The sequence below is a fragment of the Gymnodraco acuticeps genome, unplaced genomic scaffold (assembly GCF_902827175.1).
Source record: "Gymnodraco acuticeps unplaced genomic scaffold, fGymAcu1.1, whole genome shotgun sequence".
Lineage (NCBI taxonomy): Eukaryota > Metazoa > Chordata > Actinopteri > Perciformes > Bathydraconidae > Gymnodraco > Gymnodraco acuticeps.
In genome coordinates, this window is record NW_022989996.1 from 602,406 (window position 1) to 746,584 (window position 144,179).

General features: G+C 39.6%; 6 protein-coding genes and 1 pseudogene across 10 annotated transcripts; 2 read left to right on the plus strand and 5 right to left on the minus strand.

The window, feature by feature from the left end:
* Nucleotides 1-15,765: 15,765 nt before the first annotated feature.
* Nucleotides 15,766-24,024, minus strand: gtf2e1 (general transcription factor IIE, polypeptide 1, alpha). 2 transcript variants are annotated; one of them, XM_034212886.1, is made up of 6 exons: nt 23,832-24,024; nt 22,930-23,222; nt 22,421-22,578; nt 19,282-19,477; nt 18,733-18,965; nt 15,766-17,138 (listed from the first exon to the last, which is right to left on the minus strand). In XM_034212886.1, the coding sequence occupies exons 2-6, from the start codon at nt 23,217-23,219 to the stop codon at nt 16,681-16,683; spliced, it is 1,335 nt and encodes a 444-aa protein (XP_034068777.1). In that variant the 5' UTR covers nt 23,220-23,222; nt 23,832-24,024; the 3' UTR covers nt 15,766-16,680. The 2 variants fall into 2 exon arrangements, with proteins under 2 accessions (XP_034068777.1, XP_034068776.1); XM_034212885.1 differs by having other exon boundaries at nt 22,930-23,225; nt 23,832-24,023.
* Nucleotides 24,025-24,163: 139 nt separating this feature from the next.
* On the plus strand, nt 24,164-27,293 carry rabl3 (RAB, member of RAS oncogene family-like 3). Of its 2 annotated transcripts, none has more exons than XM_034212889.1 (8): nt 24,164-24,259; nt 24,751-24,842; nt 25,337-25,466; nt 25,550-25,664; nt 25,756-25,906; nt 26,128-26,199; nt 26,798-26,836; nt 26,957-27,293. In XM_034212889.1, the coding sequence occupies exons 1-8, from the start codon at nt 24,214-24,216 to the stop codon at nt 27,011-27,013; spliced, it is 702 nt and encodes a 233-aa protein (XP_034068780.1). In that variant the 5' UTR covers nt 24,164-24,213; the 3' UTR covers nt 27,014-27,293. The 2 variants fall into 2 exon arrangements, with proteins under 2 accessions (XP_034068780.1, XP_034068779.1); XM_034212888.1 differs by having other exon boundaries at nt 24,165-24,259; nt 25,753-25,906.
* On the minus strand, nt 27,284-29,261 carry LOC117544088 (granzyme B-like). Its single transcript, XM_034212887.1, has 5 exons — nt 29,178-29,261; nt 28,866-29,013; nt 28,383-28,524; nt 27,941-28,201; nt 27,284-27,812 (listed from the first exon to the last, which is right to left on the minus strand). Exons 1-5 carry the CDS (start codon nt 29,227-29,229, stop codon nt 27,660-27,662), a joined length of 756 nt encoding a protein of 251 aa, XP_034068778.1. The 5' UTR covers nt 29,230-29,261; the 3' UTR covers nt 27,284-27,659.
* Nucleotides 29,262-36,223: 6,962 nt separating this feature from the next.
* On the minus strand, nt 36,224-39,524 carry LOC117544091 (annotated as a pseudogene).
* A 17,671-nt stretch (nt 39,525-57,195) lies between these two features.
* Nucleotides 57,196-61,253, minus strand: LOC117544090 (UDP-glucuronosyltransferase-like). The gene is made up of 5 exons (XM_034212890.1): nt 60,309-61,253; nt 58,872-59,003; nt 58,504-58,591; nt 58,201-58,420; nt 57,196-57,752 (listed from the first exon to the last, which is right to left on the minus strand). The coding sequence occupies exons 1-5, from the start codon at nt 61,167-61,169 to the stop codon at nt 57,470-57,472; spliced, it is 1,584 nt and encodes a 527-aa protein (XP_034068781.1). The 5' UTR covers nt 61,170-61,253; the 3' UTR covers nt 57,196-57,469.
* A 5,676-nt stretch (nt 61,254-66,929) lies between these two features.
* Nucleotides 66,930-85,062, plus strand: nxph2a (neurexophilin 2a). Its single transcript, XM_034212881.1, has 3 exons — nt 66,930-67,388; nt 67,507-67,656; nt 82,269-85,062. The coding sequence occupies exons 2-3, from the start codon at nt 67,612-67,614 to the stop codon at nt 83,013-83,015; spliced, it is 792 nt and encodes a 263-aa protein (XP_034068772.1). The 5' UTR covers nt 66,930-67,388; nt 67,507-67,611; the 3' UTR covers nt 83,016-85,062.
* A 1,585-nt stretch (nt 85,063-86,647) lies between these two features.
* spopla (speckle type BTB/POZ protein like a) lies at nt 86,648-98,072 on the minus strand. 3 transcript variants are annotated; one of them, XM_034212894.1, is made up of 12 exons: nt 97,897-98,072; nt 96,582-96,664; nt 94,613-94,730; nt 94,140-94,261; nt 93,646-93,797; nt 93,421-93,548; nt 91,753-91,930; nt 90,511-90,566; nt 90,168-90,290; nt 88,820-88,962; nt 88,658-88,711; nt 86,648-88,157 (listed from the first exon to the last, which is right to left on the minus strand). In XM_034212894.1, the coding sequence occupies exons 3-12, from the start codon at nt 94,688-94,690 to the stop codon at nt 88,013-88,015; spliced, it is 1,179 nt and encodes a 392-aa protein (XP_034068785.1). In that variant the 5' UTR covers nt 94,691-94,730; nt 96,582-96,664; nt 97,897-98,072; the 3' UTR covers nt 86,648-88,012. The 3 variants fall into 3 exon arrangements, with proteins under 3 accessions (XP_034068785.1, XP_034068786.1, XP_034068787.1); XM_034212895.1 differs by lacking the exon at nt 97,897-98,072 and adding an exon at nt 97,621-97,888 and having other exon boundaries at nt 88,013-88,157; XM_034212896.1 differs by lacking the exon at nt 96,582-96,664 and having other exon boundaries at nt 88,013-88,157; nt 97,897-98,065.
* Nucleotides 98,073-144,179: the final 46,107 nt, after the last annotated feature.

Genomic DNA, 144,179 nt, shown 5'->3' on the forward strand with positions numbered 1-144,179 from the left:
TTTTGGAAGCTTATTGTACTTATCTAATAATATTTCACTTTTATTTGGTTTTTCTTTTGAGATATACGTCAATCAATATAATGGTTTGGTGATTACTTGCAGGTATGATGCAATGATGGTTCAAATCCCACAAAATGTCGTCTTACCCCAACACAAACATTACATTTTGGCATTAGGCAACAAAAGCCAGACAGCATGAGAGCGAGGACAAAAACAGGGACAAGATCCATCGATCCATCCCTCTTCTGTCTTGGTCTGCTGAGGAACATCCCCGCTGAGTTCATCTAATCCTGCAGCGTGGCACTGTCTGAAGAACACTGTGTGACAAACGATCACATTAACACTATTTTGGTGGTATTCTCTTTTTTACGTTGCTTTTCATGACAGTGGAAAATGTAAAATACATCAACAGATGGCAAATCATTATAAGCATAGAAAACAGGATGTCGTCCAAAAAATGCTTTGTCCAATATATTATTATGAAATAATAAGTAATTGATCAGATAAGTAGAAAACAACCATGATATGGTCCATATCATGGATGTTTGAGTGGTCCATTAAATTTAAGAGGCTTTTATCCTTTTATTATATATCAGTGGCATCCACTCAACTTTGTATTAGACATTGGATTTATAAATGATCAAATTCCATACATCTTGTTCCTTATCCTTTTCTGTCTTCAATTATATAACTTGTCATGACTGGTTTACTTTTAAAAGATACCTGAACAGTGCGTCTGCTGTAACAAATGTTAGGCATCATCTTCTTACTTTCCTTTCCAAACTATTAATCACAACCATTGTGGCACAAAGTGGATTACAGATCAGATTTATTACATCTGTGACCTTGATACAGCACCAGAAAGTGCCTTTGACCTACAGGAGCTGGTAGGGGAACACAGTGAGGGAGCAACAGCCAGCTGTGACCTTGATCCAGTGCCACCATCACAGCATCACTCTTCACCTTTCAAACATACCTTATAAATCAGTTAAGGGAATCATACATTGAATTTGAAAAGACACAGGGTTAAGTAAATTACACTTTTTGGGGGAGATTTAGGAGCAGGCAGGAAGAGACACAGCTGAAATGTTAAACCCTGATTAATGGCATAGCTGACTTTTTCCCTCCATGGGTATGTCCTTTCAACTTTTAGTGTATTTTTTTAGATAATTAGCTTCTGGGGGGTTAATAGTGTGAGCATACTTTCTTGGTGAAACTCACCTTGGCAAGTAAACAAAAGGCAAACTTTCAGCAGCAGTCAATCATGTGAAACAGCGGATACAAAGTCTATGGAAATCATAATATTAAAAAGGTACTATTATGCTATTTGGGGTTTTCCCTTTCCTGTAGTGTGTGTTTGTGTGCATGTAAATGGCCTGCAAAGGCTAAAATCCCAAAGTTCCTTCCAGGGGGAGTTTCTCTCCCACACTCTCCCCCCCCCTGTCTGAAACGCCTCAATGAAACTCCTTTGCTTACTTTCGTAACATAGTTGTAAGGGAAACTTCTGCAGCAATGGAGAGTCAGGACTCAGAGAGACACGAGGAGAGTTGGAGCTTTGATGTCAAACACTGGTAGTTTATTACAAGTATCGGCCGGAGAATTTCACATCACAAGTCACAGCAGCCAGAGGTTCTGACTGCACGGTGGGTTGCCATCAATTCTGCCAAGCCTCTCTCTCGATAGACCTTTTAACTAGTTTACAGAGAGTTCTGGGAACACTGGAGATAGCCTCAACATCTGGAGACACTCAATCGCTTGTCTGACTCTTAAGCTCTGTGACCGAGAGTTGACCGGTCATAGACTGAGAAATATCAACATATGACTGCATTAGCACATTCCTTACGGGAGATAACAGAGTCAGGGTTGGTCGTAAACGTCAACAGGCGAAAAGGTTAAATATCTTAGGAGTAAAGACAGAATTATTCCCTAACAATAGTGAAATCACTAAGTAACAATCACGCTTCTATTGACTAGTGCTCTAACACATTGTAAGTGAAGGGGCGAGATATTTCTCACACATCTATTAGCGGTTGACCAATCACAACAGAGCTGGCTAGCTAACCAATCAGAGCAGACATGGCTGTTGTTTCAGAAAGAGGTTGAAAAGAGGTGCTGACAGTATGAAAACAATTAAAGTACTTTTTGAACATTGAAGCATGTAAACGTATACAACTAGAGGCACAAAATAAAAATATGAGCCTAAAACTTGATCAGTTATTCTTTTTTGGAACGAGGTAATTTTCTCTTTTCTGTTTTTTTAATTCCAAAGTTTCCACTCTAAAGCAGTTTATATAAGGAGAAGATTACTTTAATTAGGATAAAGTGATATGAATCAAAGTGAGAAGCAAACAGTTGGAGATAAAGACAAGATGTTTAACTTAAGAGATAAATCATCTCATTCATAATGATTCATTTGCTGAGCACAGATGAGTGACATGAGATTTTTACAAGATTTGTGATTAATTGTGCCATTACGTCAATTAAAGACAGTTTCACGTTCAGCTTTAATGGATTGAGACATAACGAATAGATCCCTTGGTTAATGGGAACACACTTTAGAGGTGAATGATTCATACACTAATGAATAGTTTCCCTCCTGAGGGGCTTAATTTTGCCAGGAGATAGAGACAAGGCTTTTGTTTGGTGGCATAGAAACAATTCCCTCTGTTGAGCAACAGTTGGCTTTATGCGGAAGATGACGTCATTCCCGCGGACTCGTGGGACTATTCCCGTAGGGCCTGACAGTGGGTGTAAGAGGAGGAGGTGTGAAACAAGAGTTCCAACAGACAATCAAAAAGAAACAAGAAAGCGAAATAAAAAATATACTTATTCCCAGTCAAATATATATTATAGCTCCTACATTTTTTAACATGTGCCAGAGAAAAAATAACAATATAAAATAAAGAATAAAGTGAGCTGTGTCACTTTTTATCCTGTATTGGTGTTCTTCTTCCTTTTATGTTGCTTGACTTTCATTCCATGATTTTAGAGATGACGCACATTGATATGTGTCAGACAAGACATTTGTTTTATTATAAATGAACTTGCTTGTTTTGATTCGACTTTTGTAACTGATCAATTCATATTATCATGTATCCTTAGAGGTGAAAAGGACAAACCCACACCCATGTGGTCCCCATAAGTAGTAATTATTTTTCTTTGAGCCATGTTTAGGCATGCTTTGAAATACATGTGAACGGTTTTTTGTGAGCCTTATTGCTCTCATCTTCATCTTGCCGTCAATCCCCCATTGGACATTGACAAATCAGCAGGCTACAGTGCACTGCCATTTGCAAATGCAGTTGCTACATTCAGTACCAATGTAACCGACACTGTCTACCACAACGTAGTGAGAATAATGATATTTAGTGTCAGAAAATCAATGTTCTCTTGGCATCTCTAGAGCTCCTATGTTGTACATGTCATGGCAATGCTCAAATACTTCTTGTAAACAAGTGAATATTTTCCCAATCAGGGGTTACCAAAAACATTTTTAAACATGCTCTAGGATTCATGTGTATCCGAAACAGATTTCAAGTAAAATGACACCAGATAACATAAGAGCCGTTAAACCAGTGTGAAGATGTCTTCATATAAATGATTTAGCTCACTAAGGGATTGGCAAAGTACAGACAAAAGCCGCAATAAGAAAGCTTTTAGGATATGGGGCAGTTTATCATACAGATCGCCTTGTGGGACAGGCAGATGGTAAATCGGGTTAGGAAGAATGGTCATAACACAGGAAACACACAGCTAACAGACACATAAATGTGCCAAAAGTCTGCCTCTATATAATTGTTACTGGAAAAGTGATAAAATAATAAAGAACCGCAGGCAAGGAATTTAACTCTTATTCTAAACATTTGAAAATAGATCATTATTTTCAATGGACAGAACAATAGCGCAAATCTCAAGATCCCCCAGATTCTTCTACGAGTTTCTGTGTGATGGTCCCAGCTCCCCTCTTAGAAAGGAATGATCAAAAGTCATGGAAGGTCACTGTTCTCTGTCAATAATCCACTCCAATCGACACTCCGGGGACACACAGAGGTTGAGGACCGGCAGCAGTGACAGATCATGACCAAAAAAAAGCTTGCAAATGAAAATAAATGCAGCTGTTTCATCACTGCTCGTTGATTATGCCTTTCCATCTCCCTTAGGCTGCAAGGACTTCTGGGATATCATCAGAGGTGTAATATTATTGCTGTTGGCATTATTAGATTAAATAGTATCCATCTTTCTGTTCACACGTGCAGTTACAAGGTGTGATTTTTGATTTTGTCCAGTATTTGATTTTCTGTATTTTAATGTGTAGTAGGAAAAATTCAAAAGGCATCCTTGAGTCTGATTCTCTGTAAGAAGTACAGCTGTGGCTATTACATAGGGTACAATGCAGCTATGAAGAAGTTGCATTAGACATACAAGATGAATGATACAACTCTGTGTAGAGAGGCCAACGAAATGCTGTGAGACTGGGTTGCAACCTACACACACACCAGCTCAGAAGCATTATTGTCCTTGGCTTAGGAGGATCAGTGCAGGGACCCTCATGAATAAATAAGGTGAATAATGGTTGTTCTTTCAAAGTGGATAGGAAATGGTGGTGCAAAAGATTAACAGCTTCTAAATAAGGATGGATGTTTGTCATGGTGAACAGCCAACCCAGTCTCACGGCATTTCGTGTTATAGTCACGACATTTAATCTATTGATTCGTGTTCACCAACACTATTTTCCCCTTTTTTTCGTGTCACACAGAACGATTTTAAAAGCAATGTATTTCTATTGGTAATGTGTTTCGTGCCTGCACCACGTTTTTTTGTCCGGTCGGGTCTTGGAAGACAGGAAGCTGTGTGGTTCATAAAAACATGTTCTTACTCAATATCAAGCCACGATTATTGTTTTTATTTGAAATCGTATAATGTCTGACTTTCTTTGCCGTCCGCGAGGAAAAGAAATGGGGCTCAGAGCCTCAGAATACTGAAATCTGTATTTATTAAAAAAAAAATGTCCTTCTAAATTGTTATTCTTTTCTAAATAACACACTGTTATTTACTCAACAATAACACACAATTATCCTTGTTTTTATTTATTTGCTTGATTCTATAATCTCTGGCTTTTTTGGCGTCCGTCAATTGCTTGTATCCATAATGGGCAGCATTAATACCCACATGACAGCTCATTGTTACTTTGTAATTCTACTCCACTACAATTCAGAGGTTAACCTGGTATTTTTACTCCACTACATTTATTTTAGTTACTTTGCAGATTCTGATTAATGATGTGAAATATAAGCAACCCTTAAATCAGACTTTAGTTACACCTGAGTAAAATTCAGGGAAGGTGATTGTCAAGTGCCAACAATCAGGAGAGATATTTGATAGTTGGTGCTTGAGAAGACTAAACATTTATCTACAAATCCCTATAAAGTATATTCATTACTCGTTATTCTCTACTAATAGTTCATTAAAGACTGTATATAATGGCTATTTTGCACATCCCTTTCAAGATTTCAAGATTTTCAAAGGTTTATTGACATATCATATACACAACTACAGTGTAGTTGTGTATATGATATGTAGTTGTGCAATGAATGAACAACTTGGGTCGCAGGTTTCTCAACAGTGCATTACAAGACATCTATCAATATGTGTGTACCTCCACCATTAAACTGTCCTATTCTGCCCATCTCTTATACTGTCTACATACACTGAACAAAAATATAAACGCAACACTTTTGTTTTTGCTCCCATTTTTCATGAGATGAACTCAAAGATCTAAAACATTTTCTATATACACAAAATAACCATTTCTCTCAAATATTGTTCACAAATCTGAAAAAATCTGTGATAGTGAGCACTTCTCCTTTGCCGAGATAATCCATTCCACCTCACAGGTGTGGCATATCAAGATGCTTAAACTGTTCTTTACTCACCATCTTCTCTTTCTACTATGAAGAACATAAACTACCTAAGATAATAAAGATGCTAGGCTACACTTTGAGGGGACACCACTAATTAAAATGTCAAAATGTTGAATTCTCTCTTTTTGTTGGTGAGTCCTTGAGCAGAAAGAGTATAGTGTTGTTGTCTTATTATGTTGAACACTTGCTACCAAATATTTATTAGATATTGTCAGTTAAGAGATGACACAAATTTAGCGTACAAAGATGTAGGGCAACAGACACATTTCTCCCCTGGTTGGACTCCTCTCTTGGCCTTGAAACTATGGCAAAAAAAACGTTTCCACTACTGCTTTCATCATTCAAAAACAGTATTCTTCCCATGAGCCTCAGCTTTACGTAATTGTAGTGCTTATTAGTCAATGTTAGCATGCTAACACGCTAAACTAACAATGTAAACATGGTGAACACTCATCACCATGTTAGCACTAACACGGTGAGCATGCTAGCTTGCTGTCATTAGCATAACTCTCATAACACAGCCTCACAGTGCTACTCACTTGGCTTTACATGTCTTGTTTTCAAGAATTGAGAGCAATGTCAGTATTGCTGAATACTCTCTCTGTTAGCATATATGGAGAGCGTAGTCATCTATGTTTCTACCAATCTACCAGGCAGTAGCCCATCAGGGGGGTGTAAAGTGCAATGCTAACTCGGTTTAAAAAGCAGTCGCTGTTGTAGGCCTAATATGTTAGCTGTTTAGCCATGTTGCATTTTGTCAGCTGTAGTGCTTTTACAGCTAAAGTGTATAACAGGGCTGTAAGTGGTATTTAGGAATGTGTTTGTCATTAATCAAATTAAAAACGTTTTACGTTTTTCAACTAGCACGTAAAAAAAAAAAACGTAACCTTTAATCTTTAATCACCTCCATATCTCATCCCTCATGAAGAAATGTTGATGGAAAAAATGTATATTCATTTCTACAGCTTCCTAAAAGTATACACAATTGTAATTGAGTGATGGAAGAGAATTGCAGGGTGAATGACAGACGGACAAACAGGGTCGATCCTTGACTCGTTAATCTTTGCACTTTAATGGATGAAGAGTGACAGACACCTCCAAGAAATCAATTTTTATGTGATCTTCTCTGGCAAAGCTCGTGAAGCAACAAGTCATTACAACTCGCCTTTGTGAGACTCCACACACACACACACACACACACACACACACACACACACACACACACACACACACACACACACACACACACACACACACACACACACACACACACACACACACACACACACACACGGAAATAAAATATAAAACAGCCACACCCTTCCAAATCCTGTCCCAGTGAAATGCCACATGCTCTATGGATGTCAACCTTAATTACCTCTCTGTTTAATTATTCTCTTTCTTTTGCAAACAAATGAGCTGACACGCATGTTTGAATATGTGTGTCCCAATCGGTAGACATTAATGCAGTGAGGAAAAACATAACAATTAAGGTATCATAGGGAAAGAGCTGACAGTAATATTAAAACTCCAGTATGCACGTTTAAATCCATTAATGCACCTGAATCAATTACCACGTCCAATAAGCCACACCTGATCTTCAAGGCTTCATGATTTTTTGCAGCTTTGTGGATTCCCTACAGCGCGCCCTCCCTGTACCCCAGCCTATTTCCCCGCACTCAGGCTTGCCATGGTAGATCAATGGCACGGCATGAGGCTAGGTTTTTAATTGAGGTGTCCTGAAGGGTGGGGGGTGATTTAATGAGGCCAGGTCCTGTTTTCATCCTGACCTTTGAGGCTCTGCCCTACAGGTGTCCATCCTCTTACTTAAAAGGAATGTATGGGCTTGTAGGGGCTACCCCAGAGGTGTCACACCTCACCAAGCTCCTCTGCAGAGCGTGACATTTTCACCTGAATCTAATATGCCCAGGAGAATTCTTTTTTGTATAGCCATTACACAGGAGCTGGTGTTCCTATTAGCAGTGCTACCCTGCTGCAAGATGAACACGATGTTCTGTGGTCACGTTTAAATGATGTATATGAAGCACGTCATCCAAGTGCATTTTTGTCTGGTGAACCAAATGTGAGCTGATATTTTTTTTTCTTTTGTTCTCCTTTAGCTAGCTGATACTTGGATCAAAATGCTATAGGAGTAGATATCTGGTGTAAACTAAACATTGCATGTACTGATTTAACTTAAAAAAGGAAACCATGACTTGGCTTACAAAAGTTTATTGCAATATTCCAAGTCACTTGTTTGTTTTTTTAAATATATAGCCTGTCTGCATCTGCGCAAGTAATATACATGCTTATCATTGCTTGTCACAGCATTTTTTTGTGAGACTAAACCGTAAATTAAAAACCAAAACTAGCTCTTTAATTAATAGTTCATTTTTAGAGCTAGTTTTTACGCTTCATTTAGAGTCTAATTGAAGCGTAAAGCCTTACTTTGAAATACAAATTGATTTATTTTGTTAGCGCTTTTACAGGTGCTCAAAGTCGCTTTCCAGAGATAGTGAAAAGAAAAGAACAACAAATACTTATAGTAAAATCAAATAAAAATCAAGCAATACAAAAACAATCACACATTAAAAGACAAATTGAAGAGACAGAGTTCCTTTGAGTGAAACAATTAACAACATTTCAGTTAAACACAGATGATTGAACAGGTGGACTGTTGCTAGTGCCAATTTGTATGATCTAAAAAAAATCTAAACAATATAAATATTTATTTTTCATTCAATAAGTGAGGCGTATATAGTGTAAAATATATAACTATAGCTGCTATGTCATTGTATTTTTGTCCTTTGCTTCTTTGACTTTTGGGCATGTCATATTTGAATGGCCCTTGTGCCGATAAATAAAGTTCCTTTGGTATCTGGAGTGCTCACCATATGTGAATGTATTAAATGTCTATATTATAATTGGGAAAGCAACGTTTTCCATTCCACTAAGACAGAAATCGGGCCAACTTTTGTGTTTTTAATATAGGTATAAAATGTCACTGAATTTTTCATTTTGCATTATAAGAATGTAAAAACGTTGTACGCTTCTTGAAGAAGTTACTAATACCTTACAGTTCAGAAGAATACTGATTGTGAGCACTGACAGGGCCAGATAGGCATTGGTCGTATCTATGGCTACGACTAAGGTCTGAAATACTATTTGACAGCGTGTTTCATCATTCAAAGCCCTGTAATGGTGCAGACTTTTAATGTTCCTCTTGGATGTTCTTCTTGACCCTCAGAGAAGGAGAACATGTTGTGTCTTTCAGGCATGTCCTTTCCTAACAAAAATGACAGGAAACATAAAACATATTATTGCAGAACAAGTGTGTTATTTATGAAAGCGGTGTGTTTGTGTGTTTAGGGGCTGTAGATATCATTATTTTGTAATTGTAATGTTTTTTTTTTATTTCAACAGTGAGCTACAAAGACAATCAGATTATGAATGAACAGTATGAAGTTCATCAACATTGAAATATATGTTATTATTAGTGGTGCACGATAATTATCGGTCCGATATTAGGAATTATGACGTCATCCCGATAAAAGTATTAATAGCCCCGATAATATACAATATATTTTTTGGGTAAAAAAAAAGAAAAAATACTGCGGTGTGGGTGGATTGGGATGAGGGGCGCTTGTTTTTCACTCGGCTCCTCCCGTTTTGCCAGTACTGTGGTATTAGTGGTTTAGGAAGAGGGGAGTTTTTCACAAATCCAGCGCTCCCTAACTCATGCCTGGCTGTGACGTAAATGGTGTGCGGCCGTGAAGCCAGGACAGTAAACAAACATGTCGTCGGTAGTATGGGACTATTTCAAAGTTTCAGAGTTAGATAGGTCGCTTGCTATTTGTATTAACAAATGCAATGCAGAAGTTCCACGAGGAGGGAAAAAGGCAACGAGCTATAATAAGTAGGGATGCTCCGATCGCCAATTTCGGGGCCGATCGCCGGAATCAGTATCGGCCGATACCGATCGCCGATCCGATCGAGTGGGCGGGGCCTAAATGGAAGATTTAAACATCACTTTAAATCTTCCATTTAAAGTGATGTTTAAACTCAGTTAATGGGGCTCATTCACTGGAGCTTCCACAAACAACAATCAACTTAATTATTACATTCAAATGATGTACATTATTCAAGTTTACATTCACTTTGGATAATAACACGGGAGAAATGAGCGGAAGCGCTCTCTTTTCCTCTCTCCCTCTCTCTCTCCCTCCTGACAGCCTGTCAGTATCTCATGCAGCTCACTGATCTAGTAATGAGTGATCCGACAGTGAAGAATAAATATATTTATAATAACTAGTTTAGCTTGTTCCAGAAGTAGATAAAATAGCTAAGTGTGTTAGGTCTAACTCTTGTGTGTTTCGTCCCGCTTACCGGTCCGGCGGGCGGAGCTGCAGGATTTCTGCTTCACACACACGTTGCATACCGCTATTTTACTGTCTTCTTCAGACACCTTAAAATAATGCCAGACCGGTGAAGCCATTTTGGCGAGCTTGTTTTGCCGCACACAGAGAAAAGTGTCATGTATATTACGTCATGCGATCGGCTCTCGCGATCGGCATGTTTAGAGAGCACCGATCGATCGGTAGAGAGTGAGTATCGGCCGATATCGATCGGTGACCGATCGATCGGAGCATCCCTAATAATACTTCCAACCTGATTAGTCACCTGAAACATCGCCATCGCTGCGATGGTGTGTTAAAAGCGTACGAAGACGCCTGCGCTGTTAAACTAGCAGCGAATCCAAAGCCAGCTGCAAAGGCACCGGGGCTTTTACCTATCGACGAGGCTTTTGAAAAAGGCAAGAACTTTATTTGGGAAAATAAATATGGTCACTTTGAAGAGTCAAAACTGTTCTTGGCTTTGTTTTGTTCATAGTAGTAATGCTCATGTCATTTTCTCACTACTAGTCTTTTTTTTACCACCAGGTGTGCAAAAACTACAGGTACATTTAATATATATATATATAAATATTATATTATTATCGGTTATCGGTATCGGTCTTGAGAAGCAGGAAGTTATCGGTATCGGTTTCAAAAACCAATATCGTGCATCCCTAGTTATTATCAAAATAATATTTAACTGTTATCAAAACGTAGTGCAACTGTCGAAGCTTGCTCTGTTGTCTCACTGAAAGAATAACTTTTACCACGTTTTTTACAGACAATATTGAGAGATAAATAGTAGCAGTTCTCACTATGTGTTAAATATCTTTGCCTTCAATACATTAAATTAGAAAGCTGACAAAGTCATATTGCTTGTTAATATCTAAATGTAACTTTTTGCATGGAAAAACCCCTCAACTTAACTGATGTGTAGGTGATCTAGTATTTAGTATTGTTTAATGGAATGTATATCAGTGTATTAAAGTCAATACTTCATTTATTTAAACCAATATATTTCTTGATTATTTGTACAGTATGAAAAAAAGAGTCTTTATACCTGTGCTGAAGTTCACTGCTGTGAGGAGTCCAGTTCTGTCTCTCACTCTCTGGTCCAGCCTGTCTGCATCACATAGACACCTTAAACCAGGGGTGCCCACACTTTTTGGGCTGGTGAGCTACTTTTGAAATGACCAGCTCACCGAGGTCTACCAACCAAAAATAAAATCTCAAATTGCAAGGGTTGCTGAATAACACGTTTTATTTATACATGGGATAATAGGGCTGCAACGACTAATTTGATAATCGATTAATCTATCGATGAATGAAACGACTAATCGACTATTCAGACTATTACTGTATGCCTTGCACAATTTCTCAAACGCTCTTGTTTAGCCATCAACTTTTAGATTTAGCTTGAGGTTGTTTTAGGCATGTGGAAACTAACAATGAAGACAATACAGATTAATACTTGATTCAAAAATACATATATTATTAAATTAACAAATTGTTTACAAAATTAACATTGCTTTTTATTTAAATAAAATAAATAATATTTCGCATCAAAAGAAACAACAATGTTTTAACAAATCGTATTAAATAATCTGATGACAGAACTGTGAACAGAATAGCTGAAACTTTAACAAAATAAAGAGTAACTCAGTTTCCTCTAATCATTAACCCATGTTTGTATCATTGAGTTAACTCCGTGTGTTGCTGCTAGCATACATAACACCTGACGTGGAAACGTTACTCGTGGATGGGGCTGCAGAGCTGCTAGAAAGACAGTCGAGCCCGGTGCATTCCTCCGTCTGAATGTGGAGCACTTTTGATAAATGTTTAGACACACTGCTCGTGTTACCGCCCTCACATGCTGAACTCTCTTGGCAAGGAGCATTGTCCTCAAGACGGGTAACATTTAACCACACCTTGGAGCGCTTCTCTCCGCCATCTCCTCCGTGTGTTGCTGCATGTAGCAGCCGCGTGTGTGTAAACTGCCCCGCCCCCCTCGCACACAGACGGGGGAGAGATCTCGTCTCGATTGGAAAGATCAAAAATACACCGACCATAGACGCATTTGTTTGTCTTTTTGCATGTTAGAAACGAGTTGGCGACACTAAGACTGCGAGATAATGTTTGTGTAGCAATAATACATGACCTTTCTCTTTCTCAACTCGCTACTCGGAGGGAAGTCGCTGTCATATGCCTTGTGAACACTCCGATAATGCCTCTCCACGTTACCTTTCTTTGGCAGAGCGACGCTTGCTTTACAAATAAGGCAAATAACCTTTGAATGTGACATCACAAACAAATATTCTTCCTCCCGTGGTTTGTCTTTAGCTTCTTGCTCGGTCCCGCACTCATTTTGTTGTTTGTCTCTTGTTTGTCTCTTTAACTTAATTTGAGTTTTCCCGGCACTTGACTGATTTTGTATCGCTTTGCATTCTGGGTTAACAGACTGGAAAGCGATAGGTCGCTTTTTCTGTCAATCAAGTAAACTCCTGAATTAAGTGGCAGGGGGGCCAAGGGAGGAGGGATCAAAACCTGTTTTGTCTATTTTAACGGAGCTGGATTTTTTTTTAATGAATGACTCGCGATCTACCAGCATTGCCCTCGCGGTCGACCGGTCGCCCGCGGTCGACGTACTGGGCACCTCTGCCTTAAACAAACAGATATATATGTAAAGTACCATGTGTACAAACAATATAACTGATTCTCTTCTGTTGAACATGTTGGATTGTGTATTGTCCGAGTCAGGGTCCTTACCAATGCTTACTGTTTATGTGATACCCATTTGGTAATGCAATTAATAAAAACAACAAGGTTTGGGTTCGTTCTTCAGATGACTGTGACGTTAACGTGTAAGCTCAATAATGAACTCCAGCTCAACCAACCATATTGTAATATCTAAGTAATCATCTTGAAATATGACATTAATAATTGTAATATACACATCTTATTGTGAGGTTGATTTCACATACACTACTTCGACGTTAACTTGTCTACATACTTGAGCATAGCCAATTTAAATTAACCTTAGCGATGCATACAGTACCTACCTACATAATAAAATATCTCTCTACGTTACAAGGATGACCTTATTTTATCAACCTCAAACAGAAGCCGTTTGTTCAACAGTATTATCCCACTTAACGCTTGTCTATTTCGTGTTAACCTTTATACAGTCTATGATTTTAACTTGGAGGCTACGATTAGCATCGTTAGCACCGATGTAGCTACCACTCGCTAAACGCTAACCCAAGCCTTAACATTCATTACGTAGCTGATTAAAATCATTAACACATAAATAAAGCACTCGAATTTCACTTACCGCAAAACCGCATTCATGCACCGTCAGTTTTAACCGCAGAGCGAGTCACAATAGTCCGATATATAAGCATGAAGAACAAACAACCACGACCGGCTTTAAGTTGTGTTTCCTGGATGAACTGACCAGGCAGAGTCCCTGTAGCTAGCTTCACGGAGCAGCTAGCAGAGAGACAAGAAGCTAGCAGCAGCAGTCACTTGACAGAGCCGTCACTCAATGTGACCACGCCCTAATTTATGCAAAAGCGTTAAGACCTAATATAAATAAAAGGGTCGTGTTAGAAAACAATTCACTCACAGATCCATAATCATGAAGGTGGAATCTAACTATATCGATAATAAAATGTATGGAGCCAGGGGTAGAAACATGTTTTTTTCTGCTGTAAAATTGGGCATTTTAACATGGGGGTCAATGGAAATTGCTCCTTTCTGCAGCCATCGCCTATCGGCCAATATATGAACTGCAATGTGTGGCACTTCCGTATTGGCGTCCCGGCTATTCCCCAGAGTTTGCCCCTTGGGTGCAGACTTGATGTGATAATCGTGACATGTTACTATCTCCTGATGTTAGCAAGTCTGAAGGGCTGTTATTGAGGTTCAGCCACAGGATTTTTCATGGACACCCAATCAGATTACCTCTGCACATTTTGGTTTCCAGATTGAACAGACTCTGATTTCTGTTTTTCTTTCATGCTCCTGAGGGGTTAAACCATTTTTTCATATTTTTCACGAGAGAACATAAATCATATTGTAGGCTATAGAGAATGGCTTCAACATTTTGCTGGCATTTTGTCGTTTAGACTTCACTATGTTGGGCGCAAGTCTGCATTTATTCTTCATTGCATCACATTATCGTTTAGGAAACAATTTGAAGAAATGGCAGCTTAGATAATACGATAAAAAAAGAGACTTAAACTAAAATTAAATAAAATCATGCTCTAGATTTGTTAAGATAAGTGTAATCAACATTCTGAAAATGCCAAAAGCTTCCATGGGAATAACAAGACTTCATTTTTTAGTTATCCTTTTTTGCTATGTCTTAAAACACTTTTTTTGTGTAATTTCCCCCCAAATACAATTATTCTTAATTATGTTATATTATAATAATAATAATAATAATGGGTTCCATTTATAAAGCACTTCATATTTGATTTCAAATCCCGAAGTGCTACAAGTAGTGAGCATATTACAAATTAAGTCAATTATTCCTGCTTTTCCAGTCCTTTGCACCCCTAGTGAAGATTGATGTGATACAGCAACAGCATGGTGACTGAAGCTAAAAAGAAACTAGAGGAGTGATTTCTCACTATTGGGAACCTTGACATGTGTAACATTTTATTTGAAATCGGCTGTTTTCTGTAAATGCTAAACCCATGTCTGTGTTCAGACTTCACCTTTCAGATGAAACTGCTGCCATTATGAGAAGGTGACCCTGTGCCTTTGGTTATTATGGTTTAATCAAAGCAGTGATTATTTGAAAAGCCACATACCAGAATACCCTATATCCTGGTGGAGTACATCGGCAGTGCTGAGAGCGTGTTTGCCCAGTAGGGACTGCCTCAATGAATAATTGTCACCTGGATGTGACCCGTTGAGATGGGGAAGGTCTCACTGGGAGGATATGACCGTGGAGAGGAATGCCACTGAATGTTCTTTTTTTCCCCCAAAGCCTATCTTTTGGTGGTGCAGGATTGTTTGCCTCCCTTTCTCTTGAAATGAAATGTTTACACTTTCAACATGTCTTGATTAAGTTATATATCTCCATAGTAAGCTGTCCCATCCTTAATTACAGTTATCTTAAGCTAGATTTGGATAGGCTTCAGTACTAATGGGTAGTAGTCAGGTTGGTCTTTCTATTGGTCATTTAAGTTCTGTTGTGGAACACATACCGTTTTATAAGAAATAGATTGTTAAACCTTAATTAAGAACACACAAATACTGCAAAAATTCCTGAGGGCGAAACAATTATTTAACAGTAATGATTTGAACATAAAGTAGTTCGGTGCCAGACTGTAATGAGAGCATCATAATAATTTGTGTATTAGTCAGAGAAATGTGGTGGGAACATAAGCCTCATGACATGTAGAGCGAGGCATTATACTGCATAGAGAACAAAAGCCAACTGAAAATAATGTATTTTAATGAGAATAATATAATTAAGAATGAAAAAAAATTGTAATTCTAAATGACTGACCCCTTACCTTATCTTTGTCAGTGACAGATATAGTTTGCTGATCATTTAGTATTCTTGTTATTCACTATCTAAGAAGACAAATGTCACACTGCCCTTTAACTGTTATATTCCAAATTGCTTGCAAGTGTATACGCTGCAGGTAGACAAAGCTTTAGTTTATGTAGAATATGTCCATACCTGGTCCTGTATCTTTTTATTAAAGATTGTTCAGAATTACATTTTTTCTTTGCTTCAAACCATAACAGTTAACCAATATTCTCTAGTTTCTCTTGAATTATACATTGAGCACTGAGATGTGCTTTTAAATCCAGTCTGACCTTGTTTCAGATAGATGGAGTATTCAGCCAGAAACACCTTGCTCCACGGGCAGAGTAGTGCGAGCGGCAGCAGCTTCAGTCTCACACTGCCTGCTTTCAACCACAGAACTGCTGTCACAAGTCAAAACAATACACTTCCAGACTTGAAGTGATAACAAAAACATCCGAGTCTGGCCGGTAAGAAGCATGAGAGATTTGTGATAGGAAAACATGACTGATATAGACGGTGTCCAACTGAAATGAAAATAAAACAGACACAAACATAAATTGGCACTTGTGTTCCCTTACTGTGACAAAAACACTTAAGACAGAATACTAAAGGTGTGAAAGGCAACACTGTCCGAGCATCTCCTTGGTTTTTATATCGTCAGAGCATCAATTTAACTGTAAATACTTTTTGAGCAGCATCTTGCATTCTTCTTAGAACTCGTGTCCACATAACACTTCCCCAGTGTTCACAAAGTGAGAGTACACTCATTTGCCCAAAATTGTTGTGTGTAAATATATGTGTTAATGTGTATATTTGTTCAGAAGTACATGTCCTGGAAGAGGCTTTGTCCCTTTTCAATGTAGGCCTCTTTCTCTTGTGCAGACATCTTCTCCACCAGCTCTGGCCTCTGGCTGACATCCCGGTAGGAGTACTGCCGACCCCCCACCATCACCATCGGCTCATCTCCCACATCCTCAAACTCATCATCGTCATCTTCCTCCTCCTCTGCGGCCCGAGACTTAGCAGCTGACGCGATTGGAGGAACTGCGGGAGAGTCGTCGTCCGATTCGCTGGTGTCGCTGTCCGAGTCGCTGGCGTTAGCCTTTCCAGAGGAACGACTCTTGGTGGCAGAGCTGGCTCCGCCTCCAGCTCCTCCCACTGCTGCTGCACCCCTCTTCTCATGGATGAGCAGGGCGCGCATCACTTCCTCATTTTCATCTGACTGATCCATTCCAGCAGGTGCTCCATCAGGGGCTACGGGTACCACGTCGTCTCCTGTTCAAACAAAACCATAGCTTATCAATATTACAAATATATTAAATACTGAGATTATTCACTTTTTCCTATATACAGTATTTCTTAAATTGTGCCAAGCCCCGAGGAAGTAGGGGGGGGCTTGGTAACACATTTTGATAGTGGGTAAACGGTGGTACTACAACTTCTGTGTCAGTTGGCCCAAAAACACTTTTCCCCCATTGACTTATATTGGGAAAGAGACATAATTCAGTAAATCAATGGATATTTAATTTGTGCTAAATAAACTAACATGTACATTCTAATAGCCCTTATTTAAATCATTCTGTCCTGAAAGTGGTGGAAAATGCGGTTGATTGTGTAGTAATTCTTCTTCTTCCTTCATTTGACTGAGCCGCGATCTGGCTTGACGCTGCTGTGACAGAGCAGATTGGAGGCGGGGCTTAGGGAAAGGGAGAGCGTTCATGCTCTATCACAGGTTGATCCATGGAAGATACAGGAAGGATTCAGGTATCTTTGTAGAGACAGGTCATTTTGGTTTCATGCACCATTGAGTAAACTTTCACCGGAATGACAGAGCCCCGCCTCTAACGCTGGGTCTAGTTATTTTTATAAATAATTGACTTCTTGCAAATAAGTATCTGAACAATATCTGTGTTTAAACCAAGTCCATTCTAAATGTGTAATGTCTATTTCCAGACTCTGAACATCTAACATCATTGCAGACGGACGCACAGAAACACACCTCAGAGACAGGACGCTGGGAAGGCATAATTCATGCCATTTCCCCAGAAATGGACTTTATTAATGAGCCATCCTTGCTCAGCCATACACTAATCAAGCCTCTGATTATTTCAATTAAGCAATTACGGTTCACTGAGAGTCTGGCCTGGCCTGACTGCTGCATGCCCTTGGGGGTGGGGAAACAATGACACAATAAGACAGCTGGGTGTAGGACCACTCTGAGAGAGGGTGATGACCTGTAATGTTGACCTGTAAGAGCCTGTTTTGACCACAAATGGAACAGGGAGTGGAATTTAAGGTCATAGGAGAGGCGTGTCTCTTGAGACGAGTAAGGTCTGTGCATTTAGCAAGCCTCATCATGGACAGGCAAGAGCATTTTTAATTAAGGAGATGAAAACAGCGTAGGAGTGGGAATTCATTGTCAAATCTAACATCTTCTGACTCATGGAGTGGAGGATAACGTGCTTCTGGAAAATAAGCTTACAATAGGGAAAACATTTCTGTACTATGTGGCAAATTGATCGTATTCCGTTTCATTTGCACTATTTTATTTTCATTTCTGTATTATTATTATTATTTTGTATATATATATATATATATATATATATATATATATATATATATATATATATATAATATGTTGCATTGTTGGAGGAGATTTTCATTGCCATAACTAAACTGTAGCTACGGTGCATATGATAATAAAACCCTTGACTCTTGAATCTCATTACTTTCGGTTCTGAATGAATTCAGCTTTTGTTTAGTTCGTTGATATGTGAAGGAAACATTGTTCACCCACTGAAACTTACCACAGTATAAAGAAAGGCTTGACAGCTACATATCTGGGAACTTGAAAGAAAAAATCACTTACGGCTCTTGATGACTTCCGGCTCGCTGTAAGCGCCCGTCACGGTGCTCTGGGTCAACCATACGGGCCTCTCCTTGGGCGCCTTGCCTTCATTGGCCAGTCTCTGCTGCTCTTCCTGCTCCTCCATGCTGATCACCACATTCTGGGTGTACAGGTCACCGTAGGACGAGCCTCTGTTGGACCAGGCTTCACGGTGCGGACCGGTCATTCCAGCGGCTAATGCAGCACGTTCCCGGCTGGAGGAGAGATTCAGTAAATATCCTTTAAACAATTATCTCCAACAGTGCTTAAAAATGTAGAATAGAGAGTGTTAAAAGGGCAAGCTAGAAATGTTTCATTACTGCAGCGTAATAGAATAGAATTCCACTGTGGCACTGTGTCAGTGGATACAGTATCACTGAGGCTATTCCTGCTGTTAACAGAGGTGAACCCCCATTTGTTTATTACATTCAGTAAATCTGCTCAAGGACGTGACTCTTGAGGATTGGCGTAATGACTTCTGAGGGGAATATGTTTTTATGAGTAAAAAGTAGAGGTTGGTTAGAAGCTCACCTCTGTCTGAGGGCGGGGATCTCAGCGGGCTCCGGCTCCAGCAGGTCCTGGGACAAGTTGACATCTTCGGTCTCGCGTAGCAATGCGTAGATGGGTTCGATCTGCTCGTTGAAGCGTGCCACCTGTGTCCTGCCGTCAGAACACACAGACGCATCCTCTTCTACCTCCGTCTGGCAGAAGGTGCAGCGAAATGTACCTGAAGGTTAGGAGAGAACCATGTTAAATAAAAGCACCATGGAACTTATCTGGCCAAAGAACGTACCCCTTTCGAAGCTATGTTGTTTGACAGAACACCTTTGTATTTCTTTGAAGACCTAACTTACATTTCTGTTGCTAACCCTAGTGAAGGCGAATCTCCTTATCCAACCTCTTTTCAAAACAACCAATCAGTTTATCTTTTCCTTCACCTCTACAAAACAGCTAAAGATGCATTCAATATTGACTGGACTGGAGTGTGGAACAGAACAGCAACATGACGTAATTTGGGTCACATTAACCATATGCAGACATATGTAAGCCGAAAGTATGAAATTGCTTTTACCAACAATCCTGGGACATGCATATAGGTCCATTTGTTTTCTTTTTACCATGGCTATAAAATAATTTCACAAAAACCATTTGCAGAAGTTAGCCTACTTGGGAATGTGAACCACCAAACACACCAATATAAACACGTGTCTTTCCTGTATAAAATATCTCACACATTGCATGAAAAGGGCTATTCAAGAGGTTAAAGGTATGCCACAATAACACGTTGCTATTTGATGGAATTCAAGAGTTTAATATATGCAACTATAAAAAAACTGCATTGTTAATGACAGTGCAGGCAGATTTCTTCAGGGGATAATCTTTGCATTGGGTGGTATTTTCTAAAGCTTGTGGACCTGCTCCCTACCAGTAAGAGAAGGGCATGATGGGCCATCTGGTTCTCTGGCCAATTTCAGTTTCAATCATTGGAACTGCTCCAGCATTATACAGAACCCATGCCTGCCATGCGTGTTGTATGTGTGTACCACAATAGAGACAGCAAGAGAGACGTCAGAGCAACTACAGGTAAAAGGAAATAAAAGAAAGCCACATTTTAGGCAACTGTTTTTCAGGAGAAACCTTTGGTGGACCTACATGTCAGTGTGAGAGTCCTACAAAGAAACCGGTACAGTCACACGACAGCAAGGTGTGAAAATGCAGAGCCAAAGGGTTTCAGCCCTCCTTTGTGGGTCAGAATGAGCTAGAAGAGCTGCCATGTCATTTCCTATTCCTTCGAGGTCAAACTGAGTGTTGCGGGCCCTGAAGAAACAGCCAGTCCATCAGACCTCCACTGTGTGAGCTCCAGTTATTCTTTCTGTCAGGGTACAGGGTTACAGCCTGCACAGCATGATTTAATACCAGTATGTTGAAACAAGAGGCAAGTGTGAGAAAAAATATGCTAGATTTTATAAAGGTGTCATCCCAAAAAAGTCAGGAACCAGGAAGCAGAGGAAGCAGACTTTTCCGTCATGTCATTTATAATATCAATTTCTAGCTTCTATATTTACATCTTGTCCCTAAAAAAAAGTTCTATATGCCTGCATGCTTACTTTATTATAAAATACCTAAGAAGACGTTGGCATGTTGTCTAAGGATCTGGGGAGTCCATTATGTTATATTATATGATTTTGGTGTATTATAACGTTTATAATAATAAGTAATCGTAGTTATTAAATCAGTTCATGTTGGCATAAATGTAAAGATGAATTTGTCAGCATCATAGTCAAATCAACTACATACTCCAATGATTTGACCATTGAAATAGGAGATTTCAATATAAAGGCCCAAACCGCCCCCTACACACTACCTCTCCGTTTGCGCGTTGAAGCTTATAAACATCAGGTTTAAAACTGAAAGAGCTTTACAAAAAAGTAACACAATTAAAGATGTTTGGAGTAATTTTTTGTCAAAGAGATGCTGATTTGAAACCGTCCAAAAGCTTGCCGCTGTATTTACTCCCTCCATCTGACAGGAGGGAGCCTCGTTGAGCTGCGAGTGTCACTCCACGGAGTTCACTCCGTCACGGAGGGGGAGTGTGTAGGGGTAGTGTGTAGGGGTAGTGTGTAGGGCGTGGTTTGGGATTGGGCCAAAGACACATTACATCCCTTAAAAATCTGGTCTCTGCTGACATCAAGTGGTTAAACCTATCACTTTGCTGCAGGCGAGTATATATGGACTCTGGACATCACTGTTGTGATCAGTGGCTCTGCGTGAGGTCAAAGGTTAAACAGGCTTTAAACATTCAACCGGAGATGGGATCATTACACTAGGCTTTAGACTGATGCCGCATTTCAAATGCTTGTGTGGCAGAAGTACTCTGTGTAGCCTAGCAACAGTGCTGGTTGACCGGTGATCAACCTTGATATTGGCAGACAATGCGAGCACAGTTGGTGCTTTATTGTGACCGACTGACAAATTAATGCAGTTTATGAATGAACACAGATTTGAGTAAGGGCTCTCTTTAAAAGACACATGCCTTATCACAAGCATTGATATCCGTATAAAAGTACATATTCATGTCAATCTGCCAAACAACCTAAAGTAAACCTGTATCATTATTATTCAGATACTAAATGAGTGTTTTTGACAGCTGGCAGCCCAAACTCAGAATCAGATTTCACTTCAATGATGTTGTTGTGATAACAAGTCATTTGAAATACGCTTAAAGACATGTGGAAGCATTGTACTTTAAGAGAATACAAACTTTAAAAAGGGCTCTTAAAACAACCCAAAAAGTATGAATTCACCTCTTTAAAATTGGACAGATTAGGCAAACTAGCAGATATATGAATTGGAAAATGTTAACTTGTTGATCAAGCATCCTAGGTATATTTGTGTCTTATCCTTTGTCCAAAAATCTATTTATTTCTCTTCTGACCGACATAATACAATACAATCTAACAAGACGGGCCTTTAGACCACATTTCAATGTTCTCCAATTAATTGTTTTCCTAGCACATTGATATTGCGATCATTTGACTACGTCACATGTGTAATAAAAGCTTTTCCAGCGTCTTTGTCAGGTTTTTTCACAAGTTAGCGAACAACCTTTTTGGTCCAAGGTCTTGTTCTACAGATATATTGGAGAATAGGTTATGAATTCAATGTTTACCTGTCATGGGGTCAAACAGCTGGTTGGCCTCTAGGTCGGTGAAGGTGGAGAAGCAGCAGGGGCAGCGGAAGGAGGCACGGTTGGTGGAGTCTCTCTCATCTGTCTCGATGCGCCGTCGAATGTGATCCAATTTATACTTGACCACGTTGACCAGTACCCTGAAAAGATCCATTAGGTGGGTGGTCAGAAAGGGGTCAACTTTGAGCGTTATTGTGGTAAATCAATCCATTTTCTCACACTCATATATGTACATTTTGTCTAAACTAAAAGGGATGAGGTCAAAATGTATTGATCTTTGAAGGAATGCACCAATGCTCTCAAAACATAAAGGGAACTTAAAGATTTGAGCCTTTGCATCCATTTACGCGCACAAAAACCTAAATAACACACTACAGGAGAGGGAAACCCCTGAAAAGCATAATAGGGCTTCTGTAATAAGAGGAAGCCATTGTGTGTTACTGTCTATTATCTGCACTGTTGCCATGCAAACCAAAAAGAAGATAACCCACCTGTAGTTGATGAAGTAGTAATTGTGCCGTGTGGTCTTGCCATCAGGGGCCGTTTCCACTCTCATGCGACACTTGACAAACTTGTCTGCCTTCAGGGTGTTGAGTACTGAGCGCAACTGTTTACGATCAAACTTGAGCAGCTCCAGCATGTCCTCCTCACGTACACAGGGGTTGCGAATGAGCACGTCCAGGGCCAAGGCATGTTCCACTCCATAGAAACCCCTCACTACCTGCTTGGCTAGCCGCTTCAGTGCTGCAGGGACCTCGGTGAGTATCTCTGGTTCTATCATCTTCTGCTGTGGATAGAGATTAGACATATTGGGTAAAGACAAGGACAACATGTAGGAACTTTGAGAGAACCGGCAAATACTTTGTTTAGCATGAAACAGTAGGTAAGTAGCCATAGCTTTGGTTACATTTAAAAAGGGAAGTGAAAGATCAATCAGGATAAATACAATGATGGACATTTAAATGGTGGGATGATCATATTTGAGGAATAATGTTCTCTCTGCTATACTTGATAATTTGCTTAAACGCACAACCTCTGTTGAAGTGGACAACCTTTAAAACATCATATGTCCTGTTGTTTTGTGCTAACATTAACAAGTGGTGATTAATAACGCCAGCCCAGTCTAAACTGGAAGCTAACCCGGTTGTTACATAGTGGCGACCTGACTTAGCTTAACGTTAGCTTAACTTGAACAAAGAAAAACAACAATTACGAATGCAGCAAACTGGCTGAAACACAAACCAATGTTATAGGTGATGATAGTATAACTTGGTAAGCTAGTAGCATTGCTGTTGCTTTATCATATAGCCATTCCCTCACGTTGTCTTGTTAACTAAACTTGCAGCCAACATAAAGTTAGTTTGCATAAAAACCTAGTTAATTCCAACCTTACCCGGTACTCGTTATGTTCCACCAATACGCCAAAGCTACCGCTTCCTTAGGTCATTTCAGAGTACGCTGCTTGTATCTCTAACCAACACAGCTAAAGCTCACACACATTTGTAATTGTGAATCTTTAAACTGCTAGGTTAGCATGCTTCACGACTCATTTGAGAACATAACCCCGGAATTGAAACCCTAAACCACAACAAAGGTTTTCAAGTTGCAATCAGTAGCCAATAGGGTAGCAGGAATGTTGATTGACATACATTTAGACGAATAGCTGTGCATCTCTATTCCTAACGTATTTTTCGGGTAACCAATCGGAATAAAGAAATTATATTTGCAGGCGGGGTTTTCACTGTTTTCTTCCGGGACGTCGCTGTCAACAAAAAATGGCTTCTCTTGACAGGGTAAAAGTATTAGTTTTAGGAGATTCGGGTAAGTAAAGTACCGTTTTTGCAATTCCGAAAAAGCGTCTGTTTATGTTAATACATTTCTTTGTTTTGGCCGAAAGTAACTCAGTTTATAAGCCTTGTGTTCTTAAATAAGGAACATCAAACTCTTGTCTTTAGTCTGTTGTTGGCACTTTAGACCTGCATATCTGACGCAACATGATTGTCGTGTTCAACGTATGTTGTGATAAAGATGGACCAGCATCTGGCTCTTAATTTTAAAGCAATAACTTCGTGTTACCTGCATGTATAGCCGATCTAAAGTGTTGTATTTGTGCTAAGCATACCCCTTATCGTCACATAAAGTTGAAATTGTATCAACATTTTTGCCGAAGTGGCACCTAACAGCTCGTTAAAGCTATTTGCTGGTGTGCTGCAAGGTTTATACCTTAATGGAATATGTTGCACTATTCGCACAAATGTGTGTCTTCCTGCCTCTGATGACATTCATCCACCCACATTTCTCATCTTTTGCAGGAGTTGGCAAGTCCTCCTTGGTCCACCTGCTATGTCAGAATCAAGTGTTAGGAAATCCATCCTGGACTGTTGGGTGCTCTGTGGATGTCCGGGTAAGCAGGTCAATGCCTAGATAACAGAATTTCATTTGGACACAGTCTTAAATTATGCGACCGGCCTTTAAATTAGCTTCAGACAAACTACATTGAAATGCATACTCCATATGACAACCTTTTAAATAACAATGTTTGTAAAAGCCAATATATTGGAAACGTACATGCTTCCTCTTCCTCCAGTCTTTTGTCTACTGACTGAAAAACACATGTTTAAAGTTAGTGTAATACACTATGATTTGGAAAATATAAGTTATCTTTATGCAGAGAACAGCCAATTTCAGAACAATTAGATTTAATTACTGAATTATAATAAATTAAACATTAATATGTACATCAGTTTATTGATACAGCTTGTACAATTGTACTTACTTCATATACTGCTGTGTTGCAGAACTTCCTTCCATTGATCATGAAATACAGTGAACACTTACATGTTACAGATGCTTAGAGGAATATAATCTATTGGTCAAACATTGTTTTGTTAACTACAGGTGCAAGACTATAAGGAGGGCACGCCGGAGGAGAAAACCTACTACATTGAACTCTGGGATGTCGGAGGATCTGTTGGCTGTGCCAGCAGTATCAAAAGCACCAGAGCTGTCTTCTACAATTCAGTCAATGGTAAAGATGATTTCATTTGAATATATAAAAATATCTAACATTTGAAGGGTTGCTATTACTTAGTTGTGTCCTCTTTCTTTCAGGAATTATGTTGGTACACGATTTAACAAATAAGAAATCCTCTCAGAATCTGTATCGCTGGTCACTGGAAGCTTTAAACAAAGATTCCTCTCCAACAGGAGTGATCGTCTCAAACGGGTAAGTACACATGTAGTTAATATTAGATAGTTAAATGTGACTACAAAAGTTGGATATTGGGGAGTTAAGTCGTGTTCTTTTCTCACAGCAGTGACTATGACAGAGAGCAGTTTGCTGAGAACCCGGTGCCTCTGCTGCTGATTGGCACCAAGTTTGACCAAATCCCAGAAAACAAACGCAACGAGGTTCTCACTCGGACGGCCTTCCTGTCTGAAGACTTCAATGCAGAGGAGATCAATCTCGTAGGCCAACCTTTCATTCCTGCAAGTTCTGACTTTAAGCCCATTTCAAGTAATCTGTAACATTGCTGGATTTATAAAAGAAGCTTATTTCAGAACAATTTGAAAAAAATCTACAATAACATACACATTTTATCAGTACAGTTTCAAGATTCAACCTGGGAAAGAACAGAGCTTTAGTTTTAGTTGAGGTTTGTGGCTGAAGTGCTATTTTGTTTTCACAGGACTGCACCAACCCAAGATACCTCGCTGCAGGCACATCAAATGCTGTGAAGCTCAGCAGGTTCTTTGACAAGGTGAGAAACACACATTTAGAGATACATACAGCATGTAAAGCAGATTATTATTCATATTTGTTCTACTTTCATCTCTTTGGTGTTGATGAGAAGCACAAGACATCATGTGTGAACCATGTAGACACATTCTATTAATACATTACTAGTAATTGCAAAATGACATTTAATATTGAATTCCCCCCAAAACGTGGTATTAATGCAGTTCACAGATCCGTAGCGCTAAGTGCTACACTTTCTTCTGTTGGCAAATTGAATGTCAATGTGAATACTACAGTATATAACATTCCAAACAAATGTGTCCTTGTGAAGCGTGCCTAGTTCTTTTTTATATTAAGGCGTAAGACTAAAGATGTTTTCTTTTTTATTACGTCAAAAATCACATCACAATATTGACTATCCTATGACTTGATATATTTTGTAATGAATGCTTGTAAGAAAAACAAAAATAATCATGTTATTTCCTGTATTATAGTGTGATCCAAATTGGGAAACATTGAACAATTATGACAGTCAAGACATCAAGTCTTTTTAGTATGAAGTTCTCTGAATCAAAGTACAAATGTTATATAAAAACTTGAGCCCCTCATTCTCCTAACAGGTAATAGAGAAGAGATATTTCACAAGAGATCCAAGTCAGGTGAGTTTCACATGTCTTTTCTTTCTCTTTTGACGTAAGGAAATCTTGACCAGGACGAGGACTTTATTTTAAGGTGAACTGCTTTTTTAAAACGGCACATTCCTTTCACTTTCTCTGCAGATGACGGGTTTCACAGACAGAAAACGGTTCAACTTCAAAAGTTTGCACTATGACTGACAAGCCGTGACAAGCAGCAGTTTTCTGTGGTTTGACTTTCACACCACAAGTAAACCATCACACTCATTGACATGCTTTCTGTATCGCCCCGCCTTCTGAACACTGTTTCAACTGCTCTTGTGTAAAGTCTTAAACATATTCTGCAACAACTACAACAATTATGATAGAACATAATAATTATTAACATAATAAAGGTAAATATGTACATAGTTGACAAAGATGTAAAAATACATAACTGTAGTGTGAGATTTTGAGTTAAATAAAAAAAAATTGAATTTCACATTTTATTTGTACAATTGTTTTCACATGCAAAACCTTTACATAAACTGGTTTCATGAATTTCAGTTCCTGTTTGTTTTGTTCAACTACACAAAAAAAGATAAACATCAAATATATTTGGACATGGTCACAGATTTTTAGCTAAGAATAAAAAACTATTTCTTCATCACTTGACGTCACACGAATATCTACAACAGGTTAAATCTATTGGACACATTATTTGCCTGTTAAGTTTGTTATTATTTTTTAAATAAGATAAGACCAGTCATTCTCAAATGTGTTGTTTTACTATGCCATTCAATTTCTTAAGTAAGTAAAAAAAGGAACATTTTCTTGGCCTCTGAATTGTGCCTCATGCTACATTCTGTTATTTCTTCATCACTTTCTTGATCCAGGGGAGAAAGGATTTCACTTTAGTGAAGACATGGGGATACTTTGGATCATTACAATTATATGCACTGGTGAAAGCCGTAAGACCCTGAAGCTCTCCTTTGCAGATAAGTGGTCCACCGGAATCCCCCTTAAAAAAGAAGGCAACACAAAGAGATGATTCAGTGGACCGGAAATAAATAGACGCTTTTGTTTTTGATTAAATCAAGTATGATTCACGTTCACAGAATTATGTTGTGGTTTATAATTGTTAATTACCTGACAAACTCCTCCCTTCTTTTTGTCAAATTTGGTGCATATCATTTGACTAGAAACAAAGTATTCTTTCCATATGTGGTCGCACTCATGGCTGAATTGTATGAACTCCGTATTCTCCCTCAGGACATCTGAGATAGGCTTTGTGTGTCCAGTTCGGCCCCAGCCAGCAACCTCACATTTAACTCTTGCGTGGAGGTTTTCATCACTCTTTGGTAGTCCGATGATGTTGACATCAGTATTCAGTGTGGCATTGTTTTTTAACTGTGAGAGAGAGAATAATTATGTTTTACTTAGTTGTATCCTCTTAAAGTCACATTGAGTTTTTATGTAAAGCATATCGCCCCTACATCCTTCTGTGCAATGTGTGAAGTGCAAACATTACAAAAAAATGAAGCTAAAATGAAAGCATTGTACAAAACCTTTAACAGGTTTTTTAGTTTACCTCGAGTAACATGATATCATATTGGTGTCCGTCCTTTTTGAATTTTGGATGTGGATGGCGCTTAGCCACTTCTATCCTTTGCTGACTTTTCTCTTTCTTTTTGATGTTGTGTGCTCCAAGGACCGCCGTCATGGTCTGCTCACTGACAAATAAGGGTACAAATATTGTAATACTATTGTTAATACTTAACAACAATTTTCACCTTGAAACAGACTGAAAACATTGATAAATATGTCACATATAACTACTACAGTATGATACAAATAACTATGTGAAAGCTGTCTTAACAAAAGTATTTCTATATTTATTTTAACTGAACTCCAGACAATGAGGAACACGCATGGAATTGGCACCAAATCTTTTGTGAATGATAGATATTGAGTCATGGGGAAAAAACTATTATAATTGAATGCATTCATTTCGGAGCCATTCAATTAATTCATCATCAAATCGTTTTGTTGCATTAATGTGTCATTAACTCACTCTTCGCAGTGTGCTGCAGTCAGAACAAAGTCCTCTCGAATAAGGACCCCGCCACATGAGTGTTTTCCCTGAAACTGGAGAGATGCCATGTAGGGTCGGGAATGAGGCTTCGTAATATTCCCCCCCACTATGCCACTCTCAGAAGCCCCTTAAGATTAAGAAGGTTAATTAATACACAGGTAAAAAAGTACAAAATGCTCAACTGCCAATTGATTTTTACTCTTATTACAGATAAAAAAACAAAAAACTGAATTACTTTTTTACCAACCCTCCAGCCATTAAAAAAGCTTATTTAATCTCATTTTATCTTACCAGTGAGGGAGAGCTGCAGGAAGAAAAATAAAATGCAGAATGCGTGGATCATGTTCACTGTGTGCAGTAAAATCTAAACACTGTGTCTGGCACTGCTCCCCCTACCACCTTTTGTAGTCAACATAACCGCCACAACGGAAACTTTGTGGTCAGGTGTTATTCTTGCAAAGAAGAGACGAGTTCACACCTTTTTCAACTGCAGTAAGAGTGACACCGTTTCATAAAACAGTCATTTGAGTTGATGCACACACTTTCCTTATTGATCAATAATCTAAAGGTGTGGCACGTCACTACATACACCACTTGTAGCATCAATATGTATTCCCCCTTGAATGAGAAAGATCCGTATTTACTGTAGATAATCCCACATTTATGAGTGCTTTTTTTCAATAGGCTACATTTGCTCTTTAACGAAAGAGAATGTGGGTAAAAGGTAAATGGTTGAGTATTAAGGCTGCAGTAACCACAATGTGCACAAAGGTCGTCACACCTCACAATGTAATACACGTACACACTATGCTATTATAATAGTGTTTTACAAATATATTATTATGATCGTTTTTCGAAAGACAGACATACATGTTAGAATTATATTCTAAAGCTTAAGTAACATTTTTAATTCCAGTGTTATGAGTCGCTGTAAATAAAAAAGATTATTCTGCTAGTACATTTGCAAATCTACAATGTTGGAGATATTGTGGATTACTAGACATTGGTGGAATATCTCGGGGTAGATTAAAATCCAATAAAATATATTTTAATTTCTGAACCTTTTATCAACAAGCAAGCTGGCATTTACTGCAGGAAATAGGTAAAAAGCTTCAAAAAAATAGCAGCAATGGCAAAGGAGCAGATATTCAGTAGTTGCCATTATGTCTAGTGACCATTAGAAGGAGCTGTAGGGAGTGAATGTGCACAAAATACACTCATACTACAACAACGTGCTACCCAGTCCACATAAAGCTGTGGGTGTTTCTCAATGTCGAGGAGGCTTGCTTGGTAGCACATGTCTCTGGCCCCCTGAGTTTCCTCGCTGCGGCCTTCGCCCCTCTTCTGCCTCTGCATTGCCCCCGGGCCGTCTGCCGTGCCCAGAGGTGCGGGAAGCTATTTTGAGTGGGGGTGCTGAGGTGCTGTCCGATGTGCTAATTACGCACCAACGGGTGCCACACACCACACACACACACAGCATAACAATGGACTCCAGTGAACACTATAGAGCATGCACATAAGCACTAGCACACACACTACAAAGATGTAAAATATTATTTTACCAACAATGTGGAATGTATTGGCTACACATTACACAGATTATGCACGGCTGCAGCAGCTATAACCATAAAATAATAATTCAAATACCACAAACATGATATTGACCAGTATACAGATTATGCACACGATTTTGCAGATTTAGCGTGTTTGCGCCATGTCAGTTGTGTTGTTGTGCGTCACGTTAAATGCAGCCGACTAAAAACTAACACAAATCTTTTTTTCCACATCTTTTTTATTTTTCTTCCCTGAAGCAAAATTATTTATTATATAGTTTTAAATTATCATTTGAATAATAACATATAATTTAAAATATAATCTCAGGCACAATTAAATGAAATAAATATATAAAATAAAAATAAAATAAATGTGCAGACAGGGGAGCTCCGCACCGCCTGCCTGCCGCTAGGGGGGTGCTGCAGCGCCCTCAGCACCCCCCTTCCCGCGCCCCTGGCCGTGCCCCCGGGCTATTAGCCCAAACCCGTCCTCCAGACCCCCTCCACTCACCCTTTTGGCCCTAGTCATGCGTCCCTCCTCTGGACCCTCTCATCCCACCCTGCTGAATTTATGTGTTTTTTTGTTTTGGGATGTCTGGAATCCATCCCTTGAGGGGGGGATTCTGTCATGGTTTTGGATTTATGTAGCCATTTTCCGGTTTTATTTTGAAATTCTGTTCTCCCTTTGTCTGGTCTTCCTTCCTGTGTTTGCCCTCCTGTGTCTGATTGCCTCATTGTGTTCACCTGTTGCCCTTGTGTTTCTGCCTCCCCTTCCCAGCTGTGTCTTGTCCTGTCCTGATTACCCTTTCCATGTATTTAGGCCCATTCCCAAACCGCCCCCTACACCCTACCCCTACACCTGACCCCTCCGTTTGCGCGTTCACGCGGAGGGTCGCCATATTGAGGGCTGTTCCAAAGCAACGAGTGTGGAGTTCTTATTATACATCCATGGTGTGGAGGGGGAGTGGGCTATCAAGCCCTCAAACAGCGAGTCTGCAGCGGTGCTGACTTGAGACCGGTCTCTACCTGACCGGAGTCACGCTGTGTGTGTCCGTCAGGAAACACGCTGTTTACAAGTAGTTCCAGCAAACATCCACTGATAAATTGCGATGTTAACAACCTCATGATAACCTCATATGTTTTTAACTTAGGATCATACCTGTGTTTAGTCTAGAAAAAGGTAAATGTGTGCATTTTATTAAAAAGTTGTGTATATTTACAGACCGTTGCAAAAACTAAGAAACTTATCAGGTTTAAAACTAAAAGAGCTTTGAAACACAATGAAAGATGTTTGGAGTTTTATTTGAGTTATTCATTTAAACTTTTTGTCTAAGAGATGCTGATTTGAAACCGTTGTTACATACAGTTACGGCATTTCCTGTTTCTGCCGGAGAGAGGGGAGGCCGTCCCAAAGCTTGCTGCTGTATTTCAACCCAGTCTCACGGCATTTCGTGTTCACCAACACGATTTTTAATCTATTGATTCGTGTTCACCAACACGATTTATTTGCCCCTTTTTTTCGTGTTGCACAGCACGATTTTAAAAGCAATGTATTTCTACTGCCTGCAGCACGTCTTTTTCTCCGGTCGGGTCGTGAGAGACCGGAAGCTGTGTGGTTCATAAAAACATGTTCTTACTCAATATCAAGCCACAATTATTGCTTTTATTTTAAATCGTATAATTTCGGACTTTTGTTGCCGTCTGTGAGGAAAATAAATGGGGCTCAGAGCCTCAGAATACGGAAATCTGTATTTTTAAATATTTTTTTCCTTCTAATTCGTTATTCTTTTCAAAATAACACACTATTATTTACTCACCAATAAAACACAATTATCCTTGCTTTTATTTATTGGTTTAATTCCATAATCTCGGGCTTTTTTGGCGTCCGTCAGGAACTGAATTTCAAAATAAAAATAACCGGAAACAGACGTATAAGGGACATTTCGAGCATCATTGCGATTGTCAACATTTCTGAGTTTAGGATGGCCGAAGACACCACACTACCCATAATCCCCAGCTATCGTTTAGGACTACAGTCCCCGTAAGGTTACGCAGAGCGTCAAACAGCTGTGTGAAATGGAACGAAACCACGCCAGACTATCCAAAACTGGAATCGAACGCCCCCCCAGAACTACACATGCTGGCTATTGTGTTTCGCAAAATGTTCTATGGGACGTCTCTACTGAACGTTTTCGTTTTTCCCACAATTAGAAGTTGCCAGTATTAAACACATTGGTGTTATCAAATGTAAAACATATAATTAATAAATGGGTGAAAATCGCTTGTGTCCATAATGCGCAGCATTAATACCCACATGACAGCTCATTGTTACTTTGTAATTCTACTCTACTACAATTCAGAGGTTAACCTGGTATTTTTACTCCACTGCATTTATTTGAGTTACTTTGCAGATTCTGATTAATTAAGTGAAATATAAACAACCCTTAAATCAGACTTTAGTTACACCTGAGTAAAATTCAGGTAAGGTGATTGTCAAGTGCCAACAATCAGGAGAGATATTTGATAGTTGGTGCTTGAGAAGACTAAACATGTATCTGCAATTGACATTAATGGAAACGAGTAATAAAGTATATTCATTACTCGTTATTCTCTACTAATAGTTCATTAAAGACTGTATATTATGGCTATTTTGCACATCCCTTTCAAGATTTTCAAAGGTTTATTGACATATCATATACACAACTACGGTGTAGTTATGCAATGAATGAAACACTTGGGTCACAGGTTCCTCAATAAGACATCTATCAATATGTGTGTACCTCCACCGTCAAACTGTCATATTCTGCACATTTCTTATTCTATCTACATACATAAGAGTATAATTCATATGTATAATATCAGTTAAAAATAAGTGCTTCAACATAGTTAACATTGCAGGAAAGCAATATATTAGACGTTAAGTACTTTGTCAGGCTTAATATTTATCTGTAGATAGATACCCCCAAAGTTTTTTTCTTATTTAGAAGAAGACCTTAATCTGTTATTTAATGTTTAAATAAAGGTTAATTCGTTTTTCTGTTTTGCACCTCCTCCTATTAATATCTTTGTACATTCTGCACTAAACTGTTTTATTGTAGAGATCACTTAAAGTATCTTCTTTATTTTTTACATTCTATATTTATACTTTCCCCCTATGAAAGTATGTACTCTTAATATTTTTTTAATCAAATATAACAATAATTCAATAACGTGCTTTAACCACTAGGAGGTGCACACAAGGTACACACAGCCATAATAACTTTGTATTATAAATGTAGGACACTTATGTTTTCGTACAACATCTGAAGATGTGTAGTTTTATGCATGCTTTCACATAATTTTACAGCATATTGCTATACTATTTCAGACTCAGTATTTACATTCTTACATTCAAAGAAAATCAGTAATATCTTTAAAAACTACAGTCCTTTTATATCAGCTGTGCACCGTTATGGTTTAAATATAACCTATCTGTGAATTAGATCAAATGTAAAAGTCAGCCGAATTAGTGTTGATACTGCAAGGAGACGTATTGTGTGAAGATAAATTGAAGATGTTGTTTAATTGTTGAATATATTTATGATCCACGTCAAGTATTCAGTTTCGGCGGCATTTTTTCAGTTTTTCCAAACGTCTTCTCATCAGGGCTCTATAAATAAAGAACTACGGCAGATCTGTAATATACAATGCAGCCGAACCGTGTATTACAATGCCGTTATGTGATGACTTTCAAAGAGAAAAGCAAGAGCGCTCGGAATTAAGTATTATTTTATTCTTTTAAAATGTTTTCCGGATTTCATATCATATAAACACCAAATCCCAGCATGCATTGCGGCTAAAACATCCAATAAGCGAGCTTAAAACCATAGCTGAGGATCTTGGGTAATCGCTCGAAATGCCTACGTCTGTTTCCGGTTATTTTTATTTTGAAATTCAGTTCCTGACGGACGCCAAAAAAGCCCGAGATTATGGAATTAAACCAATAAATAAAAGCAAGGATAATTGTGTGTTATTGGTGAGTAAATAACAGTGTGTTATTTTGAAAAGAATAACAAATTAGAAGGAAAAAAAGATTTAAAAAATACAGATTTCAGTATCCTGAGGCTCTGAGCCCCATTTATTTTCCTCACAGACGGCAACAAAAGTCCGAAATTATACGATTTAAAATAAAAGCAATAACTGTGGCTTGATATTGAGTAAGAACATGTTTTTATGAACCACACAGCTTCCGGTCTCCCACGACCCGACCGGAGAAAAATACGTGCTGCAGGCAGTAGAAATACATTGCTTTTAAAATCGTGCTGTGCAACACGAAAAACGGGCAAATCGTGTTGGTGAACACGAATCAATAGATTAAAAATCGTGTTGGTGAACACGAAATGCCGTGAGACTGGGTTGTGTATTTACTCCCTCCATCAGACAGGAGGAGCCTCGTTGAGCTGCGAGTGTGGCTACAGACGGAGTTCACTCCATCACGGAGGGGTAGGGTCGAGGGAGTGGTTTGGGATTGGGCCTTTGTCTTGTCTTCCCCTTTGCTCTATGTTCGGGCGTCGTCTTTCTTGTCACCCTCCATGTTGGTCCCTGTTGGTTTTTTGTCCCGATTTTCCTCGTGCTACGGGTTTATGGATTTATGTTTTTTTCATTGTCAACAGCTTTTGTTAATTAAAGCTCGCTTTTTGTTATACCTTGTACCCCTTCTTCTCATTCTGCATTTGGGTCCTGATTTTTCCCAACCCTGACACAAACTGAAGTTAAATCGATTTCTCACTTATTCTAAGAATGTAGGCTACTTAACCTACTAAAAGGATTTCTTCTCAAATAATCGGGAAATTATGTTATAAAAACAATAACTCATCTCTCCCTAAACGCTTCTATAAAACAGATTTCCCATTTAAAAAGAGACAAATATTATATAATAATATACAGTAACACAAGCAACATGTCCTTGAAACATTATAATAAAACACACACTGATGCTGAAAAAGACAAGAGTGCTAACGCAAGGAAAAAAAAGCCATTTATCCATTTTAAACAGAGCTAATGGTTTCTATCTCGAAAACATCCTTACTTGATCTGACGTCATTGAATGTTTTATTTTTGAAGAAGGGATAAGGTGTTCTTAAACTAGGTTTCATGACGCCTGGTCAAAAAGTACAATAGGCTTGACTTTTATTGTGATGATGAAGACATTTACTTACTGAGAAATACATGTGAGGGTAGACATATTATGTATGCTGTTTAAATGAATTATACTTCAAAAGTTAGTTATACTGCACTTGTTAGCTTACTAACTCAGCTAAACAGTGTAAGAATAAAACTTTGCTACTGTCTGCAAATAATTACAGTCAACCCGTAGCCACAATTAAAGGAAGTATAATTAATTTCCCCTACAACAACAGTACTGCAGAAAAAGGAGTCCTGTGGAGAAACCTGAATGTAAGGATGTTTCTAAACAAGATACAACAATGTCTTTTGTAGTGTGTTACAAATAAATTCAAACAAGTTTAAAAAAAAGTTTGTATTTGTTGGCTTTTCAGAGCATGGCTTAAAATCAATCACAGCAAGTAGCATGTTTCACATGGATTACAGACAATGTAGTAAGGGCACTTGGAAAGATTTTATTTGATTTTATTGAAGTATAGTGTATTATTATATAATATTTCCAAGACACATTATTGACACACACACACACACACACACACACACACACACACACACACACACACACACACACACACACACACACACACACACACACACACACCATTATTAAAAATAATTGCAGTCCAATGGATGGATTCAACATGCATTATCAACTTCATTGCAGAGCTTATAAAACTTAGTGACTGTTATAAACACTACTCTTTCTTTTTCTTTGGAGTCCTCCTTCCGCAACACTTGCGGGTGCAGAACAAGCAGCCTTTCAATGTCATCCATAGAAGTGATTATAATTAAGATTAAAATGCCGATGACATCCAGGCTATGGTACTGAATCCAGTTTAAGTCGTGTGCAGCGACCCGGAGGTGTTTGGCTCCTTTGTGCCTAATGACAAACTCAGTCCAGAAAACAGCCAGGTCCAGAGGCGGGACTGGACGGTCCAGATGTATCTCAGACAGCCTCACTATGTTCTCCTTGTAACTGGGGGAAGTAATGTTTTTTAAAACAGAGTTAATATGATAATTCCCAGCTTTATCAGAAGTCCTATCATGTATTCTCACAAACTACAATACAACTATCTTCATTGACCCTGTTTGCAATATACATCTATAAAACAAGATGCAAATCAGTCCAAAGATATTGCAGATGGTGTGCAAGAGGTTCTGAAGCTGCATTTGCAATTACATTACATTACATTACATTGCATTTAGCTGACGCTTTTATCCAAAGCGACTTACAATAAGTGCGTTCGACCAACAAAATACAAACTTGAAGAAAACAGAATCATATAAGTACATCAGGCTTCATAGAGCAAAACATTCAAGTGCTACTCAACTGGCTTTAGATAAGCCAGTCCTTTATTAGTATATAAGTGCTTTGTTAATAGTTCTATCGCTCGAAGTGGAGTCGAGAGAGATGAGTTTTCAGTCTGCGCCGGAAGGTGTGTAAGCTATCTGCTGTCCTGATGTCAATGGGGAGCTCATTCCACCATTTTGGAGCCAGGATAGCAAACCCACGTGTTTTTGCTGATGGGAACTTGGGTCCCCCTCGCAGCGAGGGTGCAGCGAGCTGTTTGGTTGATGCAGAGCGGAGTGCACGTGCTGGGGTGTACGGTTTTAGGAAGGGCCAGATCCATTCGCAGCATGGTAAGCAAGTACCATTGTCTTGAAGTGGATTCTAGCAGTTATCAGAAGCCAGTGAAGGCAGCGGAGGAGCGGCGTGCAATGATAGTTAACTGTGGAGTTGTAGTCATCTTGTAGTGTGTTTTATAGTTTTTCCAGTGCATTTATCCTTGTTTTGTATATCTGGTGCTAGTGCACCACATTTTTGTTTGTTTTCGAGAACATTTTGCAGTACACGTTTTAATTTGTATCTTTTTTTTCAATAGTGAATTTATTATTCAATAAAGTTTAATTTGACACTTACCTTTTGTCATGGATGATTGCATTTAGTCCAGCTAATAGGCTTTCAGTCGTCACATCGTAAATTCCAAGTTTAACTGCGACACCGCGGGCCACCATGCGGTGCACGTTGTCCCCCTGGTCCCCAAACAGTGGAAACATCAACATGGGTACAGCATGGCAGATCCAGACCCTCATAGATACCGTGGGTACCTCCATGTGTGATGAAGGCTCTCACGTTGGGATGGGCTGGGAAGCAGAAAAAAAAACACTTAAAGTCCTAGGCCACCACAAAATAATTTGATTGGTAGCAAATCTTGGACTAAAACACACCTAGGAGATCATTCTGAGGTAACCACTTCATGAGTCTCACGTTCTTTGGTAAATCTTTAGGTAGGTCTCCAGTGTATCTCCACACAACCTGAAATACAAACAATACCTCTTAATTTTAATGAATGTTAACACATTCAAACTGTGAACGTAATGCAGTAAAGTTTGCCATGTTAACAACAATGCAAGGCAAGGAACAAAGTGCTATGTGTCAAACTGATAAGGGCTTGATCATAATAGTGGAGGAAATAAGTATTTGATCCCTTGCAGATTTTGTAAGGGTGGTCACTTACAAAGAAATTAACAGTCTATATTTTGTAATTAATGGTAGGTTTATTTTAACAGTGAGAGTAAGAATATTAAAAAGAAAATCCAGAAATTGACATTTCATAAAAGATAACAATTGATTTGCATTTAACTGTGGGAAATAAGTATTTGATTTGCAAAACATGTCTTAGTACTTGGTGGAGAAACCCTTGTTGGACACACAGAGGTCAGACGCTTCTTGTAGTTGGTCTCCAGGTTTGTGCACATCTCAGGAAGGATTTTGGTCTGCTCCTCTCTGAAGATCCTCTCCAAATCCTTAAGGTTTTGAGGCTGATGCTTGGCCTCTGGAAGCTTCAGTTCCCTCCACAGATTTTCTATGGGATTAATGTCCAGAGACTGGCTCCTCTCCATCACATAAATGTGCTTCTTCTTTAGCCACTCCTTTGTTGCCTTGGCCGTATGTTAATGTTTATTGTCCGGCTGGAAGACCCATCCATGACCCATTTTCAGTGTCCTGGCTGAGGGAAGGAGACTAACAGCCAAGATGTTCACGGTACTTGGCCCCGTACATCCTCTCCTCGATGCAGGAAAGTCATCCTGTCCCCTTAGCAGAGAAACACCTCCAAAGCATAATGTTTCCACCTCCATGATATAGACAGCTTTTTGGTCTTGGCCATGGTAGAAAGGTTGAAATCTGATTTATTGATTCTGTGGGCAGATGTCTTTTATACAGGTAACAAAGTTGATATTATGAGACTTATGTAACCGGTCTGTTGGAGTCAGAATTATTGTTGGTTGCAAGGGGATCAAATACTTATTTCCCACAGTTAAATGCATATCAATTTTTATCTTTTATATTTATATTATACAATTTCTGGATTTTCTTTTTCATATTGTTACTCTCACTGTTAAAATAAACCTACCATTATTAAAATGAAAGACTGTTCATTTCTTTGTAAGTGTGTGAACTTACACAATCGGCAAGGGATCAAATATTGATTTCCTCCACTGTATGTGAATTTAAATGTAAATTCAAGCAGTGATTGTGTAGTTAGGAATGTGTGTTTTATTTAAATAGCAGTCTAATGAAAGTAGTTGTTTTTGCATGAACTAATTTCATTTCATCTTAATAAAGTGATTTATTTGTTTTTTTTACCCTTTGAGGAATTTGCCTGAATGCATCAACAAACTGTTTAGCCTTCTCCGTTGGCATATTGGACACCATTGATCCCAGGGTGAAGATGATAAATCCGTCATCTCCTGATCCATCCACAAACTCCTGCAGGAAGGTTAAAAAGACACAACAATTAGTTTGAAAGATACAACAGGGTAGGGTGCATGGATCAAATGGACAATGACCAAAGTTCACAAACTTGTTATTGTTGAGTGCAGTCATTACAATTTGCGTGGCCATATTCCTCAAATCCACTTGTTCAAATCTCACACACTGCAGAAAAACCTGTTATTTCACAATGCTGTGAGTGCATTGTTAGTTAATCCTGATTAACAGACACAACCATTTTAGCAATCTCTTCAGTACTTGTGTTTAGCTACTGGAACATATTTATCTCCAGATTCAGATCAAAGGTCAAAGTACTGTCTTGTAGTCCCCGAAATCCATGTATTTTTTAAATACTTAGTGCATGTCTTTACTCAAGTGTTAAATATCCTGAATTTTTTCTAACATATTAAATCAGTTTAAAAAACAGCAGAAATGTAAGTCACAAAGGTTACTGAATGGTTACGCCACTTTCGGGTCCCGGGGGAGCAGCTGAGCTGTTTCGCTGCCAGCTGCTCCCCCGGGACCCGAAAGTGGCGTATAGCCTGCACTTCAACATCAACGAAAGTGCTCGATATATGCTATATTGAACCAATAACACAAACTAACTGTATCACTATAATAACATGATGGTGATGGTGATGAAGAATGCATCTAACGTTCCGCTGTTCATTATAATACAAAAACAGAGCATTAAACAAACCATCATGCTCTTACTTTGAAATCATGCGGAAATGTCGCCATCAGCGGGCCATCACGTGTTTCCGAAAATAACCGAGTGACACGAGTAGATTTTAGCCGAGACCGGCGGAAAATATGTCTCAAAATTCGCATTTTTGGTCCACAAATACAAAATGGATTCACAAATGCCTGATCGAAAGGTGTAAATGTTAAAGAGATATTCACAGATCTTTTTTTTATTTGTGAACATATTTAGCGTATTTGCAGATCCGTTTTACACTTGCAAATGTATTTGTGAGTTTGCAAATCTTTTAAATGCATTTGTGGATGTTGTTTTACATTTACAAATCACATATTTACACACAAATTATTTTTATGTTCACACAAATAATTATGAGACATATCTATGCCAGTGCTGGAATTGGGCCGGTACTCACCGGTACGCAGTACCGGCACTTCTAGTTCTGACCCATGGAGTACCGGCACTTCTTGCTCAGTACCGGCATGCTGGCGGTACTCCGGTACTCATGCACCGTGCCAGTACTCAACACTCTCCCGCCGTTCTTATTATACATCCATATATATATATACAGCCGCCCGGTACTCAGTAGATGCGTCATGAGGTGCCGAACGGACATTCTCATCGCTCTAACCGCTGGAGTTTCACAGCGGCTGTCACCTGTTTACTCCTGTCATTCAAACAGAACGTGCTGGAGAGGGGGCGGGGCTTATCTTCTCCATGTAAATACTGTGGTGGAAACGACTATGTCAAAATTAACCTATTTGACCGTGATTTAATAGTAATACACGTTTCAAAATAATAATAATAATAATGCCGAAGTAACAACATACTGAAAACTGTTAGTAAAACCATGTTTTAATGCTTTACAATTTACATACCTAGATGCACGTGTGTTGTGTTTATGCAGTGCAACTCCCACCCAGTGGGTGGCTATGTAGAGTGATAGAACAGAGCAGGCACGCCCCCGAGAGAAGGAAAGCAAGTCACGTCACAAATTAGCATTTCTAAAATGTTAGCGTGGATTAATAAAAGTGCAAAAAGACAGCGGTTGTCGCCGGAAGAAACTTCAAATACAGAGAATGCTGTGCCTGTGTTGGAAATTGTGTCTGATGGGGAGCTTTCTTTGGTTGATCCTCCTGCTCCAAGTTCTAGTGCATTAGCATTAGCACTAGCTCCGCCGCCTCCTCCAGAGCCTCTAACGTTAGCTGCTGCTGGCGCAACTGCCACCACCAACACCGGGCAAAGCGATGCACCTGACTGCTGGACAACGGACCAGGTGCAATATTTTTGCAAGACCAATGCATGGCTCCTTCTTAAAGATAAGAAGCTAGGATGTCGGATATGCAGAGATGTCAAATCTTTGGGAATACACACTGGACAAGGACTGAAACTGTCAACTGAATGGGGTGAGTGTGCAGTGTCTCATTTCGGTGTTGACAAGGGCAAACAACAAGCTAGCCTGAGAAAAAAAATCAAAGAACATAAAGAATCACAAGCCCATGTAAAAGCTGCTGACATCCTTACATCTGCTTCACGTGAAACTATTCAACATCAAGTGCAGTCTATGCATAAATCTGAATTAGACACCACTATCAGAGTTTTTCGAACGGCATATAAAATTGGCAAACATAGCCGGCCATTCACAGACATGCCAATTGATTTGAATGTACAGAAACTGAATGGGCTGAACGTGGGCAGGGTTTTGCACTCCAATAAAACCTGTGGAATGGCACACATAAAAATGGCAAAAGACATTACAGAAAACCAAAGAAAACTCTGTGTTTTGGTCGATGAATCTACCACTATTAGTGGTAAAACGGTGCTTGTTGTGTGTCTACGCTCAGCATTAGCTGATGCTGAGCCCGAAACGTTTTTTTGGGAGCTGATCGAGTTGGATGGAACAACGGCTGATGACATCACAAAGGCGTTAATGGAGTGTCTTGGAAGAGATTTTAACGAGGACTTTTTAGGTCAGTGTTTCGTTTCTTTTGCATGTGATGGGGCTTCAGTCATGCTAGGGAAGAGAACAGGCGTTGCTACCCAGTTGTGTAGTAAATTCCCAAGCCTGTTTGTGTGGCACTGCTCCAATCATCGTCTAGAGCTGGCAGTTGGGGATGTGGTCAAGGAGGTCTCAGGGCTCAATCATTTCCAGATCTTTTTTGACAAACTCTATTCCTTGTTCCATGCCTCCCCCCAAAAATCAGAGGCAGTTAGCGCAGTGTGCGCAAGCAGTCGGACAGCGTCTCCTGGTGATAGGGCGTGTTTTGTCCATCCGCTGGGTGGCTTCAAGTGAAAGGAGCGTCAGAGCAGTCTGGGAAAACTACCGAGTGCTTCATGATCACTTCACAAATGCTGCAAACGACACGAGCAGGGATTCCAGAGACAGAGCAAAGTACAAGGGCCTGGATGATGTGCTCACATCTGCAACGTTTGTCAGCAATCTGGGACTGATGTACGATGCGCTCACAGAGCTCAGCGACCTCTCTCGGCAACTCCAAAAAAGAGAGATGACACTGCCTACAGCAGATAGGCTCTTAACTCGAGAAATACGAGTTTTTGAATCCATGGTCACCATGCCTGGCCCACACATGACTACAGTTCATACAGCTCTAGCTGAGAAGTCCTTCAAGGGTGTTGCCCTGCGTGAGAATGGCAGGCTTGTACAGATTCATGCAGGTCAGTTTTTCCGCAGTATGGTAGAGAATCTGAGACACAGAATGACTTCCACAACCTCCTCTCATGTCAGCACAAGAGAAATCCCATTACATGGCCGGGAGGCCCGGGACAATCAGCTAATCCAGGACATGAAAGTTATCCATCCTGGAAGTTGGCCTGAAGAGGAGTTAGACGTACAGTATGGGGACGTAGAGGTGCTACGTTTGTGCGAAGTGCTGAAAGTGGACAGAAGAGAGACTGTTCAGGGCTTTCGCGAATACAAGGAAACCAGGGAATCCCGTACACCTGCTGCCATGGAGCCTCTACTGAAAGCAGTCCGAACCATCGCTGTCTCCACTAGTGAGTGTGAGCGGGCATTCAGCTGCATGAACGATATCCTTACTGCAAAAAGGAATGCTCTCTCTGTCAGCCGACTGTCCAGCCTGGTTTTCATTAAATGTAATGGACCATCACTAGGACAGTTCAATCCGGAACAGTATGTGAGGTCCTGGCTGGCAAAGGGAAGGAGAAGTGCTGATGAAAGAGCCTGTCCAGCTCCAGCCCCTGATACTGATGTCCCCAAGGCCTTCTGGAGCCTTTTCTAACAATGTGAAGTATATTGCAAAGCAGCTCACCCAGTGAGAAGACTTTTGGCATAATGTGCCGATTTGTACAGATCCTGGAGATAGAAGGACTTCAGACCAACCAGGGAGTTATCTGATCAGCTTGGTGTTCAATGTAACTCTTTACCATGGCTCAGACTTTGTTACTCGCAGTTACAGTTTCTCATTTTAGATTGTGCAAATTTTGCATTTGTTTTTACATGTTCTTTGTTCATGCTCTTCATCATTTTTCTGAGTTGGAAAGTTAGATTGCATCATAGTTTACTTTATACATATTTGTATTATTCAGTGGTGAAGTATATTGCAAAGCAGCTCAGCCATGTGAGAAGACTTTTGGCACTTTTTCGTTTTTCGTTTTCTGAGTTGGAAAGTTAGATTGCATTCAAAATGTACAGAAATACTTAATTTTGTTAAAGCTTTTTATAAAAAATGCTTCTGACCAGAGCTTTGTTTCCTTGTCATTAATGTTGAACACCTCCAGAGGGGCTCTCACCTGAAAGGTCTCTGCTTCATGTGTCTTCAGCAGAAGATCTAGACTTTGATTGCTATATTTTCAGTTAATATTGACCTTACTGAGCTTTAGCCATATCCGCTGCCTATCATAAAAAATGTTAAGTACAGTGCACCTTTCTAAAATATACAGTAGTAAAGAGACAAACCCACCAGCATTATAGTAGCCAAATTCTTGTTTGTGGGCTGTATATATAAAATTGACTTGAAAAAGTTGCTGATTTTAGAGTACTGGCACCTTTTTCATTCCAATTCAAGCACTGTCTATGCCCATAAAAATGGCTCTGTGCAAGAGCTAGTGGTAGCTGTGTTTAGGAGGCAGCTTTATGTGTGTGCAAGTGGGAGTGGCTTTGTATGTGTGTGTTTAAAATTCCGCGGGAAATTCAGGGTGATTTTGCAGGAAGGGTATTGCGTAACCACAGGAAAACAGAGCAAGATGAGATTCCCAGTGGAATATGTGGAGAATATTTGTTCACAACATTATATTATGCATATGCTAATTGTAGGTTTTGGTTGTTACACTGGCTGGTTCTTCTCTCCGCCCTCTGAAAAGAAAATACACATGCGTGCTAAACGGGCTGTCGCATATTCACTCTTTTTTCACTCTCCCTATTCACACGCACATGTGTACCTACAACCATTGTAAATAGACAGAAGGCGTGGAAAGCCAGGTGGAATAGGAAACCAACGCCCGCCTCTAGGAATTGTACCCAAGGTTACAACTTGCTTTACTTTACTTTGGCGAGACACCCCAAGTGAATAGGGTAATTTTTTTAACTTAAAGGTATCAGCTAGAAATTTCTCCAGTTAATTACTTACAATAAGGCAATTGTTTTTTGTATTACAGGTTTTCTGAAATAGCATGTTTAAATATGCAAATTATCCATGATCTCATTAAATATGCACATATTTGAACACATTTCAGGAATCGAAATCTGAACTTTGGATAAAGCCAGGTTCAAAATTATTGTTTAATTTTGTAGTCATATTAGTATCTAAGGCTTTTACAGAAGGGATATTGGATATCTCTTTTTATCACTCCATAAATCAGAAAATACTGTCAACAGCCCTAAAATATCAATTTTTGCCATGTTTTTAGGTATACAAAGTTGTATAATTCAGGCTATGAATGATATATGAACAAACCCTTTTGTAAAAGCCTTCATAATATTGATAGGAATATAACTGGAAGGTTTTGTGTATCTACGTGCTACTGAAGTTGAAATTTCGAACTCAGAGTAGGAGAAAAAACTCATTTTGAAAAAACGACCTTTAAAGATTGCAGTGAGGCGCTAGCTAAACCCTCCTGTTCTTTGGATGACAGCTTGCACATTGACGCACTCCGTGAAGGTATTTCATGTTCGGGGTCATTTGTTTTTTGTATAACCTTGCTTCGTGCAAGTGACAATTGTTGTCGTCTTCTCTGTGAACGTTTTTTTCGCCGTTCTTTTGCCATTTTGAGATTTCAATTTCTAGCGGAAAGCTAAACAGGAAGTGTTTTAGCATACCACGTGACGCATCTGAACGAATCACGTTGTCAGAAATTGACACCAGCCAATGAGATTTCGTTTCTTGGTTTATGTCACAAGTTAGACACTCCTATTATTGTTTGTTTGGTGGTTCATCTAAACCAGAGGTGCCCAGTAGTGATGGGAATTCCGCTTCTTCTTGGTGAGCCGGATCATTTGGCTCGGCTCACCAAGAAGAGCCGGCTCTTTCGGCTCCCAAACGGCTCTTCAGTTTACCACATATTATACCTTTTAATTAAATCAAATGTAGCCCTGTTTTGACTAATGATGTATATGTGTACACATATATCACTTAAATTATTCAATACATCCTTTGTACTGAAGTATTCAAAAGTAAAAATTACATGTTTAATATAAATGATTTGCTGTGGCCAATTGTTTTCATTGCATTTACAGACCCTTGTAACTCTCTGATACCACCCAATGAATGCATTGACTTGCTTGTAGAACCACGCTACACAAAACAGATAAGGGGTTACTGTATCGACCTATATAAAGTATATACATATCTTTTTTTATATAAAGAAATATAGACTATATAGACCAAAAAGATCCTGCATTATAGACATGCCTCATTTTGCTCTATTTGCTCTTTCCAGCGCTGTTTTTGGCAGGGGCTGATTCTGTGAGCTGCAGCTGACCACGCCCCCCTGCAGGAGAGGGGATCGTGCTTTGAGATCAGCTGCTGGGCTGTCAGAAGAGGGGGAGAAAAAGAGATCTCCGTCCTCCGTGTTTTATTCTTATAGAAGTAAGAAGAGAAGTAATGGGGCAGAAACCCTCCTTTTTACGCAGCGGTCCAGACATAGACATCAAACGGCGACACATATTCAGTGTGCAGTTCCTTTGGCATTAGGGCAGGGATATCTAGATACTTTCCAAGGTTTAACATAATGAATTGTGCTACTTTTAAAGCAAGCAACGATGTTTTCAAATCTGTAATCAAAAAGCTCCTCAAAAACACTATCGAAGCAGTTCCTGCTGTTGCTACGTTAGTTATGATGAATTGGAAATGGGGGACCCTGATGTAAACAAGACGAAAGTATTTCTCTGGTCTGCATCCCCTTAACAATTGTATGTTTTGAGCTGTACTGTACTGTACCCAATATACAAGCTGTTAATAAACTTTTCAATCAATCAATCAATCAGTTCAAACAGTAACCACGGACTACTTTTCTTAGCGGATGCATGTCAATTTAAATCAATACATAAAACTATTTTTTAAATCAATAAAATCATTTTCTAAATCCATAAAAGCATTTCAATTAATATTGGGAGTCATGTCGTTACTTTGTTGAGAATGTGGCCATGTAATAAGCGGGATAATGTGCACATTGCATAATGTGCCTTCAAGCCGATCTAGATCCCTCCGCAAACAAAACAAAAAAACCGGCTCGTTCGCGGGCGAGAGCCGGCTCCCGTCGTTCACTTAAAAGTGACACATCACTAGTGCCCAGTACATCGACCGCGGTCGACCGGTCGACCGTGGGGGCAATGCTGGTAGATCGTGCGTCATTAAAAAAAAAAAAAAATCCAGCTCGGTTAAAATAGACAAAACAGGTTTTGATCCCACATCAAGGTGGAACGCTCTTCCCACAACTGTAAAGGAAAGTAAAACTATACTTACCTTCAAAACCTCTCTTAAAGAGCACCTTCGGGGGAGAGCATTGCAAAACTGGCCCCGGTAATGGTACAAATCTCAACCATCTTCAATGGACAGCTTCCCCCCCCCCCCATCTATGTATATACTCGCATTTTAGACTCTGTTACTAACTGTATATCTGTAGACTTGGTATGTCTTAAATGTCCTGTTAGGATGTATTAGAACGAAATCTAAAATGAAAATTGTAAACAAGCAATCTGTATGTAAAAAAAAAACCACCTGTATGTAAATTGTAAATAAGCCATCTGTATGTCAAATATGTCAAATATGTCTTATATGTCTAAAATGACATGATGAATTGGAAATGGGGGACCCTGATGTAAACAAGACGAAAGTCTTTCTCTGGTCTGCATCCCCTTAACAATTGTATGTTTTGAGCTGTACTGTACTGTACCCAATATACAAGCTGTTAATAAACTTTTCAATCAATCAATCAATCAATCAATCAATCCCTCCTCCCTTGGCCTTCCTGCCACTTAATTCAGGAGTTTACTTGATTGACAGAAAAAGCGACCTATCGCTTTCCAGTCTGTTAACCCAGAATGCAAAGCGATACAAAATCAGTCAAGTGCCGGGAAAACTCAAATTAAGTTAAAGAGACAAGAGACAAACAACAAAATGAGTGCGGGACCGAGCAAAAAGCTAAAGACATACCACTTCCACACAGAATGGGAGGAAGAATATTTTTTTGTGATGTCACATTCAAAGGTTATTATGTGTAAAGCAAGCGTCGCTCTGCCAAAGAAAGGTAACGTGGAGAGGCATTATCGGAGTGTTCACAAGGCATATGACAGCGACTTCCCTCCAAGTAGCGAGTTGAGAAAGAGAAAGGTCATGTATTATTGCTACACAAACATTATCTTGCAGTCTTAGTGTCGCCAACTGGTTTCTAACATGCAAAAAGACAAACAAATACGTCTATGGTCGGTGTATTTTCGACCTTTCCAATCCAGACGAGATCTCTCCCCCGTCTGTGTGCGAGGGGGCGGGGCAGTTTACACACGCGGCTGCTCCATGCAGCAACACACGGCGGGGATGGCGGAGAGAAGCGCTCCAAGGTGTGGTTAAATGTTACCCGTCTTGAAGTGGACAATGCTCCTTGCCAAGAGTGTTTAGCATGTAAGGGCGGTAACACGAGCAATTTGTCTAAACATTTATCAAAAGTGCACCACATTCAGACGGAGGAATGCACCGGGCTCGACTGTCTTTCTAGTAGCCCTGTAGCCCCCCCATCCACGAGTAACGTTTCCACGTCAGGTCTTATTATGTATGCTAGCAGCAACACACGGAGTTAACTCAATTATACAAACATGGGTTAATGATTAGAGGTAACTGAACTACTCTTTATTTTGTTAAAGTTTCAGCTATTCTGTTTACAGTTCTGTCATCAGATTATTTAATACGATTTGTTAAAACATTGTTGTTTCTTTTGATGCGAAATATTATTTATTTTATTTAAATAAAAAGCAATGTTAATTTTGTTCACAATTTGTTAAGTTAATTTAATAATATATGTATTTTTGAATCAAGTATTAGATTAGATTCTAAACTCTCCTGTCATTTCAGATCCCGCCTTCCTCCAGGCCCTTGTAATCAGCTCACTTCCCTCACCTGGTCTCCCCAGCCCTTCCCCTCACCTGTTACTCATTCCCTCATCACTCCACAGTATTTATACCACCTCACTATCACTGGTCCTTTGCCAGATTGTCTTGTCGTTTCCGCCAAGCTCTCCAGTGAATGTTGTTCTCTAGCCTAGATGTTTGTCCTGCCCGGTTTTTTATCCCTGCTTGCCTGTTTACGGATCTCGAGTTCCTGCCTGCTCCCTGTCTGGTTTTGGTTGCCTGTCTGACGGATTTCCTGGTTTTGACCCTGCCTGTCCCTGGCCTGAATAAACTGAACATTGCAATACACTGGTTGTATCTGAGTCGTGCTATTGGGTTCTGATCTGTACCTGTGATCGTGACAGTACGATCTGGCCAACATGAACCCAGCCGACTCAGCGACAGAACCGCCGACGCAATATATCATGTTACAACGCCACGAGCAGCAGCTTACCTTCATGGCTGAAGCTATTCAGGAGATGGCCGCTCGTCACGAACGGACCTTTGTGAATCTCCGTGATCATCTTCAGAACCTTCCTCCTACGGTCCAAAGTCTGGAACTAACTCCAGCTTCCGCTGTTCGAATCCAGAATCCTCCGGCGTCGGATGCACGCCTGCCTCCTCCGGAACACTACTCTGGAGTCCCAGGTTCGTGCAGACCATTCCTGGTCCAATGTTCCCTCGCCTTCGAGCTTCAGCCTTTCGCCTTCCCAACAGAAAGATCCCGGGTGGCATATATTGTCTCTCTTCTCACGGGCAAAGCTAAAGACTGGGGTACCGCCGAATGGGAGAGACAATCCTCTGCCTGCTCGTCTGTAAGCTTATTCTCCGATGAACTGCGTAAAGTCTTTGATCATGCCACACCCGGAAGAGAGGTCGCTCGGGGACTGTTTAAGCTGGCGCAAGGAGGGAGATCTGTGTCCGATTACTCCATCGAGTTTCGTACCATAGCCGCCGAGAGTAACTGGAATGCTTCTTCACTTCTCGATGCCTTCTACAACGGTCTGTCGGATCGCCTTAAAGACGAACTGGCAGCTCGGGACCTTCCTGCTGATTTAGATGAGATGGTGGCTCTCTCCATCCGCATTGACTGCCGTCTGCGGGAGCGGAGGAGAGAGAGGATTTTCTCCGTCGCCCCTCAGGCTCCGCCTCTCCCGTCAGCACATGCTACTGAACAGGTGAGAGGAGGATTTTCTAACTCTTCTGAACCAATGCAGCCGAGGCGGACCCGGCTCTCCGAGGCAGAATGACAGCGCCGCCTGCGGGACAACTGCTGTCTTTACTGCGGTAAGGAGGGTCATCTTGCCTTCTCTGGTCCTGTAAAAGGCAGGGCTCACCAGTCATCCAGAGGGCGCTGGTGAGCCGAATTATGAATTTAGAAATGCCCTCTCGACCCCTAATCCATGCTCAGCTGAACTGCTCGGGAAAAATGCACACTGTGGCAGTTCTTATTGACTCTGGTGCTGATGCCAGTCTTTTGGACATAACACTGGCCTTTCAGATGGGACTTGGCAGGGAGGTTTTGGAGAAGCCCATCAATGCTACAGCTCTAGATGGTCGTCTTCTCTGCACAGTGACACACCGTTCAACTCCAGTTCAAATGAGCATGTCAGGTAATCACAGCGAAACACTCTCTTTTCACCTTATCCATGCACCACATCAGCCTGTCATTTTGGGGTTTCCTTGGTTAAGGAGGCATACTCCTCATATAGATTGGGATTCAGGGACTATTAGAGAGTGGAGTGCTCATTGTCATGCTGTCTGCTTAAAATCTAGTTCCTCAATTGATTCCAGTCAGCCGATTATCTCTGAGTGTCAAGACCTTTCCGGTGTTCCCAAGGATTACTGGGACCTTAAAGAGGCCTTTAACAAGGTTCGGGACACCTCACTCCTGCCTCATCGTGCTAATGACTGTCCTATTGACCTGTTACCTTGTACTTCTCCTCCTAGAGGTCGACTTTTTTCTTTATCGGCTCCTGAAACTAAGTCAATGGAGAAGTATATCAATGACTCTTTGGATGCAGGGCTTATCCGGCCTTCATCATCTCCTGCTGGTGCAGGTTTTTTCTTCGTGGGTAAGAAGGATAAGACTCTGCGCCCATGCATTGACTACAGAGGACTCAATAACATCACTGTCAAGAACAGGTATCCCCTTCCACTTGTTTCCTCTGCATTTGAACTGTTACAAGGCGCTACTATTTTTACCAAGTAACGCGTACCATTTGGTGAGAATCAGGGAGGGGGACGAGTGGAAGACGGGATTTAACACTCCTAGTGGACATTATGAGTATCTAGTCATGCCTTTTGGACTCACCAATGCACCTGCAGTCTTCCAGGAGTTGGTGAATGATGTTCTGCGGGATCTACTCAATATCTGTGTTTTTGTATACCTGGATGACATTTAGATTTTTTCCAAGTCAAAACAGGAGCATGTGGTCCATGTTCGCCTAGTCCTCCAGAGGCTCTTGGAGAACCACCTCTTTGTCAAGGCCGAGAAGTGTGTGTTCCACACCACAGAAGTCCCTTTCCTGGGATTTGTGGTCTCCACCGGAAACATCAAGATGGATCCTGACAAGACCAAGGCGGTGACTGACTGGCCACGCCCTTCAACACGCAAGGAGCTCCAACGCTTTCTTCGTTTTGCCAACTTCTACCGGAGGTTCATTCGAAACTACAGTTTGGTGGCAGCCCCTCTCTCAGCTCTCACCTCTCAGAACATTCCCTTCCGGTGGTCCTCTGTGGCGGAAGGGGCTTTTGGTGAGTTAAAGTCACGCTTCACATCTGCCCCTGTTTTGATTTTTCCAGATTCTACTCTGCAGTTTACTGTAGAGGTAGATGCGTCGGACACTGGAGTTGGGGCAGTTCTTTCTCAACGGTCGGCCGAGGATCAGAAGATGCACCCGTGTGCCTTCTTCTCTCGGAAGCTGTCCCCAGCAGAAAGAAATTATGACATTGGAAATCGAGAACTGTTGGCAGTGAAACTTGCCCTGGAAGAATGGAGACACTGGTTGGAGGTAGCAGAGCAGCCTTTTGTGGTCTGGACTGACCACAAAAATGTGGAGTACATCCGTTCAGCTAAGCGGCTGAACTCTCGTCAAGCCAGGTGGGCTCTGTTTTTCACGCGCTTTGATTTTTCTCTTTCATACAGACCTGGTTCTAAGAACATCAAACCTGACGCCCTGTCTCGCCAGTTCCAGCCAGAGAGCTCTCCATCTCATACTGAGAATATCATTGCTTCTACATGTGTCATTGGTCTGGTGACCTGGGAGGTGGAGGATAAGGTCAAGCGCTCTCATGCTGAACACCCAGCCCCAAGTGCCTGTCCTGTTAACCGTCTGTTTGTTCCTGCCACTCTCCGTACCCAGGTTCTCCAGTGGGGTCATAACTCTCGCCTGGCTTGTCACTCAGGAGTGAGACGGTCCCTAGCCCTGATTCAACAGCGATTTTTGTGGTCTTCCATGGAGAAGGATACCAAGGAATTCATTGCTGCTTGCCTAGTCTGCTCCCAAAATAAGACCTCACGCCAAGCTCCCTCCGGTCTTCTTCATCCCTTGCCTATCCCTCATCGTCCCTGGTCCCACATCTCCTTGGATTTTATCACTGGACTACCACCCTCAGACGGTAACACAGTCATACTCACAGTCATAGACCGGTTTTCCAAGTCTGCCCGGCTTATTCCATTAACCAAATTACCTACTGCCAAGGAAACGGCTGAAATCATGCTACAACATATGTTCAGGCTGCATGGTCTCCCCAGTGACGTTGTGTCTGATCGGGGACCACAGTTTACTTCTCATTTTTGGTCCGAGTTTTGCAGGCTGCTGGGAGCAGCAGAGCGAATGAACCAGGAGATGGAGACTGCCTTACGCTGTCTAGCCTCCTCCACTCCCTCCTCCTGGTCGAGGCAGCTTCTATGGGATGAGTATGCCCACAACACCCTTCCTAGTTCTGCTACTGGTCTTTCTCCATTCCAATGCTCCCGCGGATACCAGCCACCCCTTTTCCCTGGACAGGAACGTGAGGCCAGCGTCCCATCTGCACAGGCGTTTGTAAGCCGATGTCGACGCATGTGGTTAAAGGCCCGCTCCGCGCTCCTGCGCTTCTCCGACCGCTATCAACGGTCCGCCAATCGCATTACACTGGTTGTATCTGAGTGAATGTTGGGTTAATGATTAGAGGTAACTGAACTACTCTTTATTTTGTTAAAGTTTCAGCTATTCTGTTTACAGTTCTGTCATCAGATTATTTAATACGATTTGTTAAAACATTGTTGTTTCTTTTGATGCGAAATATTATTTATTTTATTTAAATAAAAAGCAATGTTAATTTTGTTCACAATATGTTAAGTTAATTTAATAATATATGTATTTTTGAATCAAGTATTAGATTAGATTCTAAACTCTCCTGTCATTTCAGATCCCGCCTTCCTCCAGGCCCTTGTAATCAGCTCACTTCCCTCACCTGGTCTCCCCAGCCCTTCCCCTCACCTGTTACTCATTCCCTCATCACTCCACAGTATTTATACCACCTCACTATCACTGGTCCTTTGCCAGATTGTCTTGTCGTTTCCGCCAAGCTCTCCAGTGAATGTTGTTCTCTAGCCTAGATGTTTGTCCTGCCCGGTTTTTTTATCCCTGCCTGCCTGTTTACGGATCTCGAGTTCCTGCCTGCTCCCTGTCTGGTTTTGGTTGCCTGTCTGATGGATTTCCTGGTTTTGACCCTGCCTGTCCCTGACCTGAATAAGCTGAACATTGCAATACACTGGTTGTATCTGAGTCGTGCTATTGGGTTCTGATCTGTACCTGTGATCGTGACAGTTTAAGACCCCTTTGTACTTTCACGATTGGTTGCTGATACAAAATAAATGACCATATTTGGATCCGATGAGATTGTGCAGGAGAGACACAGCTTTCCAACGATATCTCTGTTGACATGGTGCACACAGCGGTCGCGGTACTTTATGTTACGTTAGAATGCTAACTTTTGGTGAATTTAGGAGAAATCTACAGACGCAAATAGACAAACTATAGTAAAATAAACACTTAAATGTGTATTTTGTACGTTTTCCTTCCAAAAGCCTGAAAGAAAACATGTTATAGAATCAAAATAGCACAAAATCTCAAAATTGACCAGTACTTGAAAAACGGTTGATGGAGTTACAGTATTAGCTTATTCAAATAATTAAAAAAAACAATAATTATTAGAAGACTTGAAGGAGTTAAGTAACATGATTTTCATGGATGTATCAGACAAACAACCCACCAGATTATTTTATCCTGGATTATGCTGTCGCTGTTCATATCGCTTTTTCATTTCAACACAGAGTGAACTCTACATACATATCAGGGCAACACACATGCTTTTTTTGTTTTAGGTGAAAGACCGCCTATTATAAAACACTTACTCTTAGGATACATCCAAACATAGCCGGCTAAAAATTGTGCTGCTTTTGAAATTGCTATTTCATACTGATAACGTTTTTGAATTTTCTTTCTCAAGATATATCAATCTGAAAAAGCTAGACTATTGCTTGTTGGGGAAGACTAGCATTTTAGAAAATGCTTAGTGGTATATAATAGATGATATACCTCAGGAGGAACCAGGCCCCAAGTCACCTGACAATGCCCGGAAGGCTGGCTGGATGGCTGGCTAGATGGCTAGCTGAAATTTGAGGACAAGTCTGGCCTACCTGGAAAGTTCAAAGCCTAGGTGTGTCATCACGGCATTCTTGCTAGAGTCCTTTGGCCCCTCCTCATCTATGCAGTTCCAATCTCCATCGCCAAAACCTTAGAGAGGAGAGTCAGCAACCATCGAAGGAAATGGCTTTGGCTGCCCAAGAGTCTGAGCAGCATAGCTCTCTATGGTCGCAACAACAAACTGCAACTGCCCTTCAAATCCTTGGAGGAACAATTCAAGGTCACAAGAGCCAGGGAGGAAGTGCAGTACAGGGACTCAAGTTATCCTAAAGTGGCAGGAGCCGGCATCCAAGTGAAGACGGGCTGGAAGTTCAGGGCAGAGGAAGCTGTTCAGGAAGCAGAGGCAATACTGAACCACAGGAGGCTGTTGGGAGTGGTCACACTGGTTCAGGAGGAAGTGCGAGCAGCAGTGGAGGAGACCAGAACCTGCAAGGCGTTGGGAAGGAATGAAAGGGAGCATGGAAAAGATTGGAGAATGCGATTGAGAGAAAAGAAACATGGGCTGAGCTTTGGAAAGCAGAGCCACATCGCATCAGGTTTCGTGTTCAGGCAGTGTACGATGTGCTCACAAGCCCATCGAACCTTCACACATGGGACATGGAAGAGTCACCGACATGCCCACTGTGCTCCTAACCCTAACCCTATGATAGAATTACATGCTAAAGCTCAAGTACAATTTCTAATTCCAGTATCATGAGTTGCTGTAAATAAAAAACATTATTCTGCTAGCTGCATATTTGCAAAGATATATTATCTGAAATATTGTGGATTGCTGGACATTGGTAGGATTTCTTGGGGTAGATTAAAAGCAAATAACATTTATTTTAATTGTTGAAACTTTTATCAACGAAAAATGAAACACTTGGCTACACACTTGATCTTGGAAGTGAAAGAATGTTGTTTGATCATCCCTTGATAGGCATGCCATTTGATACTTTGAAACTGGCATGGTGTAGGACGTGTTATTAAACAGGTGACAAAAAACTCTTTTAGACATCTTGCTGTTTTTATTTATGGAAGGGAAGTTACATTCAATGCCCTCCCACAAGTTATTTCAATAGGTGGAGCTGAAGCAGGCTTTAATGTTTCCAGTATTATGTCATTTTGGACCAGAATAAAATATTACACTTTCGTCACTACCACGGAAAACAGATTTGTGGGGTTATAAGGCAAGTGGCCCTATCAAATGAACCTGATTAGATTTGAAGATTTGTGTTACAACAATATACACTGTACACACATAAAGTGTTAAATTGGACCATTGATGAGAGCAGGCAGGCAGCTAAGGCAGTCAGTCCACGTTCCATCAGATTGTAATACATGGAAAACAACAGGATATGTTGTACAACTGAATTTGGTTTTGCTGTAAGTCATTGAGCTGGAAATCATATTTTAATGCCAAGTAAATTACACTTGGTATATTGTAGTATTGTAGTAAATGGAGCTCAGTGAATTTATGAAAAGGGAAAATGTTCTTTATACAAATGTTTACCGAGGTGAAAAAATCTAGCTTGCTATACAGCAACTTACAAACTGAATACAGTCTTTTCAGTTGCCATCTGTGCAGTCTTTATAATGTAAATTATTTGCAGAAGTTTACACTTATAAACAGCTTCCCTAATAATTGGAAGACATGCCAATACTAGACCTATGTGGTTTGCACAACCATGACCCTCACTTTTGCATGCTTTGCAGTGCTTTGCACCACAAAATCTGCATCCACTTAAAGGTGGTTATACCACAATAGACTATGGCAGCCCTTTGAGCTCTCTTTTTGTCCTAAGCTCTTTTTCAACAGTAAAAAATAAGCACCAAAGATGTTAAAACTGAAAGTGACAATAGTGAAAGGTGTGGTATGCAGTTTGCTTTCGATTAAACAATTAGAAGGCAAATATTGTATGTAGGTATGGGTAATTCACCAAAAATGACTCAAGGTCCTTTGTTCTACCTCAATATTCAGGATATACACTATTTTAAAATTAGACTCTAAAAGTTGAAACATTTTGCTCCACTAGTGCTATTAATACCAAAGCTGACTTCCACTCAGAAGTGTTCTTTCCTGAAATGACAATACACATTTTAATGCACATTTTTTTCTGTATCTGCATGGTGGGAGATTATACTGGGTCAGCACCAACACCAATATCTCCAATGGAGTCTTCATTTAATCAAATCCAACCCAATCCAAGTATAATAAAAGATGACACTCTTTTTACATTTGTGGACTGAGCTGAATATTGTGCTCACGTTAGGGTTGTGGTTACCGAAATGTCTTAACCAGCCCTTTTGTTGTTAGGTTCACGAAGGTGGAGTCAGTACTAGTAATTGACTGTTATGTGATGCCTCAGGTGATAACCGCTGCCTGAAGCTCTGACTGAAAGGTCACAAGTGCAAACGCTAGTATCGCTTTGTAAACAAGAGCCAACAGCCATATGTTTCCTAATAACAGCTTCTGCATTACTGAAAATGAATGCTTGCTTGCAGTCATTAAAATTGATTGTATTCCTAGCTCCAATAGTTACACAAGGTGCTGAAATGGAGAAGAAAAGATTGAAGAGAAAGGAAAGTATGCTGTTGAATTATACTTCAAAAGTCAGTTATACTGCACTTGTTGTTAGCTTGCCAACTTGCACTAACTCAGCTAAACAGTATAAGCATACAACTATTTGCTAGTTGTATTCGCAAATGATTACAGTCAACTCAATTAAAGGAAGTACAATTAATTTCCCCTAAAACAACAGTCCTGCACAAAAAGGAGTCCTGTGGAGAAACCTGAATGAAATAGGTTTCTAAATAAGGTACAACAATGTATTTTGTAGTTTGGCACAAATAAATTCATACAAGTTTAAAAAAATGTTTTTATTTGTTCTTAGGTTGGCTTTTCAGATCTTGGCTTCAATCAATCACAGCAAGTAGCATGTTTCACATGGATTACAGACAACGTAGTAATGGCACTTGAACAGATTTTATTTTAAGCATAGTGTACAAACAGACATATTATACACACACACACACCAATACACGCTCGCACACACCAGTATAAAAATCATTGCAGTGTTTCGACATACGTTATCATCTTCATTACAGAGCTTATAAAACTTAGTGACTGTTATAAACACTACTCTTTCTTTTTCTTTGGAGTCCTCCTTCCGCAACACTTGCGGGTGCAGAATAAGCAGCATTTCAGTGTCATCCACAGAAAAGTGATTATAATTAAGATTAAAATGCCGATGACATCCAGGCTATGGTACTGAATCCAGTTTAAGTCGTGTGCAGCGACCCGGAGGTGTTTGGCTCCTTTGTGCCTAATGACAAACTCAGTCCAGAAAACAGCCAGGTCCAGAGGCGGGACTGGACGGTCCAGATGTATCTCAGACAGCCTCACTATGTTCTCCTTGTAACTGGGGGAAGTAATGTTTTTTAAAACAGAGTTAATATGATAATCTCAGTTTTATCAGAATTCCAATCATATATCTTCACAAACTACAATACAACTATATTCATTGACCCTGTTTGCAATATACATCTATAAAACAAGATGCAAATGCCAAAGATATTGCAGATAAACATGAGTAATTATTTTAAAGAGGTATTTCTGAAGCTGTATTTGCAATGGTAGTTCTGCAAGAAATAGTTAATAATTTCAATACATTTTCATTTGTTTTCAATGTATGAGAGCCCACGCATGCGTTTGACTTACTCATAATAAAAGTTTTCCTGTGGAGTTTTAGTCATCTAGTAGTGTTTTTATAGTTTTAGTTTAATGGATATATCCTTTGTATATCTGGTGCAGGTGCACAGCACTCAATAGTGAATTTATTATTCAATAAAGTTTAATTTGACACTTACCTTTTGTCATGGATGATTGTATTTAGTCCAGCTAATAGGCTTTCAGTCGTCACATCGTAAATTCCAAGTTTAACTGCGACACCGCGGGCCACCATGCGGTGCACGTTGTCCCCCTGGTCCCCAAACAGTGGAAACATCAACATGGGTACAGCATGGCAGATACCCTCATAGATACCATGGGTACCTCCATGTGTGATGAAGGCTCTCACGTTGGGATGGGCTGGGAAGCAGAAAAAAAACACTTAAAGTCCTAGGCCACCACAAAACAATTTGATTGGTAGCAAATCTTGGACTAAAACACACCTAGGAGATCATTCTGAGGTAACCACTTCATGAGTCTCACGTTCTTTGGTAAATCTTTAGGTAGGTCTCCAGTGTATCTCCACACAACCTGAAATACAAACAATACCTCTTAATTTTAATGAATGTTAACACATTCAAACTGTGAACGTAATGCAGTAAAGTTTGCCATGTTAACAACAATGCAAGGAACAAAGTGCAAAGGACGTGAGCATATATTGTGAAAATATCCGACTTAAATGTAAATTCAAGCAGTGATTGTGTAGTTAGAGATGTGTGTCTTATTTAAATAGCAGTCTAAGAAAAGTAGTTGTTTTTGCATACACTGATTTCATTTCATCTTAGTAAAGTGATTTATCTGTTTTTTGTACCCTTTGAGGAATTTGCCTGAATGCATCAACAAACTGTTTAGCCTTCTCCATTGGCATGTTGGACACCATTGATCCCAGGGTGAAGACGATAAAGCCGTCATCTCCTGATCCATCCACAAACTCCTGCAAGTCCTGCAGGAAGGTTAAAAAGACACCACAATTAGTTTGAAAGATAAAACAGGGTAGGGGTCACGGATGGTCAAATGACCAAAGTTCAGCAGCTTTTTATTGTTGAGTGCAGTCATTAAAACTTGCATCATATATTTCAGTCAGACAACTCACGTGTTTCTTAATATGTTTATTATAGCAGCATATAGTTTGAGTTTGGCGTCTTAGGCTCGGGCCTCATCACTCCACAGATTTACAAAGAACATTGAGTGATGATTAGATAACTATCCCTCGAGCCTACAGGTGGAAGCTGGGGTGGAGCTGGGGTGGTGGTGGGGCAGGCAAGCAGCAGCAACATGAAACACAACAGCAGGAACATGAACGTAGCAATAGCAAGTGAACGCAGCAGTGGCAGCATAGCGAGGCAGAGGCAGGAAGACCTGGCCACTTAAATAGAGCGGCATGTTTAGGAGAATGTGTTTGGTTGGTTGTAAGAGGGACGAGGTGCGTCACATGTTAATGTATGATTGGTGCTCTAGTTGACTGCCTGAACTAGCTCGCAGGCTCCGCCCCATTTACTGATTGAAAGGAATTAATTTGATCAACATTCAGCAATAGAAAACAATGTCCTTTGTGCTTATGTCAACAAACCCTTTGCCCCAGTAGAACATTTGATTACTGTTAACACAACAGGGCCCCTTACTTCTTTTCAGAGATTAAACTGGCCATATTCAACAAATCCGCTTGTTCAAATCTCACACACTGCAGAAAAACCTGTTATTTCACAATGCTGTGAGTGCATTGTTAGTTAATCCTGATTACCAGACACAACAATCTTAGCAATCATTTAAGTACTTGTGTTTTGCTACTGGAACATATTTCTCTCCAGATTCACATCAAAGGTCAAAGTACTGTCTTGTACTACAGGCAATCTATTATAGTTTTGAAATATTTTTGCAAGTCCCTGAAATCTAGGTTTTTTGTAATACTTAATGCATGTCTTTATGCTTCCTGAGTTACTTATTTTCGCTAACATGCCACAAAGTTACCCATTTGCAGATTAGGTAGGCACAGAGCACTTTAGTAATCATTGTCTATAGGTTCTTCACTATGAGTGACCCCTTTCATATTTTACATTGTCTTTTAATGAATTGTTTATATATAAAACTGTTGGCAAGTATTTTTTCTATTTTATGGTGTAGACTTCATTACATCAACTTTAAAGGGCTTTGCTTCAGTCTGACTCAACACCAGTATGCATTTTGCCTGGAGTGATTCCAGATGTAACGGTTGCTTGTTTACACGGAGATACATTCTTTGAATACTCACCGCAGGCAGAGGAGACTTCTTTCCACAATTGATACCGCCAATAAAAACCATGTTCGGCAAGAGTGGTCTGGGCCACTCAAAAGTAAAGTCGTATCTGAGAAGCCAGATTGCACCATTACTGAGAAGTTTACTGTAGGTCATGTCGTCTCCTATGTACTTTCGGGCCAGATCGTCAAAGTGTGCATAGATAATTCTGCACATGTAGGACTCCAGAAAATACATGAGCATGTTTTTGACTCTCTGTGGGAATGTCATGATGTCCGTGTTACCAGAGAAAGCCACAGGAATGTAGGAACGAGGAGAGGGGACCTGGTTAGCTTTTAGATCCATCTCACATGGAAGTCCCCGCAGGAAATAAACTGCTGGGATGTTAAAGATATGAGCCAGGACAGAGCCGCAGGGAAGGAAGGGGTCTGTTAGCAAAACATCGAAGCCGCCTTCCCTCAGTCGACCCATTAGAGGCTGGTTGTTCAGCAAACTCTCGCAGGCTGTCACCTGAACTGTCGTGAAGTTTACCAAACGCTCCAAGTTGATAAACAAATCTGTGACCTTCGGCGGCTTGAGGAACACTCCATCCTTCATCTCGTTGAATTTTCCGTCCAGTTCTGCTTTGGTAAAGGGGACAGGGTAGACCTCTGTCTTGAAGCTCTCTGAGCCATGGATCAACAGGCTGGTTTCTGGCACCAGGGCTAAGATTTCATGTCCCCTCTCGCTGAGCTCCTTCACCAGTATTTTCATGCTGAGCCAGTGGCTCCCATCCACAGGCACAACCAGCACCTTCCCCCCCTCCACGGGCCCCAGACTGAGGCAGCACAGCCAGGCCAGCAGCCCAAGTGCAGGAAACCACACCCCGCGGCTCATCGCTTCTTCTCTATAGTGCAAAATGGCTCTGTGCAAGAGCTAGTGGTAGCTGTGTTTAGGAGGCAGCTTTATGTGTGTGCAAGTGGGAGTGACTTTGTATGTGTGTGTTTAAAATTCCGCAGGAAATTCAGGGTGATTTTGCAGGAAGGGTATTGCGTAACTACAGGAAAACAGAGCAAGATGAGATTCCCAGTGGAATATGTGGAGAACATTTTTTCTCCATTTAATCATTCTCTTATTGGACTTTACTTATGATCATGTATTTCCTTTCCTGGTGTGTGCAACAAGTGACATTTTGCAACTTTCCTCTTTTATATTGGACATTCCTTTTCAGTTTTGATACTGTAGTATGTGAAGTATTGCAGTTTAATAATGATAAAAACCATTATGTTTTCCAGTGAAGTATGTCATGTCTTTAGCGTATTTTTAAGATAGCAGTAGTACAACATAGATTATTCATTATATTATGCACATGCTAATTGTAGGTTTTGGTTGTTACACTTATTTTCTGGATTTTAACGGTCATCAAGACTCGCAAGTCACGGTGGCTTTGCATGTTTGCCTGCTGATTGGTGCAAAGTCCTCTGTTTACTTAGGCTGCTCCTTCTCTCCTCCCCCCGAAAAGAAAATACATATGCGTGCTAAACGGGCTGTTGCATATTCCCTCTTGTTTCATTCTCTCTATTCACACGCACATGTGTACCTACAACCATTGTAAAAAAGACAGATGGCGTGCAAAGCCAGGTGAAATAGGAAACCAACGCCCTCCTCTTCAGAGGGGGGTGATAACATCAAACAAGCGATGGGATTCTAGGAATTCTACCCAAGGTTACAACTTGCTTTGCTTTAGGAAGCAGTTCATAAGAGTAGCACTGGTTGATGGAGTTACAGTATTAGCTTAGCTGTTTAAAAAACAATAATTATTAGAAGACTTGAAGGAGTTAAGCAACATGATTTTCATTGATGTATCACAGAAACAACCCACCAGATTATCTTATCCTAGATTGTGCTGTCGCTGTTCATATCGCTTTTTCATTTCAACACAGAGTGAACTCTACATACATATCAGGGCAACACACATGCTTTTTTTGTTTTAGTTGAATGACTGCCTTTTATAAAACACTTACTCTTAGGATACATCCAAAAATAGCTGGCTAAATAAAAAACACATTCTTTTGTGCTGCTTTTGAAATTGCTATTTTCAAGGTTCAAGGCTTTTATTGTCATTCGTACATAGCTACAGTGTAGTTATGTCGATGAAAATCTTAGGTCATAGGCTCCTGCAACAGTGCAACACAATAAAACAGATAAAATAGTGCAAGTAAATACAATCAAATAGAATAGAATGCTGTAATAGGACGCTGTTAATGTTTTAAAATGTTCTTTCCCAAGATAGATTAATCTGAAAAGCTAGTCTATTGCTTGTTAGGGAAAACTAGCATTTTAGAAAATGATGATATACAGTAAGCATTACTACACTCAGTTTAAGAAATGTAACTGTTCTCGTTGTTTAAATGCTTTACTTTGGAATAATTTGGAGCTACAATTCAAATGTAACTTGTTCATTTGAAGTAATCTCCAACTTTCTGAAACAACCAGATGCTTGACCACTGAAACAGGCTCATTAATATTCACGGCCACACATCACCGGCCTAAACCAGGCTTTTGTCCAGGAACCAAGCGCCCACTTTCTATTAGCAACTTTTAAAGAAAGACCACAAATGAGACAACCCAGAGCATTCTCATTGGAGGAGAAAATTAGACTGTTGCACAATTTACAAACTGTGTGAGTTGACATGAGGAGTCTGAGGGAGGGAGCTGGAGTTTCACAACCTGTAGAAGCACACTCAACCCCTGACCTGTATTCTCTCCTGTCACACAGGTTTTGGCACCTTCTGTGCAGACCTGAACTCTGTGACATAAGTTGTTATCTCTGTAGTTTAATTAATGACCAACGTCTAAACCTGTACAATCCTACAATTTTCCCCCACAATGGATGGAAAAAATATATATGTATGTCCTATATCATTATTTACCTCTAGTATCAGACTTTGTTGGGCATGTGGTGGCAGAAGAAACTCGTTTTTCAACTCACTTAACTTTCAAAATGAACTCCTAAGGCAAATACTTGACAAAGTTGTTCAATTATCTTGACATGTTGTAAAGTGCTCCCTAATCTTTAATTGTAGCTTAATGAAAAAGTATTAAGCCATTGGTTTCAAGAAACATGATATGCTGGTATATCAAGCTGAGTGCATGCTTCCTGGCCTTTAGTGGTGCCTCCATTTATGTCTAGTTTAGGGTTAGAGTTGTTGTTCCAACACCAACCACCCACTAAATTCCTTCATTTCTGAGTATGTCTGCCTAGGAAAAGTGTACAGAGGATCTATCTTTTCTCCCAGCAGAATTATCGTCTCTGCATCGTTCTGCCAGGCTAGGGCCATTTCAAGCAGAACATTTATTAGCTTTAGCTCCAACACTTTTTTTGAAAGGAATGTTGAGAGTGTTTCATAAATGTTGCAAATGGTGGATGTTCACAACATGGATTCCAGTTTTCATCTTTACTAAGTTCTGTTTCTACAAAGCAACAACAGGAGTAACTTGTCTTGCATGGAAAAACACATGTTCTATACAATATGAAAGAGGCTACTTTCCTGACACAAACATGTTGAAGAGTTACATTACATCTGTAAACTCTCTGGCCACCTGTGTGTATGAGCCTGAGCTGTTTATGTCCCTGCCCGGCCAACCCTGCAACTTTGTTCTTCTGACTCTGCAGCTGATACACAGGAGGGTGTTATCGCTTCCTCTGGTAATGATTCCAGGATCAGTTTGTTCAGTTTTAGAGACGTTTTTTATATTCCTGCGTTCGTTCAGTGAAAACTTACAAGCATTTTGTATGTACAGGTTTATGTCCATTCTTAAATGGAAGGTTACAATAGTGCATCACTCATTATAGTTTAAGAATTTCTTTCCATTAAACTAAAAAAACGTATTGAAAACCAGAATTCCAGTCATTTATAGTTCAATCTAGTAACATGTTCAGCTCCCAACAACACAAAAGTCATAGGATGTTCTTGAACAAAGCTCATCATAAAGGAAATTAGAACATAAAAGCTTAAAATGTGGCAAAAATCGGGCTAGAAAAGGAGCAATCGTGACAAATGTGCTGACAAAGCCAAATAAAAACATAATTAATTGCAGATCAAGGCAAACTGTTTTTAGGAATTTGTCTTTTTTTCAGTTATTTCCATATTTTAAGCAATTTGTCACCGTATTCATTCACAATTTCATTTAATTAAATATCCAAACAAACAAAACATCTGACTTTGAAGAGCCTTACATGAGAAACTGTTGTGCAAATGCTTTAATGTTGCTTCGAATCACGAGGTGATTGTACTGTACAACCAGATGGTGGTGCCAAAGCCTTTAAAACAGTAGATTGATGTGTTATTCACATGGTTATTCATCATAAATCCAAGGGAAATTCCTGTGTAAGACTGTTTCATTTCAGTAAAACTGTAAGCACCAACTCTACACCAACTAGCTTGCTGCTAACTAGCTAGCTCTATGTTAATATCACTTTAAGCTAAATGGACCAATCCTATAAAACAGTGACACATCTGTGTGCAAAGGCTTAGCGTAACAACCATTGTGAGAATGAATCAGTTACAATCCTATCAAATTACCACACATTCATCATTACAGAGGTGGAATCCAGTTCATGGAAAATAATGGCAGTCTGATATCTGAGGTCAGTCCTATTCCACCCGGTGACAGTTATAATCCTGTGTGCTCCTACCTTTGTGTGAAAAGTATTTACACACAATGTGTAAGACTAGTGTTTGCAGGTTGGAGATGGCTTTGCCTTTATTTTTGTGCTTTGTAAAAACAAATTGAAAAGTAGGACTGTGTACACAGAAAGCTGTGTGCACTCCCTCACTTTGTTTCTTCCACCGCGATTACTCAAACATGTCAGATTAAAAGTGGGCGAGGCTCTAACCGTTGACAAGGTGTTGGTTTCTGGATTGGAACATAACTAATCGGCACAATGGTCATTCTACAGAAATGATCCACACTGACTTTATATAACTTTATTATTTATAAATTACCAATTTAAGATCCCACTGCCAAATGTAATGTTATGGTAAATACTGTAAGTAACACGTTTCACTAGATTACATTTTATATAAAGTATCCAGGCTGAAAAATTACCAAGTGTCTTTATTACAATGAATATTAAATATATATTTAATGTATTTATTGTCCTCATTATGTATAACATACCCCAAGTATATAGGGTCCGAAAATGACTTATGGGACTGTCATAAAACTAATGAATGGGATGGAAAGATAGCATGACAAGCCTTAGATGATAGACGTGGGAGAGGCTACATGAAATTATTTCGAAACTCCCTCTGGAGGGATCTTTGGGGGAAAAAAATGTGCAGACCATTACAGGAATATACAGGATACAGGAAGCAATAGGGCCCCTTTAATATTGAGTTGGTACTGAAATGTTGAAATATGTGCAATTTAAATTAAAGACTTGAAATGTTGATGATGTTTTAGTTCATCTACTACTCCCACAGAAAGGGTGGCAGGCACTGCATGAAATCAAAGGTCTATTGTGGCATTTAGTAGAAAATAAATAATAAATAGGAAGGAGATCCCTTCACACTGAATTGATACTGCCTCAGTGCTGCAATCAGCAACATTTTGTTCTGAACGGCTCTTCTTGTGTTTCATTGTCTCACGTTTATATTTAGCCTGCAGTGCCTCAGTAACGCAAGTATTCAATCACTGGACTTTTGTCACACAGCCACTAACGTTTAAACATGAAGAGGGTTTATATTGAGTACAAGCAGCCGCTTATATAAAATAGATTTGTGGTGCAGGATGTTACCTATGGTTTAAATATGACCTCATTAACAAGTTTATCTGTACACTTCATCTGCAAGGATAAGTCGATTGAAATAAACAAAGTCGCCAACTATTTTAATAATTGAAAATGCTGCTTCATATAGAGACTTATTTGTGGTATCTGTTTTATTTCAAATTAAATGTACTTCCTTTAGTCGTGCACTGACAAAACAACTTATAACCTTGATCTTTGAAAAACTGGACATTGTTCTCCATATTCACCATGTTATGACATTTTATAGACCAAACGAGTAATCAAGAAAAACAATTGGCGGTGTAACGGATGATAACAATAGTTAATCACAAGCCTACTGCAAACAATTTGTAATTTGAGGTCCTCTTTGTAAAATTAGGTGTTTGGCTGCAACCACATGATGGTGCTAGAGTCACATTAATCCCTACACTCAGTCTCGTCCATGGTAGAAAATGTGATTGCCTGGTTTGAACAGCCATCAGCACAATTTGACCTTTTGCAGTCGGCACTGTGTGGTCAGAAGTGCTGTGTCAGCCAGTTCTCAAATGTATAAAGATCGCTCACCATCGTGTTTTTTAGTGCCATGATTGAAATAGCCCTTGAATTCATTAATGTGTAGTAAAATATAAAAGTTGTGTAAGCATAGTAGACTATTAGAAACATCTCACAGTGTGCAATGCAATCATGGTAACGTTTACTCTGATCTAGTAACTCATCACTAAAACACTATGACACAGTGAAAACGATTCATTTTTAAAGCGAGATTACGTTTAAAGGGTTACAAAAAATGGGGACGCGTGCTGAACAAAAGCTGATAACAGTGACATCAAGACTCTTACTTGTCTCACAGACGGAGGGAGTGAGACTTCAGAGGTAGGTCTTTGGTCTGACTCTCTGCACGGATGCGCGCCGACCTTGGAGTCTCCAGACGCGCAGCGCAGGATTTTGCGCACTGAAATCAAGTCGAGCTGAAGAGAGTGCACGGCTGCCGGACTGACTGCAGTCCTGACACCCGGATCCGGGCTCACTTGGCTTTACTTTACCGCGCACCTCGTCAATGTATTAACATTACTCGGGAGTAACATAGTCCTCGGTTTATTTCGGTTTGGGCTCGATTCGCAACTTAGAGGAGTCTACTGACTGAAGCCGTTGTTTGCAGATAAATCCACGTGTCCCAGCTGCTAAAGCGAAACTCACTGAACATCCCAACAGACGGAGACGTTTTAGAGGATTGTAAGACTCTTTCCAGACAGTGTATTGAACAAGGATGATTGCAACCGCCTTACACAATTAAGTGAGGTATTGCATTTCAGAAAAAAACGGTAAGGAAAACTTTTTTATCTTTAAGATAATATTCAACAATGTTTGAGGTCATCCTACATTTTAATATTTGGGTTATAAGTGAATTCACGTCGTGCATGTTTGTCACTTTTCTCGCAGGTGATCACAGCAATGCTACAACGGCATGTGCGTCTGCCCCTCTCCAAATCTCCCAGTGAGGATTTAAGCGCCGCTCATTTTGAATAAGTCGAGAAGTCACCGAAGATGAGAGCTCTGCAAACATTCCTGTTTCTGTTCCTCCTGCACCAGGTGAGCTTTGAGATTACTGAATGACAATACACAGAGTATAGACGTCTGTGACTAAGAAGGTTATAAAGAGAAAGTTAGAGACAATAATTAGCTTTGTGCAGATTTTTTAATCATTATTTTATAAAGCTGTTAGGTATTTGTTCGTCTCACTCTCAGGTTTATATATAGACATATTTCCATGTATGCGGTGTATATTTTGTTTTAATTTTAAGTAACTGTAAATGTGCTTTACATAGCTCATGCAATGTAATATTTATTAATCACCATATGGCCAAATGACATTTCAATAAATTCCTGATGTCAAATGTTTTAAGTCATTCTGCCATCAGCAGAAATGTTGTCTGACATGAACTCCTCATTCATAGGCTTGTTTTGTGTTGGATGAATTTATTGAATACATTTACCTAAAAACCATATTTTAATAACATATTCATTACCTCTACAATTAAAAGGATATAATAGTTTCTGTAGCAAATATTACAAATATTTCAGAAACACAAGTTTCTGAACTCCTCGATTCAAATTGATTTATTTCATTTTCAAGACTTTTTCACACTGTTATACCATAGGCAGTTAATTTGCCTAATAGCATCTGAATGAACTTTGGCTTAGTGGGAATTTTTACTTCGGCAACATTTAAATATAGAAAACATAAATGCATGTCTATCTGTAAAAAAACATTCACATTGCAGGTTAATGTGAGCTTAATGTCATCATTCTGCAGTATTCTTAATTGAGACGTGGAGGTAATGTAGTTTTAAAATCAATTCACTTTTCACTGAAAATGAAATAACATTTATTAACATGTCTGCTTGCAGAGTTTTCATTTATTTACCATTGAGAGTTGTATATTCATTATGTTATTCGTTTACCTCTGTAATTTGGCTTATGGCTCAACAAAACCAACTGCCAATTCATTTATGGAGCTTTATTGCATAAATGTTTGTGGTTGGCAAATCATTTTCATTTATTTTGCCTTCAGGCTTGAACAAAGTTCGACCTCTGTGTTGAACCCTGGGCACCCGTGAAATGTCTTGAGCCGTACTAAAATTGACGCCAGAATACAAACAATAATAAAATGACAACCTAGAATTTAAGTAAAAATGGGAGAACCCACATGTTTTCAAAGCTTCCTTTAGGTATTCTACAATGTGATCAAATCAAAAGTCCCTGTGAATTTGTGCGACCTTATTAGTGTGTACCAAAGATTGACTGCCTTTAAGCTCCTTCACAGACTCTTTCTGTAGTCTAATTCTGTTATTATTGCAGGAATAAACTCTCCAAAAGGATCAAAAGCCTTAGGGAAATATGAAGGTCTTATCCTAAAGGCAGCTGAATAAAGTGTGTAGGCTTTATCATGATCATCCTTTGCTCCACGGACTCTTGCCGTGATCAGACCTGAGCAGAAAATGCCATTTGATTGAAGGCGTTCTTCACATCTTTGCTATCGTCATAGAGGGCTTCTTTAAAGATATCCCTGAACTGTGCCGATGCAGCGCCAGAGTGCTGTTGTAATCAGCCATATGCCTTTTGGGAGCTCTGCCTCCAGAGAGGGAGACAGGCTGCCTCCCTGGAGAGGTTCTCTTCATATGCCTCAGCAGCTCCCCTCCCAGAAGACCCACCACTTTCTGACTGGGGAGAAATTGTCCGTTATCAATATTCCCACACCTTCAGAGAGAGTAGAACATACCGGGATAAACACATTAAATATGCACCAAACTTCCTTACCTGCTAAACCTTCTTAGCATTTGCTTTATAGGATAGTTTCCTGTAAGGATTGGGGACATTTGGCAAAGCTCGGCTAGATTTCAAGCCAAGGCATCCCATGGTGCACCTCAGACAACTGAAACTGAAGGATTTGTATTGTTCTAACTAGAGGCTTCACAGTCTGTTGCATATTCGTGGCTGCATCATCCAAAACAAGAACCCTTCACACAACCATTTTTTTTTCTTTTTCCTCTGGCCTCTTCATACAGAAAAACACCCAGAACATGAATCAAATGGTGAAAATGTAACCCCAGCCTTAGCATCTGTGCCGTACCCCAGGGACAAATAAGAGGGTCAAAGCCATCCTGGGAGAATTCATTATTCCCCATGACATCTGCTGCAGTTATCCTGTGTGCAATGACAGCAGAACAATGTAGATGAAGATAAAAAAATACTTGAGTGCCCTGCTCCCTGCCTTCTCCCTCTGCCCTGCAGATTGCATGCAGGGAATCTTTTTTTTTTTGCTCCGGATTAAGAACGAGGAGACGTTGACAAAGTCTATTACGCCTTTGTATCATATTGTCGGGGTTGGAGCTCTTTGGTAATGTTATGCCAAGCGTCCATGTGGCCCGTGCCTGGAAGAATCTGCGGTGTCAAATGCATATCCCCCCCCCCCTGCATTTCAGTGAACGCCGCCCAGGGTCGCACTGAGCAGGGGCCGTGGCCAGCATCCTGTTAGAAGGGTGTGACACATCAAAGAGACAAAGCTTAGCTGGTTCCTCGTAGCCTAAGCTGAACATGTCTCGTCCTCTGGATCCGCTGCATGCTCAGAGTTCAATCGTTGCAACTTTGATGTGCACTGATTTAAGGGATTACAAGTCATTTCCCAAAGGATTTAGCCTTCATTTCCACAGTTATTTCTTCATTTATTAACACGTAGCTGCTTGATTATTTATCTGTTCACTAATCAATGAAAGTGGAAAACCATTAGAAGAAGAAGGGGTTTGGTTTTGGCAAATAATATATTTGTAAGAATCTGCCTTGTTTTAGTTTTTTCCCCCCGCTTGTGTTTTTCCTCTGCAGTGCTGGTGAGACAGTGGGGCTCTATTCAAAGTCGGAAAAGCTCCGGCAAGGACAACAGTTTTATCCCTGTCTTCATAACAAAACACAAATTCTACATAATTTCCCTCTCTAAGGGCTCTTTAACCCTTTTCCCCCTTCCCCATGCTCAATTAGGTTTGCTTTTATTATTTATTTATTGTATATTTAAAGGCAACTAACACTGGGAAGAGTAATAAAATGTACAGTGGGGGGATTAGGAGCAGCTCTTTAATCTCACGCTTCTGATAATACTGCATGGGCTGATTGATTAGTTTTTCAGGAAGCTTATGTCAGAAAAACCTAATCCGTCTTTGGATTGTGCCAGCCTTGTAAGGTTTTCCGTGCTGCCACTTTATCATGGCGGCGAATTACAGAGCTGCTGGGCTGTGATAAGGTCCTCGTCTCTTATACAGACCCCGTCGCCCAACCCCCTGCACCCCCTCCTCTCCCTTTTCCCTCTGGACAATAACAAATGTGTTTATATTCTTCACATCCCTGCTCTGTCTGGTCTTCACATCAACCTCTCCCAGGATTTGCCTTGTAAGAAAGAGAGCAAAAAGAAAAAAACTTAAGTCTTCAAAAACCCACCAGAGAAATTGGGTGGGTAGAGAGGAAGAAATGTACGAGAAAAATGTCAGACGGGCCAACAGACATTTCTGTGGAAGTGATTAAACATGGATTGACGGAGTGAAGGAGGGCTTGTATGCATGTGCTGCCTTCCAGGAATCATTTTTGTGAGCTGTTATGGTGCTGATGTGTATCTGTGCTCATATTGGGGTCACAATCTTTCTGGCCAGAAGGCTTGACTAGATAATCTCTCATAAACAATACTGTCTGTGGCATTTGCAGTCCTCGGCCTGCATGTTGTCTCGGACCTCTGAAGGAAAGGTTGCCATTTGTGCGTGGTAAATCCCTCAAATGTGTCTCGCAGGCACTACAGGTTGTATTGACTGCATGTATTGAGCCCCCGCAACCTATTCCTTTTCCAATCATCAATCATAGTTGTGTGTGTACTGGCAATAAATCCTTGATAAAGGTCCCGAAATGACAAGAAAGAAAGTCCCAAATGATTGAAAGGTGTGACGCAATTGCCCTTTTGCATTGACGATAACCATAATCTGGCTGCTGGATGGACCATTAAAAATGTAACTCAAACAATTATGAGCAGTGTGATTACTCCCCCCCCCCCTCCCCCCATGAGCTGCTCTCATGATATGATGAAGTGAAGTTCTGAGCGGCTCTTTAACAGCAACTCGCCCCCACTGCGGTGCAGGAAACATTATGTTTAATATGATTTTCAGTTTCCTGATCTTGGTCCACAGCTATGAATTTTGATGGCCGATGTGCAGCCCGAGGCAGCGTGAGAGCTGGAGGTTCCGCTACCTTAAAGCATTGCCATTACCGCTCTGCAGGCTCAGAAACATCCAGCTATCTCTGAAGCACAACCGCGCTGTATCCACTGCTGTGCTGCAACAACAAAAAAGGGTGGAGATCGCTTCACATACAGCAGGGGTTTTGACTGTTTCATGTCTGGTGATGAGGAATCTGGGTGTCACTTTTGTTCTTGTCGCAAATCAAAAGCTGCAACAGTTTTACAGCTGTAAGTTCTACATTTGTGTTTGACTCAGGATCAGCTGCGTTTTCTCTAGAAGCAAAGTTGCTGCCAGATCCCCAGCACTCTGACATGTAAAGTTCTTAATTACCACCTTGTTTGGTACTTTGAAGGCAATCTCACTACATGTCAGAGCTGGGGAAAGTGATTGACCTCGTTAATTAAAACTGCGTTGCTTTCCTGTTAAAGGCAAGGTGCGACTGTTCTGGAATAAATAGAATAAATCTCCTTTCTGATTATTCTCACTTTTGCATTTCTTTCCTTTGCCTCTGGGCTTTGAGGCCTTTCCTTTTCAGCTTGTCATTTCCAGCCCTAACAAAGCACTGTCAGCCCCCCTCTGTGTTTGTATATTTCTTGTGAAGTACCTGTCTTCAGAGCTACTCTGAGAGAAAGGAAAGCAACGTCTTCCCCACTCCCGTTTCTTCTTCAAAGGGAGCCGTTTCTGTGAAATCAGCCGAGGCGCAATCTGCTTTGAGAACAGAAACATTTGCTCTGTCAAATTTAGTGGACGTACGTTTGAGCAAATCAAGTGAAAACATTTTCGAATAAAACACCCCGTATTATTCGCAGCATGGATTTGAAGAGAAGAAGAAACAAAAAAAATTGAAGTTGTCACACACGAAAAGCTCAGTGAGAAAAAACGTGCAAAGAAATGATGATTACGTCTTCCTGGGATGAAAGCGGAGAGATTAATAGTGGAACCTTGAAGTGTTCATGTCAGAATACACTAAAGTATTAGCTGAGGAGTTTTACAAGCATGTTCCTCTTTGTTGTACAAAGTAGTAGGTGTCAAAAAACTGGTCAAGAGAATGATAATTACCCTGAGTCCAACATACTTTGTGGTATTATCCTCCCGAAACCCTGCTATCAGACATGTGGTGTGTGCTGCAGGTGTCAGGAGCTACAGCACATGGAGTTGATGCTTTGACCATGTAAGGGGATTATGAAACTGATGATGTGTTGAAAGGTAACGCCTGCCTAAAAGTGAAGTGTTCAGGGCTTTGCTGCTGTCACATGTGGCAGGTGCAGAGATAACACAAGTATCCAGATTACCTGAAGGCCCGTCGCTCTCCTTCTTCTCTTCTAGTGGATCTTTGCTAACACTCTGAACACCTGACATTATCCCTGCATTTAAAAACGTTCCACACCGACCATCACACTTTTGCCAGCCCGGCTTTGCCAAGTGACAATAATGTTCAAGTGATTCTCAATTGCAGCCGAGCAACTCATATTTTTTTCATCCATTTTAATGCAGAGAAAGCATTGAATCCACATTTAATGTTCATAGAATGATAACGATTCTCTTTTAAAATGATTAAGTCACTTGTAAATAAATAGTTGTGTATATTGCAACATGGAGATGACTGGTTATGGTTGCAAACAGCTTTAGAACAATAATTCTGGTTCTGTACTTCTTTCTTCTGTAAGTGACATTTTTTAAGCTTTTGTACTTTACTTACATATTTGTAGTCCACTTTAAGGGCATATCTTATTATTTTGACCAAAATCTGAGAAAAAAATCTTTAATACAAGCAAGTTTATTCAATCCAAATCCAAATTAAACTCCCCATTGAATGATCTATCTTAAACAGATGGATTAAAACAAATGTTCAGTATTGCCTAGATCTTAATGCATCAGTAATGTAAACCCAACAATATAATACGCAATCATAACAGCAGGGTCCATTCTGCTATAGAAAATACATGTGTAAATGTTGTTGGTAGTTTAATGCTGAATGCAGAATGATTAGTTTTTGTGGAATATTGCTACCTTTACTTAATCCACCACTTCCCTCTCTGGCTGTAAATCGTAAAATATTGCCGTCACTTTCTAGTATTGACACGAGTGGACCGTTCCAGCTTTTCAGTGGGCTCTTTCCAAGTCTTTCCATCTTTATAATGACAGTGGGGAAACACTTTGGGAGCATTTGAATGGTCAAGTTAAGACCAATTTAAAACATGCTTCAGTCCATATAAAGAAGGGAAAATAGGGAAAAGGCTGCTACTTTTTATTTGGAACACAAATATGACACATCCCAAAATCAACTACACTATAAAGAGCTGCTTTCACTTCCTGCTGCCTGAAATTGAGCAATCTGGTTTTTATAGTGAAGCAGTAACACGAGTCTGGATGCTGTGTGTTATTGACCCTGCCTTTCTTCAAGCCTTTGTGTTGTGGTTGGATGTCCCGGCTTCCATGTAAGATAGCATTTTGACTCCAACTTGCTCTGCATTACGGCAATTTGTGTCAAAACTTTGTGTATGCCAGATTTCAGTTGCAAATTCTACAAAATGAAAGATGATGGATTTAGTTGAGCCCGTAGAAGACATTGACACGAAGCTGTGAAGGTGACTTTAACTGATTTGTTGCATGTATAAAAGAACAGGCCACTAAGTTGATATACTTTTCAGTAGGAATGCTATAAAAGGCAATGCTAACACTCTTGAGAATATATGAGGATGGAGCTAAATCATTTTAAGAATGTGTTTATTAGGAAAACATGTTTCTACAAATGTTTCTTGCCAGTGTCCAAACTGCAGGAGAGGTAACTGTGTGCAGTTTAGTGTACTATTTCCTCTAGAGAAATACTCTTTAATGATATAAATGCTTCACTACAACGATTCAAGTACACACCACAACCAATATAATTCCACCAATGAAGGAAAAGGTGAAGTGAGGCCTGGTTTCAGTCAGTGTCAGCTGCTGGGAGGAGAGCAAGAGAGAAGATTGTGACACTATGAACATGACTAATAACTCACATCGGAGGATTTATGCTAGCCACAGGAGGGTTATGTTACGTGCTGTAATTTATGCTAATCATAGGATGTGAGCAGCTCAGAGTGACATGAGCAGTCAGATGCTGTTGCCACAACATGTGTGGCTCCTAAAAACAGATTAATGTGGGGTTCACATGCGTTATAACTTTACGAGCACACGTTGCTTTGTTGTATTTATGTCAGAAATGAAAACAAGGACAGAGAATCCTCATTGGAGTCGTCTGGATATTTATAACAACAATTGATTATATAATTATCAAGGCTTTTAAAGCATTTGTACTTCTCAACAAGAGAGGTCAGAGGTCATGGACAGCGTCAGATCAACAGCTGTGGAGCTGATAGAGATACTGTGCCTGGCTCAAGGACACCTCTGCAAGATGAATGAGGTGGTTCTCAAAACATAAACATCATCATCTGGCCACAAATTCAAACATTGGTTATCGCTGTAAAATTCTACTTTGATTTACTCTAACTATTTTTATTATTTTCCTCTGCCACCTTGTTCATCTTTAGGCTTACATTACACATCATTTGATCATTGCACATATTACATTACATGTTACTTGTTAGACGCTTTTATCCAAAGCGACTTACTTACTCAATATTGTGGGCAATCCCCACAGGAGCACTTTGGGGTGAAGTGTCTCAGGGACACAAGGACATGCTGACTGCAGTGGGGTTTGAACCTGTGACCCCCTTATCCCAACACCAAGGCTCTATCCACTGCGCCACACGCCTCCCTCCCTATTGGGCTACATTTATGCTTGTGTTTATGGCATTAGAGAGACTGATGTTCTGCGCCATTCATCATAAGACAAACATGTTACATGATCCATTTGGAAACGTTTAAAATGAGTAATGGAACTAGTCAGGTGCATTCTTAAAAGCGAAACATACTGCATTTGTTATGTAGGAATGAAGTGTATTTGGATTAAATGAAATGTGAAAAAGATACCAAATTGGCACAAATATGATTCATTAGTGTGCAATTTGAATAACAGTTTGTTTTCAATGTCACTCACTTTGACAACGCGTGCTTCCTCACCTCTCTACCTGAGCGTCTCGACAGCGCTAGCACACTCGTTATATTCTACCTTTCATGACAACGATTCAGGGTGGTTTCTTTCAGTTAACAGTAAGAGGTGGAGCGGATGTGCTGTATTGATAACCAAGTGTTGATGATGCTGTGATGATATTAGTGAACACATCAGCATCATTTCCCTTTGAGCTTACCATTCCCTCCTCACACCATCAACACTTGTTCAAAATGTTAAGACAGGGAGAAGCTGGTCTGCAGTCAACGCACAGAGGTGTTGACAGGATGCGTCACAGTTGCATTAAATCTGAATACAAAAAAACGTTATTATTTCCACAGTGGGGAAATGTACAGTCAAAGTTCTATAGAGCATAAAAGACAAAAACAAAAAGTGTAGATTGAATAAATAATAATGCAAGCACTCGTTAATAAAGTAAAATAAGTATGCATCTGTGTAAAACAGGTACCAGCATTATAAAAAGGAAAGTGGACATAAAAGTATTGAAGAAGCAGTAAGAAATCATAGTTTCTAAATATCCATTTCCAAAGTCAAAGTCAACTTTATTGTCAATTCCTCTATTTGTGTAATACAGACTCGTCAATTTGTTAGTTATGTTTATGTATGTTGTCTGTCATTCCAAGTCTAGTCAGGTATTTATGTCACGTCTCGTTTTCCCTTTCCTGTTTTATTTTTGTACTTACCTCTCTCATTCCAGGCCCTGTTACTTCCTCCTTTTGTGTGTTTTCCCGCCATCGTCAGCGTCTGCCCCGCCCCTGACTGCCCCTCACCTCATGTTTAGTCCTGTCTTCCCCTGTCCTGTGTCAGTTCGTCTTGTTTGTTTGCCACGAATGATCATGCCAGGCCTCAGCAAATAGAGGATTGAGTCCAGTCAAGTCAGGTTGTGTTATTTTTGCTATTTTTGTAGATTTAAGTTAATCTTAAATTCCTTTTTTTGTTACGCTTTGTTTTTTCCTCCTTGTGCGCGCTTTTTGTTATTCTAGTACCTACTCTGTTAAGAGGGATTTTTGTTCTTTGAAATTAAAATAAATACATATTTGTTACATTCAAGACTTTGTCTCTGGGTCGTGCATTTGGGTTCTCCAGTCTGTGTCGAGGTTGTGACACAGACAGGGGGATCGAATTTCTGTTTCTCATCATCCCAGAGAATACAAAATATATAAAAAGAAATATATACGAGTATATACATACATTCACACATTTAAACCCACTCTAAAGGCGGGTTTAAATGCTTATGTATATATTTCCACACATAGACACACATAAATACACACATTCAGAGGTATAAATACAAATAGACAGAAACTACAGTATAGAAAAAATAACAGTCACAGGTCTAGCGGACAAGACTGCTAAACGGATGAATAGGAAAATATTACAAAATATTTAAACAGTAGACATAGAGTAGTGCAACACTGTCTATAGTATCATGGGAGAAAAAGTGTCTTATCTACAATGTATTGTATGTCACCTTAACTTGGCTGCTCTTAATATTCACCTCAAATGATGACGTGCAGATTATGAATTCCACCACAAGCTCAATATAGGATCAATAACATCTTAAGCAGAAGTGTTAAGATATTAGAGTCTGAGGTCTGCCTCATTCTCACAGAGGTCAGGTGGTAATGGCCTCAAGGATTATACAGGAGGAGAGTAGATATGCTACACACACACTAACCATAGCCTGCTGTGATTGGTAAGGTGCCCCCGGTGTGGATTTGCTGTTGCGATCCACCACAGCGCTGAAGCACCTGCCATGTGTTTCCCTGGACGGCCTCTGATTAAAAGTGATGGCTCTGGAGCGTGAGGCTGTTCCAGCGATCAGAGCACCAATCTATTCTTCAGCGGCGTGTAGACTCCGGGCTGCCTAAGCGCCTCCAGGGCCTTCTCTGCTGGAACCGGCTCTGGGTGTGAATCATTACAAATGATATGCCCTGTAACATCAGGAGGGAGATGGCTGGGGAAGGACGCAGGGCAGGGGATTGCAGGGTTGAGAATGGTTTTATCGTGAGTGAGTGAGCGGAGCCGCTTGTCATGTTGGATGCTTGGGAGCAAGAGGCTGCATTCAATTCGCCGTCTAATGCTAGCAGTATAGCGGTCGAGCGGCTCTAATATGGCAGGTGTTGTGCTGCAGTAATGCTGAGGAAGTGTTACCGTTAGGCAGTGGGGGAGCCGGTGTAATTTCCACGGGGCGCCCAGATTTTTACTGCGTGGAAGCGCATCAAGTTAATGAAGCTTCAGACACAGAAAATTAGCAGAGAAATGAATTGCACCACCAAAGTGAGGTCAATTTGCACAGATAAATCCATGAAGAACAGTGGAGTGCATCATTGGAATAGCTCTGCTTGCACTGATGAGCAGGTTAATTGCCCATTTTGTTTATTGTGAGGAAAATGCCTGAAACCAATTTTCCCCCGACGCATATCACGACCTTATGTGCTGGAAAAAACTCAACCCTAGAAAACAAAACAAACAAATTATTTTAGCCGACCGATACGAGGTGCTCGGTGATGAGGATGACAGAGGATAACACGCAGAACAGAAAAAAGATAAAATCACAGATCATGAGTCGGGGCCACGTGTCAACTATGCCAGGTTTAAGAGAGATTCCATCAACACATCACTGTAGCCTAGCCCGCGGCCCAGAAACCATTGCGGCCGTGCACAACGTCGCCGGCTGCTCGCTGAAAACGCATTTTAATAGCATCTCTTCAGATGATCCACAAGCCAGATGTCACTGGCTTCTTAATAACTTTCTAGAGGCTAGTTCTGGTCACTGTGGCAATTACCTTTATGTCAGGCCTCTAAAAGATATGTCTTCCCACGGGACAAGCGGGCAGCCAGCTCCATAATGCTCATTACAGATGAATGAGGAGTCTGATTCATCCTGACTCTGCATGTGGCTCGCTGCTGCTCAGACCGCTGTCAGTATCTTAGTTCCACTAATACTTCTGGTATTGATAGACATAACAGGAAATCAAATATACGATGCATGTAGCGTGAGGAGAGATACTTGATAATTCTCTTAGGATTCTCTAAAGATCTTTGTGCATGTTTTGTTCAGCCAGGAAGGTATTTAGAACACAAAAGATACAGAACATGAATGTAAATCATCAGGGCAGTTTGTAAAATACTTCAAAGTTAACAATATTTGAAAGTAAATTCCATGTTATTAATGCATGGACAGAAAGTCTTGCTGAGCTGTGAATGTGCTTTTGACACAGTGTTACAAAAATATGACAAGTTGATCCCGTTTGAAGATATATTTGCACAATAATTGCCTGTAACCTGATAAAAGGCTGCAGATGTATAGAAGTATAAATAATGTGCATTTTATACTGATTTAATAAGTGAAAGCCTGTCAGTGACAGCTAGACTTTTAGGTAGAACCTTCCCAAACTCAATAGAACTTGCATTTTATTCTTTCATAAACTTTGGTTATCATAAAATAATGATGCCAGCTTTCCCAAGGTCTTCCTTTTATAATGTATTGAATTTACTTTCAGACAATTCTGTATCTGAATTGAAATTATGGTGTAAAATGTGTGAACAATCCTTAAAATCCCATAGCTTTTGCAAAACTAATTAACAACAGCAGTCAGCACACCTTACCAGTGGCACAGTCATGTCAATTGATTATTATTATGTGTACATTAACTAACAGTAAAGTGTACAAAATCCACTTTTTGTTTTCAGCTGTATCCCTTCTCTTTTATAAGCCACATACACCTTTGCTCTTGTATATGGCTGTAATATATTTGCTTGTGAGTGGAAGGTTAATGCACCTCTCTTTATTTGTTATGGATGTACTAGTAGAAAAGGAAGAAGCTAAACCACAGACAGATATCCACGTCACTTTAGTGCTTGTTGAAATGAGGTCTGGTGTTTTCTGCTCCATAAGTCTCTGCAGTTATTATCATAATAATGTCTTGTTTCAAGTCGCCCCGAAACGCCTCTAGCCCGGCAGCAGCGATTAAGAAATCTTAATTAAGCTTTTGTTGATTCTCCTTCATCAGACCTTGCCAGTTTTTTTTCTCTCCACAGCATTGCGTTAAACTCATATTCCTTTAGTGTGTTTTAAGGAGACACCACTTCCGTCCTAAATTAACGAGGTGTGTGTTGGTGCACAGAGACAGCGAGGGAGAAGGAAACCAAAGCCAGTGTGTCAGTGCGAGCTTTCAAGTTCCCCGTGCTTCATCTCTCTCGGGGCATATAAGTATTAGATATCCCTATGCTGATCCCCTTGTTGTCACAGCAATTTCCCCAGTCGCTCATCATACTTAAACTCTTCTCTCATTTCCATTATAATCACCCAATACAAAACTCACCTGAGATTTACACTGAACGACAACATTTGGTTTCACCCTTTAAGCTGCGCAGCATGACACCCAATGTGTAACGGATATAACGGCTGGGGCCGGTGGGAAGACGGGTGCTACGTCCTCTTTGCTCGCAGCAGTGAGGAAATGGTCCTGTTGGGAGCCTGCAGTCCCACCGATTGTAATGTTTTTTCTGGCATCGCCTGTTATTGTGGTGTTGTAAGAGTCAAATCAAATTAACGGCTGAACTCACAAGAGGTATTACTAAGTGGCAGTATCCGTGAGGGAATAGTGCCACTGGAATTGGTTGATTAAACGACGGTGAATGTGATGAGCCACGCAGAGGGACATTATTACAGTGTTGCCTCATTCATCCATGTTTACAGGGAGCAACTGTCTTAATTAAGCTTGGTGAGGGCTGATGGATGGGTCAGGCACACTGTCCGTGGGAGACGCATTGATTTCACATTACATACCCAGATAGCCGAGCCATTACGTCCTGTGTTACTACGGTGTGGGACTTAAGCAGCCAAGTAGAGAAAAAGCTCTAATTATAAGACCTTTTACCAGCCGACTAGGGAGATTTATAGGAATGTGACAAAACAAATCATAGCAGGAAGACCTAGTTTGTTAGCTTTGTACACATGTGCCTCAGTTAGGCTCACAGCGAAATTATAATTAGTCTGCAAGTGCAGCATGAGAACTCAAACAGCCGCTTGCTTTCAACATCTGCTTCTCTCAGTGATCCCTACAACCGGGCCCGGGGAAAGCTGGGACTACTAATTACTAATAAAACTAGCTAAGCTTATTGCCATGAATTATTAAAGCTTTATCTGAAGTGGACCAGGAATGGCTCCTGAAGCTAAAAAGGCTTTGAGGCACAAGGAGGGATCACAGTTCATTGCTGCGTCTGGATTAGTACACACTTTGCAATGCTACTGTGGAAGCCTGTTTTATTGTTGGGAGCCAAAGTTCTTATGCATTTATCTTAGAATAGCCCGACTGATGTAAGACCTGCTCACATGTTAAGTCCAGGGGATTTGCATTGTCACCGAATCTGACAAGTCGCTCTAAATATTACAAGATTTATGCAAATGTAGAGCCTAGCTGAAGTTCATCGCTGCATCCAAAATGATTCTCTTTACGCTGTTTCTTGATATGTCACCATCTTTGGTGCTGCTAGCATCTATGAATAGTTTTTAGTTCAGGTTTGATACACTAGTGGAACCGTCCCACATATAACTTAGGGTCATAGTCACAAATGTGCCTTTCTTTCTTAATCCAAACTCCCTTGACCAACCTCAGCCCCTTTCTCTTTCATCCTGGGTACTGTGAAGGAATGCCAACTGTGTGTACTTCCCGATCTGGTAGACCAGAGTCTACATTATGGACTCTTGACATAGGAAACCACATTTAAAGATGAGTGAATTACAACTGGCAATGTTGGCAATTTATTTTTAATAAATTGAGTTAAGTTTTGAGTTAAGTTGTTATTAAGTTTTATTGAAAGTACAAACTTGTTTCCCTAATGCATTATTTGTGTAAAAGAAGTGGCCCTGCTGAGATGTTTCTTTTATTTATTTTTCTCAAAGACTGAGCACTCCTGCTGCAGTCTGATTGAAGTGCAAGCGTCTGTTTGAAGAAGTTGCAAAGCTTACGTTTACCAAACAAAATGTTTCCCATGGGTACCTTTGCTGTAGTTCAGCGTTTCCTAAAGTAAATCTTAACATGTGTGACAACTGGGTGGCTCCATGCCCATAGTGGGAGTTTTTTTGCTCTCCATCTTTAGTGCTGAAGTGCTGTTTTCTTTCTCCTTTGTGCTGAACTGCTACCGTGGCATTTTTACACTGCAATCAGTTGTCAATCAGATTTGAATTTACTTGGATTTTTCTGATATGCCTGGTGTGTGAAAGGCATTTTTTGTTGTTTTCAAACTATAGACATTAAGTGTATTATGGACTGTGCACTAGCATTACAAATACATTTGATTTAAAAGACTTATGTTGTTTTTCTGTCTACCTTTTCTTGTTTTATCTGCAGGTCACATGCAGGAAAGAGCACGGAGGAGCCACAGAGCTCATCGAGTGGGCCGACATTGACACAGAACAGAAGATCTCTCCCACGGGTGCCAGTCCACGGATCCTCAACCCCCTGCGCTTGTTTGCCAAGGGCTCCCCCGGGTTCAAGAGCAACATGAGGGAAATAACATATTTACAGAATATGGAGGACTTCTGGGACTGGTTATCTAACCAGACAGATGCTCAGGGGGCACAGGCCAGAACTAAACGCAGGCCCATCGTCAAAACCGGAAAGTTCAAAAAGATGTTCGGGTGGGGGGACTTCCACTCCAACATCAAGACTGTCAAACTCAACCTGCTGATCACGGGGAAGATCGTAGACCACGGGAACGGCACTTTTAGTGTTTACTTCCGCCACAACTCCACGGGCCTGGGGAACGTGTCGGTCAGCCTGGTGCCGCCTTCCAAGGTGGTGGAGTTCGAGATCGCCCAGCAGTCCACGCTGGAGACCAAAGACACCAAATCGTTCAACTGTCGCATCGAGTACGAGAAGACGGACCGCAACAAGAAGACTGCACTGTGCAGCTTCGACCCGTCCAAGGTGTGCTATCAGGAGCAGACGCAGAGCCACGTGTCCTGGCTGTGCTCCAAACCCTTCAAAGTCATATGCATCTATATAGCCTTTTACAGTGTAGACTATAAACTGGTGCAGAAGGTATGCCCTGACTACAACTACCATAGCGACCAACCTTACTCCTCCACAGGATGATCTGGCTGTTGGTGGTATGCATCAACCTTAAAGTTATGTAAATATCAACCTCTAAGCTCCCTGTCCCGAAATACCTAAATACCTGAGACACGTTGTGGGAACTTATAATGGGAAACATTCTGGAGGGATTTGATGCATTGTTAAAAAAACTTTTGTATATAGAACTTGAGATAGTTAGGTGTTCAGTGACTTGGTTTTAGGGGTTGACTTGGGATTTAGAGCTAGCTACCAACCCTGGGTGACTCCTCCCCATCACAACAGCACATGTTCTCCGTAAACCGCTGGTGTAATTAGCATGTTGTCCAGATGGTTTCTTCAAGGCTAGTCCATAGGCAAGAGGGCCTCCCAGTTGGAAGTGCATTGCCAGCTTCAGTGCATTGATGCCAACATTGATTTCCTCACCTCACTGAAACCATTATGGGATGAAATATGATAAGGCTTTGAATCAGGTTAATGATTACCAAGACGTTTAAATTCAACACAGGATAAAATTAGATATTTCCCCTTTGAAACATTATTACGTTGTGATTTGACAAAAATGAAGTGTTCATTGCCTTCGAAAGTAGAGCTAATATCCATTTGTACTTGTTAACGGGACACAGGCACGCAGTCTATTCAGATTAGCTTGATCAATTTTTCTCAAGTAGCTGTGAAATATGGCCTCACAATCTATATTTTATTTCTTGTCTTTCTATATAGGGACTGGAATAGTCAATTGATTATGTGCCCGTGACAAAATAAATTGATCCAACAAATCTAATCCCAACAGCAAGCAGAGAATTTAATCGTAAATCATTACTCATTCGTATGTAGGTACCCATCCGTGTATAACCTGGCTGCTGCCTTTTGTGCTCCTTATAATGTGTCGGTTTTCCGCTGCAACCATCGCAAGGCATGTGTATGCTAAATTAGTCTGAAATCCAACATCTGTGTTTGCAGGATGCACTTTGAGGCATCAGCCTGCCGAGAGAGCCCCGCAGTGGATTAATGTGTCAGGAGAGGAGGGGGAGAGGCGATAATTGCAGGACAGGTGGATTTAGTGAGTCTGGCAGACAATTATCAGCACTTTGTCATGGTCCTGCCACCAGCCCTGACATTACCTGTCTTTAATAGGCTTTAATTAGCCTGGGAAATTTCATTTACCTAAGACTAAGAGTGGAGAAACCAAAAAAAAAAGGCGAAAAGTACAAAATCCGTCTGGAATTTTAATGAGAAGTGGGACTTACATGTGAAAATGTCATACATTTCCCAACTGTACAGCAGGCTTAAGTTGACTGACTTTTGTGTAAAAGTGGATCACATCCAGTCTTGTAGTAAATGGTGAAATGTGCTTTGAATTTGCAATCACTTAAACCATTTTGAAAAAGGTTCTGTTGAAAACCACCAACCCCTGAAATGTCAACAATTTTGTGTATTGCGTATATCCAGGGTTTTTAGACTAGGGCATGTGCCACTGACTAATCACATGGCAATTATTTCTGTCAATGTTACTTTTATTTTCTGTATCTCACCTTTTCCCCCCATCAGCTGTAAATTATCCTGTCACATTTTACACAGGAGGAGTATGATATGATTAGGAAATAATTAAATCCAAGATGGTCTATGTTGATGTTTTAGTTCTACTCCTTTGTGCAAATGCTGTGTATTAACGTGTAACTAAAAATAATGGTGTTTACTAATGGAGTAAACAATGTCAATTAATTATCATTTTTCAAGAGAAATATATCAATAAGTATACTGTTCATATTTTTGGTGTTTGCTAAGCGATATTATGTAGATAGATGTCATTCATAGATTATAGGTATAGATTGCTTTGATATCCTTTTCTGTAATTCTTGCAGATTGTACTTTAATTTCCTGCTTGCTTAACCTTGTTTTAACCGTGTCCCCTGTAAAATAGAAGAAAAAAAAAGAGCACTGCTGTGTGTATAGTGTAAGTACAAATGTTCATTTTCTGGAATATTTGATTTCATAGGGGGTTGATTTTTGTTCAAATGGAATTGTAAAGAACAATTTTGGTTTTTATGGCATTAAAACCTTATTTGAACTTGGCTCACAGCATATTGTCACATTTACTCAGCCCCAGTCTGTCGGTGCTCACAGTTGTCTCGTTTCATTTCTACAAGGACTTCTCAACAGGATAAACACGCCATTTTAAGAGGTACATTTCAGTGTTGCTTTTTAATGGGCAATACATCTGTGTCCACAGGCGTGGATGATACCAGAGGTACACCTCAGGGAGCACATCCATTTTGCTGTGGCCATCAGGGACAAGGGTCTTTTCGTCGCTTCCATTACTCTTATCTGATCAGGGTGAGGCACCTACTGCCATCAAACCACGCCAGGCTTTCCCTGCTGCACACACCCAAATGCTTGAAAACTAAAGAGGAATGCTAACATGCTTTTCAGTGGTGACATCATTAGGCACGCAATTAACAAATTACTTTCAATGTGTTATCTAATTGCCCATGTTAAACACTGATCTCATAATTAACACCAATACAAAAAATTGAAGTTTTATAAAATATATAAAATGTACTAAGACATTTGCGGCAGGCTAAAATGTTACTTCCTAGGTAAATGTAAAGCTTCGCTGCATTTATGAAATCTCTGGATTGACAGTCAACAATCACAAAGAGAAAATTAATTAGAAAGGCAAACTTTGCTTATAGCTGATAGTAACCCAGCAACAAGACATGTTGCATTTAGTACTCTTACTGCATAAGCTCAAATTCATGAAGGCTGGTCCTGGTACAGATCCTAGGTACTTCATGGCTAGATTTGACATTTTCCTGACCCTAAACTTTGTCAAAATACAAAAGGAAACTACATACAGGTACAGGAGTTCAACAATATATTTTCACAAAATAGTGATTCTTTGGTCTCAAAACATCAGTTATTTATGGTGGAAATGGTGGTGTCTGCATTTTAAGTCAGGACACTCTTCTGCAGCCACACTTTGTTATTTGGACTCATATGACAAGGCTATTTTCACAAATTCACCAATTTGACCATGCCCACATTTATATTAAAGCATCTAAAGTTCTGGCACAGTGCAATTGTCCACCGCCTCTTTAAAAACCTCGTTTCCTATGACAAAACACATTTCCAATTGTGACCACGCCACTGCAGGCATCTCCTCTTTCAAGCATAACAGCTAGTGGAGGAAAGCGAAAGATAAAAGGTTGGAGAGGCATCCTAAAAGCATAGATGGTATCGGGTCTCTTCCTGGATCTGTGCCGAGAGGGGCGGACGGGGATCAGCGCGCCGCTGATGAAGACGTCTCTGTTCCGGCAGGGAAGAGCGGCCCTGTGTTCACTTTAATTAGAGTCTGTGCAGAAACATTCACACATAACACAAGAGGGGAAAAGGCCTTTCATGTGCTGTAAGGGTTCAACATTAAACATGTTGCTATGCTAATCCAGAGTGAGCACATTTTCTTTTGATTATCTCAGTGTTGTTTTCTAATCTTGCATTTAAAAAGGGGTGAGAGGGAAACAAATAATAACCTCAGCCTGACACTCGCGTCCATTAACATGGTCATTGAAAATGAAACAGTTTGGAAAATAATCACCGTTCCTTCAACTGACAGGTCTTGTCAATGGGTTCAAACAAGAAAAAAAACGCTCTTCTTCAGGCTGCTGGAAAATGGTTTAATGGGTTAATGCAGGCATTCTTGCAGACAACATCTTCATCTTTTTTGCTTCCAAACAAAAAGAAGTTCCAACATCTCGACATGACTCTGAATGATGAGTAATATCATGTAAAAACGATGCTACTCTTTTAATTTACAAAATCCTCTGAAGTGTCGGTCACACCACACTACATACGAGACGGACTGGATAAACATGACAACCCCCCCCCCATTCAAACACAGAATAACATTGCCAGTAGAAGTGATGCTCAGCATCCTACAAATATCCAAGCATGTTAGAGGAAATTGTTTTTGCACATACTCAATCCATGTCACCCTGCACAGAAATGTCAGATAATTGCAGAAAAATAAATTGTTAAAAACAAAATTGGTACTTGGACACTTTCTTTGACGATAACATGACCATGCATTAGTTTCTCCACGTTTTAGTTAACCACAATATATTGAGAATATATAATATCTGCAAGGTGGCGATAAGGACAGAAATTCTCAATTTAATCTATAACAGTTCACAGACGTATGATCTGGAATATGCCGTTCAGATGGGAGACTGAGTAAATACTTCCAATGTTTTAATATATTAGGGCCAAAGTATAGACACTTTCCGTCTCACGTGTACTTTAAGGGTCGACTTCATGGCAGATTACATCTTTTCCCCACAAATACGCAATAGAACAGACTTTCTTGTACACTGGTCTTCTGAAGATGGTTCAACTGTCATTTACATAGAAATGGTGCCATCAATATGGGGCATACACATCTTTTAAAAAGTGTAAAGAACTGACCTTGCACTGAAAGAGTTCATGCTTTTTAATGTCTAGTCACAAAACGGGCTAAACATTACAAATATATAATATTTCCCATTTAGTATAACCTTTGTTACGTTCCTATAGAACTCCATATCAAAATGACTATTCATGGGAACTAGTGCAACCTGGAGGAGGCCTGTTCTTTGTGACAAGGCAGGCACAGAGTAAAATAGACAAAGTACTCCGGAGCAGCTCCAGAGCAATGGCAGATATATTCAGGCCATTCCTTTTTTACATTACAGGGAAAAAAAGAGTAGCAGACAGCTTGACTTGCTACCCGGGCTGAACAGATTTCAGTTGGGGCAGCAAAGCAAGCAAGCAACACCAATTTTTACCAAATTGTTTTCCTCCCGATCTGCTGATGTGAGTCGTCCAAGTGCCAGCCTCCCCAAATCCCTGGTCAGAAAGCTCCACTCTTCTGTGTTCAAGTGTGTTCAGTTTTGGTGGAAATAAAGAGTGGTACCCTCGCTAGTCCTTCCTTTGTAAACCCATGCTTCACACCTCCAGTAAAGTCCTGGGGCACAGTCGGGCGGTCAGGACTGTTTTAGGCGTTTCCTGGGAAGACCAAAGGGTGGGCACTGTGCTGAAGCCAGGGCGCGGAAGGCCTCGGCTACCAAGTGGGGGTGGGATTGGATCATTGACTTCCAGCCTGCAGTCTCCATTATGTCTGTAGCATGACTGTAAGCAGAGGCGAAATGGAGTTAAGACATGACAATGTGCACATTAAAAATCAATAAGCATAAATGAGATGGTAATGACGAAGCAAATAAGGGGCACTTGATTCGAGTGTCGCGTGGTAAACTTGAAAAGGGCCATTAGCGCTTTCTGTGCATAGGTTGAAATTAATGTGGGAATAGAAACCACACCGTGGAATACAACAAAGACAGAAATACGTTTAACATGTCAAGGTGCCCTGTGACAACGCACTACATCACCTCAGAGAAAAGCTTTCCTTTGCTGCCTTCTTTTTAAGAATTCTCCAAAATATTCAATTTCCAGGGTTTATCCAGCTATGAGTCTATTAATAACTTGGATACAAAGATATGGAGCTTCAAACTGAAAAGGCAAATAGCACTCTGTCTGCCCGGGCTAAAACAATGAATTCTAATGCATCTGGTTGGGGGAGAGATAAGAGGGTGTTATTAATCTTGTGTCACATATATCAGCTAATTACATACTTGCTATTCCAGTTCTTTCCATCTTTACAGCCCAGCTGTCTCAGGACACTGCACCTATGGCGAGGAGGAGATAAAAAGGTAAGCATTCAGGGCGGGTAAACACAAATGGCAGCAGGAATTTATCACTGGAGACTTTTTTTCTTTTCTTTTTGCAATACTTGCCTGTTGATAAAATCTATGGCTTGTGCTTTGAGCTGCTCGGCACTGTGCAAGTCTGCGAGGATGAGGGTGTCGGCCACGTTCTCCACTGAAAGGCTGTTGCACAAGGCCTCCTCACACATGACCTTTAAACGCTCCAGAGCGTACTGGGGTCGCGGGGGAGAGGAGGGACACAAAAAGCAGTTGTTACACCCTTGATGCAAATGTGGGTTAGGGTTTTGTCTAAACTATTCTGAAAACAAGCTACAACTAGTTGATCAGGATCCAAAAGCAGCTGGCTCCTTAATGTGTGTTAAAGGTTTACAAACAGGAATGACCTAGTTCACCACAAGGCATATCTGATTTCACTGTAGCAATGATTGCGATGTTTTTCGAGTGAGAAGTAGGGCTGTTGCTCAAATGTCTGGTTCTCTATTCAGTATTAAGCCAAGAACAAATTCATGATGAGTACTTTATTCTTAATCTAAGCCTAAACAAGGGGAGTCTGTTATTAAGTGAAAGAATATTGTATTGTCAAGAAAAGGATTTGGGAGATCATATGATGCTTCAGTCACCGAAGAAATATTTGCAAAACTTGCTTTTATAAAGTAGCATTGATTAGAAATAAAACCTCAAGCTGATCAAATGGGGCTTTATAATGTTTACATCCGATCTGGGGACTGAGCAGCAAAGATCTTATTCTGCCTAGATGTGATGTCATGTAGTGTTATCTGATGTCATGTAGTGTTATCTTATGACATGAAGTTATCGTAAAATAGTTTTTTTTAAACATACATTTCTTTAAAAAATATTTATAATGTGTACCCTGTATGTGTACCCGTGTATCCCTGATGTCAATGTGTTGTGTATATAATGAAGGATGTTAGCATATATTATCTTGAATTAAAAAAAGGCATAGCAAGAGTTCCCTCGACAAAAACAGAGTTTCTTTGTTTCGATGTTATTCCCACACTGCCAAGATTAAACAACATTTCAGCAGCATGCTCATCGCTTGTACACAAAGATAATGGCTGACAAATATGTCATTATTGATCCACACATGCCCTAGCAATCCACTCAGTAACGTAAATCTGTAGTAATTAGACAGTCTCAAAACAGCCTTACAAACACACAGTAGGATGAAGAATGATGCTGCTGTGTGAAATTATAATTTGTACACACTTAACCATCATGTTCAAATCAGAGGAGATTAGCCTTTTAGCTGTATTGAACTTAGTGCTGGCCTGTTCACTAACTGCAGGCTCCAACAATTCATTCAATCAGTATACTAAGCACACCACCCTTTTTCTCAAACGATGAATTGTTTTCTTTACACTAACATTCTTCAGACATTGCACAGGACGACACTTACTTTATCTGCAGCTGCCAGCAAATTGTCTGCCATCTTCTCCAGGTTGGGGGCCTTTCCTGTATAGATGAAGCCCATCATTTCCTTAAACACATCCGGGTCTACGTCACTGATGTCAACACGGTTCTGCAAGGGAACACAAAAGGTTTCTTTTATGTTGCACATGTTGGGAAAACTCCCAGAAATAAGACTCACTAGCACAGAGTTAAGACGCAGCTACATGTTATACATGACAGAGCATTAATGTCTGTAAATGTTGGAACTGCTGCGTTTGTGGCACAACATCAAAATATTAGCAAAGTAGCATAAGCCTTGACAAAATGCAGTAGCAACTAATTATTCTTACCTTTTTACTCTCCTCCATTTCATGTTCGAACATAGCATTGAAGACAGGTGACCTCGCTGTGGAAGAAAAGGAAAGAATAATTAAGCACTTCTGAATATAATGACCAATCAACATCTTACTAAGCACACCAAATGTATCCTGATTTGTATTAATAGGCATAAGACACAGTTGTCTTGTAAAAATAAAAAGGTTCAGTTCTGATCTGGAATCAGTTTTGAACTATGAAAGTCTTAAAAAGTTGAGCTAAATCCGTATAGCTGCCACTTTGGCCCAATCCCAAACCACGCCCTACCCCCTCCGTGACGGAGTGAACTCCGTGGAGTGACACTCGCAGCTCAACGAGGCTCCCTCCTGTCAGATGGAGGGAGTAAATATAGCAGCAAGCTTTGGGACGGCCTCCCCTCTCTCCGGCAGAAACAGGAAATGCCGTAACTGTATGTAACAACGGTTTCAAATCAGCATCTCTTAGACAAAACGTTTAAATGAATAACTCAAATAAAACTCCATCATCTTTCATTGTGTTTCAAAGCTCTTTTAGTTTTAAACCTGATGTTTATAAGCTTCTTAGTTTTTGCAACAGTCTGTAAATATACACAACTTTATAATAAAATGCACACATTTACCTTTTTCTAGACTAAACACAGGTATGATCCTAAGTTAAAACATATGAGGTTATCATGAGGTTGTTAACATCGCAATTTATCAGTGGATGTTTGCTGGAACTACTTTTTAACAGCTTGTTTCCTGACGGACACACACAGCGTGACTCCGGTCAGGTAGAGACCGGTCTCAAGTGAGCACCGCTGCAGACTCGCTGTTTGAGGGCTTGATAGCCCACTCCCCCTCCACACTCGTTGCTTTGGAACAGCCTTAATGTGGCGGTCCCTCCGCGCGAACGGAGGGGTAGGGGGCGGTTTGGGATTGGGCCTTTGTCAGTATTTTCCCCCTGTCCACTGCAGCTCCCACCATGTCTAATGCCGACACGCAGGAGAGGAGAGCAGCCTCTCAATCTCCTGGATCCCAGCGTCATCTGGGTCAAGCAGGGCAACGCAGGGGTAGTGGGGATTAGAGCCAACTGCAGAACTAGTCTCTACAAATCAGGCCGGGAATACAGAGCCTCTGTAGCCTTTCCAGGTGCTTAGAACTCTTCACCAGAGGCCATTAAGAAGAGGAGTAGACGTGTCTTGCTCGGGCCGTTTTGGGGGATTCTCTCGCGTTTGCTGGGTCTGGGGCCGGTCTTACCTGCGAGGATGGATTTGTGGGCTTTGAACTCCTGCCCCCCCACGTAGAGGCTGCAGTCCGTGAAGCGTGAACACTCCCACAGGTTCCCCAGGTCATCAGATAGCTGACACTCCGGTACCTTCAGCATGTTCATGTTGGACTGGCCCGAAATGTTAACAGAGTCCTGGACAACGCTTACCTGTACAGGGGAAACAGCACAGAGAGAACAAAGTCTCATCAACAACCTAACAAATCGGGCAGGAACTATATATGACGGAATAGGATAACAGTCCAATTAGTTTGTAATTAGATCCATTAAAGCATATTTTTCAAGACTCTGCAGTTGGAGGACTTGCAAAAAACAATTGATATTGGAATAATGAACTTTGCTGAAACACCTAATTGATGAGAAAAGGCATTTTGTCGTTAATTTGAATGCAATTTGTTAATTTGTTTGAGTGGCAATTTCCCTGGAATTGTTGAATCTGTGTATCTGCAGTCTGGCACACCGTCTGCTCCTGCTAGTATTTGGCCAAATTCATTTAAATCAAAATCCATTGACACCTCATTTAACTTGTCCTTTGTAACAAAACTTCACGAGACATTTATTCTTCACGACACCCCGAATTCAATTATTTCCAAAACAAGCATCGCTGTAAATGATTTAAGATGGGGGAAGTATTTCACTTCCTAAAAGCTTAATGTCATCTGAAGCAAATGTCACCGGTGTGTTTGTAGTTAAATGGCACGGTGGCTTACACTCAGGTGTAAAAGTGGTCATAATAAGAATTAAGAGACTCCAGCCTTGATTCACTTCATGTTAAACCAGGGGGATAAATGCTTCAATGCAACAGGGATTAAGAGGCTTCATCAAAGAACGAAGAATGCAACCATTTAGTCATTTGTATGCCAAATAAAAACAAAACAGCAGCTCAGAAATATGGCACTGCATGCAATGAGGAAAACAGAAGCGTAACAAAAAATATCGTAAAAAAAGGTCGTTGAGATGAAAAAAAACAACAAAATGTACAGATAAAAACATCAAAGCATAAGTACTCGATGGCACATTTTCTTCCCTCAAACGATAAATGATACAGAGATTGCCATGACCTTTGGACAGATCAGAGTATGGATGGGAGGTGGAATGTGTGCATACAATATTTTACCAAATGTCAGAACAGTGTTGCACAGCAATATCAGCTGCATTCTGGGTGAAATAATGGCATTCATAAGATATAGTCACCAGCTCACAGTTGTGTACCTACGTCAAAAGTTTCAGCTTACATCCATCTGTACGTCTGACCAAAGTGTCAACTCTTTATATTTGTATCCAGACAAAACATTTGTGCAAAACCGTCATATGAATAATTGAGTTATGGGAACAAAAAAACCATTCTGTGGAGTCACAGTGACCAAAATCAAATTAGTTCATTATTCTGAATGTGAAAAATATCCTCCGTTTGTTCCCGAGATACCGTGTTGACAAGAAAAGGTACAGAAGTGAGGTCACAGTGACCTTGACTTTCGGTGCCCAAAATCTAATGCTAATCCACTCCAGGCTGAGCTTTCACTTTCTCAAGAATAGGGGGGTGTTGAGGGACAACCCAAACACGTCATAAGGCATCCCAAAGAGACTGTACTTCTTCATATTAAGAGTACACTCAAAGGAAAGAAGTGTAGATGAATTACCTCGCAGAAGAGGGTGAGCTTGTCATCCGGTAAGAGGCCATTGGCTTCATCAAGGAGGAAATCTCTCCTAATAAATTTTTTGAAACCCCAGTCTTTGCCTTGGACAAATCTATATGCTCTTTGGCTTTCTGCAACGAGAAGAAAATAAAGCCATGTCTTAGTATAAAAGTATAAAAGTATGTAAGTATAACTACACGTGGTGATGTTCTGGTTGCTTGTACTCACCCATTGCTTTTGTCTCTTCTCTTTTAGCGTTCAACAACGAAAACTTGAACTTTGCTCTGACTTCACTTTTTGGACAACTAACAAGGAGTAAATACAGTGACAGATAATCTTTGCTTTCATCATCGAGTCCCTTGGGATTGACTCGCAGACACCTGGAAAAGAAAACATAGCACATCAGTCACATCTCAAACTAGGACGACAACAGTCTCAACTGCTTTTAGCACTTTAGTGAGAACGCCAGACTGTGACGAGCCTTCAGGGGAGATTCTCTCTTGGTTTTAAAGACAGTCCAATTATCACTTGTGTGTAGAGTTCCCACAGTGCAGACATTTATGTTTAGGTGAATACAAGGGTATCAAACTGTTCAGTTAGATAAAGGCAACAAGCTAATGATAATCGTATGTGGTTTTACAAGCCAACAATTGTTTATAAACTATCTGGGGTTTTCGCATCGTTGCAAATATTATAGTCAGAGGTTTTGCTTGAGTACTGACCATTTCATCTTGTCATTTGGGCCAGAGGAGAAGGTGGAGCTCTTCAACACCTCCCCCATTTCTTCTCTGCAAAAACTAAAGTTGTTTATGGTCCACATGTACGAAAACTTCACCACTTTGACCTTGAAAGAAGAAACATGCAGAACCAATCAGACCCAAGTTTTGGTTTCTTTCCTTTTTTTTTTTTTTTTAAATATAGTCAAAAGTAAAAGATGGAATATAATGGCTTGTCATGTCAATTCAAGCTCTTTAAATAAAATAAAAAGAAACAATGTCTGACAATCCAACCAGGATTACAGTAATTTGTCAAAGTTAACATTTTGGCTAAAGATGGGCCTCCCCTGTAAATATAAATAGCATAAACTAAAAAGCTAAAATCAAATGATTGGTAGTGTGATACTATTTAAAAACATAAATTCAATTGAACTTTTTTTTAATTGAACATAATTTGATGAGTTTAGTTCTGTCCATACCTGTGTGTAACACCAGCTCTCTGCCACAGGTCCACTTGACATCTCCCCAGGAGGGGGAGGGGTGGGAACCCGTGACATCACTGGCTTCGGGGTACCACTCACTTTCGTCCTTAAAGCACTAATCATTCAAAAAGAAGAAGTAAGATTAATTTTGCCCAAAAGAACAACATCAATTACACGCAGGGAATAGATTCCCTGATAAAACTGCCGGGTCAAAGTAAGCCAGACAAAACAAAGATGGTAAAATGATTCACATAATTTGAATTGGCCAAATTCAAAAGCTCAATGTATCCTAAAGTCTTGTACTTCAATGACACGTCACATTTTGGAAATCAGTTAGTAGCATAAGAAGAAGAAGAAGAATGTAAATGCTCTCTATTGTAAGCTTTAGTATGTGCAGGGATGAGTATTGCAAATGTAACCATGGTATATAGTAAATAAAATGTTTGTGATATGTAATAAAAGTGTAGATTCACTGAAAAAACAAAGCCCCTTTCCTTTCACAGCCCCTTACTATGCAGCCAGATGAATGCTCATCCTTACCTCTAAAGCTAATCTCAATAAACCAAAAGAACCAATGAAATGACATTCCTGACATACAAGGGTGTGACAAGTGGTAGGTCTGCATTATTCCCTAAGAAACCAACAATTAGCTGCAGCCAACTTGGCCTCAAAAGGTGAACTAATATGCATTGAAGGATATTCTTAAAACAAAAGACAGGCGTTCATTTAAACAATGAATGAAAAGTCTTGCTTGCTATAATTATTCCTCCATGTAGTTTTGGCCGCTATTTGATCCCTTCCTAACACTTTCAGTCCTTCCTTCTTTCACAGACATTAAAGACTTTTTGGGCCGCAGTGGATGGATAGTAAAAATAAATGGGAATTGTGTACTCTAAAGACCTCCACTTTGGAAGATACACTCGTTGTCTCAGCCAGCTGCTCCTATTGGCTTCAGGTTCATTTTGGAATATATTTCTAGAAAAACGAGGACTCAGCTTTCACCCTCATAACATGCAATGAAACGCACTCGAAATTATTTCTGCAGGTAAAATGAGTTTGAATAATCAATTGACTATAGTTTTACTCGAACATCCCTTCCTTGATACATGAATACTAGAGCTTGAAGTGTGATTCAATGAAGCGGTGTGCCAGATTGAGCAACAAGTTCGCCTGAAGAGACTAATCTTAGATTGCAAAGATTTTAACAAAATGTAGGTATAATCTCTGAGCAGTTCATTTTGAAACAGAAGGAGACATATAGGTTGTCATCTTTTCAGTTGACCTTGCTAGTGAGCCTGTGGGGATTAAAGCCAATACAACATGTTGTTTTAAACTATATAGGCAGCCATTCTTTTACAGGAAAATACCACATTAATTTCACTTCAGTGGCAAAACTGTTAAGTCGTAACGTATAGCCAAGCCAACGCAGGAACTGCTACGTTCACACAGGCCATGATTGCTATAGCAGAAACATATTTGCAAATATCCCTCCTAGCTTGAAACTGAAGAGACATCCTCTTACAAGTGTCAGATCCTTCATCTAAGCCTCCTAACCCCATGTGTTTCACAATATACATGTCCTGTAAAGTAAACGTGCATGTGTCACTGTTGTTCTTCATGTGTATACACTGGGTTGCTTTCCCACTATTTACATTAACCTTGTTCTTTATTGTAATCTTGTTTGCGGCTATAAATATGTCTTATCTCATAATGAGTGAGATAATGTGCACTGAGGACCATGTATGCAGGGACTATAAAAGGATACAGTGTGTATGTGCTTTTAAATCTCATGAAGAATATATAATACTGATAGAAAGTAGGAACATATTTAAAGCTAGTGATGATACAGATATTTGCTAGCAATGACAAGTTTAGCAACTTTTTTGCAGAATAAAAAAGCAACTAAACATCTTTAGCTATAATATGTCAACAGAATCAAGCAGAGAGGAAATTAAAGCTTCATCACCTCTTGAATAGTTGAAATGTACAAAGATGCAATGTTTCTAAGTTATCACAGGATCCCCCATGGCCCCATCTTCATGTTCCACTCTAGGAGGAAAAAAATAGAAATGGACACAATAAACCTTAAAGTCTTAAAGTAATTAAAGTGAGCCTCAAACGTTATTAAAACCTCTAACAATAACGTCACAGTTCTCACATGAACCAGAAATGACACATATACTTGGATTCAAATGATCCCACTGACAATAAAGTGACACCACTGGAAAAATAGATCTTTTAAACGAGTGAAAAATGCCACGTTATTCAAATTGAGGGCAACAGTTAACGTTGAGATAGCAGATTGATAGCCCACAGAGCTAGGCCTTAAGCATGTTAAATGTTAACTGCTTTTGTACACTTTATCGAATAGCCTAGCATACAACTGATTGTGCGGCCTATTAGCCAGATGGTTAAATTAGCTAACTCAAAATTCACCTGCAACTTTGTTTGGCTAACACATTAGCATGAGACGTGCAACATCGCCCAACACAACATGATGCTATCAGAAGAGGCAACAAGCTAGTTTGCATAACGTTAGTTTGGTGTTGGATTATCACATCTTTACTTGGTGCACAGCATACTTTAGCCTATATACTTTAGCACAGCATACTTTAGCGGATGTGTCTACCATTAATACAGAACATCGAAACCACTAGAAAGCAACAGCTCAATAATAGCGTAACATCAGCTAAAGTGTCAACATTAATCTCCAAAACATCATCAATATCTCTTTACGGTTTTACTTCATCGCACTTGCCGTCCTTTACAATTGCAGCTAGTTTAACTAAGAATGGTATTTTAAAAGAAAAATAATTACATCACGTGAATGTGTCAACTGTGTGTGAAAGACGTATTTAGCTAACACAAGCTAACATTAATGTTATAGCAAGATTAATGTTAACTTCACTTTAGCTCAGACCGCAATTGCAGCTAACACTGATCAGCTACCTTAGCACAAATCACATTAACAATCAATCTGTTCACATATAAGACGGCTGACTTACATTAGTTACGTTACGCATTGTTGCAACACAAAACAAGCTGAGGATACCTCACGTTATATTGGTAATGTGCTGTTTAGACCCCGCATTACCCGGTGTAAAACAAAGGGCCTTCACTGATCCCTGTGACAGGATGCTAACTACCGAGCTAACGTAAACCCTCACGTTTTGGTACAATCTGCTGGTGGGAAAACAACAGCGGCTAACTAGCAGCTAGCCGAAGCTAATATCTGCACTGGCTGTTCACAAAAAGTTTAAAAAGAGATAGTGACTGCGTACCTTTCAATTTCATACTTCCATATATATCGAATAACGCATATAGCTTTGTGTCACAGTCGCTCCTTTCACCCTCCGTTACTTTAAACTCTTTTTCACTCAGTCTCTTCACAAGGTTTCTTTGTCTAATTTGTATCTGTGCTAGCTTACATCTGTCTAGCTGGCCGGTAGCTTTACAGGCTAGAAAAATATATATCGGTTGCGCATGCGTGAAGTTGGATCACATCCTGCTTTTTCTCATTTTATTCGCTTTTTCAGACATAAACACATGTGTTATTATTTAATAGTTAACAATATGCAACTATTAAATAATAAAAAGGACAATAATAAAAATTATAATAATAAGTAGTATAATAATAATAATAATTAGAATAACAAGAATGATAATTCAAATAATAATAATAATAATATTAATAATAATAATAATAATACATTTAATAATAAGAATCATGAATATGATTAATATGTTCCTGAATTAAAGTTATATTCACATAATATAACTTTATCATTCTATGAAAGGAACTTACATTCCAAGTTTACATTCATTGCAGAGCTCCACTATACACTCTGAAAATGGCTTCTATGTATAATTTTTTTTAAAACAATTTTTATATAAGTATCATGTACTTTTTATTTGTTTTTGGTCCCTGTTGATTAATATACAATTATTTTGTATGTTATTTAAAGGTGCTTACATGAAGCAGTTTGTATGTTCCACATGGACCATAAATACTCACTGGGACAAAACTATAGACTTAGTGTTTTTATTTGGCGATTTGGTATAGTTTACCACATAACAACATCAAAACTACAAATTCAAGGACATTCTGTTATTCTTAGGCTAAATGTTGGTATTGAAGTCAAATAGAAAACATTGTCCTTTAGGCGTATAGGTCAGACCTTGTCTAAGTGGGATTTCATGTCTCTCTTTTGTCAACACTCCTTTGAAAATAATAATGAGGTTGAGTTTACAACAAATGTTAGTCTCATAATGTGGATATTATGTAGTGTCTTTCTGGCAATCCCCTCACTTCCTTAAGGGGATATTTTAAGAATGAGGGTATATTTTGGGGTTAAGGATTTGGATAATAGGTTACTGCTCTTTCGAACGGGGTTACAATTATTAATGTAGTTAGTTATGTCACATGAGGGTCCTTATAGGAATACATTTAAACAATGTATGTGAGTGCAGGGGGAGTGCTCATCATCTGCTATTATAATAGCCCATCTTCATGGCAAGAGACACTTACAAAAAAAGAAGCCTTGATGTAATGTAGCTTATACGAATGATGAAACCCCCTAACTGCAGCCTGCCTTCACACTGTCTCTTCTGTCTGCTTCTGATGTTTCTCGTCTAGCAAACACAAAGCAGCTTGGAGTAAGCCATTCTCTGAAACAATAGTCTATAATGGCTCCCTGTAGGCCTGTGATAACTAATTCCCTTTCAGATGGATGGACACTGTGCTGCAGAATGAGCGATAAATGGCTCATCTGCACCAATCAGTCCACATTCATGTACAAGTATGGTACAGTGTGTGAATGTGTGCGTTATTTAGTGACAATAAACACCAGGAACACCTATGAAAGCCAGTTTGGGTACGGTCAAATAAACTGTAAATACAGCAGCAAAATGTCACATTTTGATACCGAAGCCCACATCAAATATCTTTCACATCACAGTGACAATTCTCCGACTCATCTTGAAGCAGAAGGAATTTATGATAAGATCACAGTAGAAGATATACAGCAATGCTTATCAAGAATTTCAATCAGTTTAATTTAAGGGCAGGGAAACATGCTGTACTGAAGTACCGACGGACAACATCTTCCCACAATTCAAGAAAATGGAGACTCAGGAATAATCATTTAATTGCATTTATCTGCTATTCTTTTAAAAGCGCTGACATTGAATCAGTAGGCGCGGAGCACAGCGTGAGCACCTTAATACTGAGCTCTTTTTTTTTTTTAAAGTTTCATATCAGTTTGATTGTCAGATTTCTATTCTCGGCGCACATTTGGCTCCAGGATGAATAGCACTGAATACCTGTTTTGTGTCTTTGTCCTATATTTGATTTGTTCATCAAGTATGAAAAGCCCTCTGCATGAATGTCTCCTTAAACAATGGCTGTGACATTCCCCTACCTCCAACCTACAATAGAGTTCTAATTAGGAGGATCTCAAAATACTACTGATATTATTCATTACAAGTTCTCTATGCCCTCAGTGATGGAGACTCATACAGACAGAACATATGAGCAGGAAGAAAAAAGGCTGCGGTGACAAGACGAACCCCGGTGACCTTATCAGAACACGGCCGTACAGATGTCGAGAGGAAAATTGAGTCTGACATTATAGTCACACTTTTCTGCAGTGTCTTGGAAATAAAGTCATAAAACTGAACAAAGAGACAGCAGAAAGGACCAAAGATTCCAATTTCATCTAATTTGATTAAATCTAGGCAATAAGATATATGGTAATACCCAAATGTTGAGATGATGGATATGGAAAATTAGCCATTAGTTCCCGAAGAAAGTTCTTAAAATACCATAGTTTCCAATATCGAAATTACTATCAAAAGTCATTTTTTCTTCTGAGGAAGTGAAGTATTTTGGGATAATGTGCTGATATTAAAGTTTTTGTTGTAGGCTATATCTTTTTTTTTAAATACAGTCTATGATCTTTTCCTCATATTTATATATGTTTCAGAACACCTTTTGCAAAACTTAATACAAATAAATTGCATTCTGATCTATTTAGTTTCTTGTCATAACACAAAATGTATTCATCTGTTTTGCCTGTGATTGATCCACGGAAAACTTTGAGTGGAAACCTTATGTTTCGATGTGTTGTATCAGTGTACAAAACAAATAAGCAACACACTTTATTGTTTCATTCACAGCATGCACTGCAAGAATCCTTTTGAGCATATGATTTTTCATTTGAATATGGCCGTGAAAAACGATTAATTTTATCCCAACTACATAAAATGCCAATAATTCCGTGGGTTGTCATTAACACTGTCTACTGCCTCACCTTGAATCCCCTTGCCAAACTAATCACACTGGTGTAAAGAGAATGCATGGAATATTTCATGAAAAATATGCAAATTGGAATTAAGTAGTCCCTTCTTACTAAGAAGATCATTTTGTTTCTGTCTCTGTGACATCCAACGTGTCCTTTACCTATTTTCTGTGGGTATGAGAAGTTTGTGTAGTTGACGAAATATAAATAAAGTTGCTGTAAGGTTCATTGTGGTACCAGTTCTATCACAAGCTTTATTACATAACACGCAATGCTGTGGCATTTTGCACTGTCAATTGCCACCAGTGTTAGATGCTGTTCACTGTCAATATTCTTTTTCCTTCTACACACACTTGTAAAGCAAAAATAACGCTGCCTCAGGGAAACCCAGTCTCTATTATCATTTGAATTTGCCTTAGTCTTTTTAACCCTGAAATTGGCAAATTCATTAATTGCTATTTTCTAATCATGTATCCAGGCTAAGAATGGCCAAAATTCAAGATTTGTCTTCAAAATACCCCTTTTCTTCATGCTCTATCTCCTGTGATACATTGCAAAGGTATACATTTATATGTTATTAAACCCATATTTGATCTATTTTACACCCATGTTACACTGATATAATACCATTAAAACACCCAAATTACACGCTTATAACACCAAAATAACAACCATATTACACAAAAAATAAACAATATTACACCAATATGACACCTTACACGCATTTTACCTCCACACCTATGCTACACCTTGACAAAGCCTGTAAAATTGATCCCATAGGATACCGAAACAATTTAAGGGTTAATACACAACAAAGTAAACAGCAGGGGTAGTCAAGCAGCACTTATATGTCTGCATGTATATGGGCTGCCAGGCAAGAGCAGAAAGCCATATAATCCATAGGCAGATTTAAGAATAACTTTGCACATACAGTAATAAGCTTGATCCAGTGTAATCCATTATTTTCCCTACTATCATGCGTGTAGCTTTTTTACTCAAACTCTGTTAAACAAGGAGATATAATGTGACACTGATAGTAAGGCAATGAGGGTTCACCTATTTAAAGATAATCCCTTTGCAAAATGTAACGTTTCTTAATAAATGCAGGTTTCCATTGGCAGACGGAAAGTAAACATTCAGTAGACATAAGAAATGAATATATTCTTGTGGTGTGTGATCAGTAAAGGTCTGCGTTTGAATTTTATTCAGATCATTGAAAATCTGAATTCCACAATACCGCTCTCAGTGCCCATATTGAAATGTGCAGCTCCATTAAACCTGTGCGTTCGACCGGGACTCCCAAGATGTAATCACTGAGTAATCTTTGAAATCCTCTTTTTCCTTCTTATGACCCTATAAAAAGAGAGATTTCACCCCTTTTAAGGAGTTCTGCTAACACTGCTTTTCAGTGGACAGAAGTAGGACTTCCTATGCTGCTATGTACTGTATAATATTTGTATCAGTAAAATGCCTAACAAATTATCTTTAAGCATATAAAACTACATTATAAAGTTACTATCCATATGCATGTCCAATTATAACCTGCATGTGATTTGAGAGTTGCTTTTAAATGTGACAATTCAAAAGGTGATTTGTGACATCTCGAGGGTTATAACACCAGAGTTGGCAGAGGGAACTTGTGAGGGGAGTGCAGGAGGAGTAATGAGATTAAACTAGACTTCTTTTTCCATTTTCATTCTGCTCAATTAAGTGCTTTCCATGTTTTCCTTCCCGACAATCTTTGAGTCTTTTCAGGATTTTGACAGCCCTGATTATGTGGCATCGAGCAGATGCTCTGTTGCAAAGATGTCCAATGACAATTATTGCTATTCTTCATAGCTCATTTCCCATGGAGCAGAGAGAGAAATTGCACACTTGCTCTATGTTATTAATAGTACCGCTTGGTATGGAAATGAGACACTCATTTAACAAAAAGGGCTTTTTATTCTAGTTTGATTATCAAATGAAGTATTACATTTGTGTACTATTAATTACTTAAAGTTATTATTAGTTTTAAGATGAACACATTTCAACCACATTCTTCCATATGTCAGTTGATTAAAGAGAACTAATCTAGTGTGATCATTTTTCCATTATTCTTTGTTCAAGATAATCTTGTTGTACGAGTTTCAAGCTTGTTTGTTTGTTTGTGTGTCAATGTAGCTCCAACATAACATTACATCTGTTATCGGTCTTTGAATTAGCTCTGCCCTCGAGTAGCCCGAAAACCTGGGGGAAAAAGTGTGACTATTAAAGCAACTTTTGGGATGAGCAGTAACATTTGTTTACTTTCTATTATTTTCGTTGCAAAAGATTATTGAATGTAATATGCATGCTGAATGTATATTGGCAATGTTTAAGTTTGAAATCAACATGTGGTCAACTCAATCAAGACTTTACATTGTATAACAAAACATAAAAACAAAATTGTGAAAGAGACATTGTGTCAATATACACTGATTCCACATTGATAATGCATTGTGTATTATGGATGTGCAGTTCACACAGTGTAAGCACAATGTTACATCATTTGTTTTGTTGACTGTGTATTCCAGCACACAGTTTCTGAATCAAACAATGACAATAACATTGATGATAACAATTTGATTAGATTTTTATTTACAACTGAACAAGAACAGTGTAGTCATTTTTAAGTGACTGAAATGTACAAATAACAAAAAATTAGTAAAGTTTTGTTGCAAATCATTTGCTGATATTGAGTTAACAGACTATTCCGCTGACAGTTAACATTGCAGCGCTCTTTATCTGTTGTTTGTTTGTTTTAAAGGCTTTTACCCCCAGGGTTAAGTAAGGTAAAAGATGGCCAGTGAAGAATATTTTCCTCAAAAGATAGATACACTTGTCCCACTAGCATCACTGGCTTAAACAGCATTGATTTAATCAACTGTAACATTTTAAAGTGACTGTTTTTTAAATGTTGTAATATTGCAGCCACAGTTACCAAGGCAAATGAAGATGTTAAATCTAGTTATGCACCGCTGTACATTCAGCGTCTCATATTTGTAAACAACGTGCCGTCTGCCATGTCAGAATTGAGGATGATTGGCTGCGCCAGTTGAGTTAGAAATAAAACATCATGACTTAATGACGAGCGTCTCTTCTCTCAAGCAGGGAGCTGATGATAACCTGTCATTCTTCTGGTCTGCTACACTCAAACACTAACTGGCTGCCAGGACCGGCTTCTTCATGACAAGCTCATGTCTTCTCTACCCTTTCATCTCCTCGCTACACAAAAGGGAGTTTAGAAGTCTTTTTATCTGTGCCTGGGGGTACAGTTCCTTGTCTGCCAAGAGAGGAATTCAACCAATTAAGCCTGTGGTACTACGCTTATGAACCATGAATCACAGGAAGCTTTTTAAATGTTTTTCAGTATTTCGTTCTGCATAATTGGCTCTTTTGACTCATCAAAAACCTCAATAGTCAAATGTTACACAACCTGTTGTTCAAATGAATGTGAATCTTATATTATGCATATTTCATGGTTATAGTCTGTATTATTATGTCTAATAGGAAAGCTCTCTTATTATAATATTTATTCTTTTTTGTTTACTCCCTGTTACAATTACATTTAAACACCAGCAATTGAAAAATAGGCTAAATGTGCAGTGTGGATGAATAGTACATTATGCCTGACTGACAGGTGTACCATAACATACAAATATTGCTGATGGTGACATCATGGTGTCCCTGAAGTCCAGAAGTCAGACGTGTTTTGAGATCTACATTTTAATAAAGCAGTAGATGTGCAAAAACTAAAGACAATCAAGCAAGTTTTGCAATTGAGATTAAAACCAAAACACATTAACCTCTATACCAAAGACAAATAATCAACAAAAGTGAACAAACAAGGAAACATAGAATGTAAAAAGCAAACAGAAAGTAAGCAACATAAATGTCCTCGTCTCCAGTCATCTCTTTGTATGTTCCTGTTACCCTCAACTTATCTTGTCCAATGAAGGTGAAATGCCATCTTGCTTTAAAGGTCCCATGCCATGCTTTTCTGGTTATTACCCGTCCCCTTGTGTGTTATGAAAGTCTTTATGCATGTAAACGGTCTGCAGTCACAAACCCTCAAAGTACACCCTGTAGCGAGTTAAACTCTAACACAGAAAAGACCTGTCTATGCTGCCCCAGAACACCTCGTTGGAGATTTGTCTTTTTCCATTGTTTTCTTCCTGGGTACAGTGACGTGCCCATACCCAAATGGACCAATCCGTGGAGCCGTTACGTTATGTTCACGGAGCCGTTAGGTTAAGTCCGTGGATTGGTCCAATCAGCGGACTTCCTCACTCACACACACTCAATCTTTTCTCAGCTGCAGCTCCGCCGATTTCTCCTCCCTGAGACAAAGGCTGTGAGTCGGTGTCAAACTCCCAGCCAGGCTGCGGGTGTGTGTGTGTGTGTGTGTGTGTGTGTGTGTGTGTGTGTGTGTGTGTGTGTGTGTGTGTGTGTGTGTGTGTGTGTGTGTGTGTGTGTGTGTGTGTGTGTGTGCGTGCTCGGGCTGGGTTTCGCTGTGTCTCGCTGTCTCGCAGACGGCCACTGGGCTCATAGGGAGGGGGGGCAGGAGCTCCAACAAGCCGTTTAGGACAGAGAGTGAATACACATACTATACAAAGATGCTGTATGAGAAATCAATGTGAGTTTGGAAAATTGCACGGTATAAATCTATTTTAGTAGACCTCAACAATGGAATTATGATCAGTAGAAATGGCCATGACATGGGACCTTTAAGTAACATTTCTAATCTTCAAATATTTCTATTTTGAATGGTACTTGAACTGATTCTTCCTCCACCCCTCTCTTGTATTCACTCCTTGTATTGCATTTGCAAAGCACATAGCCTTGCACAGAAGAGATACCCAGCATGGATGCATTACTGAGAGACTGTCGGTGAGCAATTGCTGATCTTGGGGAGTGATAAAGAGAGCCGGGCTGTCTGGAAGCTGAAAAAAGAGACTGGAGAGAGCCATGGAGCATATAGACCAGGAAGGTCACCAGCTGCCAAAGAAGGGCCAGACCATCTCCAGAATGCCCTCCGCCTCTCCTCTATTTACTGACACTGACGACGTTGGAAACTTGCAGCGGAAGAGCATATCAGGATGTTTAGGACAAAGAAAAGTAGAGAATCTACTTAAACAAAAGAACGATTCAAAACCACGGCACAGTGATCTTGACCTTGAACACATTGATTAGAAGATATGCAAACGCGATAATCCGCTGGACATCCTTCCTATCGCTCTACCTTTGCATATGGTCATTTTAAGGACACGCTTATCTCTCCCAGCAGAATTTACCATGCAAATAGATTTGTTTCCTAACAACCCTTGACTAAAACTTCCCTATTTGCATTTGTTTGGGATACAAGTCAGCTCCTAAGCTTTTTGGTATTCTAGTAATCTAGTATTTACAACTTTTTGTCAGTAGCAATCAGCGTGTTTTATAAATCAGTATTTTCAAAATGATATTGAATTCAGTCCTCCGTCATCTCATCTCTTTTTGATTCGACAGAAAATTGGATCTGGTTTTGGATATCTTTTCCTATCCTTGCTACCAGATATTCAGCCGTGTGTAGTCACTTATTTATCTACAGGCTTCCCCCAATCACATTTCTAGGCAGGTGCATGGCTGCCCTCCACAAATTACGTCCTGGATAATTTCATATTGATTAATGCAGATGCTTTCCTCTTGGCTCTCATACCCTACCTGCAGTATATTTGGTATAAATTACCGGAGCCATTTTGCTGCACAAAGCCAGCCCTCTCCAATAAGGTGCTGGCTCATGTGTCGACTGGGGCCCCCAAACTACCCCTCAGCCTGCAGGAACCACTAAAGCTTTTAATTGCCTTCTGTGCAAATGGTCCTTATGCACTTGATAAAGTATCTGGAAAGTCAGGCACCGTTTGGTCGAGGCGTAGGGGAGGCTGTGCACTCGCAGTATGCGTGAACGAGATAGAAAGTGTGTGAGAGATAGGGAGAGAGAGAGCGATACGAGTAAATAGATAGTGAGACTTAGTGGTGGCCGGTCCGTGAATCCTATCTATGATATTACAACCATTAGGAGTATGGTGTTAAAGCTACCCTTTATGAGAGCAGTCACCACTCAGCAAAATACTTGAATAGCCCAGCTAGTGGCCCATAGGATTATTTCCTTCTGTGTACATTCGCTACAGTAGAGTGGCTGATAACCCTGGGTAAAGCGATAAACAATCAAAGTGCGGCTTCAGTGGAAATGATTGCATTCTGTACCCTGCCCCAGAGATGGGGGCCATTATTAACGTGGGTCCTGTCCTGACAATGCTATTTTCTGGAAGGTAATTGCAGATTCAGATCTCTAAGAGGGCCTGACTGAGAGTAAATGCCACCTCTTTAATTACGGTCTCCTCCACGTCTCCTCCTCTATTGAGCCGCGGAGATGTCTATCGCTCCACGGGATCCTGGGGAAAATGACTCTAATGGGAAATGACCAGTGTCTGGGAAGCCAGCTCAGATTAGAAGTGACGTCTCTAATTGATGGCTAAAGAAATCCCTGGTCGGATGACTGTGAAAAGTCACTTTGGAGCAAATGTAATTGGAGTGATTGGAGTTCTAACAAGAATCTGTGGATAATCTCTCCTGATTTAAGCTTGTGCGAACGCAGACAACAAGCTCAATGAGACGCAGCACAGCATGAACTATTGTAGAAATTCACAAAAGTCAGAATATGACACCCCTTGCTTCCGATCATACTGGATAAAGTCAAGGGGACACTATATTTGACAACGTCAGGACCCATCTAGTGTTAAATGGGTTTATTCCTGTTGATTATTTGAAAGAGGATAGTAGAGTATAATTTCAATGAACCTGGCCTGTATTTATATGTGCAGTAACACCTTGTGCATCGACTGTGTCACTAGACCTTTAAGACTGTCTGCAGCCTGCTTTTTGTGGATGTTCACTAGCTCTTGAATCCATCACAGCTTCCTGTCAGTGGTAACAAATTTGCTGCTCTTTCCGACTGTCCGGTCATTAGTTGACATTCAGGTGCAGGGCAACGGGATCTCTGAGGTTCTCCAACTGCTGCGAAATGTTGGAATGACAAAATAATAACAACATCTGTCTTGTGTTCAGCGGTATTGACATAACATTACAGGTACCAAATTGTTTGTGTTGTGAAGTGTGTCTCGGAGATACCTCAAGCTTATGACTCTTAAAGCTCCAGACTGTGTCAGGGCTTCCGAGAGTTGATGGCTGATGGTTGACTGGCAGACAGATATGTATTGGTGTAACTGGATTTGACAGTGGAAACAAAAGCGCCTTTGTTTTTATTTTAGTATGTGGGCGAGTGTGTGTAGGCATAGTTTTAGGTGCTGGCTGACTTAATAATGACATTGACATAATTGTATGTAAATTACACCTGCATAATAGTCTCCCCTCCCAAGTAAATAAACATATTACAAATTGTTAAAATAAATGGAATTCTGCTGTTATAATATCATCTTACTTAATACCTAGTGATTTACAACGTGTAAGTCGAGACCCCCGAAGGGTTGTCAAATAAATCTTAAGTGTAACGAGACATTGGCAGTTTGTTAAACTGAAAAATGCAAAAGTGAATAGAGGGTAAGAAACTGTTGGTTTATCTGCTCTAATTTAAGCTACAAATGCTGCTATTTTACAAAAGTTGTTATCTAAGCATTGTGTCCAAGGCCAAGGTTGGTGGGTTGTTTAACTACATTATTTTAAGGGGTTACACACATTGTTAAAGAAGCCCTGTCAACAACGAGCACTATCGCCTGTGTAGTATTTCCCGTCTGAAGGAAGCTCTTGTATGTTTTACGAGAGTAAAAGCTAACACGGATTTTGGAAAGTGTAAACATCCGCGTAACAAGCCAAAGTTGAATGAAATGGTATTAAAACACACTTTTTGGTAGTCGTTAAAGCCTTCTCTCTTGTAGATACGATTACGATTTTAATCAGTCTGATCTTATGTATATGTTCCCTCATCATACTCTAATACCAGGACGAGCTATGTTATTTTAACCAACAGATTAAGATAGCATTAGCTTAATAAGCTAGTTAACTAAAGCTGATGAAATCTGGCAGTGATAGTTGTCTTTTTAGCAGATTAAATTGATCCTCAATACACCTGTTGAAGAAAACTTGACAGGTGTATCGTTTGAGGGGAAGTAGCCATTCTTTGAGTGCTGGAATCTATAATTTGAAAAGAGGATTGGTACACATGGGTGTGCTGTCTGCAGTTGACTGTCATCACCAGGATTGCTGAAATACAAGGTGATACATTTTGAAAGTCGTTCCTCTCTGTCATTTGTAGGTGTGAATTTACAAAATTGTCGATTGCATCTTTATAAGATGGGGACTGCCCCAGAGTGCAAAGGCTTAATTCACGGGAAAATGTGAGCTCCCTCTCACATATGTATTTTGAAATGATTCTCATTTCTACCTGCTCTCAAAGGTCAACATTCAAGTCTTATTCAATGAGTATTTACTGACCTTGTCACCTACTTTGTATTGGGTGTGGACAAATGAATTAGGATTCAAGGGCCTCGGTAATGGAAAAGTGTTTTAATTTCCCCCTGACATTAAGGTGTTGTGCCTCATAGGCATTTGGTGGCACATTACTCGGCGCCTGCTCTGTGGCTGTGCCACTGCCCCTCATGTTCCACTTAAACACTTCAATCACAGCAAAAGATCAAAGGAGCTGTTAAACTAATCAAGTGGAGACACAAGAGATGAAACTCCCCCTGTATTCAGTGTTTTTCCTATTAGCACTCTCCTTCCCCCTCTCTGCCTCTTGCTCTCTTCCTATAACCCTATTAACGAACACTGTAAATTCAAGTAGGAGGTTTGCTTGCTCAATTGTCTGCAACATATATAGAACAAACAATGATCCTAAACAAATGGTCGTGTATTCGCTATGAGCTGCACTATTGAACAAGGAGCGAGAATCATCTTGGGAGTGTTCTACCCCTGCAGTGCTTAACGACAGGGAACAACAATTTCACCATCATCCTCTGCAGTACAGTGCTGTGTAGTACCTGTATAACATGGAATGTACTTATACTGTAGCTATTATTGGTGACAGCTCCATTAAAACAGGATGTGTTTAGTTCTGCAACAACCGGTAGTTACATCCCCTGTTGCATCAGATCAAAAGAACGCATGTACTCTCTAGAATTATTAAATTCTAATGACACAAATAAAGCCATCGGCAATAACGGGCAGAATGAAATGAATACATCTGACAGTAATATATTCATAGAATTCTGATCTGTATCTACTCGCAGACAGTAAGCTTATATGAAGTAGCATTGTGAAAGATTTCCTATGTAACCTATACTGTAAAAAGACAAGCCCCAAACTGAGTTTGAAGCTGTGTGGTTTCATAATAAAACAGTTTGAGGTTGAAGGACAGTGTATAGCGGCCCTTAAGAGTCCATACTCCAGCTTAATAACACCCCGGCACAGACCCTCTGCCACTTTTGACTAGCTCTCAAAAGGCTGCCATATTGGATAATAACTTGTTATCAAGCAGCTGAAAGAGAGGTAGGTTTTGGAAGGAAAGGTCAGGGGGTGAGCTCCCTTTTATTTTCTCCCTGAAGAAAACAATCTCAGAGGTATAACACGTCATTTTGCTGTTCATTTAAAAAATGTCTAATGGAGGTTGTAAGAGACTTTCTGAAAAAACAAAGACGTATACAACCATTTGCAGTAATACATGTATTATAAAAGTAGATTCAGGTTCAGTTATTCCCACGTTGTTATGCTGCAGTTAATAAAGCAATCACCATTGCTGCAGGCCATTGCTTTCGTAGACAGGGGCATTTTTTAAAATATTTTTTATTTAACCTTTATTTAATCAGATAAAAGCATTGAGATAGAATCTCATTTGCAATGCTGACCTGGCCAAGAAGGCAGCAATGTTACACATAACACATAACACAAACATATAAAATACAGAGAACATAACTAAGAAAACAAAAGACGAAAAGCAGTCACTACATTGTGCACATTAGGACAGTAAGAAAGGCACACTACTTATTACTGCAAGAGCAGCTAGTGGTAAGGACTTCAGACAACTTCAATTTAAAACATGCTATTGAGACAAGTGCCCTCAGTTTTAGGTTTGATTGAAGATCATTCCAAGACCAAGGACCATAATAAAAAAGACTCATTTTCCCAGCCTCAGTCCGCACAGCAGGTACCTGGAACCGTGTCCAGGCACTGGATCTGAGGTTGTAAGAGTCACAAACTGGAGCAAATCTGGCACATATGTAATAATAATACATTTCTTTTGGGGGGCGCCTTTCATAACACCCAAGGACACCTTACTGTTACGGTGTGCAGGAAGCAGGACCCAAATGCAGATTTAAGTGACACAAAATAATTCCTTTATTTCAAGGCTACAATATACAGAGACAGAACAGAACACTCACCGCAGACCAAGTCATGACACAAGACGAACCGACACTGAACACAGGAAGAGACAAGACTAAATACAGGAAGGGGTAATCACAAGACGAGACACAGCCGGGCAGGGGAGGAGAAACACCAGGGCCACAGGTGAAAACAATCAGACAACTAGACACACCAGGGAAACTAACGACGGGAGGAAAAACACAGGAAGAAGGACCAGACAATATACAAGGATGAAAATACCCATAACCAGACATACAAAGCTACAACACAGACAGATCCTAACACTTACAGGGCATAGGGGCAATATAGGGAACAATTAAAACAGTGGATTTAGTGAAGTATCACCTGGGGTAAGACAAGACAAACAACAGGAAATAGACTATAAGGACACAAAAGGACAAAGGGTACAGTTTATAAAGAAAATGCCAGTTTGAACAGGTGGGTTTTGAGTTGGGATTTGAATGTTGTTATGGAATCAGACTGTCGGATGTGTAGTGGCAGGGAGTTCCAGAGTCTGGGAGCCGAGCAGCTGAAAGCTCGAGCACCCATGGTTTTGAGGCGAGAGCTTGGGACGGTGAGAAGTCCTACGGACGAAGAGCGGAGGGTGCGGGGGGGGGGTGTACTCCTGAAGGAGGTCGGTGATGTAGACGGGGGCAAGGTTATTTAGAGCTTTATATATGAGTAGAAGGTTTTTGTATGTACAGTGGAAGCTTACCTAAAATGGCTTTACATTAATAAAAACCAATGATTTCAACATGATGACATCTTTGAACATTGTTCTCTTTTTGAGAGCTTCATCAAGCCCAGATGTATCATTTGTTTTCAAGTGTGACCTATATACTGATATCTTGTTCCAATTTTAGAATTCATTTTTGGTTTAATGCAGAAATGTAATGTAGTGGAAAAGGGGTTAATTTGACAGGTCTTTACATTTCGTTCAGTAATTAAGTGGCTTCATTTAGGGGACTAAATAAAGCAAACAATCATTGAAAACATGCTATCGCAGAAATAAACATCTGCAGCAGAACTGAAATGAAGCAATTAATGGTGAAAGACAGAAACTCATTAGTTTAATGGGGAAATTACGAAATAGAGTAGTGCCTAGGCCCTAGGGTGTTTTTGATGCCATTGTCCGTTTGTTTGTTTGTTTTTTCTGATGATAAATGTGGCTGCATTAATAATATGACAAATGTCCTCTTTGTATTTCTCCAGTTCCTTAACTCTGTAATCATAATTACAACTTTTGTTCTATATTTGAATAGTGTCTGGTGGAGATGAACTAAAAACATTTTAAACAGTTACCTCAATATTGCATTTTTTTCAGCTTCCAGGAAAGTGATTTCAGGACACTGTCTTCCAACCTAAGATAGGCAAGACTGAGAACAACAATTATAAGCAAAAAAAGTGGATTGCAGACAGAGAACTTTCGATCAGATTACAGAGGAGGGAAAGTAGCTACTGACAAGGCACATAAACTCGTTGGAGCTCTGCTTGTAGTCTCCTTCTACCAGTCCTTTCACAGGGAAGTTAATGATGCTGGCAAGAAGATGAATCACCTCAGACAGCACACAGAGCAGCTCTGACAAGTGAGCACCGGCGAGTCTGACACCTGCAAGTACCAGAAGAAAGACTAATAGTCATGTCAGCTGCTACCTGTAGGAGTTGAGCTATGTCTGTCTGTGCTGAAAGAAACTGTCCCTCTGATTGTAGGTGAACAGCAGCCTGAGGGATACGGCTGCCTGGACTTTAACAAAACATAAAGCCGTGATGGCCAATGAGAGGAACTGTTGGGTGACTTTTTTTAATGTGTTTTAAGACTTTGAAGAGTTTAAGGGAATGCATAGTTACATGGGGCATGATTGGTTAAAATGTGTGTGCTGTAGTTTATTACAATTATTGAATCTAGAGCTTGCGTTCTTTTAATATCAATATGTCATGTTCAATATTAGGGAAATTACATAACATAATGCAAAAAAAAGGTACAATGTTATGTGATTATGCAGGTTTAACAAAGAAGGCATCTTGGAATTCAGTGTTTCAGTTTATGTAAGCGTCATACAGATTAAGTGGAGTGTTAATTTATCAACAGATTTATTAAAAACACTTCATTGTGTGAAGTCAAACTGTGTCATTTGCAACCATCCAAGGCTAAAAGTAAGATTTGACAACTCCGGCAGCAGCTGAGGAAACAGAGTTAAAAAGTGATACATCCTTTGAGTAAGTTGTTACTGTTGCACTCTCAATTCAACATTTGCGGTAAGGACCTATTCCTGTTGGTGTGACATTTTCAGGGATAAACCCTATTAGTGTACTGCTGCTTATGTTCCTTATTCTGTTTCTGTATAATGTTATCCAGCAAATACTAAAGACATGCAATGAAAGACCAAGGCTCTGTTAAATAGTATGCAAGGAAAATATGGAGTTTTAATTAATTGTGTATTAAGTAATTTTGATTATTAAGATTGACAAAGCTAATTTTCTGTTCAATGGATAACAACAAACGATAACACTTTATATTACGGTACACAAATTAACCATCGACTAGTGGTTAATTAACATGCATATTAGCAGTATATTGGCCCTTTATTAGGCAAGGCAAGGCAAGGCAATTTATATAGCACTTTTCAGCACGTGGCGATTCAAAGTGCTTTACAGATTAAAAGCAAAATACATTTAAGAACAAATACAGCATAAATACATTATAAAGTATTTATAATATTTATTAGTCATTATAAAACACTTATTAATGCCTTATTCTACATGACCATATTCTACAAGTAATAGGCCATTAGTTGAGAGAGAGTAGTTGAACTTATTGTACATGAGTTTTGGTCTTAATGTGCTCTGCTCAATATGGGCCTAATAAGGCAGTAGTACCACAAGAATAGCAATGCTGCCATAATAACACTTAACAAATAGGATCTATTCTTATGTAACAAGACATGAAACTATAAGTGTTAATTAAGTCTAAATAACTCAAAATTAGGTATTTATATAATATCTAAGAATATGTTTTGGGGTATTGACAGTTCAGTTACCAATAGCAAGGTGATATTGACCTGTATGTTTCATATTTGCACATTTATATTGTTAACTTTAGAATAGGGAACCTGTTCAGGTCAATTAGAGTCAAACTACTAGCTTATTGGTTATGAACAAGACTTCATTTTAAAATAGGAACATATTCTTCGATAGATATACCTAATTTTGAGTTATTTAGACTTAATCAACACTGTTTCATGTCTTGTTACATAAGAATATATCATATTTGTTAAGTGTTATTATGGGAGAATTACTATTCATGTGGTAGTACTGCCTTATTAAGCCCATATTGAGCAGAGCATACTAAGACCAAAACTCATGTACAACAACTTCCTTACTTGCAATAAATAACCACTAATGGCCTATTACTTGTAGAATATGGTCATGTAGAATAAGGCATTCATAAATGTTTTATAATGACTAATAAAGAGCCAATATACTGCTAATATGCATGTTAATTAACAACTAGTTGATGGTGAATGTGTGTACCTTAATATAAAGTGTTACCCAACAAACATGTTAATTAAAGTACTAACAAAGTGACATTGCTGATTATTTTATGTGCACTGTATCACCATACACAAACACACACGGTATCAGCTGGAAACATGACATTATGCAAACTAATGATCAATCTTCAATGTAATTTCAATCATACATATATATATAAATCAATATGATCTTGTTCTAGCCCTGCCTGACTTTAGGTTTGCAATGTTGTCTCGGTAATCTCAGCAATTCAACTACAGTACTAACAGTACCATGATATTGTTATGAACAACAGAGAAATCTATGACATATCACCTAATTTTGAAAAAAAACATAATGATCCCTTGCACACCCACACAGGTGTTTTCAGCAGTGTTGTGCTAGTTACTGAAAACCAGTAACTAGTTACCATTACTAGTTACTTCATGTCAAAAGTAACTCAGTTACTTTACTAGTTACTTACACCCAAAAGTAATGCGTTACTGTGAAAAAATGTTTAAGTTACTTGCAAAAATGTCTCCCATTAATGCCCTTATCGCCTTCATTTCAGTACTGTTATTGCAATGGAGAATAATACAATCTGTTGATCAACTTGACATGCATTATATGCAATCTGGATTGCATCGATATTAGCTGGCTTTCCATTTTTGTATATTCTTTCTCCAGGTAGTTGGAAAAAGTTTTCCGTCCCATATGCCGTGTGCCGCCCGGACATGCTATCATGCTAACTAGCTCCCTGAAAGCGGGTGACTCCACTGTAGCAATAGCCTGCATGTGTACTACAACATACCGTGCAATGGCTTTATCCACTTTTCAATCAATCAATCAATCAATCAATGTTTATTTATATAGCCCAATATCACAAATGTTACATTTGTCTCAGTGGACTTTACAGTTTGTACAAAATATCAGTATGACAATACGACACCCTCTGTCCTTAGACCCTCACATCGTACAAGGAAAAACTTCCGGAGAAAACCCACAGTTTAAAGGGAAAAATGGGAGAAACCTCAGGGAGAGCAACAGAGGAGGGATCCCTCTCCCAGGACGGACAGACGTGCAATAGATGCCGTGTGTAAATTGAAAAGATAATACATTTGCAACATAGGTAGTCCAAATGTTTGGAAATGCATGTGTGTATAATAGGAAGATGAATCCACGAGGATATCCATCCAGGACCTATGATCCAGGACCACAGCCACGACTCAAGATCCAGGGCTCGCGATCCAGGACAGAGGAGCGCAGGATCATCCATGACTCCGGATCCCGGCGTATATAGACACCAAAAAGAAAGACATTTGGGGAAGCTGGGTTAATCGGAACATGAGAGTACACAGGTATAGACAGAGAGAAGGAAGAAGTAAGATGTCCCCCGACAAACTAAGCCTATATCAGCAAAACTAGGGGCTGGATCTAATCAGCCCTAACTATAAGCTTTATCAAAAAGGAAGGTCTTAAGCGCACTCTTAAAAACGGATAGGGTGTCTGCCGCCCGAACACAAACTGGAAGCTGATTCCACAAATGTGGAGCTTGATAAGAAAAGGCTCTGGCTCCCATTGTACTTTTAGAGACTCTAGGAACAACCAACAACCCTGCATTCTTGGAACGCAATGCCCTAGTAGGACAGTAGGGTATAATGAGTTCTTTAAGGTAAGATGGCGCCTGCCCATTAAGGGCTTTGTAGGCGAGAAGAAGAATTTTAAATTCTATCCTGTGTTCTATAGGGAGCCAGTGTAAGGCAGCCAGAACAGGAGTAATGTGGTCCCTTTTCCTAACTCTGGTTAGTACACGAGCCGCAGCATTTTGAATCAGCTGAAGCGACTTGACTGACTTCTTGGTACACCCTGATAATAAAGAGTTACAATAATCCAGCCTTGAAGTAACAAATGCATGGACTAGTTTCTCTGCATCGTTTTGAGGCAAGATATGCCTGATTTTTGCAATGTTACGTAGATGGAAGTAGGCGGTCCTTGAAATTGATTTTATGTGGGCGTTAAAGGATAAATCCTGATCAAATATAACACCAAGATTCCTTACAGTCTCACTGGAGGCCAAATTAATGCCATCCATAGTTAGTATATCCTTAGATAATTTGTTTCGTAGATTCTTCGGGCCAAGTACAATAACTTCAGTTTTGGTCGTGTTTAACATCAAAAAGTTTAAGGTCATCCACGTTTTTAAGTCCTTAAGGCAGTCTTGAATTTTATTTAGATGATTAATTTCATCAGGCTTGATTGATAAATATAGTTGAGTATCATCCGCATAACAATGAAAGTTTACAGAATGATTCCTTATAATATTGCCTAACGGAAGCATATATAATGTGAACAAAATAGGTCCGAGCACTGAGCCCTGTGGCACTCCATGGCTAACTTTGGTTTGCGTGGAAGATTCATCATTGACACGTACAAACTGAGAGCGTTCAGATAGATAGGACCTAAACCAGTCTAAAGCAGTTCCCTGTATGCCAACTAAGTGCTCTAGTCTTTGCAATAAGATATCATGGTCGATAGTATCAAATGCAGCACTGAGATCGAGCAAAACAAGAATAGAGACACGTCCCTTGTCAGAGGCTATTAGAATGTCATTTGTGACTTTAACCAGAGCTGTCTCTGTGCTATGATGTGTTCTAAAGCCAGACTGAAAAGCTTCAAATAAATCATTGTTTTTTAAGTAATCACACAACTGTTTTGCGACCGCTTTCTCAAGAATTTTTGAGAGGAACGGAAGATTAGAAATAGGTCTATAGTTGGCTAAAACCTCTGGATCGAGGTTGTGCTTTTTAAGAAGCGGTTTTATCACTGCTACTTTGAATGATTGTGGAACATAGCCTGATAATAAAGACATATTCATAATATTTAATAAATAAGTGCTAATTAATGGAAAAACTTCCTTCAACAGCTTAGTTGGAATTGGGTCTAACATGCACGTTGATGGTTTGGAAGAGAGAATCATTTAATTTAATTGTTCAAGGTTTATGGCTGAAAAGCATTCTAGTTTACTATCTAGTGTAATATTATTAGAACTTACGTTTCCGGGAGCTGTTGATAACACTATACTTTTCCCTGGCTAGCAGTCCCTTGGTTAAAATCCAGCCGCTGTTGCTTAGGTGGAGGTGGAGTGGCGTCGGCTGAGTCTCTGTGGTCTTAGCTACTAGCTTCGTCCCAGCATGTTGTTTTTGCAGATGTTTTAAGAGATTTGAATTACTGGTTTGGGCAGTAGATAGGATCTTTGACCCGCCAAGACACAACTTACATTTAACGAAAACGTTCTTTTCTTTGTGCTCGACAAAAGTGAAATAGTGAGAATATCTCCAGGTGGAGAAACTAGACTTGAGCTCCGCCGCCGCCATTATAGTCTTGTTAGTTAACAACACAAACACGCCCACAGCCCGTCTCCGCATGTGACACAGGAAGTATCTAAGTACATTTACTCAAGTACTTAAGTACAGTTCTCATCTCTGTTCGCCTGGCTGTTGACTATATAAAACAACTAACGCAGTAACGGAGTAACGCACCATGTAGTAACGGTAACTGAGTTACTGAATATAAAAAGTAATGCGTTAGCATACTAGTTACTGCCACTTACAAGTAACGCGTTAGTCCCAACACTGGTTTTCAGTGATGGCTGATGATAGGTAGGTGTGGCTGTGCTCAGGATTGCATCAGGTCACTGGACACCATGTTTGAATAAACATAATAAAGGTGTAACTTTCCCTCCCTAACAGGTGCAACACAGCTAACAAATGAATGGAAGAATTGTCAATCCATCAGAGTGCGCTAATATATTAGTCTTGAGATGCAGTCAAAACACGTTAATCTAGCACAATTCAGTAGTAAAGTAATTTAAAGTCACAGACATTAAACATTAATTACATCGAGATGAGGCACAAGCTAAACAAACATTGAAACACAATTAAAGACAGTCTTCAAGAACCTACAACATAGAAAACGAACAAAAGCTTAAAAGAGAATAAGACGAGTATAACATATAGAACCAAAAGTTACAATGCATGGTAAGAACTAAATAGTTATTTGATTACATTGAAAGAAGCAGCAAACTATTTTCCTAAATCCATCTAAGACATCAATCCTTTCATCCTTGATATATTCTTAAAATGATAGTAGGCTGACTTTGTAACTGTCTTAATGTGGCTGATGAAGAGCAGACTACACTAGTATTCAACAGTGTTAAAGTGAGTGGTGTTGGTCTAAAAGTAAATCAGTTAATTAAAGCTGGCAAAAACATTCACAGTTCATTTTAGCTCAACCACTGTTACATGCAGAGGAGGAAGAAGTACTCAGATCAGGTACATGAGTTAAAGTACCAGAGTGTAGGAATACCCTTTTACAATTAAAAGTCCTGCATTCCAAATGTTACTCAAGTAGAAGTGCAAAGGTATTAGCATTAATGTCTCTACTGTAGGCTATTTTTATTATATATACAGCACTTTGGCTCGACCAAAAATCGTTTATAAATGTGCTATATAAATAAAACTACCAAGAGTCAATTTCTTAGCTAGTATGTTACCTTTATCTCCACCAGACGGTTTTTGGGACAAACTTCAGAATAGGATTTCAAAATATATTTGGAAAAACCAATACCCAAGAATCAGATACAAAGTTTTACAATATGACAAAAACAGTGGAGGCCTTAATGTTCCCAGTCTCGAGCTCTATTATTATTCCTTCACGCTTCGAGCCTTGAAAAACTGGATTGATGAAAGCACCAATGTACCTTGGATTAAAATTGAAAGAAGTATCGTCTATCCCCTTAAACTTGGTGATGTCTTATTTTCTGCCATGTCGCCATATGACTGTATGCAAACATTTGGACCAATTATTGGGCAAGCCGTGAAAGTGTGGAAACATGTAGAGAAATTGTGCAATTGGTCTGTAGATTAGCATAGTAACTTACCCATTTTTCATAACCTGTTACTACGTATTGGGAAAAAAGCAATCCAATTCCCACAATGGCAAACCCGAGGAATACATTATCTTTCTGACATAACCAACGACAACGGCTTGATGTCCTTCCAATAATTGAAAGACACGTATAATGTGCCTGGCTCTTCCTTCTTTTTCTATTTGCAACTACGTACTGCCATGCACACATATGGAGTTCCTTGGAATCAACCTCTGCCAACACATAAATTAGTTAAGGTCATATTAAGTCCAAACAGTGTGAGCGGCACTACTTCATATATATATAAAAAGCTGCAAGATAAATTAACCGGATATATTGGCATCTCTGCAGTATGGAACGCAGATCTAAAAAATGACAAGCAGACTATTGATTGGAAGATAATATGGAATAATATCTCCTTAACATCGCGTAACCACAATCACCAATTGACACAGTATAAAATGATACACAGATATTACCTGTCAACCAGAACATGCTGTTAATTAAGGATCATTCCAAGCCCCATATGCCTTCTCTGTAACCAAAAGACCATTGGCACATATGTACACATGGTTTATGAATGTACTGCAGTAAGAACGTTCTGGAAACAAGTTATTGACATTGTATCTGAGATTATTGGAGTTCATATACCCTGTCTCCCAAATATTGTATTGTTGAATGATGATTCTTCTCTTGACCTACAGAACCATCAGAAAAGGGTGATTTTCGCTGGTCTAACAGCAGCCAAAAAATAATAGTAATACGATGGAAACCCCCACATACTTTATTTATTAAGCAATGGATATCATCCTTCCATGACCTACTAATCTCAGAGCTGTCAATCGCTTCTGCTAATAAGGCTAAGGGGGAAACATTAGAGGCTATTCAAAGAGCTGCTGATCGGGTAATATCATTCATGTAAATGATGATTGTACATATACGCACACCTTGGTGCAATTGTAGTTTATTAGGAGTTAATCGCAATTCAGCTTAAACAGATTAAATGTTATGTGGAAAAAAAAAAGGTATGAAGGTATTTTATGTGGATAAATTGTTATGCTATAAATTGTTATGCTATAATATATAGATGAACTCAGACGATTGCTAAAAAACATCAGGTAGGATTTTCTGTGAAATGGCAAGATGGGTGGGAAGAGGGGGGGACCGGGTGGCATGGGAAAGGGATTCCCTATTTTTTTTTTCTTTCTTTGTCTTTTCTTTTTCTTTTTGTATTGTCTATATTGTCTATATAATTTGTATCTGTATAAGTCCCTTTTGTGAGGGCCAAAAAAAAAAAAAAACAACAATACAAATTTGGTCACAAAACAATAAAATAAAACTTGATTTGATTTGATTAACATCTACTTAAAGTACTAAAAGTAAAAGTACTAATTATGCAGATTGGTCCATTTCAGAATAATATATATTATATGTCTTGATTATAATTATCGATGCATAAAAGTGTTTATCAAAGCTGGTATAGGTGTAGCTAGTTTAAATGATTTTGTATATTGCAGGGTAGCTTGTGAATTTACTCCAGCTGTAACTAAAGTCTTATTTAAGAGTTGATTATATTTCACATCATTAATCCAAATTCTGCAAAGTAACCAAAGGCATGAAATAAATGTAGTGGAGTAAAAGTACACCATTAACCTTTGTATTGTAGTGGAGTAGAAGTACAAAGTAGCAAAACATTGAAGTACTCAGGGAAAGTACAAGTATCTCTAAATTGTACTTAAGTACAGTACTTGAGTAAATGTGTTTAATTAATTTACACCTGGTTAAATGTGATCAGAAATCGTATCACGTAGGAGTAATGCAGATTAATAAAAAGGCAGCCTTTAGGCTACAGTGTGCCAACAATATCTTGTCACACACCATAATATTCAGCAAATCTTCAAGCACCAGGTAATAATGCATTCATATTTCTCCAGGTTAAATCGTCTTGGTTAACACAACTGCTTTTTAATTGTATCGCCTTCTCACTCTGCCTGTGCTTACTTCTACTGTAAGTGAGGCATAATTAAACACACACACAATCACACTTGTGTCCACAATTAGTAGATAAGGAATACAACACATTTGTCTAAACACACGGGCTGGGTTTGGCATCTCAGACTAACATTACTTCAAATGTAAACATATTTTGCCCGTGAATAGACAGCATTGCCCAACTGTTTATGTCGTTGTCCTACTATTATTTTATTTTGATGTAACCAAAATTAAACTAAAAATAATTCAAATCAGCATATCCAACCCACTCTCACGGCATTTCGTGTTCACCAACACGATTTTTAATCTATTGATTCGTGTTCACCAACACGATTTATTCCGGTTATTTTTATTTTTGAAATTCAGTTCCTGACGGACGCCAAAAAAGCCCGAGATTATGGAATTAAACCAATAAATAAAAGCAAGGATAATTGTGGGTTATTGGTGAGTAAATAACAGTGTGTTATTTTGAAAAGAATAACAAATTAGAAGGAAAAAAATATTTAAAAAATACAGATTTCAGTATCCTGAGGCTCTGAGCCCCATTTATTTTCCTCACAGACGGCAACAAAAGTCCGAAATTATACGATTTCAAATAAAAGCAATAACTGTGGCTTGATATTGAGTAAGAACATGTTTTTATGAACCACACAGCTTCCGGTCTTCCTCGACCCGACCGGAGAAAAAGACGTGCTGCAGGCAGTAGAAATACATTGCTTTCAAAATCGTGCTGTGCAACACGAAAAAAAAGGGGCAAATCGTGTTGGTGAACACGAATCAATAGATTAAAAATCGTGTTGGTGAACACGAATCAATAGATTAAAAATCGTGTTGGTGAACATGAAATGCCGTGAGACTGGGTTGGCATATCACACCGTTAGAATGTCGAAATACAGAAGAAGAAAAAACAGACCCCAGAACTAATTTTGGACAGTACTTTTGATATGAGTCTGTTTTTTGAAATTATTTGATAAAAAACTCAAACCTGAGCCAAACAACAAACAAAAGATGAAAGAGATTGTCCGTACCACTCTGCGACAGTTCAGTTTGTATTAACATTAGTGGATGTCATCTCAGCTGAAATCACAGCCACGTGTTAATGAGAAATTCCTGTGTGTATCATCTTTTGAAAGGCAGCCATTATCAGAAGCTGTGAAACAAATGTGACAGCCTCGAGAGCGTCCTTTCTCCCGGACCCTCGTAAAGTCCCCACAGGGATGATGTGATGAACGATTCAAGGCCAGCTCTGGCCCAGGGATGCTCCACTGAACCATACTTTGATCTATCATCCGGCCTTCCCATATTAATGATGAGGTCACAGCGTTGAGGGTCACGGCATTACTGATAAAAGCGCAAAGCCTGCTATTTGTTATGGGCCCAACTTGACTGATCATAACTCTTTTGATGAAAGGGGACATGATTTCACACCCCCGTGCTGTCACACCCAAGACATGCCCGTGCTGCTCATAATATAATGTCGTTTGAGGATCACAGTGAATGAGCCCCATCATAGTCAATGTAGAACTAAATGAAGTGGCTGTTATCACTCATAGGACAACGATTATATTCTTTCGGGAGCAGTTTGGGACTCCGACCCTGCTGATATTACACATGTACTTACTGTTAAACTGTACACTGTTAAATTGTTTTAGATGGAGCTGATGGTCAATTGTTACTGTAGCTTAGAGCTATTACACACGGTATCTCACTGATTTTCACTTTGATACAGGTTGTAGTGTCTTCACATCTATCAGTTCTCATCGAGAATGACTGTACACACATATTGCAGTGCTCTCCAAGACCACGGTGAAAGAGAAATAAGCTTAATATGGTAGTATTTGAAGTAAAGTGTTATATACAAAAATATTACAATAAGGAAATGCCATAATGGTAAATATCAGTATTCTAGTCAATACATTTTATTTCTAATCCATATTTGCACGACACCCTTGACTCAAACTCAAACTGTTAAAGCAGTTGAAACATCACAACTTATATTTCATTCAAGCAGTCAATGTATTTAATCTTAACCACTGGTATACAAAAATAGTATTTTGTATTATATTTTTCAATATTTGTATTATTAATTTTAAATGTTGTATTCAGTGTTTCTATGAGAATTAAGTAGTGTTAGGTTTAGGGTTGGGGTTAAAACTCTTAGTTTCAGAATGAGAATATCTGACAAAATATATTTGGAGTTATGGTTAAAATTGAAATATAATTCATGTACTAAATTGACAACTGATAAGGCCTTGAATAGTTAGAGGAAATCCTTATTGTAGCATAAATTGCATGAATTGCATTGTTTAATTTGTGCATGCTTTCTGGCCATGTGTGTTTGACACCCTTTAACTAACCTCAGTTGGCAAGCAAAATATCTATGATTAGCCATTTCAAGTAGTCTTTCATGAAAAACGTAAACACAACAAATGTAACGCAGGATGATTCATACGAGAAGAAAACAAATCTGACAGTTTATATGTAATGCTAAACCGAATCCATTTAACCAGATGAAGGGTTTCTTGTATACAGCTGGTGATGCATTGAACAATTTCACAATGTTTGTAATCAAGCAAATCTATGCCACATCCATCATATCAGAGGCAGATGACACGGACTGCCTGCTGTGTTATATTTAATAAAAAAGCAAATATCAGCCATGAGTGTGTGTGCCTTTATGTGTAATGTGTGTGCTGTGAAAGCCTGCACTGCAGTGTACCTGTAGCGCCTTCAGGAAGAGGCTCCCTGTGGTCAGCTCTCAGTCACTTCACTGAATGTCTCTACCAACATATGGCCTCATCCCCGGGGAATCACATCTCACTTGGATTGGTAATGAGATTTGCTGATAAATCCTGACTAACTGCAGCAGTTAAGATCTAGAGTCAGTGTGAGAACAGGCATTAGTTAAGTGAAAAATAGAGATTTCCAACAACAACAACCACATTAAATGCATAGTTCCTGAGGAAAAGGGACTAACTCTAGCTAGCCAAAAAACATTTCTAAAGCAGTTTTTGATATGATCTAATATTTTGCGATTAGAATATGTAATTACATTAATGTTTTAAGACCAAGGGCGTAAAGTTCAAGCTTATTAAATGGTGTTGTGGTAAATTGTAAGCTTCCTGCTCCTTACCCTTTCCCTCAGTTAATATCTGAATGTTGGTGTTACTTAGTTTGCTAATGAAAGGATGAGAGCAGCACGTTCTCTAATGGCTTGCTGTGAATGTCAGCAGGGATAATAAATTAAGCTGTGATATAGCACTCTGACCCAGACAGGCATGCATTCCAATCGAGTGGAAGTCATCTAAAATGATCATTGCTATTTGTACACATTAACTCTTTGATGTTTGGTATATTCAGCTCTCAAAATCATTGCTGGGACTTGTCATGTGGCTAAACTCATCAATACGTATTCTTGAGAAACACCCACATCGCATGGAGCTGTTTCACAAGAAAGTCCATTCTCAGCAGCAGTGACTAATGTTTCTGTGTGCACGCAGTCTTGGCTAAGGGCATCCAATATGGCCGACTAATGCTACCTGCAATACTTTGTAGAATACACTACATTTAATACACTTTTCAGTTTCTAAACCCGTAATGAACTTCTAATGTACCATACAAAATGTGTTCAATTTCATGGACTTGGCCATGCTACCATCCATTGAAAGTCGTTTTTTTTCTCTGTTTTTTGGTATTACCTTTCCTAATCTTTATACGTATTAAACCCTGTCTATCAGATCCACCACCAACTGCAATCTATTCTCACATCCTTAGGGATCTATTGGGGTTCATTGAATGAATCTCAAACATCAAAGCAATCACTGCCCATGCTGAGTGGCATTCTTCTCCGTGCTCTCCGTCTAGCAGCCATGTTCCGCTTCATTTGAGCCGACATCCGGCCGGAGAATGATCTGAGCAGTCTTCCCAGCCGTTTTGTGGGCGTCTGGATGTCCTGGGCTCCTCTGTATTCATTAGCAGGCGAGTCACAGCGGTGCGATGGAGCGTATCCTCTCGGCGGCCCGCGGGGACTGTCAGCAGAGTGACGGAGACAGATCGCAGGTGGACCAGCGAGGAGACCTGCCATAGATTAACTCGTCTGCCAGCAGGGGGACTGCACGGTACCATTTGTTTTCAGCTCAACAGATAATTTTTCTAATTAACCTTTAAATGCATTGCTTGACGTTGCATCCAGAGTGAAAAACAGAAGCACCTGACAGACTTTTCTTTCAGTCCTGGGTGTTTACGAAATTGGAAATGTCTTAGAAGACTAGTTCTCGAACTATATGTCCAGGCCACTGAGGGTCAAGCCTCTTTATATGAACATTTGCCAACTGCAAAATGTCATCTTGGCTCGGCCACAAAAGGACACAATGTAGTATTGATCCAGTATATATATTAAGGGACAAAGATATCACAAATCTAGCTGGTTATTTAACCAAAGAGTGTATAAATCCAACCTATATACGGCAGTGTTTCTACTGGTCATTAATTTCATACAGTACACATTAGCCTCTTAAGCCCCAAGCCTGTTTTTCAGGTTTCAGGCTCGAAAATGACATGCCCAAAACAAAGGACTATAACTTAACTTCTAAAAGTGTTATATGAATAATTTATTTTATCAAAGCAAGGTCACATCTGTGAGTTGGATGTAGAAGTGTCAGAATCAATAAAGATGTTTCAGTGTCAGAGTAAATCCAGATGGAACATAGTCAAAAAGTGTACATTTTTGTCTCCGCCCAAATAAAACCCATTACTTATAGTAAAAACCACCCTTGAATGATGGGTTAGTAGCCTAAAAGCTTTAGGAATCCAAAGTACAACATATAATAAGTACCCTGTATCAAGATTGAGGCAAAACAAGTGAGAATTTACCTTTTTAGAGAGATTTAGCAAAAAAAAGTCCAAGCGGACTAAGCTTTGGGCACATTTGGTTCCATCAGTGCCATTTAACCTTTTTCAGGTACCAGACTGTAAAAATCATTGTACAACATTTAATTATCACTATAGGTATTCATTCCATAAAAATAAAAAAAGAAGATTGTTAAAAAAAATAAGTGTGTGGTGTGGTGTGTGTGTGTGTGTGTGTGTGTGTGTGTGTGTGTGTGTGTGTGTGTGTGTGTGTGTGTGTGTGTGTGTGTGTGTGTGTGTGTGTGTGTGTGTGTGTGTGGGAAGTTCCCTCTTTGCATGAGATGCATGTGACTTGCACAATAAAAATGAGGAAACTTAGGAAATTGACTCCAACTGGAGCAGATTTATTAAAAAAAATTAGCAACACACTATACAACAAGCATTTTTTGGGTAAAAAAAAAACTTTATACAAACCCTGAATGTTACAGTATTACTCCAGTAAGTCATGCCATGCCCTGTAAAAGTTATTTTTGGTAGTGAAGCACAGAGGGACCTGACACTTCCTGCAGTACACAGGTGTCTTCACCCTTCAGTTGCCAGCATCAGAGCACCTCCTGCAGTACCTCCTGACCTTGGTGGCATCTTCCCCATACTACTCGGGCATCCAGAAGCCATATCCTCATCGCCTTCCTCACTGTGAAAACAAATGTGGAAAAAACAAATAGATTAATTCTCTGGCTTGTACTTTCAAAAATGTAACTCAAATCAGAAATAATTTCTCTACAACAACAGCAGAACATCAATTTTGAGTGTGTGAAATAACATTATATCACTCAAAATGTATACCGTGTAAATTATGTGAGACGGGGTTCATATAATCTGTTCAATATTTAATATTAATATTCTGTCTGTCATATATATATGTGTGTGTATATATATATATATATATGTGTATATATATATATGTGTGTATATATATATGTATATATATGTGTGTATGTATATATATATATATATGTATATATATGTATGTATATATATATATATATATATATATGCGTGTGTATATATATATATAGTTGTAAGTCACTTTGGATAAAAGTGTCAGCTAAATGAAATGTAATACCGTGTTAAATTCAACATGTCATTTTTCAACAACAAGAACAAGAAACGGCATCCATCTTCTTTGTTGTTGAGTGTGTGAAAGAACATTATATCACAAGATGGATGCCGTCGTGTTATTGTCACGTGTGTGAAATTACTATAGATGAATACACTCTTACACCAAATAAATAACAAAAAGATAAAAACAGATGAATACTCTTACACCAAATAAATAAGTGATAGATACAAACAGAGAGATTACCTTTCCGGTGACGGAGGTTCATAATCAGAGTCATTACTGTCCCCTTTGTGCGTGACGAGATCACTATCTTCCGACGGAGAGTTCTGAAATACGATGTCCAATGCCTCCTCGACGGACAAAAAAGTCTTCTTTCTGGCTGCCATTGTTACAATGAAGACAAAGAAAACAAATCCTGCTGTTTCGCTGATCGATCTGCCGTTCTCTGCTCTCCTGTCGCCGCGGGACATGCTATGCTATGCTATAGCCAAGTATGCTGCGTAAAAAGAGTGGGGCGTGCGTAAACCAGCTATACTGCCTTTATTTATACTTACGCAAGCTCCTATCTCTGGAACTCATTGGTCGATTTGGGTGATTGACACATTTTTTGAATCGTAAGAGCCAATCGAATCGAGTAGCAGTTTCAAATTACGTAAATACGTTACGCCTGTGGAGGGGGAGCTATGCGTAAACTGCATCTCCCGCAGCTGAAGCCACGGACTGTTAATCGTTGGACCTACTCTTCTGCCGTGAATGAAAGAATTGATTATCAGTAATCATTTTAAAGTGACAAGAGACATTGGATTAACCCTGAGCAGCGTTTTTATTCCTTTGAACACAACTTTTGATCACAAAACAGCCAAGGTAAGACCTAATTATTGTCATGGATTTGAAAACTGATATTGTTTACTTTCTATGTTCTGGCTGCCAGCTCGGTTAATGTTGTGCCTGTAGTGATGGGGTGTATACCCATGGAATCTGTGGAATCTCAGCTTTCAGAAAATGTGTTGTTTGTGCGGAAAGTATGAATTATAAATGATCGTTTTTGTGAGTTATGAGCAGACATAGCAATTGCCCGTTTTTGACATGGGCTCATTTAGAGGCTTCTTGTGAGACTTCTTTTTCGAAAAACTTTTTTTTTTTCGTATCGTCAGTTAGCCAAGTTTCCTCTGGTCAGATGGGTATGGAATATTAATAGTTTCATGAATGACACTTCAGATATAGCACTGTTGCTACATATATACCATTTTCGGACCCGAGCTCGGGTCCGTGGGGCTTAAGAGGTTAAATAATTTCGAACAGCTGCTTCAAAGTACTGAGAGACCAAACAAGGCTCATCTCAACAAGTTATTAGCAATAGAATGTAATAAAATCTGCAAGACGTTAAACAAACAGTAGTACAAAGCTTTTTAAACAAGCTTCAAGTAATAAATGGGTAATAAACCTGTTTGCTGTATGTTGGAGAGTGAGTTTAGAAGAATGCCACTTGTATTGCTGACCGTTAAAACTACAGCCGGCAGTCATTTAGCTTAGCACAATGACTGGAAACAGGCGGGGAAAGGCTCTTTGGTTGCCGGGCAACTATTACAGGCCAAATAAATACTAAATAACCAAAACCATAACACTGTGAATCGTCGTTTTTAGACTTCTGTATCTGTACATATAAAACCAATGAGGTATACTTGATCAATGCTAGCTGTTTCCTCTTTTTTTTGCCTTTATGCTAAGCTAAGCTAATCACTTGATGTCTTTAGCCTTATATTTAACGAGCAAATATGAAAGTGATCAACTTTCTTATCCAATACTCTGGCAAAAGTGTCGTTTTTATTAATACTCTAAGTCTAAATGGACTATTATGTTGATCTCAAACTAACTAATTTTTTTTTTTTAATCATCACTCCCCCATTTACAGAATGTTCTGAAAGTTTGTAAGTCTTATCTCTGAGTCTACTCAAGTGGACTCAGGACATTCATTGTCAAACTTCATATTTACCATCAAATGCCCCAGGGCAAGAGACTGTCTCCTCAGCACATAAATCCGAAATGGCTATCCCAAGAAGATTTCCCCAAGCCTAGAGAGGTCCATGCTTTAGATTAAAAAATGTGTAAGTCCATAGCCATCTGGCTCGAGAAAAGGAATTTAAGAGCTGTGAGGATGCCAGCCCGATGCCACATCTTGGAATGGGCTATTGCTTTCCAAATGGCTCTGGGCTGTGTCCTCTTCCATGCATTTCTGCAATACCATTAGCTTGTTTTCTGTCTGCCCTCCCCTTGTCCATAAGTTTAAAAAGTAATCTGTTCTCCAAGCATGGCTGTTTTTTTTTATAAGGAATCTAAACTGGGTCAAGGACTCAGAGTAAAGTCATTGAACAGTAATTAAAGGACTTGCCGATGCTTCAGTTCAAACCGTCTCCACCATGAGCTTTGAGATAGAAATCCATTCAAGGATTTGGAGAGCCATTGTTTTACTTTCCTCATGAGTCAAATCATTTTCTTGCTAGTTTTTTTCTCTCTGGAAGACAAGTCTGTAATTAAGCGAGCTGAGTTTTTATCAAGTCACTGGAGGGACTGGGGAAGTGCTGCATGTTCACCTGTATTGTACAATGTCCACTCATTCAAATGAGGATGTGACAATGTGGGGACCGGTTGTTATTTTATCCAGAATAAAGGATATAAGGCCTGCTGTACAGATTTGGTTCCTAAGCTATTATAAAACAGTCGTTCTGTGATAGTAAGCATTCTGACTTCAAAGTTCAATGTTCTTTATTTAGTCATACGAACATAGCAACAGTGTAGTTATGCCGATGAAAATCTTGTGTCACAGGCTTCTCCAACAGTGCAACAGAAAACACAGATAAACTGAAAAAATATAGTGCAAGTAAATAGTAAATGGTAATACAAAAAGAAAAATAGCTTTAAAAAAGTTAAATAGTGCAATAAGAGTCTATATGCAAGTTATTGAAATAGGATCAACAAGTCCTCCAACTCATACGACCAAATAGGTTGATTGTTCAAGCGCTTATTACGACCAAATAGGTTGATTGTTCAAGCCCTTATTACGACCAAATAGGTTGATTGTTCAAGCCCTTATTACGACCAAATAGGTCGATTGTTCAAGCGCTTATTATGACCTATAATCACGTTTTAAAGTGTTCTAACTGTAGTGCTCCCGTTGAATGCAAACGCTACGGAGGGTCGTATATTCACAAATAACCCTCTCTGGAAAATCCTAAATTGTAGTATAGTTTGGTCATTAAAATGTTTTTTGGTTAGATTTCTAGCGAGAAGTGTATATTGTACTTTCAGAATCCACGTCGAGTGGATGTGTAGGATTTATAGTTTGATAGATATTACGAAGATGATTTGAGGTCTCGCCAGGAGAACGTGTATATGCGGCAGCGTCCATGTAAAGTTAACGTCAACCCTCACAGGGTGAAAACAGTATTTCCGGTCTCGAAGTTTTCATAATAAAACCGTATTCTCCTTACTGTCAAATGATTTTAAAGCTATATCTGCAGTACTCATCCACTAAAAACATCATTTTATCCTTGTTAATTACACGACATGAATTGGTTTAAATTGTGTACAATGCTTTTGTGTTTTTCCCATAGGTTTTTCTCTTTCAATTCTGAGAGAAACATTTCTTTTTTCAGAGGTTTTGCTAAAACATCGAACTTGAAGCTCGGTCATTGGATATTTTAGCCGCAATGCACGTTGGGATATGGTGTTGAAACAAAAATAATACTTTATTCCAAGTGTGCTTGCTTTTGTCTTTGAAAGTCATCACATAACGGCATTGTATTACCAGGGGTGCCCAACCAGTCGATCGCGATCGACCGGTCGATCGCGGGGAGATTCCCAGTCGATCGCGAGATGTGTCTAAAAATAGAACAACAATATTCAGTTTTATCGTTAACGTCCTATAACATAATCTTCCTGTGCCAGAATAATGCACTTTTAACGCATCAAAGCTTTGTGATTGGCCAGCGTGACCCCATGTGTCGGGGCGTGGCTGGTGGGCAGTGCACTAGTTTGCTGACATTGTCCGTGTCAACAGGAAGTGACAGTCCGCACACACACAAGACCGCAATTATGGCAGAAGCAAGAAAGCCCAAAATATATCATTTTCACTCCGAGTGGGAGGATGATTATGTTTGTATCTATTCCAATTCAAAGTCCATCTGTCTCATCTGCAATGCGAGCGTGGCTTTATCGAAGAAGGGTAATTTAGGAGCAGCATTTCAAAACAGTGCACAAACGCTACGAGACGGAATTCCCTCCTAATTCTGCCCTACGCTCCCAAAAGGTGAGGGACCTGAAAGGACAGCTAAATGCACAGCAGTCCATTTTCACCAGGCCCAACAACAAGAGCAAGGCTGCTACCATAGCATCTTATCGTGTCAGTCACGTTCTTGCAAAACACATGAAGTCTTTCAAAGACGGCGAAGTTGTGAAAGAAGCATTCCTGGAGGCTGCCGACGCGGGTTTTTGGGGACAGTAAAAATAACAGTAGCATTTTCAACAGGTTTTTGATATGATAAAAAACTAAAGTTAGATACCATTATTAATCAGCTGTAAGTTTTAGTTTGTTTGAACTTATTCATTATAATTATTGTACAAAATGGTATAAGAATGCAAACTTAAATTGATTATAGTCTATTATCAATTCAGGTTAAGAAATTAGTGTTGCTTGCAGTTGCATTCCTATTTTAAAGGCATTTATTTTTATACATCTACTAAATGCAACAAAAAAAGGGTTTGATTCTATTAATTTTGTCTTTTTTATTGCACTTTGGCAGCAGATTCCTGTGTAGCTTCAGATCTGAGTTGTCTTGAGCCTAATTTATACTTTTGTAGCAACACTATTTTTATATGATGGCAAAGAAAGAGTTCAGTCTTTTATTTTTTCCTGTGTCATATGTGGCAGCACTGTTCAATGTTTCTTGAAAACATTACCCACTGTAGTATGTGACGTGTGAATAAACTCCAACTCTGTATCAACAGCACTGTTGTGTAACTTCAGTTAAATACTTGTATGTGTGTAGATTAGAAATAGGTAAGATAAAGGATCTGCAGTATTTTATGAAGTATTAATCGTACAAAGGTCAGTTTTATACAAGTAGAAGTGTGTATTTACCTGGCTGTCAGTAATGGCTACGCCTCTCTATTTGGACTGGTAGATCTCGGCAGACTGGCAACTTTAAAAGTAGCTCTCGGTTCAAAAAAGGTTGGGCACCCCTCTAATTACACGGTTCAGCTGCATTAAATATTACATATCTGCTGTAGTTCTTTATGTATAGAATCCTGATTAGAAGACATCAAAATATCAGCAATTAAACAACATCTTCAATTTCTCTTCACACAATACGTCTCCTTGCAGTATCAATAGTAATTCGGCTGACTTTTATATTTGATCCAATTGGTAAATAGGCTTTATTTACACCATAACGGTGCACAGCTGATAGAAAAGGACTTGTAGTTTTTAAAGATATTACTGGATGGTGTCCAAAGCACAATGAATAGTCCTCGATACGTTACATTTTCTGTTATTGCATCATAAAAGATGCATAGAAAGTGATGTACAGGCATTCTTATATCAGAGCCAATTTCCACTATGCAATAAAAACCATGGCCATAATATTTCCTACCAGTAGTTTTGTTGGTTTCTCATGTAAGTCGTATTAAACATGTCATAAAACATAAAGGTTTTATATTAAAAGAGCACATTTAAAATAATCTAATTTGTGTCAGAACCCATCCGCTGCTAAGGAGTGCTGAAAGTCAGGAAAAGAACAAAAATATAGAGAAATATATGCAGAACTGAGAACAATATGTGAACTAATATTCCCACCATTGCCTTGTGAAATTCATAATCCCTCTCTGTGAGAAGAAGATTTTTGGCAGCAACCTCCATCGACTGTAACATTGTGCCTGTGGTCTTTGTGTTTCTTTAGGAGAGCCTCTGGCTGTGCATTTGAAGTTTTTAATCTGGCACTCCAGAGACTAAGGTCACCTTTCACTATCCCCCTCTCTCCCTCTTTTATTTCCTCTTGCTTAGTTTTGGCAACCCCGCTATTTCACACACTATTAAAGGAAATCTGCTAATGCAAGAAGCGAGGGTCCTTGGCTTGTGGAATGGAAAATGATGGCATTTCTGAATTCTGTCTCTCTAAAAGACCGTAGGCGCCTTGTGCAGGGTTTATGACCCTAAGATTAGTCACTTTTTGGAGCTGGATGTACTGCCTTGGGCTATTTCTGCCAGAAACTGATTTTCATATTGATGTGCGACGTTGAGCTCTCTCCACTCCACATATTGGCTCATGCATCACCTGGACTCTGCAGCTGTCAAGCCTCAGTGATAGCAAGTGAAGCAGACAATTCCTCAGTTAATAAATAAACAAGTGAGACACTAGTAGTACATATAATATTCCTGAGGCCCGAGGCATCTGGCTACGCAACATACAATTCCTTACCATTAACATTGTATGATGCAATGCCTGATTTATTTTTCACTAAGCATAATTATGACATTTTGAAAGATTTCTTGCATGCTAACAAAATGCCAATGAATAATATAATTTCCATTGACTTTTGTATTTTGCTCACCGTGGGAAATATGTATCTTTTTGATTTGGCTTTTAAAGATTTGGATTTACAATTTACCAAAATAAATTCTTCTGTTTTACATTTATGTTTAAGTCACTTTTGTATGGAACAAATACCCACACTATAAACAGTAGGAGGAGATTAGAAAACATGCACTTTATTCTACTGCACTTTTACCCTTGTCGGGGAAAAAGAGCAGGGGAATTACATGGAGCAGAGCTTTGCATGTATTACACAGTAGAAGACTAAGGAGAGATTATCCAAGGCCAGATGTGTCTCTCTCCAAAGAAAAAAAAATCATTTATGCCGTCCGCTAAGAAGCAGCCATACAGTATAGTGCGGCTGGTAAGCATCTCGCAGCAGGGCGTCGGCTTGTCTGGAGCTTCACGCCGGCTGTCTCTTAATATTCAGGATTTCCGGTTTAGGAAGCGGTCGCCTTCTCATGTTTTTAGACACATCATCCATCATACTTAGACAAACGTTCACTAAGTTGAATGATTGACAGTAATGCAGCATTAGCCTCTGATTACTCAGAAGGCAAATGTCATGCTTGTTTATACATTTCTGAAAGTAAAGTTCAAATTAGCCAGTATCGAGACATATGAGGTAATTTCCCCTGCAAGAAAGAATATGTTGCACAGGAGAAGTGTGACAAGCCTCAACCTCTCCTTAAACAAAACTGATGTATCATTCTTTGCTCCTTATATCAACAGAGCTTTTTTTTCTCACTTAATTGTGAGAAGAACATTTCTCTGAGGAGCATCCCAAGGCAACAAGACACCCTGCAGTTCATGAGCTATGACTCCAGAGCAAAGAAACCAGCATGATTTTCTCGGTACAGATTGCGTTTTATTGAACCAGGGCTTGTCAGCATTTTTGGTGAGCTGGTAAAATATAATTGTGTCATCCTTTATAAAGCAGTGTTGGGGTGACAGCACCCACAGAAGCTTCATTACTCTGCTTTTTATTGGGGTGTGAAGAAGGGACATTCTCTCGGTGATGAATAACGTCTCTCTCGCATGAAGTCAAGGTAAAACACACTCACAGTGGTGGCGTGCTCCGCTGGATGTACATGGATCATTTAAAAATGAAATCAATTCAGCTGAAGATTTAGAACTGGTTGCCATAATGGTTTTTATCTGAGGCCCATCAATACCTGTATTGATTTGCAAGTAGAATCGAACCTTGTGAGAACTGAGAGGGATAAAATGCAACACACACAAATATCTGAGGAACACTGCCTGTAGTAAGGCAAGGAATGACATATGTTAATCCATCCTGATTTTCTTTTCAGGGCAACCAAACGTTCTGAATGTTTATACCAAAGCTTTGGAACTTATACCAAAGCTTTGGAACTTATACCAAAGCTTTGGAACTTTTAAAACCTAAATCTTATCATGTTTTTATAATAACAACAGGCTCATTCAAATGTTCTTAACCTGCTTTTATGTGCTATTCCTATGATGGGCGACATGGGCAAACACGTTACACTGGCCCAAAACACAAATCTTGCAAAAAAAGGTTTTAAATAAAAAAACACAAATCACCAACTTGACTAAACATACGCAGGGTTAACTAATAGCCCTGCATGAACAAAACACTGGCCCGGCTGTGTGCATCACTTTTAAGTGTTTCCGTTGTGTTTTGAGCTTCTTGCTGCATTTTGGTTATGCAACCGCTTTGAGTAAATGCTGTGAGTCAAGTTGGGGAAGATGTCTCTTTATTTGCATCTGTTTTGGCACATTTGTGTGTCTTTTTTATCTGAATCGCAGGTTGTAGCGCGTTGGCCTGTGTCGGCCACCCTATATTCCCCTATCCCTAACCATCCCCCTGTTTATATGCAGGAATGTAATTCAAGTCAAAGAAATAAAAGTGTGTGATGAAATGCCACCATTTTTCGATGGAAAATCTGCATTAGAAATACTGGTCATTGCATTGATTCTCATTCAGTGTTACAGATAAATTCCTCCAACCTGCCCTCTCTATTCTCTATTTAAAGTGACCAAGCTTAATAGGGACTGATATAAAATACCCCCATTCACCTGGCACTGTGATTTATCAAGTTGAACAACTGTCTTTACTGTGTTTGGTTTCAAATTGGGACTGTAAACACTTTTTTATGGATGGGAACAGAACCGTTTGCCAATTTAGAAGAACATTTCATTAGAATGGGTTTAGCGGGAGAAACACCGGTGAGGGGAAATAAAATGGAAAGGGCCCGGGGATCCTGAATGCAAGTTATTAAGACAGAGGGGGTTGCTCCAGGGACCCGCACTTTAAATAGAGCTCCCACAGTTTTCAACTTAATTTTCTATGCACAATCAAGCTTGCACCCATGAGAGGGAGGATATTTAAGATCCAATGAATGAATGTGGGCCGGAAAACTGTGTTTAATAATAGCAAAAGACGACGAGATACTGCTTGATTAATGCACTGAAGAACAATAAAGCCATAGCAAATCTGCAGGGAAATGTAAGGTCTTATTTTCCTTTTCCTCATGACAGGGATTAAGTGCAAATATCCCTGCTACCGGTATTAACTTCTGGGCAGGATTGCTCTGTGTCATGATCAGTTTTAAGTCCGGCGTTTCACTGACCTAGCTGCAGGAGAGGCACACATCATCCGAGCATTAACAGTAATAAAACACAGCAGATATACATATGTAGGTTCAACTGATAGGATTTTAAAAGGCCTGCCGATCACTGAAGTCTCTGATTGTTTTGGGGGGGCAATTATTCAACATCTTTAATTTGGTATTTGTAATTGTCACAGAAAGATTGTTTACTACATATGTCCATGTGTATTCTCTTAAATCAACCTCTAAACACAAATGTCTCTATTTCCCTTGAAATCCAAACTAATTCAGTTCTTATGGGAACAAGCTCTTTAAAGCAAACTGACCCACTTCACAGAGGCAGTGATTAATTATAGTATTACCAAATGGAAACTGTCAAACCTTTTGTCATACAAGTATATAAACAAATAAAAATATGCAAAAACAAGAATTAAAACATTTTCTTTCCAAAACCCAATATGGCGGCCGTCATGGACACTGAGATCCATCATGGTAATAAGGACTGTTCCTTTGCCAATACCTCAATCAAGCATCAGAAACTCAAGCAGAAAGCAGGTAAGCAGAGCTACATCCAAACAGTTTTATGTTTTTTTCTTCCCATCCAGCCACAGTAAATAACATGCACAGCCCCAAACAACACACCATGTGAGGGAAAATGGGCTCTTCAGCGAGGGTAAACGTCACTGAGTTTAATTAAGGAGGATCTCACCTCAGGATCCCTCTTTGTTAACAGAGTGACAGTGAGAGTCACTTTATCAAATTAGCAATATGGGCTTGAAAGAGCATGGCTTAGAGTGAATATCAAGTTGTTGCCTCAAAATTGTTATCACCGGTCTGTCAGGCTGCGTACAACATACTTCTGAAGTAGCCTATTTTTCACTTGAACTTTTTCCGCTAGACAGGATTAAGTTTTACAGTTGCAATGCGAAAAAACTAAAGGCTCAAATTGTTTGGTTTATGAATTCACCAAATGTGTTGTGTTATCTGTAATTGATCTCAACATGAACAGAAGGGGTCAATTAGTGGTATTGTGGCCCTGGTTTATCTCTCACACTAATTGTGCAATATGTGGCATGCAAAATAAATACGGTGCTAGTGCTTATCTGCAGCAGTTCTCCATATTCACACCCACAGGAACAGTCCTGACATATAAAGCCCTGCATCACTAGATTAATGAGACAGACAAAGGTAAACCCATTCCTCTCTGTCTGATTTTGGGTGAATCTCCTTGGATTGATATAAACATACAAAGCTGTAAGATCACTTATATGAAGCACAATTCAACCACATAGAGAGAACATTTGTACCACCTCATAGTGATTTAGCTCATGTAAAACAGAATTTAAAAAGAAGAAAAAAATGTAATGCTTGGAATCGTCAATCAAATAGCCATATTTGCATGGACTCCCATGGAGGACAGCTGCTATATATAACAGCAGCTGCTAAACAGGACTAATTCTCCAGAATGAAATATGCCGTAGAGGCCAGCCATTTACAGGACTGTATCACGGCTATATTTCAAGGGCCCGGCGAAGCCTCTGCCCATTAAAGTGTGTGATGTATTTAAGGGCCAGTGTGTGTCCCGCTCTGGTCTCAGAGAGGTCTGCTCACTGACATGATGCCTTCTGCCTGATACCGGCTCTCCATATACAGAGGAGCCGTGCTACAGAAGCATCTGAAGGGTCAATCTGTACAAAATCGAGATTAGAAAAATACGAAAACTCCATCATTGTTTTGTCTTTATAAAAATGCAGTGATATCATAACTGTGCAGAAGAACGCAAATATTAGGTTCAATCCTTATATATTTTTACAATTAGACTTTATGTGTGGTTATTTTCTTTTCAAAATATTGCAAAATTAAAGAGGATTAAAAAGGAATTTCACAAATGAAGGAGGTGGCTGGTACTAGTGACATAATATCAATATTCATATTTGTCTTTCTATAAGGTACATCCTGCAATCTGTTTCAATTCAAAAATATTAGCAGTGAAGTTACCTTAAAAAAATACCAAAATATTTTAATCCTAACCCCATTTTACCCTAGTTTGATATCATTACTGATTTTGAGAGATGCAGAAGATTGTTAAATCGACTGGGGTTAACTAGTCTTTTTTTTGTTACGTCTTGTGTAGAAATTGTGTCCGTTGTTTTTTTTATGGAAATTGTCTTGTGTCCTTTTGATACCATTCACCAAACATGTAATTTCTTATATTCCAGGAGAAATAAGTTGACTTTTTCTTACCTGAATGTCAAGTATCTTCCTTGCACTAAGCGTCAGGCCACATTTGTAGAAGGTGTACTTAGGTCAAGACAAAATGAAAATATTCAAAATGTGAACACATGGCCTGTTTCCTCATTAAACTAAGTGTGAAGGTGCTTGGATGAGCACTTTTAGCCAGAGGCTGGAGGTTCAGCTCTGGTAGCTGGCCAGATGCACTGAAGAAAGCTGTTTTCTTTTCTAAAGAACGTTTTTTTTTTCACAATGCTTCTAAACCATGTCAACATTTTTGGCACAGCTGCCAGGTCTGACCTATCATAGTGGCAAATAAATGTAGTTTATGCTCCGACCACTGATTTCACAGCATCATCTGCACAATATAAAAGCCGATGACGTTCAAAAAGGAAGGTATTTACAACCACACTATGTAGAGACATGCGTAGTTATTAGCCATCAGCTAATAAGCAAGTAGCAGTAAATAAAAACAATATGCGGCACAATTAAAACATATCCAGCTGTTCAGTGCCTTCCCCAGTATAATTAATCAACTCTCAAATAAGGTGATCTGTGAAAATTCCATCACGTTTAATCTAGCAGAAAACTTCATGTGTGATAAGACCACCAACTGGCATGTGAAGTAAATAGTTCTTGAAGAGCATTAGCGGCAAGCAGTGTCTTGAGGGTTGATTATCTCAGTGACTAATGCTCTGTCACTCTGTGGTATGAGAGGGCCAGCGAGGACCCCCCGGTAATGGAGCCTGAGCAGGTGCTTGAAAGCCCATTGACATCAGGGGGAGTGCACTGACAAGAATTTCTGATGAATTTCAATTACTGATCTATTAAAGCTAATGAGGTAAATGAGAAGCCAGAATACATTTGCGAAATAGCTCGAGATGAGACCTCGGCGGTTTGACGTGATTTTGTGCACGTGCAGCCTCAGCCGAAACGTTGTGTTTTGTGCTACTGTTAGCAAAGTCTATGTTAGCCTGCTGAGTGGGAACTGAAAGTAAAGAAGTGGCTCTAAATCCAATATTTTCCAGACATTAGGTATACTTGTTTGGTTATGTTTAATAAAAGTTATTTTGTTATGTTCCGTGTTGTCTAAATGTAAGGCCAGCGTGCCATCTACTGGAGTCACTGCGCTGCAGCACAGACACAGGATCAACTCCATTTCCAGACATGTACTACCATCTGCTGGCTAAGTGGTGAACAGCATCATGGGATACTGCTTTCAAGAAGTATTTTGAGGACTTATCCATCTATTGTATAACATGAATCATGATAATGGATATCTGTAGGCATGATATCAGTTTCCTTGAGCTCAAGTAAAAATGTAAAACGTACTATGTATAGCCTTCAAGACATTTTAAAACAGTGGATGTAAAAATGTGTAGTCTGGTTTAGAAATGGCCACAATATTTATAATTGTTGTCTCAAAGATCCACTGTAACACTGTGCTGCCAAAAATTCCCCAAAACACATGTTTATTGATACAGAATGACAGCACTGATCATCTCATACACTTGCCTTAACTGTATATTAGAAACGTATTTCTCTATTGTAGAGCTGCAGGCTATTTTTGTTGTAAAAAATCACACAAAAACACAAAACACATGACTAGGTTTTTCCATAGTAGGGGAAGGGAGATTCTCATGTGGAGCAAAGACCAACTGCAACATTCAAGCAATGCTGGCACAGGACAAATGGTTTCCAAAGGATTCCACTCATTCCAAAAGTGGGCTAATCCCCACTGGGCCTTACACACGGACTTCTAAAGTGGGCCTTTAAACACTAACCCAATACACCTTTGCAGCTATAGTTAAGAAAAAGCAGGATATTAACACTATGCTCAGGGATATATTTTTTTTCATTATCTGTTTAAACTAGTAGGGTATTAACTTCTCTATAAGATATTTCACCGTGATTTGTATCCAGAAGACAGTTCCAGATTGGTGGACAACCATGAGGGGCATATAGATATATACCTATAAATATGTACGTTCTTCAGGGTTACGGATAGTACTTAAAACTCTCACTTGAATTTTTAGAAATAATCATCTTTTTACTAATTTCAGAGAAGTGGAAGTGGACTTTAATCCCAAAATGCTTACTACCACTGAAGGTGTTTGTTGAGGATTTTGGTTCACATACAGAATAAGTTATGTGAATACAAGCTAAAGAGGCTGAAACTACTGCACATAACGAACATAGTCTTGGGACCAGTGCTTGAATTGGAATGAAAAAGGTGCCAGTACTCTAAAATCAGCAACTTTTTCAAGTCAATTTTATATATACAGCCCACAAACAAGAATTTGGCTACTATAATGCTGGTGGGTTTGTCTCTTTACTACTGTATATTTTTAGAAAGGTGCACTGTACTTACATTTTTTATGATAGGCAGCGGATTGGCTAAAGCTCAGTAAGGTCAATATTAACTGAAAATATAGCATCAAAGTCTAGATCTTCTGCTGAAGACACATGAAGCAGAGACCTTTCAAGGTGAGAGCCCCTTTGGAGGGTGTTCAAACATTAATGACAAGGAAACAAAGCTCTGGTCAGAAGCAATTTTTTATAAAAAGCTTTAACAAAATTAATAGTATTTCTGTACATTTTGAATGCAATCTAACTTTCAGCAACTCAGAAAACGAAAACGAAAAGTGCCAAAAGTCTTCTCAACATGGCTGAGCTGCTTTGCAATATACTTCACCACTGAAGAATACAAATATGTATAAAGTAAACTATGATGCAATCTAACTTTCCAACTCAGAAAAAATGATGAAGAGCATGAACAAAGAACATGTAAAAACAAATGCAAAATTTGCACAATCTAAAAATGAGAAACTGTAAACTGCCAGTAACAAAGTTTGAGCCATGGTAAGAGTTACATTGAACACCAAGCTGATCAGATAACTCCCTGGTTGGTCTGAAGTCCTCTATCTCCGGATCTGTACAATCGGCCCATTATGCCAAAAAGTCTTCTCACTGGGGAGCTGCTTTGCAATATACTTCACATTGTTAGAAAAGGCTCCAGAAGGCCTTGGGACATCAGTATCAGGGGATGGAGCTGGACAGGCTCTTTCATCAGCACTTCTCACTTCCCTTTGCCAGCCAGGACCTCACATACTGTTCGGGATGAAACTGTCCTAGTGATGGTCCATTACATTTAATGAAAACCAGGCTGGACAGTCCGGCTGACAGAGAGAGCATTTCCTTTTTGCAGTAAGGATATCGTTCATGCAAGCTGAATGCCCGCTCACACTCACTAGTGGAGACAGCGATGGTTCGGACTGCTTTCAGTAAAGGCTCCATGGCAGCAGGGTGTACGGGATGCCCTGGTTCCTTGGTATTCGCGAAAAGCCCATGAACATCTCTCTTCTGTCCACTTTCAGCAACTTCGCACAAACGAGCACCTCTACGTCCCCCATACTGTACGTCTAACTCCTCTTCAGGCCAACTTCCAGGATGGATAACTTTCATGTCCTGGATTAGCTGATTGTCCCGGGCCTTCCGGCCATGTAATGGGATTTCTCTTGTGCTGACATGAGAGGAGGTTGTGGAAGTCATTCTGGTGTCTCAGTATCTCTACCATACTGCGGAAAAACTGACCTGCATTGAATCTGTACAAGCCTGCCATTCTCACGCAGGGCAACACCCTTGAAGGACTTCTCAGCTAGAGCTGTATGAACTGTAGTCATGTGTGGCCAGGCATGGTGACCATGGATTCAAAAACTCGTATTTCTCGAGTTAAGAGCCTATCTGCTGTAGGCAGTGTCATCTTTCTTTTTTGGAGTTGCCGAGAGAGGTCGCTGAGCTCTGTGAGCGCATCGTACATCAGTCCAGATTGCTGACAAACGTTGCAGATGTGAGCACATCATCCAGGCCCTTGTACTTTGCTCTGTCTCTGGAATCCCTGCTCGTGTCGTTTGCAGCATTTGTGAAGTGATCATGAAGCACTCGGTAGTTTTCCCAGACTGCTCTGACGCTCCTTTCACTTGAAGCCACCCAGCGGATGGACAACAAACACGCCCTATCACCAGGAGACGCTGTCCGACTGCTTGCGCACACTGCGCTAACTGCCTCTGATTTTTGGGGGAGGCATGGAACAAGGAATAGAGTTTGTCAAAAAAGATCTGGAAATGATTGAGCCCTGAGACCTCCTTGACCACATCCCCAACTGCCAGCTCTAGACGATGATTGGAGCAGTGCCACACAAACAGGCTTGGGAATTTACTACACAACTGGGTAGCAACGCCTGTTCTCTTCCTAGCATGACTGACTGAAGCCCCATCACATGCAAAAGAAACGAAACACTGACCTAAAAAGTCCTCGTTAAATCTCTTCCAAGACACTCCATTAACGCCTTTGTGATGTCATCAGCCGTTGTTCCATCCAACTCGATCAGCTCCCAAAAAAACGTTTCGGGCTCAGCATCAGCTAATGCTGAGCGTAGACACACAACAAGCACCGTTTTACCACTAATAGTGGTAGATTCATCGACCAAAACATAGAGTTTTCTTTGGTTTTCTGTAATGTCTTTTGCCATTTTTTTCTTCAGCTCATGAGCTATGTGGTCGATGATTCGCCACAGGTTTTATTGGAGGCAAAACCCTGCCCACGTTCAGCCCATTCAGTTTCTGTACATTCAAATCAATTGGCATGTCTGTGAATGGCCGGCTATGTTTGCCAATTTTATATGCTGTTCGAAAAACTCTGATAGGGTGTCTAATTCAGATTTATGCATAGACTGCACTTGATGTTGAATAGTTTCACTGAAGCAGATGTAAGGATGTCAGCAGCTTTTACATGGGCTTGTGATTCTTTATGTTCTTTGATTTTTTTCTCAGGCTAGCTTGTTGTTTGCCCTTGTCAACACGAAATGAGACACTGCACACTCACCCCATTCAGTTGACAGTTTCAGTCCTTGTCCAGTGTGTATTCCCAAAGATTTGAATCTCTGCATATCGACATCCTAGCTTCTTATCTTTAAGAAGGAGCCATGCATTGGTCTTGCAAAAAATTGCCACCTG

What these genes read in the sequence shown, in the direction of transcription:
- LOC117544088 (XM_034212887.1), bottom strand. Translation starts at nt 29,229, where the DNA reads ATGATCCACGCATTCTGCATTTTATTTTTCTTCCTGCAGCTCTCCCTC. An exon ending in CCTGCAGCTCTCCCTCACTG is followed by an intron (nt 29,014 to 29,177) that starts GTAAGATAAAAT and finishes CTTAATCTTAAG; the next exon opens with GGGCTTCTGAGAGTGGCATA. An exon ending in ACTGCAGCACACTGCGAAGA is followed by an intron (nt 28,525 to 28,865) that starts GTGAGTTAATGA and finishes CTTATTTGTCAG; the next exon opens with TGAGCAGACCATGACGGCGG.
- LOC117544090 (XM_034212890.1), bottom strand. Translation starts at nt 61,169, where the DNA reads ATGAGCCGCGGGGTGTGGTTTCCTGCACTTGGGCTGCTGGCCTGGCTG. An exon ending in ACCTCAGAATGATCTCCTAG is followed by an intron (nt 58,421 to 58,503) that starts GTGTGTTTTAGT and finishes TCTGCTTCCCAG; the next exon opens with CCCATCCCAACGTGAGAGCC. An exon ending in ACAATCATCCATGACAAAAG is followed by an intron (nt 57,753 to 58,200) that starts GTAAGTGTCAAA and finishes TACTTCCCCCAG; the next exon opens with TTACAAGGAGAACATAGTGA.
- rabl3 (XM_034212888.1), top strand. Translation starts at nt 24,214, where the DNA reads ATGGCTTCTCTTGACAGGGTAAAAGTATTAGTTTTAGGAGATTCGG. An exon ending in GGTGCTCTGTGGATGTCCGG is followed by an intron (nt 24,843 to 25,336) that starts GTAAGCAGGTCA and finishes TGTTAACTACAG; the next exon opens with GTGCAAGACTATAAGGAGGG. An exon ending in TCACAAGAGATCCAAGTCAG is followed by an intron (nt 26,837 to 26,956) that starts GTGAGTTTCACA and finishes CTTTCTCTGCAG; the next exon opens with ATGACGGGTTTCACAGACAG.
- gtf2e1 (XM_034212886.1), bottom strand. Translation starts at nt 23,219, where the DNA reads ATGATAGAACCAGAGATACTCACCGAGGTCCCTGCAGCACTGAAGCGG. An exon ending in GCTGTTTGACCCCATGACAG is followed by an intron (nt 19,478 to 22,420) that starts GTAAACATTGAA and finishes CCTAACCTTCAG; the next exon opens with GTACATTTCGCTGCACCTTC. An exon ending in GCCGGAAGTCATCAAGAGCC is followed by an intron (nt 17,139 to 18,732) that starts GTAAGTGATTTT and finishes TTGTTTGAACAG; the next exon opens with GAGACGACGTGGTACCCGTA.
- nxph2a (XM_034212881.1), top strand. Translation starts at nt 67,612, where the DNA reads ATGAGAGCTCTGCAAACATTCCTGTTTCTGTTCCTCCTGCACCAG. An exon ending in TTCTGTTCCTCCTGCACCAG is followed by an intron (nt 67,657 to 82,268) that starts GTGAGCTTTGAG and finishes TTTTATCTGCAG; the next exon opens with GTCACATGCAGGAAAGAGCA.
- spopla (XM_034212894.1), bottom strand. Translation starts at nt 94,690, where the DNA reads ATGTCACGGGTTCCCACCCCTCCCCCTCCTGGGGAGATGTCAAGTGGA. An exon ending in AGAAGAGACAAAAGCAATGG is followed by an intron (nt 93,549 to 93,645) that starts GTGAGTACAAGC and finishes TTCTCGTTGCAG; the next exon opens with AAAGCCAAAGAGCATATAGA. An exon ending in GCCATAGATTTTATCAACAG is followed by an intron (nt 88,712 to 88,819) that starts GCAAGTATTGCA and finishes TCCTCGCCATAG; the next exon opens with GTGCAGTGTCCTGAGACAGC.